Here is a 144,179-nt window from a genome sequence, read left to right on the forward strand (position 1 = left end):
TTCCATAAAAAAATATGTTTTAATTCATCTGATCACAGAACAGTTTTCCATTTTACTGAAGTCTTTGGCCCAGAGAAGTCGGTAGCATTTCTGAACTCTGCTGAAATATGGCTTTTTCTTTGTATGATAGAACTAAACAGAAAATGATGTATTACTGAGTCCATTCAGTGATTTACATGACCAATTCATGCCTTCTTTTGGTGCCACCTGAAGGCTTATTGATAACACTATGTTGCAAAGGTTTTGTCCCTTGGACAATTTTGAGTGTTCCTGATAGTTTTTTTTCATGCTGATTTCAGAAATGACTTCAGATTTTTCCAATCATGTAAGGTTTTTGAGAAATGATAGGAAACATTATAATATTCTGTTTTAATTCAAAACTCTTATATTAACTTTTTCTGAAACAGTATATTCTGAATTTTCCACTGAAATAACATAAATCGCTGATCTACAGATATGCAAGCACTTATTATTTGAATTCCGCGCAGGCGCAGTGAATCATTCGCCTGACCATGTATGGAGCATATCACATCTCCGGGGCAGGGGAGAAATCAAAAGACAATACTGACATACTTAGAGCATGGCTGAATAGATCACGACCTTCAATGCCGTTCGCTGTTCCAATGATATGGAGAGAGCAGAGAGATCATGTAACAGATGCTACTTCTACCTTATAAATGTAACAGGATATTTAGCAAGGGACAAGAAATCAACAGAATATCCTTATCTTCCTTCAGCCATAAGACCAGTGCAATACGATGAAAGTCTTCTTGTTCCAAAGCCACCCAAACTGTGAACAATGGCGGACGACAAAAATGAACTAACAATGTCAGTGGAAAATGAAACTGCTGCAGACCCAGATTTTGAGCCTTCTACATCTAATCCACATCTGTTCAGTCAAGCTGATCTGACTTGGTCAGATATTTGAAATTGTCAAAGAGGCAGGCAGAATTATTGCGATCATGGCTACAAGAACAGAATTTCTTATTACCAGGAACAAGAGTTTCTGTTTTTCGCAGTCGTCAAGAAGTCCTTAATCAATTTTTGAACCATGTCGACAGTTTAACCTTTTGCAACGACGTCTTGGGGTTGTTTGGTGCTCTTGGATGCGACCATGACCTGAAGGAATGGCAACTGTTAATTGACTCGTCAGTTTTAAGTCTGAAGGCTGTTTTAAACAATGGAAATATCTATCCTTCTATACCTATTGGACATGCCGTACACATGAAAGAAATGTATGAGAATATGGAGTTATTGTTGACCCACATTAATTATAGAAATTATAACTGGAACATATCTGGTGATCTAAAAGTTGTTGCACTTCTTGGACTGCAGCTTGGATATGCCAAGTATTGTTTTTTTATTTGTGAGTGGGACAGTCGTGCATGAGAAATGCACTATTTCAGAAAGGACTGGCCACTCCGCGAAACCTGGTTGCTGGACAGAAGAATGTTAAACATAATCCTCTCGTTGATCCAGCAAAGATATTTCTAACTCCTTTGCATATTAGGGCTTATGAAGAGTTTTGTCAAAGCAATGAACAAAGAATCGGAAGCCTTTTCTTACTTGCGACAGAAATTTCCAAGACTAAGGGATGCAACGATTAAAGAAGGTATTTTTATTGGCAAACAGATCAGAGATATAATGAATGACAGTAGCTTTGACGGTCTTTTGCAAGCTGCTGAACAAGTGGCATGGAGAGCCTTTAAAGATGTGACCTTCAACTTCCTTGGCAAAAGCAGGGCACTGAACTTTAAACAACTCGAGGACAACATGCTCACAGCATATCATTTGATGAAATTCAATATGTCACTAAAAATGCATTTTCTACATTCTCACTTGGACTTTTTTCCAGCCAATCTTGGGGCCGTTAGCGATGAACACGGTGAAAGACATTGCGCTGATGGAGAAAGGTACCAGAGAAAGTGGAGTACGTCAATGCTGGCTGACTACATTGCTGGAATCTTATTCAAGAAGCATCTGACATAGATTATAAATAAAAGTCGTCTGCAAAACACTTTTGAACAATTGCTTGTGCTACTGACATAGATGCACATGTATACAGTGTCTCGGACATTATAATATAGATTACAAACTGTGGTTTCTTAACCCCTAACTGCCAGCTGACGGAATAGTACGTCAGCTGGCAGTATCCCCCTCTTTGATGTGGGCTCTGGCGGTGAGCCCACCTCAAAGCCGCTACATGTCAGCTGTTTTTAACAGCTGACATATTCCCGCAATACGCGCGAGCAGATGGCAGATTGCTGTGAGCACAACCCTGTGGTCGGCATTCATAGCAAGCCTGTAATTCTGCTGCATAGAGGTGATCTGAGCATCACCTCTATGTAGCAGAGTCGATCGCGCTATGGCAGCTTCTAGCCTCTTATGGATGCTATTGAAGAATGCCTAAAGTAAAAAATAAATTGTTTAAAAATGTAAAAAAATAAAAAACATAAAAGTTCAAATAACCCCCCTTCCGCCCCAATCAAAATAAAGCAATAAAAAAATCAAACCTACACATATTTGATATCGCCACAATCAGAATCCCCGATCTATCGATTAAAAAAAGAATTAACCTGATCATTAAACAGCATAGCGATAAAAAAAATTAAAACACAACAATTACGTTTTTTTGGTCGCCGTGACATAGCATAAAAATGCAATAATGGGCAATCAAAAGCATGTATCTGCAGAAAAGTGGTCCTGCAAAAAATAAGCCCTCATATGGCTTTATTTATGGAAAAATAAAAAAGTTATGGCTCTGGAAAGAAGGGGAGCGAAAAATGAAAAATCGAAAAAAGTTTTGGTCATTAAGGGGTTAAAACCTTACGTGATGCAGACTTTTGGAGCACATATTCGTGTTCAGCATATCAAAATCTATAAGATACAATAACGTTTTCTCAGGGGACAAGAACTTACCTGAAATTTGTTGCGCAGTGTAATGAGCAACAAATATTGGCAATCTGTTTTGTCCCTTATGCACAAAGATTTCTACAGAATCTCTGAATTTCTTGATGACATGATGTCCTGGATATGGTGGAGCTGCACAGCCCAAGTAGCTCATGCTAATATAATGGTATGTACTATGACAGTCCTATTCCGTATGGCTTATCAGACTGCTCTTTCTCTTTAGCAACAAGATAACCTAGAAGGCAGTACAGATATAAACATCATCCAGAACTCCATAGCATTAAATGTAATTAATAATATTTTATATCCACAACTTGATTCTATGGAATTCTTTATTCATCTGACTGGTGTAACATTCCAATCTCAAGATTAAATTAACACAATGAGTATTTGATGAGATTTTGACTCTGCATATTTTGGCTGTGCAAAAAACGCAGCTTCTTATAGTTCCAGTCAAATGGATTTAGGAAATCACAAGTCAACTGTACTCTTTTTATCCTGTGTAAACTGAACTGCAGTGTATTTTTCAAATCTACAAAATGTCAACATGTACGTGGAATTTTATATGGGGATTTTCCCCATCTAGTATGGAAAAACATGTAATGGTGTTGGCGCACACACTCAAAATCGGCCTCCTCCCCGCACCGAGCTACCTCTTCAGCAGTAGTGGGGCCTGTAACACTCACCGCATACCACCCTTTATGGCACCAGACCTTTCAGAGGTTTTTTTTTCTCTGAGGTAGAGGCTATGCAGATGGTATGAGAGTGTCTCTCGCTTCATTGTTTCCCTCTTGAAATAATCCTCTTCTCCCCTAACCTGCTCTTTTATGAAGCCATAACCTTTAATGCTGTAGAAATCTACGACCCTTCCCTCCATACACTGCTCCTCGAATTGGGTCGGCTTAGGACCCCAAAGCCACTTCACAACATTTGGAAGATCCCATGGCCAATGGAAGCCAGCAGAGGCTAGCCTCTTGGGTATTGGGAGGTCCCACTATCCTTGGTCCCAGTTGAACGTTTCGGGCCCAGCCCGTGTCTGAGGAATGGAAGCAGGCAGAGGCACAGAAGCAGGCCTAGGAATGGGAGCAGGCCGGGGAGCAGGAGCAGACCAGGGAAGGGGTGCAGGCAAGAGTATGGCTTCTTCTTCCACCATCTCCCCTTCCTCATTCTCTTGAGGGTCGACACGTTGTCCAGAGTTAGTACACCAACCTGCAGTTGGAATGTATTCCAGGGCCGGCATCTTCTCTTCCTCCTCCATCTTGTACATATCCTGTACAATATGATTTACCCCTTAGTGACAGAGCCAATTTGGTACTTAATGACCGAGCCAATTTTTGCATTTCTGACCACTGTCACTTTATGAGGTTATAACTCTGGAACGCTTCAACGGATCCCGCTGATTCTGAGATTGTTTTTTCACGACATATTGTACTTCATGATAGTGGTAACATTTCTTCAATATTACTCGCGATTATATATGAAAAAAATGGAAATATGGCGAAAATTTTGAAAATTTTGCAATTTTCAAACTTTGTATTTTTATGCCCTTAAATCAGAGAGATATGTCACAAAAAATAGTTTCCCACATGTCTACTTTACATCAGCACAATTTTGGAAACAAAATTTTTTTTTGTTAGGGAGTTATAAGGGTTAAAAGTTGACCAGCAATTTCTCATTTTTACAACACCATTTTATTTTAGGGACCACATCACATTTGAAGTCATTTTGAGGGGTCTATATGATAGAAAATAATGAAGTGTGACACCATTCTAAAAACTACACCCCTCAAGGTTCTCAATACCACATTCAAGAAGTTTATTAACCCTTCACGTGCTTCACAGGAACTGAAACAATGTGGAAGGAAAAAATGAACCTTTAACTTTTTTTTGCAAACATCTTAATTCAGAACCATTTTTTTTATTTTCACAAGTGTAAAAACAGAAATGTAACCATAAATTTTGTTATGCAATTTCTCTTGAATACGCCAATACCCCATATGTGGGGGTAAACCATTTTTTGGGCGCACCGCAGAACTTAGAAGTGAAGGAGCGCCGTTTGACTTTTTCAATGCAGAATTGGCTGGAATTGAGATCGGACGCCATGTCACGTTTAGAGAGCCCCTGATGTGCCTAAACAGTGGAAACTCCCCACAAGTGACACCATTTTGGAAACTAGACCCCTTAAGGAACTTATCTAGATGTGTGGTGAGCACTTTGAACCCCCAAGTGCTTCACAGAAGTTTATAACGTAGAGCCGTGAAAATAAAAAATCGCTTTTGTTTACACAAAAAAGATCTTTTCGCCCACAAATTCTTATTTTCACACGGGTAACAGGAGAAATTAGACCACAAAAGTTGTTGTGCAATTTCTCCTGAGTACGCTGATACCCAATATGTGGGGGTAAACTACTGTTAGGGCGCACCGCAGAGCTTGGAAGAGGAGTGCCGTTTTACTTTTTCAATGTAGAATTGGCTGGAATTGAGATTGGACGCCATGTCGCGTTTGGAGAGCCCCTGATGTGCCTAAACAGTGGAAACCCCCCACAAGTGACACCATTTTGGAAACTAGACCCCTTAAGGAACTTATCTAGATGTGTGGTGAGCACTTTGAACCCCCATGTGCTTCACAGAAGTTTATAACGTAGAGCCGTGAAAAAAAAATCGCATTTTTTCTACAAAAATGATATTTTTGCCCACAAATTTTTATTTTCACAAGGGTAACAGGAGAAATTAGACCACTAAAGTTGTTGTGCAGTTTCTCCTGAGTACGTTGATACCCAATATGTGGGGGTAAACCACTGTTTGGGCGCACCGCAGAGCTTGGAAGAGAAAGAGTGCCGTTTTACTTTTTCAATGTAGAATTGGCTGGAATTGAGATCGGACGCCATGTCGCGTTTGGAGAGCCCCTGATGTGCCTAAACAGTAGAAATCCCCCACAAGTGACCCCATTTTGGAAACTAAACCCCCCATGGAACTTATCTAGATGTGTGGTGAGAACTTTGAATGCCCAAGTGCTTCACAGAAATATATAATGCAGAGTCGTGAAAATAAAAAATATTTTTTTTTTCCACAAAAAAGATTTTTTAGCCACCAAGTTTTTATTTTCACAAGGGTAACAAGAGAAATTGGACCACAAAAGTTGTTGCCAATTTGTCCTGAGTATGCTGGTACCCCATATGTGGGGGTAAACCACTGTTTGGGCGCACGGCAGAGCTCGGAAGGAAAGAGCGCCGTTTTGGAATGCAGACTTTGATAGAATGGTCTGCGGGCATTATGTTGCGTTTGCAGAGCCCCTGATGTACCTAACCAGTAGAAACCCTCCACAAGTGACCCCATTTTGGAAACTAGACCCCCCAAGGAACTTATCTAGATGTGTGGTGAGAACTTTGAATGCCCAAGTGCTTCACAGAAGTTTAGAATGCAGAGTCGTGAAAATAAAAAATATTTTTTTTTCCACAAAAAAGATATTTTAGCCCCCAAGTCTTTATTTTCACAAGGGTAACAGGAGAAATTGGACTGCAATAGTTGTTGTCCAATTTATCCCGAGTACGCTGATGTGCCATATGTGGGGGTAAACCACTGTTTGGGCGCACGGCAGAGCTCGGAAGGGAAGGAGCGCCTTTTTGGAATACAGACTTTGATAGAATGGTCTGTGGGCATTATGTTGCGATTGCAGAGCCCCTGATGTACCTAAACTGTAGTAACCCCCCACAAGTGACCCTATTTTGACAACTAGACCCCCCAAGGAACTTATCTAGATGTGTGGTGAGAAGTTTGAATGCCCAAGTGCTTCACAGAAGTTTAGAATGCAGAGTCGTGAAAATAAAAAATATTTTTTTTTCACAAAAAAGATATTGTAGCCCCCAAGTTTTTATTTTCACAAGGGTAACAGGAGAAATTGGACCACTAAAGTTGTTGTCCAATTTATCCTGAGTATGCTGATGCCCCATATGTGGGGGTAAACCACTGTTTGGGCGCACGGCAGAGCTCGGAAGGGAAGGAGTGCCGTTTTGGAATGCAGACTTAGATAGAATGGTCTGTGGGCGTTATGTTGCATTTGCAGAGCCCCTGATGTACCTAAACAGTAGTAACCCCCCACAAATGACCCTGTTTTGGAAACTAGACCCCCCAAGGAACTTATATAGATGTGTGGTGAGAACTTTGAGTGCCCAAGTGCTTCACAGAAGTTTATAATGCAGAGTCATAAAAAAATATATATATTTTTTTTTCCACAAAAAGGATTTTGTAGCCCCCAAGTTTTTATTTTCACAAGGGTAACAAGAGAAATTGGACCCCAGAAGTTGTTGTCCAATTTATCCCAAGTATGCTGATGCCCCATATGTGGGGGTAACCCACTGTTTGGGCGCACGGCAGAGCTCAGAAGGGAGGGAGCACCATTTGACTTTTTGAGCGCAAAATTGGCTGTCGTGTTTGGAGACCCCCTGATGTACCTAAACAGTGGAAACCCCCCAATTTTAGCTCCAACCCTAACCCCAACACACCCGTAACCCTTATCCCAACCTGATCCATAATCCTAATCACTAACCCTAACCATAATCACAACCCTTACCCCAAAACAACCCTAATGTCAACCCTAACCATAACCCTAATCAAAACCCTAAATCCAACACACCCCTAATCCTAATCTCAACCCTAACCTCAAACCTAACCCTAATCCCAATACACCCCCAATCACAACCCTAGCCTTAACCCTAATCCCAAACCTAACCCTAATCCCAAGCGTAACCCTAATGCCAACCCTAACCCTAATACGAACCCTAATCCAAACCCTAACCCTAATCCCAACTCTAACCCTAACTTTAGCCCCAACCCTAGCCCTAGCTTTAGCCCCAACCCTAACCCTAGCCCTAAGGCTACTTTCACACTTGCATCGTTTGGCATCCGTCGCAATCCGTCGTTTTGGACAAGAAACGGATCCTGCAAATGTGCCCGCAGGATGCGTTTTTTGCCCATAGACTTGTATTGCTGATGGATCGTGACGGATGGCCACACGTCACGTCCGTCGTGCACTGGATCAGTGTTTTGGCGGACCGTCAGCACAAAAAAACGTTGAATGTAACGTTTTTTTGTACGTCGCATCCGCCATTTCTGACCGCACATGCGTGGCCGTAACTCCGCCCCCTCCTCCCCAGGACATAGATTGGGCAGCGGATGCGTTGAAAAACTACATCCGCTGCCCACGTTGTGCACAATTTTCACAACGTGCGTCGGTATGTCGGGCCGACGCATTGCGACGGCCCCGTACCGACGTAAGTGTGAAAGAAGCCTAACCCTAAATTTAGCACCAACCCTAACTCTAAATTTAGCCCTAACCCTAACCCTAATCCTAGCCCTAACCCTACCCCTAGCCCTAACCCTAACCCTACCCCTAACCCTACCCCTAACCCTAACCCTACCCCTAACCCTAGCCCTAACCCTACCCCTAACCCTACCCCTAACCCTACCCCTAACCCTAGCCCTAACCCTAGCCCAAACCCTACCCCTAACCCTACCCCTAACCCTAGCCCTAACCCTACCCCTAACCGTAACCCTACCCCTAACCCTAGCCCTACCCCTACCCCTAACCCTAACCCTACCCCTAACCCTAGCCCTAACCCTACCCCTAACCCTACCCCTAACCCTAGCCCTAACCCTACCCCTAACCCTAGCCCTAACCCTACCCCTAACCCTTACCCTACCCCTAACCCTAACCCTACCCCTAACCCTACCCCTAATTTTAGCCCCAACTGCTCTTCTCCTGCCGGCCGGCAGATGGAGACAGATGGCGGGCGCACTGCGCATGCGCCCGCCATTTTCTTTTCCCCAGACGAAGCCGGCGGCCAGGAGGAGCAGCAGGAGGACCCAGGGACACCGGTAAGTATGATAGGGTCCCCGAATCCCCCTATTTCTCTGTCCTCTGATGTGCGATCACATCAGAGGACAGAGAATTACACTTAGCTTTTTTTTTTTTTTTTTTGCGGTCGCCGGTAAACAGTTAATTACCGGCGATCGCAAAACAGGGGTCGGTAAAACCGACCCCGATCATGCTCTTTGGGGTCTCGGCTACCCCCGGTAACCGAGACCCCAAAGATTTTCCCGGGGCCGGCCGGCGGGCGCACTGCGCAGGCGCCCGCCATTTTGAAGATGGCGGCGCCCACCTGGAGCCACGAGGAGCATCGGGGGAGACAGGTGAGTATTGGGGGGCTACCTGGGACCCCTTTTCTCCCCTTTTCTCTGTCCTCTGATGTGCGATCACATCGGAGGACAGAGAAATTAAAAAGAAATCGCGTTTTTTTTTTTTTTTGCGATCGCCGGTAAACGGTTAATTACCGGCGATCGCAAAAGCGGGGTGGGTAAAACCCCCCCGAATCATGTTCTCTGGGGTCTCGGCTACCCCCGGAAGCCGAGACCCCGGAGAAAATCCAACTCTGGGGGGCGCTTTTTACTTTTTCCACAGCGCCGTTAATTAACGGCGCTGTGGTTTAAGTACCCTTAGCGGCCGCCGTTAAAAGGCGTATCGGCGGTCGCTAAGAGGTTAAACTAATACTTCATGAACTAACACGTGTTCATGCTTTATTTAAATTACATCTTTCTTTCTTTACAGCACAAAGAAAAATGAGTGTTGCGGTGGCTTATAAAATGTAACATCTTTTATTAGTCTAAAGGTAAAATCAACAACATGCCAAAAAAAGGGTCAGAGTATTCCTTAAAATTGGTTCAGTACACACCTAAAGTATAAGTAAATATATAAATTCTATATATAAATAAAAGCATAAAAGTTTGTAAGTATAATGAAACCCCGAGTCTAGAAGTTTAATGCTATTACTGATTAGAGGACCTGATAATACCATGAAGATAGGTAGTACTTACATGTGAATGATGTTTCCAGAGGAGAAAAATATGTGTGAGCAAGTCCAATGGCCCCTATGCGCATTTCACACACAGCTTCATCAGGGGGCGTACGAGGAATGGAGCTAAGTGTGGGTATGTAAGGAGGAGAGCCGACCCTAGGGTGCCTTGTCCGGGACGAGTCCAGAACCATCGGTGCTGTCACCCAAGTTGCAGGGGGGTAACCTTAGTTCTCTGGTCAGACCTCTGAACTTGAAACTGGGGGCATAGAGAATATAAAAGGGTGACAGTACGTGGGAACAGGCAGAGTGGCGACAGGAAGCTGTAGTGTACGGAGGTCGACTGTGAGTCCTCCCTTACTGTAAAGTCAGGACAAAGTAGTAAGCCCAAGCGGCCCACGGAGACTTACCGTAGACGAAAGGCAGAGAAGCCTCCCGGTAACACTGACAGTTCTGACTTCCATAACACCACTGAGCTTGAGTGATTCCTTTTTAGGACCCGACCGCAGGGGGTGCACCTGGAAATGGGGTAACCAAGCCACAGACCGAATACAGCTGCCTGATATATCTGCTCCCACATAGTGCAGGACTGTGCTGGCGCTTAAAAGAAAGGACTATAAAGGCACGGATGATTGAACACCGCGGAGACACCATCATGTGTTTCTCAACGCAGTGATCCAGAACACTGCCCCCAAATATGCAAATGCATGTAGAGGAGCTGCGGAGACACCATCACGTGTTTCTCAGCGCAGGCAGTGAATAGCCAGGCCTTTCCCTGGGAAGGAACAACCAAGGGAAGGGCAGCATCCAATAAAGGAAAACATCCAATAAAGGAAAACCACCTATGCCAAGCATGGTATCCATCCACAGACAGCTGTTTCCCGGGGAAAGGCCTGGCTATTCACTGCCTGCATTGAGAAACATGTGATGGTGTCTCCGCAGCTCCTCTACATGCATTTGCATATTTGGGGGCAGTGTTCTGGATCACTGCATTCAGAAACACGTGATGGTGTCTCCGCGGTGTTGGATGTTTTTGTCTCCACGAGGTCAATCATCCGTGCCTTTATAGACTTTCTACTAGGCACTGCTCCTGATAGCCAGTTTCCTACTCCACACTGAGGAGGGGCAAAAACCCCGAAACAGTTGTCAGGAGTGAGGTTTTCTGGAGGAATCCAGACCCTTTTGCAGAGAATTCTGTTTTTTTTTTCTGTGGTATTTTGTACCGACAGCTTTGAAGATGAGTTACGTGAAGAACACCATCCGAGTGACGGAGCCATCTATCCGGGCAAGGAACAGCGTGGTCTTTATTGTTCGTGACCTTATTGAGGAAAAGGCTGGAGGAAAGCGAGAAAACATCTTTAGTATCAATGAGTTCCCTAATTAAGGTAACTACGACATTACTTTTATGTCAGAGCATTATTGCCTGAATATCTATGAGTGGTTCCGGAATCATGCCAGAGATCCCTGTTTGAAGGGAGTGAAATGTGAACCACTGTTTGGTCTTCAGGAAAGGCAGGTGACTATCACTGTCTATAACCCCTTTACTGAACCTGCATTGTTGGAGAGCTTCCTCTCACAGTATTGTGACTTTGTTTCAAAGGGAGAGAAGCAAGTGAACTGCTTAGGAATCTTCAATTGTCGATACAAGTATCGTGTAAGGTTCAGAAGAGATCCTGGCAGTGTTGGTGGGTTCAGACACCCTCCGGCGAACTTCTCTGTAGCAGGGCATTGGGGTTTCCTCACGTACCCTGGGCAGCCTCTGTTTTGCAGGATATGTTTCTCTTTTGGACATGTCCAGGCAAACTGCCAGAAGGGTTGTTCCTTCCCAGGGAAAGGCCTGGCTATTCACTGCCTGCATTGAGAAACACGTGATGGTGTCTCCGCAGCTCCTCTACATGCATTTGCATATTTGGGGGCAGTGTTCTGGATCACTGCGTTCAGAAACACGTGATGGTGTCTCCGCGGTGTTGGATGTTTTGGTCTCCACGAGGTCAATCATCCGTGCCTTTATAGACTTTCTACTAGGCACTGCTCCTGATAGCCAGTTTCTTACTCCACACTGATGAGGGGCAAAAACCCCGAAACAGCTGTCTGTGGATGGATACCATGCTAGGCATAGGTGGTTTTCCTTTATTAAAAGAAAGGACTGTCACCTCTCCAGGTTTTCCCCTCTTGGATCCAGGACCCACGACCAGACATCTCAGGACCACTGACGACATCAGGACCCAGGACCTCTTCCGGACCAGGATGACTCCGGATCCTTAAAGTGTTCAAGCCGAGACATCATCCCCTTTGTCACAAAGACTGTCCCTCATCTACGTCAGATCAATATGTTTTGATACCTTTGAACTATCCCCTACTCAATCCCACAACTGTAGTCCTTAAGTTTACCAAGTATAACTTGTTCATCCTCCCCTCCATTTGTCCTCTCTCTGTGTGGAGTAACACTGATACATTAAATCCCTCTGTTAACCCTTGTTCTGCCTCCAATAGTTACTGCATCCTGGCACCTGCTTAAGGTATATATAGGAAATGGGAAAGAGGGAAGGCTAATGAGTGTTGCGGACATAAAGATTAGGGAATACACCAATGAAAGAAAACATATCTTAAATGTAGTGGCCAATTAACTTTTATGTCTTAAATAGAAGAGAGGAGTTGGACCAATGATCAACCTATTTACATTGTTCTGTTTGATAATGATAGGTTAGTGTTGAACCTGAGGGAGTGTCATACTTAGGTGACCAATAGGAGGCTGAGTAGTGATCCTGAAATGTGACCATGCACACACAGAGTATACTTATACAAGGATGGGGAGGGAGTCACATCAATGGGGCAGATTAGGGGGCGGTCCAAAGTATACTCCCTTAATCTATACTTATTTTAACAACTCTGCTGGCATCACGTCATGGCCTCACATCTCTCACACAATCTTACCCACTGCTCCAGGCCATGATGTGGTTTCTGTTTCATGCCAGCTCCATGTTCTGTGTCTCTGCTCTGTGCATGCTTCATGGCTATGTGTATAGGGGGCCGGCGCCTGAACTCTCTGGTTCTTATAGGAATCAGGTGCATCTGTCTAATCAGTTCCTGACCAATTACCTAGAGGCCTCCTGTATATAGTGCAGCTCCACCCTGTGGTCTGGGCCTGTGCAACTTACTCCCTCAGTCAGTTCTTAGCTGCTGAGGTGCCAGGTCCTGTCTCGGTTACTCTTTCTTGTCTGCCACCCAGGGGGGCGTTGTACCCTGGTCTTGTCCTGTGTAGCCACCCAGTGGGGCTTTGTACCCTGGTCTCTGTCTTGTGTAGCCACCCAGAGGGGCATCATACCCTGGCTTGTGTCTATGTCTCTGTGTCTTGTCTCGTTCCTGACTCTGTCTTAGTCTAGTCCTATTCCTCTGTCTGTTTATATCTGTCTTGGTTTGCCTTTTCGGCTCTGTTCGTCACTGTCTGTGGCTCTGCTTCTCTTTGCTCTGCACTCTGACCTTGCTTTACACTCTGTGGCTTTGCTCTCAGCTCTGCACTCAGACCTTGCTCCGCACTCTGTGGCTTTGCTCTGTTGCTCCGCTCTTTGCGGTTCTACCTGGCTCCGCTCTTTGCGGTTCTACCTGGCTCTGCTCTTTGCGGTTCTACTTGGCTCCGCCTCCTGCGTTTCTGCACTTGGCTCCGCCTCCAGCGTCTCCGCTCTTGGCTCCACCTCCAGCGTCTCCGCTCTTGGCTCCGCCTCCAGTGTCTCTGCTCTTGGCTCCGCCTCCAGTATCTCCGCTCTTGGCTCCGCCTCCAGCATCTCCACTCTTGGCTCCGCCTCCAGCGTCTCCGCTCTTGGCTCCGCCTCCAGCGTCTCTGCTCTTGGCTCCGCCTCCAGCGTCTCTGCTCTTGGCTCTGCCTCCAGCGTCTTCGCTCTTGGCTCCGCTCTTGGCTCTGCCTTCTCCTTCTCTTCTCTTAGTTCCACCTTCTACTCGTACTCAGCCCCCTGCGTTTCTGTTCTTGGTTCTAGCTCTTGTGCTTTCGCTCTGCATCCGCTCTTGCAGTCTTTCTCTACTTGTTATTTAGTCCTCCTGTCTGAACAGGTTCCTACCTGTTTCACATACCTGCCTGCAGACCGGTTCCTTCCGGTTCTTCCTATGTTCCAGTGTCTCTGTTGTACCCATCTGCCTGCCTGTGTCCCAGCCGTGCCCGCCTGTCAGCCAGAGTGCCAGCCGTGCCCGCTCCGTTCCTTAGAGGGATCAGCATCCACAGTCAGACTCCACCCTGGAGTGGCACCTGGTAGCTTCCTATTGCACAAGTCTGACCTCACCATCAGAGGCTCCAGCGAACACCTAGGAAGCTACTTAGTTACGCCCCTTCCAGGGAAGTTTGGTCTGTGGTCCAGTGGGGCCACACCCCCGTATGCCCGCGCCAACCAGTCTGGGCGCGTGCGTGACACTTATACTGGTATAAGGAGGGACCTGTGTTCAAAGGAGGACGTATCAGAGGCAGTCCTCAAAGGTTGCATAAACTAAAATGAAGATCCAATGTTACAATACACCTATAACAAAGTAGGCTTTTAAACTGTATACACTAAGTGCTAGTATGGCAACAGATTAAAAAGTAGTCTGTAAATAACAGTGCTATCTATAGATAGATATGATATATAATGTGTTTAATGATGGAGACTGCATCAAGCTTCGGCGTTTCATTGTGAGGCGTGAAGCGCAGATAGAAAGCAATGACGTCATATCTGTAAAAAGCATCTTTACAACACATGCGCAGAATCAGACCAGGGAAGGGGCGCAGCAGGGGTATGGCTTCTTCTTCTTCTTCATCATCCATTTCCTTTTCTTTGCTCTCTTGAGGGGAGACAGGCGGTCCAGGGGGGGTACACCGACCTGTGTAGTTGGAATGTATTCCAGGGCCGACATCTTCTCTTCAGCGTCTATCTTGCTCCAGTATACCTAATGCAATAAAAGATTTATGTAGTTGTTAGATATCTAAGCACTATATACATTATAATACCAGTCAAAATTTGGACAGACCTGTTCATGCAAGGCAAGGTAGCCAACAAGTGCTCAGCACCGCAGGTAACTAAGAAATTGAACTAATAAAATGGTAAAATTGGACAAGTAAAAAAGTTATGCAAAATATTAACCTGCGTTTTGTATTTTTAATTTTTTTTTGGCTAAATTTTCACAAACACTTAACAAAGATTATATTGTACACTAAAAACTCAGCAGTATTTTCATGGTGTGTACGGCTGCTAAAATGGACTATTAAAACAGATATGCAATAATTAAATGTATCTTTTGTTAATGATTTGTACCTCCGAATCACTTGAATCTATGTACTACGATTTACAGACTGAGGCTACTACTCCCATTTTCTATGTTCTTCACTGCTGCATTTGTACAGCACACTTTGACTTAGGCTTTCCTATCTCTATGTGTAAAGATGGGTTGTGTGTCCTGCCCTCCTGTCTAAATGGCCACTGCTTTTACTGCCCATAGCTTTTATAGTGGCTGTATTTGTCCTCTCTGATTGGCTGTGCTAGTCCATATAATATGCTAGCTGCAAAGCATTATGAGGAAGCCTGCACATCTACGTCTGAAATCATGCCAGTATGCTCTCTGTTCACCAATGTGTAATGGCTCTGGTCTTTTTTTTTCTAAGTGATTTAATGACACATATCACAATTTGTGTGAATTTGAATTTGCATAGCAGTGAATCAATTTGATCATCCTTAGTGAATATACATATATAGACAAACATCAGTTTTGAAATACAATATGATTAAATACTTCATAAACTAACACTTGTTGGTCTTTTTATTTAAACTACAAGCCATCTTTCTTTTTTTAATGCATTCTAAATCACAAGTGATAAAGAAAAAAAATCACTGGCGCTTAAATAGACTTTTACTGATCAGAAATGCACAAATGACAGATGGTCAGTCTCCAGTGCCGAGAGATGGAGAGTGGCTGCCAATGAAAGAATGCCTGGGGGTTATTACTTGTCATAATGTTACAGTGCTTGCGGCCTGCAATAAATCAGTTAATTGACAGCTGACTATATTAACAACCAACCCACCAATAACACTATTGGCACCCTGACTCATCAGTACTTGGAGAGATTTTGGCATTCATGCTTCACGAATATGATGAAAATGAGAAGAAATGGAGGTAACTTCCATATGGAATCTAGTGTTGAGTGGACAACATCGAATTGAAATAATCAAGTTGTTCTTTTAATGCAGACTTTATTAGTGTGAAATTTGTATCCATGTTTTTATAACTCTAACTGAAATTATAAATTTAGTATCTAAATCCATTGCTTAGTTTGTAAAAAAAAAAATATTTATTCAAATATGCTGATTAGGTTCTTGACATAAACTTGGTGCTGCCGAATAGTTGAGTGTACCTTACCACTTATTGTTTTCCACCTCTCTCCTCCTATTTTTCCTTTATTTTTTTTCCTCCTTTTTTTCAAAGGGTCATAATATTTTATTTCAACATAGCTTTATGATTACTCGTTTTTTATCAGGCAAGATGTAGTTTTAAAATTATCACATTCATCATATCATAAAATGTACTGAAAAATGGCAAAAAAAAATGTCTGGTGTGAAATGATGAAAACAAATCTCAATTCCGGAATCATTTTTAAATTAATTGTGCAGTAAAAATGACCTGAGTATGATGAGTACGAGTAAAAGAAAAATTAGACACATCAATTTTTAAATGCAACATAACTAAACAAAGATTTCATTAAAAAATCCTTGTTAATCTTTAAAATACAAGCCATTTTTCTCACTTTAAAAATTTGTAAATGCAAGAGATTAAAAAAATTCACTGCAACATACCTAGACTTTCATTGAATTGTCGCATAAATATTTTAAAGCACTACACCAGTGAGTCGCCCATCAGGGCCGTGGGGTACTCGGTACCGGGTCCGGTCGCAATTAAAGGGTTGGTAACGGTGGCAGTGACCTGTCCGTAGTCCTGGGCGCCAAAGTAAAAGGGACTGTCTTTAAAGGGGTTGTGGAAATAAGGAAAGTTCGTGATGCCACCTGTGGTTCTCGGTCAGAGGTGACCGATGCTGCTTAAAGGGGTCCTCTGGGAGCGATGGCACTGCAGCAAAGATGGTGTCCCTTCCCACAGGTGAAGCGGTGTCCCCAGGGTTCCCGGTGTATTTGACAAGGATGGTGAATGCCACAAATAATTGGAGGACACAGGGTTGCAGTCTTTACCTGGTTTGCTGAGATGGTATTCAGCCTCAGACCAAGGTACTGGTAACAGGTGTAGCTGGAGTTCAGGCAGCCTGAAGAGAGGTGGGAATCACCTTGACAGGTCAATTAGGGAGCCTTCCACTATGCTCTGGTCTGTGGTCCCTTGCTGCCTATAGCTCTCTATCAAGGCCCTCTTTCTTTCCTGTCCAGGGACAGTACCTGCACAGCAGGCAACTTGAGCCGTCTGTTTTGGGTCTCTGTTCACGGTCACTCTGGACTCTGATTGCTGCTGTACCTCAGGTATTATGTGGGCAAGTCTATTTTAGTTTCCTGCCCTCTGGTTCTGCCATGGGGTTTGCAGTCCCCCTCAGCCTCAGACTCTCGGTACCCGGTTTCTGCGCTCAGCTTAGAGAGGCTCAGTAGCAGTAATTCTCTAGCTCCTACATACCTCTGTGCTCCTTCACTGTCTGCTACCAACTGTCAACTCCCTGTTTTTCTGCCTAGCAACTGCCTAGCAACTGACTCATTCTCCCGACCAGAGAGAGCAGCTCCCCTCAAGTCGGGTGTAGAGCTCCCCCTTCTGGCCTGGAGTCAGAATGTGTTGCATGTAAGGTTTCCTGCTAAAGGGATTCCTCCTGTCTCCAGGCATGGCGTTACCCTCCCCGAGAGGAAGGCAATACCACTGTGGTACCTGAACTCCTGGGGTGCCACATCAGCATTTTTGTTAAGTGCAGCGCTGGAGTGGAGCTTCTAATCTAAGGTTTCTGCACTTAGTCTCATACTTTCCCGCCACTGTCTTCACCTTTTAAGGGCTCATACTCACCTGCGAGAAACTTGGATGAGTCTCGCACGTCAATACCCGGCGCTGATGCCAGCACGCAAGAGCAGAGCGTGCAGCTGCATGTATTCCTATGCGGCCGCAAGCTCCAATCTGAGTGCCGGGTGCAGTGCCAGGTATTGACATGCAAGACTCATCTGAGTTTCTCGTAGGTGAGTATGAGCCCTAACAGTGCCACTCTGGTTGGTCTACAGCAAGTTGTGACCTAGATCATTTGCTCTTACATTGAGCAATTGTGGCCATTATCTCTGTCTTCTGATCAGACATATGAGTTGCAGTCACAAATGGGTGTCGCAGAACCAGGTTGGCACCAATATAAGTTGAAGACAACGGCTTGTGAGTATAACTTAGATTTGTAGCGTCACTCCATTGTTACAAAAAACTTTAATGAATTGGGGCAATTGTCTTTTGTTTCCATGTACTTATCAAGAAAAACATGTATTTAATGCAACAAGCCATTACAACTTAGTGACTAAAAACTAGGGGCTGGCTGGCAAATTTTAGCCTGCGGGGCAATCACCCAGCACTGCCTCAAAATTTATGGATCGGCCATCTTTAAACTTCTCACCCCTGGCTGCATAAAAGCAGCAGATTTAAATGGACGTGATAAAATAAAAAAAGGGTCTTGTGTTAATATTATGGGCATGGCATATGCATAATAAATATTAACACCTTCAGTACAGTGCATGTCATGTCTCCCCTTTTCATGTGGGCTTCAGCGCTAAGCCCACATCTTTCCCGACACAAGTCAGCTGTTTTGAAAGTCTTCATGTGCCTGGAACAGCCGCAGGTGGAATCATGATCCATCCACGGCTGTTACCCCATTACATGCCGCTGTCAAACTCTGACAGCAGCATTTAACTCGCGCTTCTGGAAATCACACCGGAAGCCCGCCCAAGTGATCGCTGGTCACCGATAGGTCGGCATGACAACCAATGGTTTCCTGCAGACCTTTATGGTTGTTACTACCCGATTGCTATGAGTGCCGCCCGGTGGTCAGTGCTCATAACAAGTGAGCAATTCTGCTACATACAGGCGACCGGATCATCACCTGTATATAGCAGAGCCGATCAGATTATAGCAGCTTCTAGTCACCCATGCCAAAAGTAAAAAAAAATGTTTTTTTTAAAAATATGAAAATATATAAAAGTTCAAATCAAAAATGTTCAAATCACCTCCTTTTAGTCCCATTCAAAATAAAACAACAAAAAAAATCAAACATACGCACATTTGGTATCGCCAAGTTCAGAATCGCCCAATATATCAACAAAAAAAAGCATTAACCCGATCGCTAAATGGTGTAACAAGAAAAAAAGTAAAAACTACAGAATTACCTTTTTTTTGTTGATGCAACATTGCATTAAAAAATGGTCTCTGCACCAAAATGATATCATTCGTATTCAAACGTCAGCTCGGCGCACAAAAAATAAGCCCTCACCCAACCCTACATCATGAAAAATGGAGACACTACGGGTCTTGGAAAATGAAGCAATTTTTTATTTTGGATTTTTTTTCATCATTTAAATAAAAAGAACCTACATATGTTTGATGTCTATGAACTCGCAATGATATGGAGAATCATAATTGCAGGTCAGTTTTAGCATTTGGTGAACATGAACAAATCCAAAAAATAATTGTCAAATTGCACTTTTTTTTAAATTTCACCGCACTTGGAATATTTTTCCCAGTTTTGAGAACATGATATGGTAAAATCAATGATGTTGTTCAAAAGTACAACTTGTCCCATAAAAAACAAGCCTTCACATAGCCATATTGACAGAAAAATAAAAAAGTTAAGAGAAGACCAGTGGTGCGTAGCACCGAAAAGATGGGTTATTGTAAATGGTGTACTGTGTGATTCTCATAGGCCAGCCATATTTTGAAAGGATGGATGAGTTCTGAATCCTATAGTACAAAAAGCAGTAGATGAGGTAGAAGAAATGGTTATACATGAGTGTTGTGATATTAATTGTAGTTTAAAGAGCATACTGAAACACTCAGCTGTTTAAGCATCTGGAATATACTACAATGTAGAGAGCTGACTAAATGGTCCATTTTTTTTACTGCAAACACATGAGAAGGGATCCTGTACCTATCAATACATTGGACTCTACAAAAAAATCTACTCCAAAAATCTGTGATTTACTACATACATGCAAATAGAACCATATTAACTGAATAGATACAGAAACTGAACAAAGTTTACTACATTGTAATATTATCAGAACTAAATTAACTACATAGGCACAGTAACAGAACCAAGATTGCTATCTAAATATGGGAACATTATTAAGATTACTACATAGATATGGCAATAGAACCAAGAATACTACATAAATATAGGAACAAAATAGAAGTTACTGCATAGATTTGAGAACAGAGCAGAGTTTACTGCATAGATTTATGAGCAGAACCAGTGCCAAAGATTCTATTCATCACGCAGTGCTGACTGAACACTATGTGGCAGCAGAAACAAAGACAAATAATAGCGACAAACCACTTCTGTCTTCTTGGGACACTATGGCTAATCTGTGCACTGTCTTGCCATCAATGTAGCGCTGCATAGTGTGACCTCAGCTGTACTCACGCTGTGCTGCAATGCCGGGCCGGATACTTGGCTCACCCCCCGGTACAGTGGGGCAGAAACCCAAATCAAGGACTTTCCTACAAGATCCAGTGACACAGAGGAAGTCATGGCTTAGGCTGGACTGGTAGGATTATATTCATCTATTCTGGCTTGTGGGTGGCTGCACATAACTTAATTTCAAAGTCCGGCATGAATCAGAGGGAATCTCCTCTTCTATACCGGTCCACAAATTGTGCCAGACGCGCTAACTTTTTTTAGCTGCCTGTTTCACATATGGTGTCAAATGAGCTTGCACAAAATTTTGGGCATGAGCGTGCATTTAGTGACACAGAGGGAGGCCTGACTGAAAAGTTTATTTTTGATCTCTCGTGACTTGTGGTGCTTAAATAAATGTCCCAATTCTGGGTGCCATGGATTTGACCTCTTGCTGTGGCTATGTCAGGACAGCCACAAATCTTTTGTTCCAGGTACGCTGTGTGACGTGATATAATATCATGGAGTTGTGGACAGTATGCAGCATGGGAATATCAGCTGTATTGTGATGTTTAAAGGCACAATGATGGCCAATAGCCAGATGGCACAACACAGCTACTGGGATACTGGCCCTGGGGAAAATGCCCAGCCCAGCCATACTGATGACCATGGTTTTCTGTAATTTAAATTAATAGCTTATATGACTTGCTTCAGCTTTTTCTGATCCAAGGGAAATCATTACACTGGCCAAATATTTTCTTTGCTGTCTCTCATAAGGTATCAGAATATTTAAGATTTGACAGAGTTTTCCAATTAAATTTGCAAAACTATAGCCGAAGCTTGGTGTACGGTCCAGTTATTGCACTGACATTTAATAGAAATAGTGATTTCATCACGACAAACTAAAATTTGTGTTTTTAGATAGCAATGACATTTTTTAGACTTTAATATACACAATATTATAGAGGTAAATAGTAATCTAACAACTAGGCATTTTCATTAGCAGGGTGACTTCTGACTTGTTGGTATGAATGAATGAGCATGCAAAGCGTGCAAAGGCTGAGACGCCTAAGTCCACACCAATACACCTTTAATAAACATACTCTGTGTGGATTTGTTTGAGGCATCAGTGTGCTATTACAGCTCCTTCAGTGGCCAGTTGACCTGACATGGTGTAATCCTTGATTATTGTTTCTCTCAAAGGAACATGAGAGGCCATAGCTGTTACAAATTGAAGAACTTAAATGTAGAACTTCATCATTTTTTTTTCACCAATACTCAGTGTCCATGTAGAGAAGAGCCTCTGTGTCATCTACTATATAATTGTCTAAGGGTCACCTCCGTCTGTCCTTCTGTCTGTCTGTATGTCACGGTTATTCATTCGCTGATTGGTCTCGCCAGCTGCCTGTCATGGCTGCCGCGACCAATCAGCAACGGTCACAGTCCGGAAGAAAATGGCGGCTCCTTACTCCCCGCAGTCAGTGCCTGTCGCCCGCATACTCCCCTCCGGTCACCGCTAACACAGGGTTAATGCCAGCGGTAATGGACCGCGTTATGCCACGGGTAACGCACTCCGTTACCGCCGCTATTAACCCTGTGTGTCCCCAACTTTTTACTATTGACGCTGCCTATGCGGCATCAATAGTAAAAAAATGTAATGTTAAAAATAATAAAAAATAAAAAAACCTGCTATACTCACCCTCCATAGCAGCTCGCGCCGGCTGCCATCTTCCGTTGCAGTTTCCAGTGGCAGAAGGACCTGCCATGACGTCACGGTCATGTGACCGCGATGTCATCACAGGCCCTGCGTGCCTGCGCGACAAGGACCTGCCATGACGTCACGGTCATGTGTCCTTAGACAGCCCTGTGGTCTTGGCCATAGTTGAAAGGTTGGAGTGTGATTAATTGAGTGTGTGAACATGTGTCTTTTATACACGTAATGAGATCAAATAGCGGTAATTAATACAAATAATGAGTGTAGAGTAGGAGGGCTTTTTAAAGAAAAACTACCATATTTTTTGGACTATAAGATTCACTTTTTTCCTCCAAAAATGTGTACCTGCTCTGGCTGTGGATGGGGAGGTGGGGAAGTGGCAGCCGTTGAACAGTGGGTCACAGTAGGTAGGATCAGTGAATATTCACTTCTCTTTAATATTGTACATTCTGTTAGCTTCAGCAGCAGGCTTCCTGCAGCTGCGTATGTGTGTGCCTGCTACATAAGGGAATGAATATTCACTTTTTTCCACTCCCATAGGCATGGAATGCTGTGAATACTCATTCCCTTTAGTAGCATGGACACATGGAAGTAGGCAGCTGCAGGAAGCCTGCGGCTGTGGCTGACACTATGTGCGATTTTAAAAAGCAATGAATATTCACTGCCCTCCACGCGCATAGTCCCGATGTGGAGAGCAGTGTCCTTTGGCTTGTAAGTAACGCATGACATCCCTGCCATGCACTACAAGCATGAGGCAGCTGCTAGCATCGGAACAAGCCTTGGCAAGGGAGTGCAGGAATGTAAGTACAATGGTTTGTTTTTAATGTTTTTCTGATGGGGCCATGCATAGCAGGATGGGGATGGGGGCCAATCATACCAGGATAAGGCTAGAGCAATGCATACCAGGACAGAGATGGGGGCCCTGCATACCAGGATGGGGATGGGAGCCATGCATACCATGATATGGCTGAAGGGGCCATGTATTCCTGGATAGTGATGAAGGGGCCATGCATACCAGGATGATTATGAGGGGGCCATGTATATCAGGATAGGGTTGAAGGGGCCATGCATACCAGGATGGTGATGAGTGGGCCATGCATACCAGAATAGGGACGAGGAGGCCATGTATACCAGGATAGGGATAAGCAGGCCATAAATACCAGGATGGGGATGGAGGGACAATGTATACCAGGATAGGGGATATTATTACAGAATTGATCACATTTTTTGCTTCAATTTTTTTTTTCTAATTTCCTCCTCTAAAACCTAGGTGCGTCTGTAGCAGGCCCGTGAGAGCCCAAATTCTTGCTGGTTGGTAGGTGATCGAATTCTTATTTCAAGCAAAAAAATCACACAGTTTTTAATTTTTAAGGCCTGCTGTGTATTATCTAGTACTTTTGAAAATAAATATATTGCATTAGTGGCTGCCATTTACAGGCCCCAAAAATGCTTTTTCAGGATTGGTGTCTGTTTTCTAGTACTTTTGCAAATCAATATATTGCATCAGCCTTCTTGCTGCCATTTCTAATCCCCAAAAGATGTCCTTTCTGCATGGTGGACTGCGAACCACCTCATATCCTCTCTAAACATTGTTTGGTGCGTTCCGCCAGTCCTAACATTGGATAGCTGAGAGTGGCATCAGTTCTCAGTTATCTTCCACTCTGTACAGTGCAGAAAGTGCACAGTTGGCACCTCACGATCATAGTCTTCCGACTTCCACCTCACCCACTTGCAAATCATCCAAGCAATTTGAGCACCAAGTCATGCAGCAGTCTTCTCTGCTTTTTGATTACTATGCTGGCTGGGTGTCTGTGACCCATCCACTTGCCGCTGTGTTATGTTTGCTAATGACAGGTGTTATGAAGGCAATCCAGAAACACAGTGTGCTTAGCGATCAGAGCGCACACAGTGATCTGACAAATACCCAAAAATACAAGAACGAGCTCTGAGACGTGGAAACTCTGTAGACTGCACACCTGATCCTATCCTAAACACAACTAAAAGCGGCTGTGGATTGCGCCTAACAACTACCTAGGCAACTCGGCACAGCCTAAGAAACTAGCTAGCCTGAAGATAGAAAAATAGGCCTGACTTGCCCCAGAGAAATTCCCCAAAGGAAAAGGCAGCCCCCCACATATAATGACTGTGAGTAAGATGAAAAGACAAAACGTAGGGATGAAATAGATTCAGCAAAGTGGGGCCCGATATTCTAGGACAGAGCGAGGACAGTAAAGCGAACTTTGCAGTCTACAAAAAACCCTAAAGCAAAACCACGCAAAGGGGGCAAAAAAAAACCCACCGTGCCGAACTAACGGCACGGCGGTACACCCTTTGCGTCTCAGAGCTTCCAGCAAAACAAAAGACAAGCTGGACAGAAAAAAAGCAACAAAAAAGCAAAAAGCACTTAGCTATACAGAGCAGCAGGCCACAGGAACAATCAGGAGAAGCTCAGATCCAACACTGAAACATTGACAAGGAGCAAGGATAGCAGCATCAGGCGGAGTTAAGTAATGAAGCAGCTAACGAGCTCACCAGAACACCTGAGGGAGGAAGCTCAGAAGCTGCAGTACCACTTGTGACCACAGGAGTGAATTCAGCCACAGAATTCACAACACCGCTGTTCCAGAAGTGGAAGAAAGTGAGTGCACTGATGCCCAATCACTTGCTAGGTTGGATGATGAGTACATGGCGGGGTTAATGCACATGGTCAGTGAACCACCGCAGCACATGCCAACTGCAGTGTCTTTATGCGGTGTGCAGACTTGGAAGGAGAACAGGGGTAAGGAGACGGTTGAAGATGATGCGGGAGATGATGAGGTACTAGACCCCACATGCAGCAGGAGCTAACCAAATGACATGCGCAGTTCGAAACATGAGCAGGTGGCCACACAGTCACAACAGCACAGCAAAAAAGGAAGCAGGGTGCAAAGGTAAGCGGGCATCCCCTAGCCAGTATATCGTCTGCTACTGCCCACCACGCCACTGCTATAAGCACACCATATAAAGCTCAAAAAGCCCCCTGAAGTGGCATTTCTTTAAGAAATGTGTTGCCAACAAGCGTCAGGTTTACACTCTGTGACGTCAGACCCTGAAACGAGGCATAAGTGTTCTAAACCTGAGCACCACCTGTATGACGAGGCATCTGAATTCCAAGCACGAGGTGCAGAGGAGTACACGCCTTAAAAATTAGTACAGACGTGAGCCTCCTCTTGCTCCCTGTTCTGCTGCAGTCTCAGCCATGACTAAGACCTGATGGTCGAAACGCGTCGGCATTGACCACCTGGGACCCCCATCTCTTTTTTGCAAATGTTTGCATGTTAAAGTGTTTTCAATAAATTGACTTTTTAGAAGATCCATGCTGGAGATTATTTTTTCTTTTTCATTGTTGGCTCTGGACTACGCCCTTGACCAAGGCGGCTCCGTGCATGGACATCATTGCACTGTTGAGGGATTGGTGAGCTGACTTATTTTCTTCCCATTTTTTCCTTTTTCCCTATTTTTGTAAGTATCGGAAATGGCGCAATTTTTTTTTTGTTTTTTTTTTAGCAAAGTTTGGAATTTTTTTTTCACCACTTAGGTAAAAAATAACCTAGTCATGTTAGGTGTCTATGAACTCGTTCTGACCTGGAGAATCATAATTTCAGGTCAGTTTTAGCATTTAGTGAACCTAGCAAAAAAGCCAAACAAAAAACAAGTGTGGGATTGCACTTTTTTTTGCAATTTCACCGCACTTGGAATTTTTTTCCTGTTTTCTAGTACACAACATGCTAAAACCAATGATGTCGTTCAAAAGTACAGCTCGTCCTGCAAAAAATAAGCCCTCAAATGGCCAAATTGATGGAAAAATAAAAAAGTTATGGCTCTGGGAAGGAGGGGAGTGAAAAATGAACACGGAAAAACGAAAAATCCCAAGGTCATGAAGGGGTTAAACTCCTCTGTTTGGTGGACAAATCCCACAATGCACATGAGCTGTGTACTGGGATCAAACAGCATACAGATGACGGGTTGCTGCCAGTGAACCTCTTGACTCGTCTGGTGGTGTGTGATAATGGGCAAAATCTCATAGCAGCTCTGGGACTGGCCAGTTTGGCGTACTTCCCTTGTCTGGTTGACATGCCAATCTTGGTGGTGCAGAGATATCTAAAAACAACCAACACATGTCGGAGCTGCTGTTGAAAGTGCGGGCAGTGTGGGCACACTTTCGGAGTTCGGAGTTGGATGTGGCTGCAGCACATGCAGATGCTGCAGCCTCCGGTTAGCTAGCTGAGTTCTTAGTTTCTCCACTAGTTTGAGGGCCAGTCCCTCACTGCAACCCGGTCCTTTCATGTCTGGATATGGGCTCCACGGGTGGCCTCTGCACTACACATGCCCCAAGGACCCCGTCTTCCTCTCTGGAGCTTCCTTCATGCTCTCTCTCACACTTCAATGTTCTATCTCTCAGGAGCTCCAGACCTTCACGTCTGCTCTGCTCCACTTCTCTAATGATCTCTTCTCTGCAATCTCGCTCTAGTTCCCACTGACTGGGAGCTCCTTCTCAGCACGTCTTACTGCATCTCCTTCCTCTCACAATCTGACTAACTTTCTCTCCTAATTAGCTCCTCCCCTACTATACCTACCTCACCTACTTCCCAACACCCATACCTGTCCACTCTTGGATGAGGCCTTCCTCCCTAAGGGTACACCCATATGCCCCAATTGAACTGCTGTGTGTTGGATGTGAGTGTTAGAGTTCTGGTTAGTGCATCCTCCGTACCTGAGAGTGGAATACCACTTGGCACCACACTTCCCACTGAAGACAGCTGGTCGCTGTCTCGGGGCAATCTGGCACATGACAGCCAATACATGACCGCTGATTTGCCAATATTGTTACCAGTTCAGATTACTGTGTGGCCACCTTGATGGATACCTGCAACAAGAACAATGTACCATTATTACTTTAGTCAATGAAAAGTTATCGCAAAATATGTGAATACAAGCACACGCTGGTAGAAAAACTACTAATGGCTTTCCCACCGGATAACAAGGCGGAAGAGGAAGTCACCAACGGAGCTGGGGTACTGCCAGCACCTCTGAAGGCAGGGTTAGCATGACCAAAATATTTTAATACTTTATGAGCATGCCACAACATCCAGCACCACAATATGATTCGGTCTGTATTAGCAGGAGGCAACATTACAACAACATGGTGAAAGACTACCTGTCAACTTCTTTCCACATGCTAATAGATGAGTCTGTCTTATTTAATTTCTGGGTCTCCAAATTGGACGCATGGCCTGAGCTTGTCCTTTATGCATTGGAGGTGCTGGCCTGCCCTGCAGCAAGTGTAAGGTCAGAACATGTGTTTATCACGGGAAGGGATCATCACAGACAGGTGCATCTGACCATCCACATCCAACTTGGGTAAACTAACATTCCTTAGAATGAACCAGGTGTGGATACCACATGACTTGTCCATACCTTTGGATGACTAGACAACTGTAGCAGCCTCATCCAGCCAGTCTTCAACTCTGTTTGCCATTTCTTTCATTTGGGGTCCTCCACCACAAATGAAAAACACAAAAAAGTGTGTTGGCTACCTGCTCATCTTCCATGTATACAGCCATGTCCACCTCCTCCTCCACCTCGTCATCTATTTTGACCTGTTCCTCCTGATTCCAGGGTCTTATTTTTAATTTATTTTATTTTTTATGTCTGCTTAGCGTAGGGACAGAACGCAGCTGTAGTGAGGGACAGTTTTACTTTTTGCATGTGCGCAATTCTACAAAAACACTCTCTATGTGTACTCTGCACCCATCTACGTGAAAGTAACGTGCGGATCCAGTCGGTGGGAGTGATGTGTGTGTGTCAAAAAAAATTTCTACTCTTAGGCAAACATGTCTTTTACAGTACTGTGCTAAAAGATGTTGTGGGTATATTTGAACTCATATCTGTGGGATTAGTTTCCCAAAAGCCGCTCTGTGTACAATTCAACCCTACTTGTGGGGACACTGTGGGCCATAGTATAGGGGTGAAAATTGTTATAAGCTTCTGTGGGGAAAATTTGGAAACAAGCTCTGCAGGTTCAATTTTTAACTGGATTGCCTGTACCAAGTCTCGCTGCAGACCACCCGCTCAAGCCAAGATCATACTGCAAGCTTTTCATCAGCGACATTTGGAACATACGCTACAGGAGCAGACGTTTTGGAGCTGTGCGGGTACTCTGCCCCGTGCTCTTTGGGTGAAATATGTAAGCTTCTTCCGAGGGGGTACTCTGCCACATGGTCTTTTGATGAAATTTGTAAGCTGTTAATGTACGGGTCCCCTGCCCCAAGGTGTGTGGGTGAAATTTGTAAGCTGCTTCTTAGAGTGTAATCTGTAGCATGGTCTGTGAGTGAAATTTGTAAGCTGCATCTTAGGGGGTACTGTGCCCCATGATCTGTGAGTGAAATTTGTAGGCTGCTTCTAAGGGTGTACGCTGCTCCATGGTCTGTGGGTGAAATTTGTGAGCTGCTTGCTAGGGGTACTCTGCCCCATAGTCTGTTTGTGAAATTTGTAAACTGCTAATGTAGAGGTACTGTGCCCCATGCTCTGTTGGTGAAACTTTTAACTTGACTGGAAGTAGCTAGCCTCAGTCTCTGGGAGTGCACTGTTAAAATGTTTTTGCTATTCATTTACTTCCTGATTTTCAAATGATTGATGTGATGATTCACATTTTTTTTATGGGCAATTGTCCTGCTCTTACCCCTATTTAGCTTCCTTTTGCACCCACAAAGAAACACGGTATTTTACAAATATAAATCTGAAAATTATGTCATACATTTGTTTACCAACTCCCTTAGTCAATACTTTGTAGGACCACCTGTTGCTGCAATTACTACTGTAAGAAGTCTTTTGGGGTATTTCTCTAACCGCTTTGTACATCCATCTTTGCAAACTAACTCTATCTCAGTGAGATTTAATGGCGAGTGCAGAAATTTTCAAGTCTTTCAGTTCCCGATGGGATTTAGATATTCACTTTGACGGGTCTTTCAAGCACAAGAATATAATTTGATTTAAATGAATCCATTGTAGCTCTGGTTGTAGGCTAGAGTTGTTTCCCTGTTGGAAGATGAACCTATGCCCCAGTCTCAAGTCTTTTGCAACCTCTAAGAAGGTTTTCTCCAGGATTGCCCAGTATATAGTGCCATCTATCTTTCCATCAACTCTGACTAGCCTCCTTGCCCCTGCTGATGAAAAGCATCTCCACAGCATGAATCTGCCACCACCGTGTTTAACAGTGGGGATGGTGTTTTCAGGTTGTTGTGCCATGTTAGTTTCGTTCCACAAATATCATTTTGCAATTAGCCCCCAAATTTCTACTTTGATCTAATCTGACCAGAGCACCTCCATTTACATGCTAGCCTTGTAACCGACATGCATAACTTTGACCTACAACTATATCAGATTTCGACACACTTTATAAAAGTAAATAAAAAGAACAATTACACCATATTAGTAAAAATATTGAACTTTGTAATTTTTTAAATTAGAAAAAAGTACCAATTCCCTCACCTTTGTGATTAGCAAAATTATATGTCTCCCCCATTTCCTCAGAGATTGTGAACTTGCAAGCAGTACCCTCACTCCTCTTGGTATCTGTTGGATTATGTGTTTGTTAAGTTTGTAAGGATCACTCGCTTTCTGGCCAATCTTCAGGTTTAGACAGGCACCAGGTTGTTATTAAACAAGGTGAGGTTTACTAAGTGTTATAAACCTGCACAGTATTGAAATGAAAACAACAAAGGAAAACAAACACAATTCCTTCTCTGGGACTTGAGCTGACCTCTGGATACTCTCGACTGCGCTTCCTGTGTCCTGGAGAGATGTTCTTTCAGAATTGCCCTAACTTGGGTGAATCTCCTGCATCTGGGCTACGTGTTCTATTACACTTTTATATGGTTTGGTTTCAGATTCTCCAGTCTACCTTGCTACATCGAGGAGACCCCAGAAGTGTCAGCTATGCAGCAATTCAAATGGGAAGAACTCTGCAAAAGCTTGTGGAACTTTTATTACAGAGAACAATCCTGACCATCCTTTCTATTACCTCCTTTAACATGGCATTTACGATAATCAACCAAACAACTATATGTGTGGTCGTGTATCTGTATAAATACATAACACCTATAGATATGAGACAACAACCAATGATTTAGGATTAAAATATAAATTTTAATATAAACACAATAATAACAGTTTAAAATTCAGGAAAGGACCACCAGGTGGCAGGAGAATGCAAGTTATCATGCAAGGGCATGTCAATAAATTTGGAATAATTAATTTCTAAGGAAATCAGATAATGTAACGAGCATGGAAATCTCACCAAAAATGATCAAAAATTGAGGTAATTTTGTTTACATTGCACTGTTCACATTTCATAGTATATTCCATATGGAAAAGTAAGGGATAAAGTGAACATAGTGCATGTAGCAGAGTTGATATTACAAATAAATACTCAAAAAATAAATGCAGTGACAAAAAAGTTAAATTTGTTTGGAAGCACACAGGGAGCCCCCTCCCTTTGGAACTCCTCGATGTCGCTGGCATTATTGAGATTGGTGCTAGAATCAATTGTGGGAATGCTCCACGGTATCAGCTCTCACACAGAGATGACACCCACACTCGATCGCCACGGCATTCAAGATGAGCTACTGCTATCGTGGCATCGTCCATGTACTGCTCTTTGCTGGAACGCAGCTCCCGCAGTGTCGTACACATATGGCGCATGTCTGGAAGGAGTTAAACATGAGAACAAAAAATATTAGATGTGTGATTCAAGTCTGCTTTATCTATATTGAATAGATTTTTGTAGTAGTAGCAAGGTTTATTTTATGTTTTCATTTTTCTTTGCTTTTTTATCTATATTATTATTATTATTATTATTTATTGTTATAGCGCCATTTATTCCATGGCGCTTTACATGTGAGGAGGGGTATACATAATAAAAACAAAGTACAATAATCTTAAGCAATACAAGTCATAACTGGTACAGGAGGAGTGAGAATACAGTAGGTGAGGATAGAGCTGGTCATGCAGTGGTTTGGTCGATCAGTGTTTACTAGTGTTGAGCATTCCGATACCGCAAGTATCGGGTATCGGCCGATACTTGCGGTATCGGAATTCCGATACCGAGATCCGATACTTTTGTGGTATCGGGTATCGGTATCGGATACATAGAGATGTGTAAAATAAAGAATTAAAATAAAAAATATTGATATATTTACCTCTCCGGCGGCCCCTGGTGAGTCCGCGGGTAACCGGCAGGCTTCGTTGTTCAAAATCAGAGCTTTTAGGACCTGAGAATCACGTCCCGGCTTCTGATTGGTCGCGGACCGCCCATGTGACCGCCACGCGACCAATCACAAGCCGCGACGTCACCGCAAGCTATTAGCGCGCTCATTTTTGAAAAATGAGCGCGTTAATGACTTTCAAAGACGTAGCGGCTTGTGATTGGTCGCGTGGCCGCGACCAATCACTAGCCGCGACGTCACCGCAAGCTATTAACGTGCTCATTTTTAAAAATGAGCGCGTTAATGGCTTTCAAAGACGTAGCGGGTTGTGATTGGTCGCGGCCACGCGACCAATCACAAGACGCTACGTCTTTGAAAGCCATTAACGCGCTCATTTTTAAAAATGAGCGCGTTAATAGCTTGCGGTGACGTCGCGGCTTGTGATTGGTCACGGCCACGCGACCAATCACAAGCCGCTACGTCTTTGAAAGCCATTAACGCGCTCATTTTTAAAAATGAGCGCGTTAATAGCTTGCGGTGACGTCGCGGCTTGTGATTGGTCGCGTGGCCGCGACCAATCACAAGCCGCTACGTCTTTGAAAGTCATTAACGCGCTCATTTTTCAAAAATGAGCGCGCTAATAGCTTGCGGTGACGTCGCGGCTTGTGAGTGGTCGCGTGGCGGTCACATGGGCGGCCCGCGACCAATCAGAAGCCGGGACGTGATTCTCAGGTCCTAAAAGCGCTGATTTTGAACAAAGAAGCCTGCCGGTTACCCGCGCTGAGTTCAGGGGCCGCCGGAGAGGTAAATATATCAATATTTTTTATTTTAATTCTTTATTTTACACATCCCTATGGATCCCAGGGCCTGAAGGAGAGTTTCCTCTCCTTCAGACCCTGGGAACCATGAGAATACCTTCCGATACTTGATGTCCCATTGACTTGTATTGGTATCGGATATCGGTATCGGCGATATCCGATATTTTTCGGGTATCGGCCGATACTATCCGATACCGATACTTTCAAGTATCGGACGGTATCGCTCAACACTAGTGTTTACTGCAGGTTGTAGACTTGTCGGAAGAGGTGGGTCTTCAGGTTCTTTTTGAAGGTTTCGATGGTAGGCGAGAGTCTGATATGTTGTGGTAGAGCGTTCCAGAGTAGAGGTGATACGCGAGAGAAATCTTGTATACGATTGTGGGAAGAGGAGATAAGAGGGGAGTAGAGAAGGATGTCCTGTGAGGATCGGAGGTTGCGTGTAGGTAAGTACCGGGAGACGAGGTCAAAGATATATGGAGGAGACAGGTTGTGGATGGCTTTGTACGTCATGGCTAGGGTTTTGTAGTGGAGTCTCTGGGCAATGGGGAGCCAGTGAATGGATTGACAGAGGGGAGAGGCCGGGGAATAGCGGGGGGGGAGGTGGATTAGTCAAGCAGCAGAGTTTAGAATAGATTGGAAGGGTGCGAGAGTGTTAGATGGGAGGCCACAGAGCAGGAGGTTACAGTAGTCGAGGTGGGAGATGATGAGGCATGGACTAGGGTTTTTGCAGATTCTTGGTTGAGGAATGTACGGATTCGTGAAATATTTTTGAGTTGAAGTTGACAGGAAGTGGAAAGGGCTTGGATATGTTGTTTGAAGGAGAGATCAGCGTCAAGGATTACCCCGAGGCGGCGAGCTTGTGGGACTGGGGAGAGTGGGCAGCCATGCACTGTAATGGATAGGTTCGTTGGGGGGGTTGCATGAGATGGGGGAAAGATGATGAATTCTGTTTTGTCCATGTTAAGTTTCAGAAATCTAGCGGAGAAGAAGGATGAAATAGTGGATAGACATTGAGGGATTCTGGTTAGTAGGGAGGTGATATCTGGTCCAGAGATGTAGATCTGTGTGCCTTCAGCATATATCCTTCATGTTTTAATTATTGTTTTTTAGCAGCAGAAATGTACCAGGTTGAAGTGATGCAACACAATGTACCACCCCAATGATTGTGATCCAGCAAAAATGGAAATATTATTTACTTTATTGAGGGAATAAAAGCTCCCTTTCAATACAGTTAGTATTATGAAACAATCAGATTGAGATATTTAAAGTACGTAGACATAAATTTGGCTTGTATATCCAAAACCAAAAACATGTCTACAAAATGTACAATAACATTTAAGAAAGACAGTATGCACATCAACGAATGATTAGTCTACTTTACAGATTACAATGGAAATGACAATACGACAACAGTTTTCATAGTTTCCCCCAGAGGTACATCATTGTGGATTGAGAGCAGCAATATAACAAACACAGAAAAATATCCCTTTAGTACAATATTATCATACATACTGTATTGATACAGCCTACCCGGACGCCTGAGAAAATGCATTGTTTAAATTATTTTATAATGGATTAGGTGTCAATAATATATGTTTTATGTGTAGTAAAATACTGTTTTATGACTTTTTCCAGTTTCAGTGCCGCTATGCTTCTTTCAAATTGTGACCTACCAGCTTATTCCAATGTTTGATGGCTGCATCGGTTGTCACTTCTCAGTGTAAATCTATGTGACTCAGAACAAGGCTTTTATTAAGAGACAACGTGAAGGTTGGCAGTGATATCCTGGCTGAAAGAGCTGTAGTCACAGGAGGTCAGAGAGGGAATAGAGCATCCATGGAAATGACAGAAGATATAGACCAGTAAGTATTTCACTACACTCACGGAACATACATTGCTGATATCCAAGGAATACCGAAATAAAAAAACACTTCAATGGTACTTGATATTTGATATTTGCTCAATTGTTTTTTTATTGCTTTTGTACCTGTCATTACATACTAAAGCTGTTACCCATCTTGATATTCATTTTGCACATAGCCACTGTAAGATGCACCTTTGGATCCTACAAGCATGTCATGATATCATACCACCAGAAATCTTCTAATACCAAGTCACTGCTCTCTATCAAATATTCACCAGTCTAGATAGCTTTTTCTTAAATCATATGTTGTAGTTGTATATTTCTGTCAAATATTAATATAGATAGCTTCATCTATTTGAAGAAGGTACGACTCATTCTTGCTACAGTGTCAATTGCAAATTATCCTGGAAACCAGCAGACCTCTATCAAAAAATGCATTCCGCTCCTCGAAAAAAGGACTTCCCAATAGTGTGCAACCTCCCAACGGTATCATGAAAGTAGATAAAAAAGTCTAATAAAAAAAACAGCAAACCATTGCATATGCTCTAAATCTTATGACAAAGAAGGGTTAATATTTGTTATGATAGATGTTTGTGAAGTCAAGGGTATGCTCAAGGAAAAAGCAATACACTCAGTAGACACTGAATCAAGCTTTTTGAAAAACAAAAGACACAGGAGAATCTGGTGGAATTTGCCTTCGAAACAAGGAAAAAGTGTCTCTATATTTGTAAATGGTATGAAAAGTACAAAAGGTTTTGCTTGCTGTTTCAATAAATGGAATGGCACTGCGCGCTATCTTTGTGTTCATTTCTTCGAGCTCCACATTAAGAAAACCTACTCCCTAATTAGAACTCACTGGTGGTCTCATAGTCTAGCCCTGGTTCAGAACTGAACTGCTACAACAATTTTGAAAATGATTGCTATGATGTTGTTAATGGAATTAGACGATTGAAAAAGGGAGCAGTTCCTACTGTTTCTGTAACAAAAATATAAAACATAATTGAACAACTAACTCGTATATCCATGAAATGAAATAGTATGAAATTTCACTCCTTGTTTTACAACAATAATAGTCAATTACTTTGAAAAGAGCAATAAAGGTATGCAAAACATTTTAGAAAGCATTTGAAGTGGAAAAACAAAAAGACAATAAAGGGCAGAAGATCATTATGATTATGATACAGGAATTTATGTCAGACAGGATGAGATCGCTGACAAGTCAGGAATAAGTGTTGCAAAAGGATAATTGGGTGAAATATCCTTCCTGTTATGAAATAAAGTTGATCCATCTAATAGAACTTTACGATGTATTTCAGATCAAATTATTGACAAATACTATGAATACAAAAACTCAGATCCATGGCTGTAGCAGGTGATGGTCAGTGCTAAATATTGCAATTATACTGTACATTCATGGAATGTAACAGCCAAATAGTTCATGACTTTAACCCCTTCGCTTTTTCCTACCCATCTTCCCTGAGCCATAACTTTTTTCCCATCAATATGGCCATTTGAGGGCTTGTTTTTGCAGGACAACTTGTGCTTTTGAATGATACCATTGATTTTAGGGTACTGGAAAATGGAAAAAGTGTGGTGAAATTGCAAAAAAAGTGCAATTCCACGGTTGTTTTTTGTTGTTTTTTTATTTACCATGTTCACTAAATGCTAAAACTAACCTGCCACTATGACTTTGCAGATACCAAACAAGTATAGATTCTTTGCTATTTAAAACAAAGTTACAAAGTTTGTAAGGAAAAAAAAGTCTCCATGTTCCGAGACCCATAAAGTCTTTATTTTTGGGGATCTGGGGCTGGGTGAGGGCTTACTTTTTGTGGGCCAAGGTTATGTTTTTTGCTGATACTATTTTTGAGTAGATACAATGTTTTGATCTCTTTTATTGCATTTTATTGTAATGTTGCGGAGACCAACAAACCTTAATTCTGGCGTTGTGATTTATTTCTTGAAACTAAATCGAATCAATTTACTTTACATTTGATAGATCAGACATTTCTGAATACAATGATGCCAAATATGTGTATTTCTTTTTTAATTGTTTTATTTTGAATGGGGCAAAAGGGAGGTGATTTGAACTTTTGAGTTTTTTTTAAAAATTTTTTTTACTTTTTACTAGCTTCAATAGTCGCCTAAGGAGACTTCAGGCTGCGATCGCCTGTGCTGCACAAAGCAGGTCTTTTTGTAGCCAACCAAGAGTCTTTCATCCATTCTCCCTGTTCTGTGAGATTCCAGGGTCATCTTGCATGCACTGCTATTTTGAGGTTTAGCCAAAGATTTTCAGTGATGTTCAGATCAGGGGACTGTGACGGCCATTGTAAAACCTTCAGCTTGCGCCATTTGAGGTAGTCTATTGTGGATTTTAACGTGTGTTTAGGATTCCTATCCATTTGTAGAAGCCATCCTCTTTTCTACTTCAGCTTTTTAACAAGGGAACAATTCTGGCTCAACCATCCAGGGATAAAATGAATACCTTATTTGAACATATAAAAAACATCAAGAAAAAGGCAGACACGCTTACCTATCCAGGCCTCAAAAAAAAAAAAAACTAACAGGGCGCAGTGGACACATTTAAAGATGGCGGCTACACAGGGGCAGTAATACCGATGAGACAGCCAGCCTACAATCAGAGATTGGTCATGTGTGGTACACCAGTGCACAAAAAGATACAGTCTGTATGCGGCAGTGTTCACACACAGAAGGTGCAGATCATCTGGCTTACAGCCTATTAATGACACCCATACTCTAAGATCAGGTGGGCTGCCCAGTGCTAACTGAAATGCATCCTGTGTGAAGGCCACAGTTTACAGAGCAATCTGGGCCCAACTGCACCCTGAAAAGACAAAGTGCAAAAAACACATAGCAATATATATGAGGTATTAGTTGTTATTCTGGCTTAAATATGGATGGTCACAACCCATGTCACAGGTCCTCACTAGTGATGAGAGAGTATATATTCGTTGCTCGGGTTTTCCCGTGCACGCTCGGGTGATCTCCGAGTGTTTGTTAGTGCTTGGAGATTTAGTTATCATCACCTCAGTTGCATGATTTACGGCTGCTGGACAGCCTGAGCACATGTGGGAATTCCCTAACAAACAGGCATTCCTCACATGTATTCAGCCTGTCTAGAAGCCGTAAATTATGCAGCTGCATCAACAAAAACTAAATCTCCAAGCACTAACAAATACTCAGAGACCATCCGAGCATGCTCGGGAAAACCCGAGAAATGAGTATACTCGCTCATCACTAGTCCTCATGCTTGTGAGTCCTATTCTAGCATCAAAACCACAAAAAGAGGACATGAAAATCCTTCAAAAATCTATAAAAAACACCAAGAAAAAGGCAGAGATGCTTACCTGCTCAGGCCTCAAAACAAATGCACTAAAAGGGCGCAGTGGACCCATTTAAAGATGGCAGCTACACAGGTGCAGTAATACCGATGCGAAGCCTCCTAATTGTTGCATTTCAAGTATATACACACCCTTAGTTATAGACTAACTGAGGCATAAGGGTAGCAATCCAGCATAAATACATTGTCTAAACAAAAGGACAGTTACAATAGGTTAGAAGAAAGTCAACGCCCATGAGTTGGAACCTGTGGCTGGAGAGGAGATAGGAACACACATGATGGTAATAGAATAAATGCAATGCATGCAATGAAGAGCACATAAGATCCACATTATAATGGCCAGGAGTCAAAAGACAGAAAGATATATATTAATAATTAAATACATGCACAGTAAGCTGCAGACACTGTATTAATTGTATTTGTCACTGACATCTGTATATCTATCTATTCTACAGTATATGTATATACTGTATGTAATCCATCTATTCAACTTTGCTGGCTCTTGCTGTGATTTTATAGTACACGGCAGATGAATTGCCGGCTATCTCTTTAGCTATCTAAAGGGGAAGTATATATTTTTTTTTTATTTAGCATAATATACATGTAATTATGAATGAAAAAATATCTGACAACGTTATTCCCAGATACCATATGTGAGTCAGAAAAGCATACAGGCATCTTCTCCATATTGTTCCCATTTAGTTTTAGCATTTTCCCATCCATTACAGCTTTTTTCTCAGGCCCCCAGACCTGTTTGTTGGGTCCAGCAGAAAAATATTCGGCTTTCCCTTTGACTTGCATTGGATTTGGTATTTGGTACAAATACACAGATATTAGAAATTATTTGTGGCAATTTTCCCCAAATCCGAAAATTTCACTATTCACTCATCACTAATAAAGTTATAAATTATAAAACTTCTTCTATCTTTTTTCAATTTTAAATACAGCAGTCGGATGGCACGCTGATGCTATCCGTGTGCGGTCCATTTTTTTCACGGACTCCTAGATGTACAGTACATTGGCATTTCTGTGCTGCTAGAGAACAACATGTCTCTATGATTTTTGTTTGGTCTTCAAAAAAACACAGAGAAGGTACAGATGAATGACCTCGGGGAGACCAAAACATCCAACACCGCGGAGACACCATCACGTGTTTCTCAACGCAGTGATCCAGAACACTGCCCCCATCCCTTATGGGAAATATGCAAATGCATGTAAAGTAAGCTGCGGAGACACCATCACGTGTTTCTCAATGCAAGCAATGAATAGCCAGGCCTTTCCCCGGGAAGGAACAACCATGGGAAGGGCAGCATCCAATAAAGGAAAACATCCAATAAAGGAAAACCACCTATGCCAAGCATGGTATCCATCCACAGACAGCTGTTTCGGGGTTTTTTGGATGGGGCCAGTGTTCTGGATCACTGCGTTGGGAAACACGTGATGGTGTCTCCGCGGTGTTGAATGTTTTGATCTCCCCAAGGTCATTCATCCTTATGTTTATAGTCCTTTTACTAGGCACTGCTCCTAATAGCCAGTTTCCTACTCCACACTGATGAGGGGCAAAAACCCCGAAACAGCTGTCTGTGGATGGATACCATGCTTGGCATAGGTGGTTTTCCTTTATTGGATGTTTTCCTTTATTGGATGCTGCCCTTCCCGTGGTTGTTCTTTCCCAGGGAAAGGCCTGGCTATTCATTGCTTGCGTTGAGAAACACATGATGGTGTCTCCGCAGCTTACTTTACATGCATTCAAAAAAACACAGACGTGTGAATAGTAGCATAGATTATAGTGGGTATGTGTTATATCCATGAAAAATATGGATAGCACGGATAAATGAAACACAAACATGTGAATGAGGCCTAAAACTAAGTATGTATACCTTCTCTAATGGTGTCTAAACAAAAAATTAACAATAGGACGAATGGAACATGTGTTTTGCGTGAAATAAAATTGAATATTCAAAAAAAACATGATATTATGAAGAAAATTGGAATCTTATTGGTTACACTGGTCAACGCAATATTTCTGGCAAAAGGTTTTAAAACATATTTAAGTCAATTTTGGCTGCTGATTACGAATATGAACTCCGTTTTTGGCTATCACATCAGGATTTCAAGATATTTTCAATTTTTGATGAAAATTACTCCTGATGTTTTATGATAAAAACACATGATTTTCGATACTACATTTTGTATATTTTTAATCAAGGAATAACAAAGATTACAAGGTCTATGTATAGCAATACAAATATACTTACAGAATTAAACTACAAAATATAAAAACACATATATATGGCACACAGATGAATGACAAATGGCAGTTATTTGAACTTTCTTTTCTTGGCTGATCTGTGATGTACAGCTTCTGGGTTGTCTCTCATCAAGCTCCAGCAATAGTCAGCCATCATATGTGAGTCCCACCGGCCTTGATACCGTTCTTCCATTGTTTTAGTGTCCTGATGACAATGCTCCCCTTGTTCCTCGCTCACATCCCCAAGGTTCTCTGGAAAAAAGTCCAAATGGCTGTGTAAATAGTGAATCTTGATACTCATTCTGCATCCAAGATTTCGCAGACTCATTAGTAGCTCTTCCGCAATCTCTTCATAGTTGTCTGCTTTCTTATTCCCTAGAAAATTCTGCACCACATTACAAAATGCATTCCAAGCTCTTTCTTCTGTCTCATTCATTGATGTGATAAAATTTGGGTCTCTCATAAGTGTTCTTATATGAGGTCCATCAAATATTCCAGCCTTTTTCTTCTCTTCACTAAGACCAGGAAAAGCTGAACATATATAGTTTAAGCATTCTCCACTGTGATTGAGAGCTTTGACGAACTGCTTCATCAATCCAAGTTTTATGTGTAAGGGAGGAAAGACAATGTCCTTCCTATCCACTAGAGGATCATGGATGACATTCTTATCGCCAGATGCCAAACTCTGTCGCTGAGGCCATTCAGTTTTCACCCAATGCCCTGCTGTAGCTCTACTGTCCCAGTAGCACAGAAAATAAGGGTGTTATCATAACAAATGGGAATTATGCATGTTCAAAGAAAACAAAGATATTCTCACATTAATTGGGAGACTAAATGAAAACTAAATTTACCTTAGTGAACCGTATATACCGGCACTTTTCATACACTACTTATTTATCATGGAATTCATGAAAATGGGCTATATACCTATAGCGCAAAAACGTGATGTGATAGAGAAATTATAAGATCAGATTTGAATTCAGCACCCTCAAATTAGTCTAAAACTGTTCTTAAAGTCCATGCCAGAAAATTTGTATTTTTTTGGTAGACCAGTGTCATCAATGTGACCGTACTTACTTTTCATATATATAGGAAATATATCAATATACTTAATCATAGACATTAGTTACATGGGCTCGTAAAAGCAATAAATTTGTTGATAAAACAATAATAACAAATGTTTATAATTTATGAAGTTTCAATATGGATAGAGATCAGAAAAATACCTCTGAGGAAGCCAAAGTAAAGTGTGATATGCCAGGAGACTCTGGAGATTAATTCTCTTGCTCTGACACATTGCTGATGATCAGATTTGTGATTTCTCCTTGTTACATTTTCTGATGTTATTTTTTGTCAGGTGCTTTTTCACACCATGTATTGGATTGTATTTGTGAACTTTTTATGTGAGTTTCACTACAAAGTTAGTTGATATATTTATATTTTATGCACCGTCTCTTTCATAAATTGTGCAGCATCTTGACATATAAGGTTTGGTCCAGAGGAACAAGTTATCGAGACTTGTACTCACATAAATTAAAGTGGTTTTCAAGGATTATACACAAAAATAAATAACAATATAAATGGATACCCTGAATATGACGTAAAACATAAAAAGTAACAAATCTTTATTAAATACAACTGACTTTAAAAACAACACAAAACACACGACAGGTGAAAAATAAATTAGCATTGCTGCAATGTCGAAAAGATATACATATGTAGAGTAAAGAGAATCTTTTAGAATACATATAGATAAAGTAAAAAAAATGAACAGTATGTATGTTAAAGAAATTGCAAGCATTATATATGCTTAATAATAAAAGTGACCAATGGAAAGGTAAAATATATAATAAAATATGCAAATTACTGTACAAATGATTTAATAAAGAATCTACATGATGAAGATAACTTCTTCCTCACCTATCACACACTTATAACACTTTTCATGTAACCTTCCTCAGGGATAGCAAAGAGAGAGAAAAGCAAGACCCACTAAATACCAGTGCTGTGGCCCACCGGACCGAGGATGAGAAATACCTAATTATCAGGCACCACATTGTGCTCCACATCTGGCCAGCGTCCAGGCAGTGACAACCATTTTCAGTCTACACAGGTGCATCACCAGATCATTCACAACCATGACCATAGAATAGCAATGCATATAAGCCTGCTCAGATATGGGTAATGGTGTTGGGTAGGGTTGAGCGAAACGGATCGGACAAAATCAAAAATCGCTGACTTTCGGCAAAGTTGGGTTTCGTGAAACCCGACCTGATCCTAGTGTGGGATCGGCCATGAGGTCGGCGATCTTCGCCCCAAAGTCGCGTTTCATATGACGTTTTCAGCGCCATTTTTCAGCCAACGAAGGAGGACGCAGAGTGTGTGCAGCGTGATGACATAGGTCTTGGTCCCCACCATCTTAGAGAAGGGCATGACAGTGATTGGCTTGCTTTCTGCGGCATCACAGGGGCTATAAAGGGGCATGCACGCCGACCGCCAACTTACTTCTGCCGATCGTAGCATAGGGAGAGGTTGCCGCAGCTGCATCAGAAGAAGGGATATAGTTAGGGAGGGAAGATTAAACCCTGAAACTGCTTGTGCTGTAGCGATTTCCACTGTCCAACGCCACCTTTTCTTTGCAGGGACAGTGGAGTTTATATTTTTGTGCATCATCTCTGTAGCTTATTAGGCTGCCTTATAAGGCTCCCTGATAGCTGCATTGCTGTGTGTACGCCGCTGTGCAAACCAACTGCTTTTTTAGAAGCAAAAATCCTGTTGCTCCTTTCTGCACAGTTATCTTGTGTATTTGTCCACACTTTTGTGTGCAGCAGTCCTTTTTATTGCTGCCATACTTGTCCTGAGATCATCGTAGGGAGATTGAAAGTGTACTACAGTCCTTGTATTTTTTAATATATCTTCCAGCCACGTTCTGCCACTTACATTGTGTAGTTTAATACAGTGGGCCTGAGTTTTGGTGCAGTCACCCCCCAAAAAAAGGGAGATTTAAATTGGCACTAAGTTGATCTACGTCAGTTCTGTTAGTTTGTTGTATATCTTCCAGCCACGTTCTGCCACTTACATTGTGTAGTGTTATACACTGGGCCTGAGTTTTGGTGCATTATCCCCCCCCAAAAAAGGGAGATTTAAATAGGCACTAAGTTGATCTACGTCAGTTCTGTTAGTTTGTCGTATATCTTCCAGCCACGTGCTGCCACTTACATTGTGTAGTGTAATACACTGGGCCTGAGTTTTGGTGCAGTCTCCCCCCAAAAAAGGGAGATTTAAATTGGCACTAAGTGGATCTACATAAGTTCTGTTAGTTTGTCGTATATCTTCCAGCCACGTTCTGCCACTTACATTGTGTAGTATAATACAGTTAGGGCCAGAAATATTTGGACAGTGACACAATTTTCGCGAGTTGGGCTCTGCATGCCACCACATTGGATTTGAAATGAAACCTCTACAATAGAATTCAAGTGCAGATTGTAACGTTTAATTTGAAGGGTTGAACAAAAATATCTGATAGAAAATGTAGGAATTGTACACATTTCTTTACAAACACTCCACATTTTAGGAGGTCAAAAGTAATTGGACAAATAAACATAACCCAAACAAAATATTTTTATTTTCAATATTTTGTTGCAAATCCTTTGGAGGCAATCACTGCCTTAAGTCTGGAACCCATGAACATCACCAAACGCTGGGTTTCCTCCTTCTTAATGCTTTGCCAGGCCTTTACAGCCGCAGCCTTCAGGTCTTGCTTGTTTGTGGGTCATTCCGTCTTAAGTCTGGATTTGAGCAAGTGAAATGCATGCTCAATTGGGTTTAGATCTGGAGATTGACTTGGCCATTGCAGAATGTTCCACTTTTTGGCACTCATGAACTCCTGGGTAGCTTTGGCTGTATGCTTGGGGTCATTGTCCATCTGTACTATGAAGCGCCGTCCAATCAACTTTGCAGCATTTGGCTGAATCTGGGCTGAAAGTATATCCCAGTACACTTCAGAATTCATCCGGCTACTCTTGTCAGCTCTTATGTCATCAATAAACACAAGTGACCCAGTGCCATTGAAAGCCATGCATGCCCATGCCATCACGTTGTCTCCACCATGTTTTACAGAGGATGTGGTGTGCCTTGGATCATGTGCCGTTCCCTTTCTTCTCCAAACTCTTTTCTTCCCATCATTCTGGTACAGGTTGATCTTTGTCTCATCTGTCCATAGAATACTTTTCCAGAACTGAGCTGGCTTCTTGAGGTGTTTTTCTGCAAATTTAACTCTGGCCTGTCTATTTTTGGTATTGATGAATGGTTTGCATCTAGATGTGATCCCTTTGTATTTACTGTCATGGAGTCTTCTCTTTACTGTTGACTTAGAGACAGATACACCTACTTCACTGAGAGTGTTCTGGACTTCAGTTGATGTTGTGAACGGGTTCTTCTTCACCAAATTAAGTATGCGGCGATCATCCACCACTGTTGTCATCCGTGGACGCCCAGGCCTTTTTGAGTTCCCAAGCTCACCAGTCAATTCCTTTTTTCTCAGAATGCACCCAACTGTTGATTTTGCTACTCCAAGCATGTCTGCTATCTCTCTGATGGATTTTTTCTTTTTTTTCAGCCTCAGAATGTTCTGCTTCACCTCAATTGAGAGTTCCTTTGACCGCATGTTGTCTGCTCACAGCAACAGCTTCCAAATGCAAAACCACACACCTGGAATCCACCCCTGACCTTTTAACTACTTCATTGATTACAGGTTAACGAGGGAGACGCCTTCAGAGTTAATTGCAGCCCTTAGAGTCCATTGTCCAATTACTTTTGGTCCCTTGAAAAAGAGGACGCTATGCATTACAGAGCTATGATTCCTAAACCCTTTCTCCGATTTGGATGTGGAAACTATCATATTGCAGCTGGGAGTGTGCACTTTCAGCCCATATTATATATATAATTGTATTTCTGAACATGTTTTTGTAAACAGCTAAAATAACAAAACTTGTGTCACTGTCCAAATATTTCTGGCCCTAACTGTACACTGGGCCTGAGTTTTGGTGCATTCTCCCCCCAAAAAAAGGTGATTTAAATTGTCACAAAGTGGATCTACATCAGTTCTGTTAGTTTGTTGTATATCTTCCAGCCACGTTCTGCCACTTACATTGTGTAGTGTAATACACTGGGCCTGAATTTTGGTGTAGTCTTCCCCCAAAAAGGGAGATTTAAAGTGTCACTAAGAGAATCTATGTCAGTTCTGTTAGTTTGTCGTATATCTTCCAGCCACGTTCTGCCACTTACATTGTGTAGTGTAATACACTGGGCCTGAGTTTTGGTGTAGTCTTCCCCCCAAAAAAGGGAGATTTAAATTGTCACTAAGTGGATCTACGTAAGTTCTGTTAGTTTGTCGTATATCTTCCAGCCACGTTCTACCACTTACATTGTGTAGTGTAATACACTGGGCCTGAATTTTGGTGCATTGTCCCCCCCAAAAAAGGGAGATTTAAATTGTCACAAAGTGGATCTACGTCAGTTCTCTTTGTTTGTCGTATGTGTTCCAGCCACGTTCTGCCACTCACATTGTGTAGTGTAATACACTGGACCTGAGTTTTGGTGCATTCTCCCCCCCCAAAAAAAAGGGAGATTTAAATTGTCACGAAGTGGATCTACGTCAGATCTGTTAGTTTGTCGTATATCAGCCAGCCACGTTCTGCCACTTACATTGTGTAGTGTTATACACTGGGCCTGAGTTTTGGTTCAGTCTCTCCCCCAAAAAAGGGAGATTTAAATTCTCAACAAATTTATATTCACCTTCTACCTTGTTTTACAGTACCATATAACGGTTGTTATTTTGGTTAGATTTTCCCAAAAATGAGGAAGTCTGGTGGAAGAGGCCGTGGGCGGTCGTTGCCAGCTGGTACTGATGGTGTTGGTGGTGGTGGAGCATCTGGTGGTAGTGGGAAAAGCAAAATAGCACCAAAGGCTCGAGGTGTTGAGCCAGCGTCATCGTCTGGCTACACAAGGCATCGAAGGCTCCCTTATCTGGGAGTGGGAAAACAGCTTTTAAAGCTGGAGCAGCAGGAAAAGTTTTGGCTTTCCTTGCTGACTCAGCCTCTAGCTCTTTCGCCTCCCCTTCAGAAAGTTTGAAATATAAAAGCAGCGAGTCGTCAGTGGATGCTCCCGTTCAGGAACAAGTTGCTTCCTTGTGTCCTTCACCCAAACCAAAAGTGAAGGATGCGGCAGGCGACACTACAGTTTACTCAGTTTACTCCATGGAGCTCTTTACTAGGGTTGAGCGAAACGGGTCGAACATTTTCAAAAGTCGCCGACTTTTGGCTAAGTCGGGGTTTCATGAAACCCGATCCGACCCCTGTGCGGGGTCGGCCATGCGGTACGCGACTTTCGCGCCAAAGTCGCGTTTCAATGACGCGAAAAGCGCCATTTCTCAGCCAATGAAGGTAAACGCAGAGTGTGGGCAGCGTGATGACATAGGTCCTGGTCCCCACCATCTTAGAGAAGGGCATTGCAGTGATTGGCTTGCTGTCTGCAACGTCACAGGGGCTATAAAGAGGCGTTCCCGCCGACCGCCATCTTACTGCTGCTGATCTGAGCTTAGGGAGAGGTTGCTGCCGCTTTGTCAGAAGCAGGGATAGCGTTAGGCAGGGTCCATTAACCACAAAACCGCTTGTGCTGCAGCGATTTGCACTGTCCAACACCACCCTCGGTGTGCAGGGACAGTGGAAGTTTTTTTTTTTTTTTTTTCCCCTCAGCGCTGTAGCTCATTGGGCTGCCCTAGAAGGCTCCCTGATAGCTGCATTGCTGTGTGTACGCCGCTGTGCAAACCAACTGCTTTTTTCAAAGCACAAATCCTCTTGTTCCTTCCTTTCTGCACAGCTATCTTTTTTGTTTGTCCACACTTTTTATTTCATTTGTGCATCAGTCCACTCCTTATTGCTGCCTGCCATACCTGGCTGAGATTACTGCAGGCAGGGAGATAGTAGCTGCCTGCCATACCTGGCTGAGATTACTGCAGGCAGGGAGATAGTAATTGTAGGACATTCCCTGTTTTTTTTTTTTTTTTTTTTTTGGTGGGAGATTAAGATTGGCAATTTGGCATTTCTGCTAGAGTGCCATCCCTGTGTGTGCCATCTCTCTCACATAGTGGGCCATAGAAAGGCTTTTCATTTTTCTGTATTTTTTTTTGTGGGGTGTATAAATTCTCCCTGATAAAAATACAGTGGGAGATTAATATTGGCCTTTGGGCTTGTGTGCCAGTCCTGAGTGTGCCATCTCTCTCACAAATAGTGGGCCATAGAAAGCCTATTTTATTTTTTTTTGGGTTTTATAAATTCTCCCTGAAAAAAAGGGAGATTAATATTGGCCTCTGGGCTTCTGTGCCAGTCCTGAGCGTGCCATCTGTGCCAGTCCTGAGCGTCCCATCTCTCTCACAAATAGTGGGCCATAGAAAGCCTATTTAATTTTTTTTTTGGTTTTATAAATTTTCCCTGAAAAAAGGGAGATTAATATTGGCCTCTGGGCTTGTGTGCCAGTTGTGAGCGTGCCATCTGTGCCAGTCCTGAGCGTGCCATCTCTCTCACAAATAGTGGGCCATAGAAAGCCTATTTAATTTTTTTTTTGGTTTTATAAATTTTCCCTGAAAAAAGGGAGATTAATATTGGCCTCTGGGCTTGTGTGCCAGTTGTGAGCGTGCCATCTGTGCCAGTCCTGAGCGTGCCATCTCTCTCACAAATAGTGGGCCATAGAAAGCCTATTTAAATATTTTTTTGGTTTTATAAATTCTCCCAGAAAAAAAGGGAGATTAATATTGGCCTCTGGGCTTCTGTGCCAGTCCTGAGCGTGCCATCTGTGCCAGTCCTGAGCGTGCCATCTCTCTCACAAATAGTGGGCCATAGAAAGCCTATTTAAATATTTTTTTGGTTTTATAAATTCTCCCAGAAAAAAAGGGAGATTAATATTGGCCTCTGGGCTTCTGTGCCAGTCCTGAGCGTGCCATCTGTGCCAGTCCTGAGCGTCCCATCTCTCTCACAAATAGTGGGCCATAGAAAGCCTATTTAATTTTTTTTTTGGTTTTATAAATTTTCCCTGAAAAAAGGGAGATTAATATTGGCCTCTGGGCTTGTGTGCCAGTTGTGAGCGTGCCATCTGTGCCAGTCCTGAGCGTGCCATCTCTCTCACAAATAGTGGGCCATAGAAAGCCTATTTAATTTTTTTTTTGGTTTTATAAATTTTCCCTGAAAAAAGGGAGATTAATATTGGCCTCTGGGCTTGTGTGCCAGTTGTGAGCGTGCCATCTGTGCCAGTCCTGAGCGTGCCATCTCTCTCACAAATAGTGGGCCATAGAAAGCCTATTTAAATATTTTTTTGGTTTTATAAATTCTCCCAGAAAAAAAGGGAGATTAATATTGGCCTCTGGGCTTCTGTGCCAGTCCTGAGTGTGCCATCTGTGCCAGTCCTGAGCGTCCCATCTCTCTCACAAATAGTGGGCCATAGAAAGCCTATTTTTTTTTTGGGGGGGGTTTTAGAAATTCTCCCTGGAAAAAAAAAGGGAGATTAATATTGCCCTTTGGGCTTGTGTGCCAGTACTAAGCGTTCCATCTCTCTCTCTCTCTCTTAGTCAGTGGGCCATAGAACGCCTATTTTTGGTTTTATTTGTTTTCTAAATTCTCCCTGAAAAAATCATTTTATTTTATTTGGTTTCTAAATTCTTCCTGATAAAATCATATTTTTTTTATTATTTTTTTTTCTAAAGTCTCCCTGAAAAAAAAAAAAAAAAAAAAAAAACAGTGGGAGATTAATATTGGCCTTTCTGCTTGTGTGCCAGTTTTGACTCCTGGGTGTGCCATCTCTCTCTCTCTCTCTCTCTCTCTCTCTCTCTCTCCAATTGTGGTCCATAGAAAGCCTATATTTTTTTTCCTTGATTTGGGTTCCAAAATCTACCAGAGAAAATAACTCCATCAATCATTGGTAGAAAAATATTGGCCTCTGGGCTTGTGTGCCACTCCTGATTCCTGTGTGCGTCATCTCTCAGTCAGTGGGCCATAGAACGCCTATTTTTGGTTTTATTTGTTTTCTAAATTCTCCCTGAAAAAATAATTTTATTTTATTTGGTTTCTAAATTCTTCCTGATAAAATCATATTTTTTTTATTTATTTTTTTTCTAAAGTCTCCCTGAAAAAAAAAAAAAAAAAAAAAAAACAGTGGGAGATTAATATTGGCCTTTCTGCTTGTGTGCCAGTCTTGACTCCTGGGTGTGCCATCTCTCTCTCTCTCTCTCTCTCTCTCTCTCTCCAATTGTGGTCCATAGAAAGCCTATATTTTTTTTCCTTGATTTGGGTTCCAAAATCTACCAGAGAAAATAACTCCATCAATCATTGGTAGAAAAATATTGGCCTCTGGGCTTGTGTGCCACTCCTGATTCCTGTGTGCGTCATCTCTCACTCAGTGGCCCATAGAAAGCATATAGTTTGTTACATTTGTTTTCTAAATTCTCCCTGCAAAAATCAATTTTTTTTTTTTGGGGGGGTTTCTAAAGTGTTCCTGAAAAAAATAAAAATAAAAAACAAATAATAGTGTGACATTAATATTAACATTTGTGCTTCAGTGACAGTCCTGCGTGTGGGGCATCTCTCTAATTTGCAGCCACCAAAAAAAGAGTGTGTAACATTGTGCCTGATTTTCGCGGTGGTCTCACCAACCTGTAAAGGGGTAGCTAAATCATACTGAAGTTATAGCTCACCGTGTAAGTTGTGTGACTGCAACAAATAACGTTAGTTTGGTTACGTTTTTAAAACAATGAGGAAGTCTAGTGGAAGAGGTCGTGGCCGGGGGCGTTCATTGTCAGCTGGTAATGAGGGTAGTGGTAGTGGTGGAGCATCAGGTGGTCGTGGGGAAAAAAATATTGCACCTAAGTCTGGAGCTGTGGAGCCAGGTTCGTCGTCCGGCTACACAAGGCCTCGAACGCTCCCTTTTCTGGGATTAGGAAAACCGCTTTTAAAGCCGGAGCAGCAAGAGCAAGTTTTGGCTTATCTTGCTGACTCAGCCTCTAGCTCTTTTGCCTCCTCTCGTGAAACTGGTAAAAGTAAAAGCAGCGCGTCGTTAGTGGATGTTCACGGTCAGGGACAAGTCACTTCCTTGTCCTCTTCAGCAAAAACAACAACAGAGAAGAATGCAGCAGGCGACACAACGGGTTACTCCATGGAGCTCTTTACACATACCGTCCCTGGCTTAGAAAGTGAAGCAGTTAACAGTCCATGCCCATTACAAATTGAATCTGACATGGAGTGCACTGACGCACAGCCACAGCCAGACTACTATGCTGGTCCTTTGACTCAGACCACAACATTGCCCTCGCAGGGTGCTGATCAAGAATCAGACCCTGATGAGACTATGTTGCCCCATCACGAACGCTATACCACCGAACGACACGGTGACACAGACGAAGTTGCGCAGGAGGTACAAGAAGAGTTATTAGATGACCCAGTTCTTGACCCCGATTGGCAGCCATTGGGGGAACAGGGTGCAGGCGGCAGCAGTTCTGAAGCAGAGGAGGAGGAGGGGCCGCAGCAGGCATCAACATCGCCACAGGTTCCATCTGCCGGGCCCGTATCTTGCCCAAAACGCGTGGCAAAGCCAAAACCTGGTGGAGGACAGCGTGGCCATCCGGTTAAAGCTCAGTCTGCAATGCCTGAAAAGGTATCCGATGCTAGAAAGAGTGCAGTCTGGCATTTTTTTAAACAACATCCAATTGATCAGCGCAAAGTCATCTGTCAAAAATGTTCTACTTCCTTAAGCAGAGGTCAGAATCTGAAAAGTCTCAATACTAGTTGCATGCATAGACATTTAACCACCATGCATTTGAAAGCTTGGACTAACTACCAAACGTCCCTTAAGGTTGTTGCACCCTCGGCCAATGAAGCTAGTCATCAACGCAACATCCCTTCCGGCAGTGTAGGACCACCATTTAGCGCACCACCTGCTGTATCTGTGCAGGTATCTTTGCCAGGCCAAAGCAGTCAGGGTCAGGGAATCACCAGTTTCGTAGTAGGAAACACTGCATCTAGGGCACCGGCGGCAACAATACCATCTCCCACGGTCTCTCAGTCTGCCATGTCCACCGGCACCCCCGCTAGTTCCACGATCTCCATCTCTCCAGTCCAGCTCACCCTACATGAGACTATGGTTAGAAAAAGGAAGTACTTAGCCTCGCATCCGCGTACACAGGGTTTGAACGCCCACATAGCTAGACTAATCTCGTTAGAGATGATGCCCTACCGGTTAGTTGAAAGCGAAGCTTTCAAAGACCTGATGGACTACGCTGTACCACGCTACGAGCTACCCAGTCGACACTTTTTTTCCAGAAAAGCCATCCCAGCCCTCCACCAGCATGTTAAAGAGCGCATCGTCCATGCACTCAGGCAATCTGTGAGCACAAAGGTGCACCTGACAACAGATGCATGGACCAGTAGGCATGGCCAGGGACGTTACGTGTCCATCACGGCACACTGGGTAAATGTGGTGGATTCAGGGTCCACAGGGGACAGCAAGTTTGGGACAGTTCTGCCTAGCCCACGGTCTAGTAAACAGTTGTCTGTAGCCGTTCGCACCCCCTCCTCCTCCTCCTCCTCCTCGTCCTCCTGCAGAAGCAAGAGCTCGTCCACAGACCGCAGTCGCACAAACACTCCATCCGCAGCTGCCACTGTTGCACACCAGGTCTCCCATTATGGGGCAGCTACTGGCATACGTCAGCAGGCTGTATTGGCTATGAAGTGTTTGGGCGACAATAGACACACCGCGGAAGTTCTGTCCGAGTTCTTGCAGCAAGAAACGCAGTCGTGGCTGGGCACTGTAGATCTTGAGGCAGGCAAGGTAGTGAGTGATAACGGAAGGAATTTCATGGCTGCCATCTCCCTTTCCCAACTGAAACACATTCCTTGCCTGGCTCACACCTTAAACCTGGTGGTGCAGTGCTTCCTGAAAAGTTATCCGGGGTTATCCGACCTGCTCCTCAAAGTGCGTGGACTTTGCGCACATATCCGCCGTTCGCCTGTACACTCCAGCCGTATGCAGACCTATCAGCGTTCTTTGAACCTTCCCCAGCATCGCCTAATCATAGACATTGCAACAAGGTGGAACTCAACACTGCACATGCTTCAGAGACTGTGCGAACAGAGGCGGGCTGTTATGTTTTTGTGGGAGGATACACATACACGGGCAGGCAGTAGGATGGCAGACATGGAGTTGTCAGGTGTGCAGTGGTCGAAGATTCAAGACATGTGTCAAGTCCTTCAGTGTTTTGAGGAATGCACACGGCTGGTTAGTGCAGACAACGCCATAATAAGCATGAGCATCCCCCTAATGCGTCTGCTGATGCAAAGTTTGACGCACATAAAGGATCAGGCGTCTGCACCAGAGGAAGAGGAAAGCCTTGATGACAGTCAGCGATTGTCTGGTCAGGGCAGTGTACATGACGAGGTACCGGGCGAAGAGGAGGTGGAGGATGAGGAGGATGATGGGGATGAGTATATTTTTAATGAGGAAGCTTTCCCGGGGGCACGGGAAATTGGTGGCGTGGCAAGGCCGGGTTCTGGTTTTTTGAGGGACACAAGTGACGTAGATTTGCCTGCAACTGCCCCTCAACCAAGCACAACCGCAGATTTGACAATGGGAACTTTGGCCCACATGGCGGATTATGCCTTGCGTATCCTCAAAAGGGACACACGCATTACAAAAATGATGAACGATGACGATTACTGGTTGGCCTGCCTCCTTGATCCTCGCTATAAAGGCAAATTGCAAAATATTATGCCACATGAGAACTTGGAACTAATATTAGCAACAAAACAATCAACTCTTGTTGACCGTTTGCTTCTGGCATTCCCTGCACACAGCGCCCGTGATCGTTCTCACACGAGCTCCAGGGGCCAGCAGACCAGAGGTGTTAGAGGGGCAGAAATCAGAAGTGGCGTTGGCCAGAGGGGTTTTCTGACCAGGTTGTGGAGTGATTTTTCTATGACCGCAGACAGGACAGGTACTGCAGCATCAATTCAAAGTGACAGGAGACAACATTTGTCCAGTATGGTTACAAACTATTTTTCATCCCTTATCGACGTTCTCCCTCAACCGTCATTCCCATTTGATTACTGGGCATCCAAATTAGACACCTGGCCAGAATTGGCAGAATATGCATTGCAGGAGCTTGCTTGCCCGGCAGCTAGTGTCCTATCAGAAAGAGTATTCAGTGCTGCAGGTTCAATACTAACAGAAAAAAGGACTCGTCTGGCTACCCAAAATGTAGATGATCTAACCTTCATTAAAATGAACCACAACTGGATTTCAAAATCTTTTGCCCCACCCTGCCCGGCTGACACCTAGCTTTCCTATGAAAAGGTCTTGCCTGTGGACTATTCTGAATGACTTTTCCAATCTCGTAATTTTCTTCACCTGATTGTCCAGCATACGACATGTTTCCACCTCACGAAATGGCCAAACTCCCCACACGGGGTCGTGCTATCGCCACTTTGCGCTTGGACCCTTGAGAGTGCTGTTTGTCTGAAGAGGTGGGTGTGGCCGCTTTTGGTCGACGGCACTGCCACTGGGTCCCTCATAGTACAATAAAGTGTCTCTGGCGGTGGTGGTGCGCACCCAACGTCAGACTCACCGTTGTAATATGAGGGGCCCTGTGCCTGTACCGCCGGCCACAAGCCAGTTCCCCCCCCCCCAGCTCAAACAGTGCTCTACCACTAGCAAAATTATCTCTCACAGCTTCACCAATGTGTAGTCTAGGCGCTGACATCCTTCAATGCCTGGCACTGACAATACCATTGTTTTGACATTTTTGTTATGTTAGGCCTTCGAAGCCTGTCTGCGGTCACTCCTTCCACTAGACTTCCACTGACCATACACTGCTGCCCATGTACCCCTGGAACCAATTTAAAGTGCCTACAGCCAGCCCAATTTTGTTATGTTAGGCCTTCGAAGACTGTCTGCCGTCACTCCTTCCACTAGACTTCCACTGACCATACACTGCTGCCCATGTACCCCTGGAACCAATTTAAAGTGCCTACAGCCAGCCCAATTTTGTTATGTTAGGCCTTGGAAGCCTGTCTGCGGTCACTCCTTCCACTAGACTTCCACTGACCAGACCACTGCTGCCCATGTACCCCTGGAACCAATTTAAAGTGCCTACAGCCAGCCCAATTTTGTTATGTTAGGCCTTGGAAGCCTGTCTGCGGTCACTCCTTCCACTAGACTTCCACTGACCAGACCACTGCTGCCCGTGTACCCCTGGAACCAATTTAAAATTGCCTACAGCCATGTGTTAATATTTTAGGCCTTCGATGCCTGTCTGTGGTCACTCCTTCCACTAGGCCTCCACTGACCACACCACTGCTGCCCGTGTACCCCTGGAACCAATTTAAAATTGCCTACAGCCATGTGTGATTATTTTAGGCCTTCGATGCCTGTCTGCGGTCACTCCTTCCACTAGGCCTCCACTGACCACACCACTGCTGCCCGTGTAACCCTGGAACCAATTTAAAATTGCCTACAGCCATGTGTTATTATTTTAGGCCTTCGATGCCTGTCTGCGGTCACTCCTTCCACTAGGCCTCCACTGACCACACCACTGCTGCCCGTGTACCCCTGGAACCAATTTAAAATTGCCTACAGCCAGCCCAATTTTTTTATTTTAGGCCTTCGATGCCTGTCTGCGGTCCATTCTTTCAACTACTACTACACTGACCAGGGCACTGCTGCCCAAGTACCCCTGGAACCAATTTAAAATTGCCTACAGCCATGTGTTAATATTTTAGGCCTTCGATGCCTGTCTGTGGTCACTCCTTCCACTAGGCCTCCACTGACCACACCACTGCTGCCCGTGTACCCCTGGAACCAATTTAAAATTGCCTACAGCCATGTGTGATTATTTTAGGCCTTCGATGCCTGTCTGCGGTCACTCCTTCCACTAGGCCTCCACTGACCACACCACTGCTGCCCGTGTAACCCTGGAACCAATTTAAAATTGCCTACAGCCATGTGTTATTATTTTAGGCCTTCGATGCCTGTCTGCGGTCACTCCTTCCACTAGGCCTCCACTGACCACACCACTGCTGCCCGTGTACCCCTGGAACCAATTTAAAATTGCCTACAGCCAGCCCAATTTTTTTATTTTAGGCCTTCGATGCCTGTCTGCGGTCCATTCTTTCAACTACTACTACACTGACCAGGGCACTGCTGCCCAAGTACCCCTGGAACCAATTTAAAATTGCCTACAGCCATGTGTTAATATTTTAGGCCTTCGATGCCTGTCTGTGGTCACTCCTTCCACTAGGCCTCCACTGACCACACCACTGCTGCCCGTGTACCCCTGGAACCAATTTAAAATTGCCTACAGCCATGTGTGATTATTTTAGGCCTTCGATGCCTGTCTGCGGTCACTCCTTCCACTAGGCCTCCACTGACCACACCACTGCTGCCCGTGTAACCCTGGAACCAATTTAAAATTGCCTACAGCCATGTGTTATTATTTTAGGCCTTCGATGCCTGTCTGCGGTCACTCCTTCCACTAGGCCTCCACTGACCACACCACTGCTGCCCGTGTACCCCTGGAACCAATTTAAAATTGCCTACAGCCAGCCCAATTTTTTTATTTTAGGCCTTCGATGCCTGTCTGCGGTCCATTCTTTCAACTACTACTACACTGACCAGGGCACTGCTGCCCAAGTACCCCTGGAACCAATTTAAAATTGCCTACAGCCATGTGTTAATATTTTAGGCCTTCGATGCCTGTCTGTGGTCACTCCTTCCACTAGGCCTCCACTGACCACACCACTGCTGCCCGTGTACCCCTGGAACCAATTTAAAATTGCCTACAGCCATGTGTGATTATTTTAGGCCTTCGATGCCTGTCTGCGGTCACTCCTTCCACTAGGCCTCCACTGACCACACCACTGCTGCCCGTGTAACCCTGGAACCAATTTAAAATTGCCTACAGCCATGTGTTATTATTTTAGGCCTTCGATGCCTGTCTGCGGTCACTCCTTCCACTAGGCCTCCACTGACCACACCACTGCTGCCCGTGTACCCCTGGAACCAATTTAAAATTGCCTACAGCCAGCCCAATTTTTTTATTTTAGGCCTTCGATGCCTGTCTGCGGTCCATTCTTTCAACTACTACTACACTGACCAGGGCACTGCTGCCCAAGTACCCCTGGAACCAATTTAAAATTGCCTACAGCCATGTGTTAATATTTTAGGCCTTCGATGCCTGTCTGTGGTCACTCCTTCCACTAGGCCTCCACTGACCACACCACTGCTGCCCGTGTACCCCTGGAACCAATTTAAAATTGCCTACAGCCATGTGTGATTATTTTAGGCCTTCGATGCCTGTCTGCGGTCCCTCCTTCCACTAGGCCTCCACTGACCTGTCTACTGCGGCCCGTGTACCCCTTGAACCAACCTAATAAAATATTTAAAAAATTAATTTGATTATAAAAAATAAGATCGTGTTGAGATCTCAAATGCAGACATTTTAACAATCAAAACAAACACACAACAAATATCTGGAACTGTACTACAAAGGTCCAACAGCTACAATTTCTTTCTCCTGCAAGAAGTTAACTGAAAGTTTTTTGGAGTTGTTAACACAGATATGGCATCCACCGAGTGTTGTCCTGTCGCGTCTCCTTTAAATTATTTCCAATAAGATGTTAAACTATTAATTTAATAAAATCAATAATTAAAAAAATAATTGAGTAAGTCAAAAGCACATTGCAAATAAACATTAATTACAAATCAAGAAGCATGGCGCGTCCGAGGGTGAGTAGATACCGAATAAGAATATAATCACCCTCGGACGCGCAATGCTTATTTACAACAGCCTTCCTTCCTAAGAATCAGCCCTTCCGTGGTGTAGAGAGAGGTTGTTGTTACACTCCAAGGTGTTCCCCAGGTTGCCTTTCCTGAGCTTCGATCTTCCGGCTCTCGTTTAGTAGCTGTTGGAAACTACGCTGCATTAGGCCTACTAATTGTGTATGGGTGAAACAGTGGCGCATCTGCGGTCCCTCCTTCCACTAGGCCTCCACTGACCTGTCTACTGCGGCCCGTGTACCCCTTGAACCAACCTAATAAAATATTTAAAAAATTAATTTGATTATAAAAAATAAGATCGTGTTGAGATCTCAAATGCAGACATTTTAACAATCAAAACAAACACACAACAAATATCTGGAACTGTACTACAAAGGTCCAACAGCTACAATTTCTTTCTCCTGCAAGAAGTTAACTGAAAGTTTTTTGGAGTTGTTAACACAGATATGGCATCCACCGAGTGTTGTCCTGTCGCGTCTCCTTTAAATTATTTCCAATAAGATGTTAAACTATTAATTTAATAAAATCAATAATTAAAAAAATAATTGAGTAAGTCAAAAGCACATTGCAAATAAACATTAATTACAAATCAAGAAGCATGGCGCGTCCGAGGGTGAGTAGATACCGAATAAGAATATAATCACCCTCGGACGCGCAATGCTTATTTACAACAGCCTTCCTTCCTAAGAATCAGCCCTTCCGTGGTGTAGAGAGAGGTTGTTGTTACACTCCAAGGTGTTCCCCAGGTTGCCTTTCCTGAGCTTCGATCTTCATGCTCTCGTTTAGTAGGTGTCGGAAAGTAGGCTGCATTAGGCCTAAAAAATGGGGAATGGGGTGGAGAGAGATGGTGTGTTACACTCCAAGGTGTTCTCCAGGTTTCCTCGCCATTGCTTCGATCTTCCGACTCTCGTTTAGTAGTTGTAGAAAACTACACTGCATTAGGCCTACAAAATGGGTATCGGGTGGAGAGAGATGGTGTGTTACACTCCAAGGTGTTCCCCAGGTTGCCTTTCCTGAGCTTCTATCTTCAGGCTCTCATTAAATTGTGGTTAAATGGAACAACTGCATTTGGCGTACTAGTTGGTTTGGGGCCTACTATCGGTGTCTGCCACTCCTTGCTGTTCTCCTGGTTTCCTGTCCTGAAATTCCATTTTCAGCCTCTCGTTAAGTAGTTGTTAATGTTAGACTGCATTTGGCCTACTAGTTGGGTTGGGGCCTACTATCGGTGTCTGCCACTCCTTGCTGTTCTCCTCCACTGAACAAAGCTGTGCCGCCTGTTTACTACGGTTGCCAATTTTGAACTGCATTTCGACTACTTACTGATTTGGCCCTACTCTCTGTGTCAGCCTCTCATTCCAGTTGTCCTCCACTGCAATGCCCCCTGGTTATTCCTGTGTTACCAATTTTGAACTGCATTTAGCCCACTTTATTCTTTGGGCCTATATCTGTGTTTCCACTTCATCGTGCCCATTGCCCAGCCAGTGATAGATGAGTCTGCTGGTACATTGACCCATAACGCAACATTCCTCGTGCACGCTACACAACAACATTGTGACCCTGCTGAAAGTCAGGTTGCTCTTCCCGCATACCATACCACCTTACACGGGGACAAAGAGGAAGGTGCAGATGAAAGTGCAGGTTCCTTCATCAGGTGGGGGGAGGAATACTAGTTGGCGACGTCACTGGCACAGGGCCTCTCATAGTACGCAAAAGTGTTGCTGCCGGTGGGAGGCGCCCCCGCCGTGCAAACACACCGCTGTACTTTGAGGGGCCCTGTGCCAGTGCCAATGCCAACGAGTGGGCCCCCCCTGCTTGCTCAGGATCACAGCACTTGCAAAGTTGAAATACTTACCTCTCCCTGCTCCACTGCCGTGACGTGGTCCAGATTTACTGGGCCCACTAATTACTTGAACCAGCCCTACCCCCCACAACTTTAGCCAAATGACCCCCAATTTCAAATGCCTTCCAATTATTTTAAGGTAAATTACGCTTGACAAGCTTCATTAAGAAGAATGGATGGTTTTGACATTAAAATGGGCACTCTAGGTGTTTTCCTGGCCCCCACTCACTGCCGACTATGCTGCCCCATTGACTTGCATTGGGTTTCGTGTTTCGGTCGATCCCGACTTTACGTCATAATCGGCCGATTTCACTCGACCCGACTTTGGACATAGTCGGGTTTCGCAAAACCCGGCTCGACTCTAAAAAGGTCAAGGTCGCTCAACTCTACTCTTTACACATACCGTGCCTGGGTTAGAAAGGGAAATTGTTAACAGCCCATTACAAGATGAATCGGACATGGAGTGCACAGATGTACACCCACAGCTAGATTATTATGCTGTTCCATTGACTCAGATTACTACATTGCCCTCACAGTGTACTGAGCCTGAATCTGACCTTGATGAGCCTATGGTGCCCCGTCCCGAACGCTATAGCACCTTACACGGTGACACAGAGGAAGGTGCACATGACATTGAAGAGGAGGTGATAGATGACCCAGTTATTGACCAAGATTGGCAGCCATTGGGGAAGAGGGTGCCGCTGCCAGTCGTTCAGAAGCAAAGGAGGATGATCCGCAGCATCCATCTACATCGCAACAACTTTCATCTGGCAGGCCCGTATCTGGCCAAAAACGTTTGTCAAAACCAATAACAGTTTTAGGACAGCGTGGCTATCCGGTGAAAGTAGCACAGTGTGCAATGCCTGAAAAGGTATTACATAGTAGGAAGAGTGCAGTGTGGGAATTTTTTAACCAAGATCCGAATGATCAGTGCAAAGTTATCTGTTAGAAATGGTCAAAGACCTTTAGCAGAGGGAAGAATCTCCTAAATTTAAATACAATGTGCATGCTTAGACATTTAACCTGCATGCACTTGCAAGCCTGGACTAACTACCAACCGTCCCGTACCATTGGTGCACCTGCTCAGAATGAAGGTAGTCAGCAACGCTACATTGCTTCCCTCACTGTAAGCCCACCGGTTAGGACAACACCAGCAGCAAATGTGGAGGTATCGTCACAAGGCCAAAGCATTCAGGGAATCAAAAAGTTATTGGTAGGAAACACTGTATGTAGGCCAACATCAAGAATACCTTCACCAACCCTCTCTAAATCTGCCATGTCCACCAACACCCCCGCTAGTTCCATCATATGCAGCTCTCCAGTCCAGCTCACCCTACAAGAGACTCTCATTAGGAAAAAAAAAGTACTCATCCTCTCATCCGCGTACACAGTGTTTGAACGCCCACATTGCTAGACTAATCTCGTTAGAGATGATGCCCTACCAGTTGGTTGAAAGCGAAGATTTCAAAGCCCTGATAGCCTACGCAGTACCACGCTACGAGCTACCCAGTCGGGACTTCTTTGCGAGAAAAGCCATCCCAGCCCTCCACCAGCATGTCAAAGACCACATTGTCCATGCACTGAGGCAATCAGTCAGTAGAAAGGTGCACCTCACAGCAGATGCATGGACCAGTAGGCATGGCCAGGGACGTTACGTGTCCATCATAGCACACTGGGTTAATGTGGTGGATGCTGGGTCCACTGGGGACAGCCATAGTGGGACAGTTCTGCCTAGCCCACGGTCTAGGAAACAGTTGGCTGTAGGCATTCGCCACCACTCCTACTCCTCCTCCTCCAGAAGCAAAAGCTCGTCCACAGAGCGCAGTCGCATGACCACTCCATACGCAGCTGCCAGTGTTGCACACGAGGTGTCCCATTATGGAACAGCTAGTGGTAAGTGTCAGCAGGCTGTGTTAGAAATGAAGTGTTTGGGCGACAACAGACACACCACGGAAGTACTGGCCGAGTACTTGCAGCAACAAACTCAGTCATGGCTGGGCAGTGTACATCTTGAGGCAGGCAAGGTTGTCAGTGATAACGGAAGGAATTTTATGGCTGCCATAGCCCTTTCAGAACTGAAACATATACCTTGCCTGGCTCACACCTTGAACCTGGTGGTGCAGTGCTTCCTGAAAAATTATCCGGGGTTACCAGCCCTGCTCCTGAAAGTGCAAAGGCTTTGCTCGCACATCCGCCGGTTGCCCGTACACTCCAGCCATATGCTGAACCATTAGCAATCGCTGAATCTTCCCCAGAACCGCCTAATAATCGACATTGCAACAAGGTGGAACTCCACACTGCAGATGCTTCAGAGGCTGTGCGAACAGAGGTGTGCTGTAATTTATTTGTGGGAGGATACACATACACCGGCAGGCAGTTGGATGGCAGACATGGAGTTGTTTGGTGTGCAGTGGTCGAAGCTACAAGACCTCTGTCAAGTCCTTCAGTGTTTTGAGGAATCCACACAGCTGGTAAGTGCAGACGACACCATCATAAGCATGAGCATCCCACTAATGCGTCTGCTGAAGCAAAGTTTGACGCACATTAAGGAGTAGGCGTCTGCAGCCGAGGAGGGAAGCCTTGATGACAGTCAGCCATTGTCTGCTCATCGAACTCTCCAGGACGAGGTGGCGGATGAAGAGGAGGAGGAGAATGATGGGGATGAATATTTATGGGAGGAGGATGCTTCTCAGGGGGCAATAGAAACTGGTGGCATTGCAAGGTCAGGTACAGGGCTTTTGCGGGACACAAGTGATGTTGATTTGCAAGAAAGTGCTCCTCAACCCAGCACAAGCAGTGAATTGACACCTGGAACATTGGCCTACATGGCTGAGTATGCCTTGTGTATCCTAAAAAGGGACCCCCGCATTATCAAAATGATGACCGATGACGATTACTGGTTGGCCTGCCTCCTGGATCCACGATATAAAGGAAAATTACAAAATATCATGCCACATGAGAACCTTGAGCAAATATTGGCTACCAAACAAGCAACTCTTGTAGACCGTGTGGTTCAGGCATTCCCAGCACACAGTGGTGGTGATGGTTGTCACACGAGCTGTAGGGGTCAACATGGCAGAGGTGTTAGAGGTGCACAAATCTGAAGTGGCATTGGACAGAGGGGTTTCATGACCAGGTTGTGGAGTGAGTTCGCAATGACCGCTGACATGACAGGTAGTGCTGCATCGATTCAAAGTGACAGGAGACAACATTTGTCCATTATGGTTACAAACTATTTTTCCTCCCTTATCAATGTTCTCCCTCACAGTTCATTCCCCTTTGATTACTCAGCATCTAAAATAGACACCTGGCCTGAATTGGCAGAATATGCATTACAGGAGCCTGCTTTCCCAGTTGCTAGTGTGCTATCAGAAGGAGTCTTCAGTGCTGCTGGTTCAATACTGATCGAAAAAAGGACACGTCTGGCTACCCGAAATGTTGATGATCTAACCTTCATTAAAATGAACCAATCTTGGATTTCAAATTATTTTGCACCACCTTCCCCTGCTGACACGTAGCTTGCCTGAAAAATGTCTTGCTTTTGGCCTCCTCTTACTGACTTCTCCAATTCCTCCATTTGCAGCTGCTGAATGTCCACCATAGGCCATTTTTATACCTCCCTAAATGGGCTGACTCCCCCCACAGGGCCGTGGTCACCACTTGGCGCAAGCACCCGTGCGAGTGCCGTTTGCCTGGACAGGTGGGTGTGCCCACTCTTAGGCGACGGCACTGGCACAGGGTCCCTCATAGTACAATGAAGTGTCTCTGATGGTGGTGATGCACAACCAACGTCAGACACACCATCGTAATATGAGGGGCCCTCTGTGCCAGTACCGCCACCCACGAGAGAGTGTTCCCCCCCAGCTGGAACAGTGCTCTACCACTTGCAAAACTTACCTCTTCCTGCTCCACCACTGTGTAGTCTGTGCTGTTAAATCCTTCAATGGCACTGCCAATACAAATTTGTTGAAATGATAGATGATAGTAAAAATATACAAGGGCCCTGGGCTCCATTTAGACCAGTTAATAATTAGCGCCAACTACCACTGTCTGCTACTCAGCAGAGAAGCCCACCCCTGTACCTAGCTATGCCACCTGTTTATTTATGAACAATTTTTTGGCAGACATTTAGCCCACTTTATTATTTTGGCCTACTAATTGTTTCAGCCACTCATTACAGTTGTCCTCCACTGAATAAAGCAATGCCGCCTGTTTATTCCTCTTACCAATTTTGAACTGCATTTAGCCTTCTTACTTATTTGGGCCTAGTAACTGTGTCAGCCATACCTTACAGTTGTCCTCCACTGAACAAAGCAATGCCGCCTGCGTACTCCTGTTGCCACTTTTGAACTGCATTTATCCTACTTTTTTTATTTTGGGCCTACTAAGTCTGTCTGCACCACTCAATACAGTTGTCCTCCACTGAACAAAGCAATGCCGCCTGTGTACTCCTGTTACCACTTTTGAACTGCATTTAACCTACTTTTTTATTTTGGACCTACTAAGTCTGTCTGCACCACTCAATACAGTTGTCCTCCACTGAACAAAGCTGTGCTGCCTGTGGCCTGTGTACTCCTGTTACCAATTTTGAACTGCATTTAGCCTACTTTTTATTTTGGGCCTACTAAGGCTGTCTGCGCCACTCAATACAGTTGTTCTCCAATGAACAAAGCAATGCCGCCTGCGTACTCCTGTTACCAATTTTGAACTGCATTTAGCCTACTTTATTTTTTGGGCCTATATCTGTGTTCCATCCTCATCCTGCCCATTGCCCAGCCACTGCTTGATGAGTTTGCTGGTACATTGACCCAGACCACTACATTCCCCTTGCACTCTACTCAGGCAGAATCTACACAGGCAGAATCTGACCCTGCTGAAAGTCAGGTTCTCCTTCCCGCATATTATACCACCTTACACAGGGACAAAGAGGAAGGTGCAGATGAAAGAAGTGCAGGTTCCTTGATCAGGTGTGGGGTATACTCGTTGGCACTGGCACAGGGCCCCTCATAGTACGTAAAAGTGTCTCTGGCAGTGGGAGGCGCCACCCGCCGTCAAACACACCGCCGTACTATGAGGGGCCCTGTGCCAGTGCCAACTAGTGGGCCCCCCCCCGCTTGCTCAGGATTACAGCACTTGCAAAGTTGAAATCCTTCCTATCCCTGCTCCACCACCGTGACGTATTCCACGTTTTCTGGGCCCACGAAAATCTTGAGCCAGCCCTTCCCCCCCCCACAACTTTAGCCAAATGACCCCCTGTTTTCAATGCTTAACTAATATTAAAAAGTAAATTAAGATTTACAAGCTTCGGTAATACGAATTGATGTTTTTGGCATTAAAATGGGCACTGTAGGTGTTTTCCTGTCCTCCACTCACTGCCGACTTTGATTCCCCATTGACTTGCATTGAGTTTCGTGTTTCAGTCGGCCCCTGACTTTTCACAATAATCGGCCGATTTCACCTGACCCGACTTTTGAGACCCTACTCGATCCTAAAAAAGAAAAAGTCGCTCAACTCTAGTGCTGGGTATTCCCTGAATTGGTCATATTATAAAATCAATTGAAAAACAATAAAGACCAATACATATAAAGTGTGCACACCTGCAATGAATAATATAAAAAACGACTTTATTGTCACAAAAAAACAAACACATGGTTAAAAACATATTAAAAAGATGACAACACACCCCTATCCACCAAATTAAACAACTTGTAACCATATAATACATCCAAATATGAGTTGGCAAGAAAATACAAGTCAGTGACCATATAGAAATAGTACAACAAAAAGTGACTAAATATACAGTACTAGACGGTGGCCCGATTCTAACACATCGGGTATTCTAGATTCTGCATGTAGTTTATTTACAAAGTTTTCAGAATAATGCAATTTACACACAGGATTCGGCCGGCCGCGAGCAATTAGCGAAGCGTGGTTCAAATTGCCACGTAGAATATTGCTCAGCAACATAGTATATTGCTCAGCCACGTAGTATATTGCTCAGCCACGTAGTATATTGCTCAGCCACGTAGTATATTGCATAGACATTTAGTATATAGCACAAACACGTAGTATATAGCACAGACACGTAGTATATTGCCCAGCCACGTAGTATATTGTACAGCCACGTAGTTTATTGCACAATCACATAGTATGAAGCACAGCCCAAGTAGTATACAGCACAGACACGTAGTATATTGCCCAGCCACATAGTATATTGTTCAGCCACGTAGTATATTGCTCAGCCATGTAGTATATTGCTCAGCCACTAAGTATATAGCACAGCCACATAGTATATTCGCCCAGCCACATGGTATATAGCACAGACACGTAGTATATAGCACAGACACGTAGTATATTGCCCAGCCACGTAATATATTGCTCAGCCATGTAGTATATTGCCCAGCCACGTAGTATATTGCTCAGCCATGTAGTATATTGCTCAGCCACGTAGTATATAGCACAGCCACGTAGTATATTGTCCAGACACGTAGTATATAGCACAGACACAAATCATATAAACCAGACCACAAAGGCACTATAACGCAAAATTATAAAGTGCCAGGATGTAAGAAGAAAGGTTCAGTGCACACGTATCGGACAACCAATAGAGAAAAAAAAGCACCTGAAGAACCAAATTCATATAAAAGTAACAATTTTATTAGCTCAAACAGTAAAAAACAAATAATAAACAGAGATCACAGGGAGGTGACAAAGAACTCACCAAAATAAGGTGGCAAGGCAGTACCCAACAGGCAATCAATGTTGACCGAATACTACAATACTGATCATTAATAAAAAAAACAACAACACAATACTAATGCCATTATACACAGGAGATCTGTACTTAGTATACAATGTTCTTGTACAGGTAATACAGTGATCACCGGTGACATTATATACAGGAGCTCTGTATATAGTGTCAGTGTACAAGTAATACAGTGATCACCAGCGACATTATATATAGGAGCTCAATGTATAGTGTCAGTGTACAAATAATACAGTGATCACCGGTGACATATTTGGGAGCTCTGCATACACTATATAGTGTATAGTGTCAGTGTACAGGTAATACAGTGATCACCAGTGACAATATACACAGGAGCTCTGTATATAGTGTAAGTGTACAGGTAACACACTGACTCACTAGTGACATCTCTGGTTAAATTCCTTTATCTTCACTTTTCTTCTTCATCCAGTTCAGACCACCATCACTTCTTCCAGCCAGGACTTGTCTCTGCAGTCTCTGCAGAAAATAACACAGTTATCTAAAGCACATTCCCAAATTTTTCCCAACCTCTACACTACACCAGATGAAGAAAAAAGCGACCATGTCGCTCTACACAGCAACAGGACCTCTCCTCCCTCACACTTAAGATAGTGTCCTCAAAAATATAATCCTTTAATTATCTTCTATAGTAATAATATCCCACATTCTGGACCCCATGTGTCCTCCAATTTTAGACCCCACGTGTGCACCCATTGTGCCTCATGTCTCTCCATACTGCCCCATGTCTCTCCATTTTGCCCCATAGTCATCCATAATAGTATAATGCATGACATAGTCATATATAGTGGTATAATGCAGCCCCATAGTGGTATAATGCACCCAGATGCAGGTATAATGCACCCCATAGTGTATAATATGTCCCATACCGCAGCTTTGCAAAAAAATATAAAGTTTCTGCTTATCTGGCCGAGATCCAGCGGTGTCCTCCACTCAATGCATCTGAGGTGCGGACCTTCGATTCGGCGTATGACAGTAATGTCATATACTGGCGACATGCCCGCTGACATCAGCTGCCGGCCTGTGATTGGCTAGTGGCTGTTAACTATTGCTGTGCGGGAGATTCCTCCCACACAGCAACAGTTAACAGCTGCCAGCCAAATTTTAACTGCCCCTGCGTCTGAATGAGTAGTTACAGGGCTGGCAGAATCCTGCCGCTGGGGCCCGCTGAGCAGAGGAGAGGGGGCCCTCTGTGGTCAGTGGGTTTGGGGAGAAGGATACTTATATTATAAAGTCTTCACGAATATTAGGACTAATTAAGGTATAGAAAAGAATTGTCCAGCTGAAAAAAGTGTAAGGTCGGGGTCACACGAGTGATGATTCTCTCATGCGAGAAAATCAGCTCAATTATGCTACTGATACTCAGCTCAAACTCTCATCCGAGTGTTATCTGATTCTCTTGCATGAGATAATCGGAGCACATTGAGAAGACAGGGAAATTTATTTCTCCAACCTCTCCATTAATGGTCTGTGGATGTCTGACTGCACTCAGGTAACAGCTGAGTGCAGCCTGATGTTTCACAAGCATCTATAGATTTCAGTGGGTGCGTGCGATCCGAATGCCAGAGACACTCACAGCATGCTGCAGATTATTTTTCCACAGACCAATTCAGTCTGTAGAAAAATAACACAGATCTACGCTGCCCCATAGTATAAACATCACATAGTACTCGGCCATGTTATAGGCCAGTGTGAGCGAGGACTAAGAGCCTTTATTCCCCCTGCAGTATACTGTGCTTGTGATATATGTATAATATATAGTGTGTGGTTAGGTCACATGACATCTCTGGGAGGTGAGCTTATTCATCAGCTATAAATCCTGATGAACAGTGTCCTGCTGACCCCCTGCAGAGACACATAAGGCTGGTGTGCCCCATCCATGCCCTGACAGGACTCAGCAGCTCAAATCTGAAGACTGAATATTTTTAGAGCAGTTCGAAGAGTAAATGCCACCTGTGGGAATCTTCAGAGAGGGTTGAAGTGTCCTGCGAGGGGCATAGTGGGTTCAGCAGCTTTATGCTTCTCTGCAGGAGGTGAGGGGGGAGGGGTGACTGCACTCTGCTCCTATCACGATCTACAGCTGATACAGGCAGGGGTCAGGACATAGCAGTGTTAGTGTTAGTGCTGACACTGGCCGGCTCACTGACGATGCCTCTGCTGCAGGGACTGGAGTTTGTCACCCTCCATACACCTCACACAGGCTCAGTCACACTCACCGGGGGGGCTGCGCTGCTCCTGACTGTGACTGAGAAGAAAATTCCTGAGCCCGCCCTCAGCAGGGATTGGATGGTGGAGTCCCGCCCTCCTGTGGCTCAGCACTGGATGCCTCAGCACAGCTGTCTGTCACAGTGACGCTCCTCCTCCTGATGGCGGTCTTGGTCCTAATAATTTCTGTCTTTTTTTCTTGCTGCATGCATCAGAATGTCATTGTCTTCTTCTGAGGAGCGTCTTGGACCTTAGCAAGGTGGAAATGACAGTGATGTGAGTACAGGGGTGCATTCGTGCACTTGTATTCGTGTATTTTTATTCAAAGTACTTTTTTTTTCTAAGTACTCAGCAGTTATAACATGGCAGAATATAATCAAGCATCTCTTCTCTCTTCATACAGGTAAACAGATCATTCATTCTCTGAGCTGAAATATCCTGCATGTCTATTGCTCCAGTCCCTGACAGCAAGCAGCTTGAATGGTATCTGAGTCATTCCATCTTCGGCATTGAATCCTGCATATATCTATATATGTTAGTCATCCTATTGTGCATTTTTTGTGTTTATAGATATTTAATCTGACTTTGCATGTCCTTACTCAGCGAGATCACATAACTGTTTCAAAGTGGTCTATGATCCATGTAGACCTGGACATTTGTTTATCTGATCACTACATTTATTGTGTCCTGTTGTCTCAACTGAGTTTGATTGATTGCTAACGAGCTTTAACACAAAAAAAAAAAAAAAAAAAAAATAGGAAGATCTAAGGGCTAGCCTTCTATAAATGTAGACTTAGCTTGGGGAAGCATTCATGCAGGGGTGCATTCGTGCACTTGTATTCGTGTATTTTTATTCAAAGTACTTTTTTTTTTCTAAGTACTCGGCAGTTATAACATGGCGGTTAGACAGGGCAGGAGACAGGTAAGACAATCTAAATCTAATCCATATTCACTTGAAACAGCACAAATACTCACCATATTTATTTGCATATTCTATATCCTGGCTGCTGCATTCACTCACATTCACCGCCCTTGCATTAACTCTCTACACTCCATCCATATCGGCCCCTCTGTCCTTGCCTCTCCTATGTATAGCACTCATGCTCTGTTCACATTGCTTAACAGTGCAGATCCATTCAGTTCCACCATCCAACACAAGAGACGCTCTCACAAATCACTTAACCATCTGCTCACTCTTTCGATCCTCCTTCTCCTAGTCGCTGGAGACATTGCTCCCAACCCCGGCCCCCCATGTTATAGCCAGTCAAACCTCCCAATTGCTACACCCAGAAACCCCTCTAACCTTATTAATATTCCCTGCATGCCTTCTGTCTCTTTGAATTGTGCCCTTTGGAATTCTCGCTCTGTGTGTAATAAACTCTCCTTCATTCATGACTTCTTCCTTTCTAATTCTCTTAATCTCCTGGCTCTTACTGAAACCTGGATCCAGCAGTCAGACACCACTGCTGCTGCTGCTCTTTCATATGGTGCACTACACTTTTCTCATACCCCAAGATCGGACAACAGAGCAGGTGGAGGCGTTGGTCTGCTCCTTTCACCAAAATGTACTTTCCAAGTTATCCCCCAAGTACCCTCACTTGTCTTCCCTTCCTTTGAGGTCCATGTGGTCAGACTCTACGTCCCCTTCTCCATGCGAGTGGTGGTGGTGTATCGTCCTCCCGGCCCCTCTCATCAGTTCCTGGATCACTTTGCCACCTGGCTTCCACACTTTCTTTCCTGTGACACCCCCACCCTTATCATGGGTGATTTCAACATCCCTATTGCCTCTCCCCTCTCCCCATCTGCTTCTCACCTTTTGGCTCTAACCTCCTCTTTCGGCCTCTCGCAGCATACTAACTCGCCAACACATGAAGATGGAAACTCCCTTGACTTGGTCTTCTCCCGGCTTTGCTCAGTGGATGATTTCACAAACTCCCCTCTCCCACTCTCTGACCACCACCTTCTTTCATTCTCTATCAAGAACTGCCATCCCGCTCAGGTCACCCCCACTTTCCACACTTATAGAAACATACAGGCCATTAACACCCAGGAACTTATGAAGAACTTGCAGTCCTCATTGGCCCCAATCTCCTCCATCTCATGTCCTGATTCTGCTCTGAAGCATTACAATGAAACCCTGCAAAGTGCCCTGGATGAAGCTGCTCCTCCTATACATAAAACAACTCGGCACAGACGGCAACAACCGTGGCACACGCTGCAAACACGTTTCCTGCAGCGGTGCTCCAGGTGCGCAGAACGTCTGTGGAGAAAATCTAATCTACCCGAAGATTTCATCCATTATAAGTTCATGCTAAAGACATACAATTCTGCCCTTCACCTCTCCAAACAAACCTACTTCAACACCCTCATCACCTCCCTGTCCAATAACCCTAAACGTCTCTTTGACACGTTCCAGTCCCTACTCAACCCAAGAGCGCTGGCCCCAACCACGGATCTCCGTGCTGACAATCTGGCCAATTACTTCAAAGAAAAAATTGACCATATTCGACAGGAAATCATCTCCCAATCTCTTCATACCATGCACTGTCCTCCCTCCCCCACTGCATCTAGTTCACTCTCTGACTTTGAACCAGTTACAGAAGAAGAAGTAAGCAGGCTCCTCGCATCTTCTCGCCCGACCACTTGCACCAGTGACCCCATTCCGTCACATTTCCTCCAGTCCCTTTCCCCGGCTGTCACCTCTCACCTAACAAAAATATTCAACCTTTCACTCACTTCCGGTATTTTTCCCTCCTCATTTAAGCATGCCATCATACATCCATTACTTAAAAAACCATCCCTCGACCAAAACTGTGCCGCTAATTATAGACCTGTCTCTAATCTTCCCTTCATCTCTAAACTCCTCGAACGCCTGGTCCACTCCCGTCTTACCCGCTATCTCTCAGATAACTCTCTTCTCGACCCTCTTCAATCTGGTTTCCGCTCTTTACACTCTACTGAAACTGCCCTCACTAAAGTCTCTAATGACCTACTAACAGCTAAATCTAATGGTCACTACTCCATGCTAATTCTCTTGGATCTCTCTGCAGCATTTGATACTGTGGATCATCAGCTCCTCCTCACTATGCTCCGCTCCATCGGCCTCAAGGACACCGTTCTCTCCTGGTTCTCCTCCTATCTCTCTGACCGATCCTTCACTGTATGTTTCGCTGGTTCCTCCTCCTCTCACCTTCCCCTTACTGTTGGGGTTCCTCAAGGATCAGTCCTAGGCCCCCTCCTCTTCTCTTTGTATACTGCCCCTATTGGACAAACAATCAGTAGATTTGGCTTCCAGTACCATCTCTATGCTGACGACACCCAACTATACACTTCTTCTCCTGATCTCACGCCTGCCTTATTAGAAAACACCAGTGATTGTCTTACCGCTGTCTCTAGCATCATGTCCTCCCTCTATCTGAAACTAAACCTGTCAAAAACTGAACTCCTCGTGTTTTCTCCCTCTACTAACCTACCTTTGCCTGACATTGCCATCTCCGTTTGCGGTTCCACCATTACTCCAAAGCAACATGCCCGCTGCCTTGGGGTCATCCTTGATTCTGACCTTTCATTCACCCCCCACATCCGATCACTGGCTCGCTCTTCTTACCTGCATCTCAAAAACATTTCTAGAATTCGCCCTTTTCTTACTTTCGACTCTGCAAAAACTCTTACTGTTTCACTTATTCATTCTCGTCTGGACTATTGTAACTCTCTACTAATCGGCCTCCCTCTTACCAAACTCTCCCCGCTCCAATCTGTCCTGAATGCTGCTGCCAGGATCATATTCCTCACCAACCGTTACACCGATGCCTCTACCTTGTGCCAGTCATTACACTGGTTACCCATCCACTCAAGAATCCAGTACAAAACTACTACCCTCATCCACAAAGCACTCCATGGCTCAGCACCACCCTACATCTCCTCTCTGGTCTCAGTCTACCACCCTACCCGTGCCCTCCGCTCCGCTGATGACCTCAGGTTAGCATCCTCAATAATCAGAACCTCCCACTCCCGTCTCCAAGACTTTACACGTGCTGCGCCGATTCTTTGGAATGCACTACCTAGGATAATACGATTAATCCCCAATCCCCACAGTTTTAAGCGTGCCCTAAAAACTCATTTGTTCAGACTGGCCTACCGCCTCAATGCATTAACCTAACGATCCCTGTGTGGCCTATATTAAAAAAAAAAAAAAAAAAAAATTAACTGGTTCATGCAGCTTTACATGAACACCCAAGCCTTACACTATGGCTGGTCCGAATAACTATAGCAATTGTTACCATCCACCTCTCGTGTCTCCCTTTTTCCTCATAGTTTGTAAGCTTACGAGCAGGGCCCTCACTCCTCTTGATATCTGTTTTGAACTGTATTTCTGTTATGCTGTAATGTCTATTGTATGTACAAGTCCCCTCTATAATTTGTAAAGCGCTGCGGAATATGTTGGCGCTATATAAATAAAAATTATTATTATTATTATTATTATTATTACTCACCTCCTCAGATTGGTTAAGTATTCTCTGTCACATCTACACATGTGACAATTTTTTTTTTTCTTTTTCAGAACAGTTCTTCAAGTGCGGCACAGGCCGAGCAGGAGCAGCATGGACACGATCGTGTGGCAAGGCGGCATGTACTGTAAGTATACCTGGCTGATTGGACTCTGTTTACTGTATCCTGACTTTACTATTCTTGACTGTTCATTCCTTTACTTTGCTCTTTCTTTACCTTTTTCTTCTTGACTCCTTTTTTTTCTTGACTTTGAATATGCTTACCTGTTTTCTGTCTCTGTTGTTTTCTTTCTTTTCCTTCTGTTAATGTCTCAAACATTAATGTTTTTATTTATTTTCTAGGTTCCAGAACAAGATGAGGACCTCATTGATAATGACATCCTCATCTCCCTGGTTCATGAGCGAGTCCCGTTGTGGGACACCTGGGTTCCGCAGCACTCGGACAACGTGACGATCGCCCAGGCTTGGGTCCACAAGGCATTTAGTAAGTATTGCAATGCGGTGTGATGGAGCAGTGACCTTGGCCCGGATCACACAACTGTGTGTGATGAGAGAAACTCCTGAGAGTTTCTCTCATCACACACAGTTGTGTGATCCCGGCCAAAAGTGCATTGTCTATCCAAAGTCAGAACACGTTGGCGTTCGATGAAGGATCGCTTCAACAAGGACCTTTGTCAAGAGAGCCGGGTTCCCAGTGGTTCTGGAGCAGGGATCAGAAAATATAAGCATCACCGCATGCTGGCATTTTTGAGACTGGTCCTTGCCCAGAGAACGTATTTTTGTGTTGCATTTGGATTGTGTTGTATTGCCTATTCTGTATTTTTCAATTCCATAGGAGTTGGCGCTTTTACTATTATAAATGTTTTGCACTAATATTTTTTTGTTTTTTTTGTTCACAGCACCTGGAGCAGCACTCTTGACCCTCGTTCTGGAGTGGTCCTTCATCAAACAGCCACGGACCCGTCCCAGCCATCCAGCAGCACAGCAGCAAGTGGGCCTACAACGCAGACTGGAGACCAGGAAGCTGGTCCATCAGGTGTACCCCTGTCCCAGTCCTCTGCCTCTTTTTTTGGGGCTCTTCCTTCCTTGCAGAGGGCCTCGGACAGGTCACTCATGCCCGAGTTTTTACACTTGAGCTAGATCTTTCATGATGGACTCAAGGCGATGGGAGACAGATTGGATAGTGGCTTTAACCACCAGGATGTCACCAGAAGCCTTGACCATGTGAAAGCCGACCTCTAGAGGCAAGTAGATCATTTTTTGAATCAAATAGAAAAGGGCATGTCGGAACACCTTACTCCTGATCTCCAGCTTAGTGTCATGCAGGCCTGCAGTGCTGCTTACTTGCAGGCTATGCAGCAGACTCGGTATTTTCAGCATTTCCATCTGTGCCAACACTGTCATGCTTGACCTCAATGCCGAGCTTTGCTGCTTACCACTGCACAGCCAGCACCATTCCAAGCACTGCCGGACACCACTACAGCGCCACCACTATGCCGAGTGCTTTTGGATAGCCCACCGCCACCACCATGCAGCAGCAGCACCAGGATCAAGACCGGTCAACCACCATCACCAGCTCCCAGTTGCAGCAGCTGCACCCGGACCCTGCCACGGCTTTCACCAAAACTAGGATGTAACAGCACCCGGACCCTGGCATGGCCTTCACCACTGCCACTATGCTGCAGCATCCGGACCCTGGCATGGCCTTCACCATGCAGCAGCAGCACATGAACCATGACAGGTCAGACACCAAGACCGAGCTGCAAGAAATGAGCCCAACAAGGCTCCCCAGACCGCAACGCAGGTCCCAAAAAGGGAAAAAGAAAAAGCAGCGGAATATCGCTGTCCCTTCCCCCTCACCTCCCAATGTGTCTGTGATGTCTGGTTTGTCTTGCCCTTCCAGTGTGTCTCTGCCTTCCCATGCCTCTAGCACCATCCCTGAACTCCCTGATCCCACTAGTTTAATTGCCCCTTTCCTGCAACCCCTGCGTCGTCTTCAGCCAGCCAGGCCTCACAGCTACAAACCCCCTTGTTCTGTCACTCTACCCCAAGACAGCGCAGTTATTTTTTTTTTTATAAATGTAAATGTTTTTTGCCCCCAATACTGTTTGGTTATTTGTGTACTTCGCCGCTGCCAACACACACCGTGCATCGAATAAACACACTGCGCCGTACACTTTGTTTTTTGCCACCTCATAGCTCCAGGAGTTATTAAGTAGAACACTGCAGCTCTGTGTGTTTGGTATGGAGCTATGAGTCTTCAAAAACTAATATTAATTAATATTATTTTCACCATAATCTCTTCAGTCTGCTTAATCGGTGTGACGCAGACTGAAGAGACAATGGCGGTAAAACAAAGCAGATCTATACTCAACAGGTCATGTGTCATAAATAGTGAGTTTATGATGCACAAAATTCTGCGTCTTGAACTCATTATTTATGACACCTGATCTGGTGAGTAGAGAACTGTCTTGTATTACCTCCATTTTCTCTTCAGTCTACATAATCTATTTCATACAAACTGAAGAGACAATGGAGGTCATACAAGGATATCTATACTCGCCTGGATAGGTGTCAGAAATAGTGAATTCATGAGGCTGGGTTTTGTGCATCATGAAGTCATTATTTCTCACACATGAACTGGTGAGTATAGATCTGCTTTGTATTATACCTCCATCGCCTCTTCAGTCTGCATCCAATAGATACTGCAAAACAGATTCAGGATGTAATGATATCAACTACCTTACCACTAACAACATAAGTGGTTTTCAGAGGAAAGACATAGGAGACTCGGTACAGGTATCAAAACATGTTGTTTATTAAAAAAAATATTAGTAACATTTAAAACATAACTGGTACAGACCCAAACCCAACAGCACATTTTACACAATATTATCTTACAAAATAGGCAGCAAATTGGTCCCGCATGTGGGCAACTTCAACAGTTGACCACAGAGGGTGATGCTGGTAATCTGGCAATGGGTTTGCAACTGGTTCATCCAGTTCAATGTTGGGTCGCTTATTAGCCATTATGTAATTGTGGAGAACCACACAGTCTTTGACAACCTCATCGACTGTCTCCATTTTTAGATTATTGGCTATCCCAAGAATGCACCATTCTGAGACAAGAATCCCAAAGGTACACTCAACTGTTCTTCGGGCAGTCTGTAGTTATAAATCCTTTTAGCGTGGTTCATGTCCTGACTGGAATATGGCTTCAGTAGGTTTTCACACATCTGAAAGGCCTCATCGGTGGGCCTTGAGTGTTGGGGAGAGGTCGTGGCAGGGGAAAATTAAAATTTTTGCCATACAAACGTCAGCCCATATCCGAGTTCTTGAAAGTCTGGGAGTCATTGCTAAGGCCAAAAGCTCCAATGTCGACGGCGGTATAGCGACAGTCTGCATCTGCTACTGCCATGAGCACTACAGAAAAATATTTCTTGTAGTTAAAGTACTTCGATCCAGATATGTCAAATTTGATAATCCATATGTGCTTTCCATCCACCGCTCCCAAACAGTTGGGGAAATTATGCACTCTCCAGAATTTGTTAGCAATTTCCATCCACATGTACGCGGTGGGTAGGGGGATAAATTCCACAAAGCCCGGTAGGTGTCAGCAACTATTCCAGACAAGGTGGAAATTCCAAGCCGGTACTAAAAGTGTAGCGATGATAAGCTCTCTCTGGTACCCAGTAATCTGACAGAAAAAAAAAATTACGAACAATTCTATTTATGGTGGGGTTTTGCTAAACACATAAAGGAAAATACAAATAATACATGGCAGAACAATTATAATTATGACAGGCATTTGTTTAGAATTATTACGTACCTTAGTGTGACCAGGAGACGTTCCTCTGCAGGAATCGCTCTACGGAGCTGGGTGTCCTGTCTCTGGATGGCTCCTTGGACATGACCAAGTAAATCCTGAAAAATCTCTTGAGACATCCTGGTATATTATGGGAATTTGTCCTGGTTGTCATTAAGGTCGCCATATGGCGTGTGGTAGGCTCCACGGCTCTCACGGAGTTTAATAATGGGGTGTCTCCCAAAACGCCAACGCCGTGTCCTTCTCTGTCTTTCTCGATTTCAAGAAACAGCTTGTTAGGAGTCGAGTTTCCTCTGCTGCACAGGGGGAATCTCGATCCGTCTCCGCTGCGGTCTCCCATTCTCCTCCAGCCGCAGTGGAGTCTGCTCAGCAGGGACGTCGATCCCAGCGTCTCGCTCAGTCTGACTCTGTGCGAAGAGTTACTGCTGCTTTTCCTGCTTCTGCCATTGAAGCCAGTGCTGGGCAGCGGCGAGTGGACGTTTCTGGATCTAAGTCCTTATTTGCACACACTGAGCATGCCCAGGGCAAGATCTCCTGTTGGAGATCGAGGGTCACATGCTCAGGTACTGCAGCACATCCCATTGGTCCTTTTGGCATGTCCTGAAAGGGCAAAACTTCTGTAGCTGTTTCCTGTGCTGCAGCTATATAAACTGCGCATGACCGCACGGCCATGCGCTAGTATTGTCTTGTAAATATGTGTGTGTGTTGTGAGTGAAAGTCGCTCTTTAAATACCCTCCCTATTGAATGTCTGTTCGCGGAAGGTGTATGTTTGCTATCTAGCGCCCGACTTATCCAACAGCACGTAACACACATTACAGCTACCAGTTGCTGTGTCCGCCTGTACGGCGCCGTGCGCTTGCTCTGCACTTTCCTGACCCAAGCCTGGGTGGTTAGTGGCGTCCGTCTGTGCGGCACCGCACGCACTCTTGTGCCTTTATATTATTATTTAGTTTCCTTACACACCCAGTTGCGGTGTTGTGCCAGCAAGTGTCTAATCGGACTTCAATCCTAGTTGGGGTTGAGTTCGCTGACTTATTGCTCGCGCTCTATGTGCGGTACCGCGGTCCTGTGACGCAACAGGGTCACGCAGGGTGCAGTTAACCCGTGCGTGTATACTTGTAGTACCGCCATATAGTCCGTCTTACTAGCAGCAGGGTTTTTACCTGCACGGTGGACCTCGGACTGCGAACGCACCTAGTTCCATTTCATCTTGTACTTGGTGCGTTCCGCCAGTCCTAACACAGCTTGATACTTAAATCCAGGGTAAGTTCTCCATACGAAGATCCATCATGACACAGGATACAGTAGCTAAATATGAAGATTTCATCAGTCCAAGGGTCTATATAAAAATATCCCATAATACACACCCACTGTAGTCCCATTGTAGGTGTCTGTTTATCAAGATTTTTCTCCTGTTAAATTTTCCACCATGCGCACAGAAAACGAAAACGCATGCAAAACGCATGAAAAAGCATGTAATCATTGCATTTTTATTAACTCATGGGTTACATTATGCATCTAAAAACGCTGCGCTTGCACATGTTTGCATGAGGTTTATCGTTAGTGTTGAGCATTCCGATACCGCAACTATCGGGTATCGGCCGATATTTGCGGTATCGGAATTCCGATACCGAATTCCGATACTTCCCGCGTATCGGATACCGGAATCGGAAGTTCCCAGAATTCAAACTGAACGCAGCAGCCAATGAGGAATGATTGGAAGTGTGGGCACATCCTGTTTAGCATGGTGGGCATGTAAGTACTGGCAAGGCTGTGATTGGCTGCTGAAATGATGTCACTCTGCACTATGAAAAACGCTGCCGCCATTTTGCGCTCACTCTGCTGTGATTTCAGTTAGGGACAGGATGCTGTGTTCTAACTGAGGGCCAGTTGAGCTAGCTAATTGCTTTATTTTCCTTTCCAAAGGCTAATTTAGCAAAACGCTGTGTGTTCTTCACTGTTCACCTTGCTCTTGCCTTGCAGCGCTGTTTTAACAGCGTTCTGCAAGGTCTCTGTGTGTGTGTGTGTGTGTGTGCAGCTCACTCTGTAGTCTGTGTGCAGCCATATACCCGGTTGTATTCAGCTCAGGGGGGGTTCACACTGCCTCACACAGTTGTCCTTTTTTGCTCATAGTGCAGCCTGCTGCACATTTTTTCTCAAATTTCCTATTAGTGTTTTTCCACCCGTCTCCAGCTAAATTGTGGAAAAACACTACATAGGATAACCTAGAGGGGTTTTTTTTGGCCTTGCAGCGCCATTTACGGCTGTCTGCACGGTCTCCGTGTGAGCCCAGCTCGCCCTGTAGTCTGTGTGCAGCCATAGCCGGTTGGATTCAGCTCAGGGTTCGTTACTGGCTCATACCTTGAGAAAAATTTTCCTTTTTTTCAAATAGTGCAGCCTGTTTAAAAATTTAAAAAAAAATTCCCTATTAGTGTTTTTCCACCCGTCTCCAGCTAAATTGTGGAAAAACACTACATAGGATAACCTAGAGGGGGGTTTTTGGGCCTTGCAGCGCCGTTTACGGCTGTCTGCACGGTCTCCGTGTGACCCCGGCTTGCCCTGTAGTCTGTGTGCAGCCATAGCCGATTGGATTCAGCTCAGGGTTCGTTACTGGCTCATACCTTGAGAAAAATTTTCCTTTTTTTCAAATAGTGCAGCCTGTTTAAAAATTTTAAAAAAAATTCCCTATTAGTGTTTTTCCACCCGTCTCCAGCTAAATTGTGGAAAAACACTACATAGGATAACCTAGAGGGGGGTTTTTGGGCCTTGCAGCGCCGTTTACGGCTGTCTGCACGGTCTCCGTGTGAGCCCAGCTCGCCCTGTAGTCTGTGTGCAGCCATAGCCGGTTGGATTCAGCTCAGGGTTCGTTACTGGCTCATACCTTGAGAAAAATTTTCCTTTTTTTCAAATAGTGCAGCCTGTTTAAAAATTTTAAAAAAAATTCCCTATTAGTGTTTTTCCACCCGTCTCCAGCTAAATTGTGGAAAAACACTACATAGGATAACCTAGAGGGTTTTTTTTGGGCCTTGCAGCGCCGTTTACGGCTGTCTGCACGGTCTCCGTGTGAGCCCAGCTCGCCCTGTAGTCTGTGTGCAGCCATAGCCGGTTGGATTCAGCTCAGGGTTCGTTACTGGCTCATACCTTGAGAAAAATTTTCCTTTTTTTCAAATAGTGCAGCCTGTTTAAAATTTAAAAAAAAAAATTCCTATTAGTGTTTTTCCACCCGTCTCCAGCTAAATAGTGGAAAAACACTACATAGGATAACCTAGAGGGGGTTTATTGGGCCTTGCAGCGCCGTTTACGGCTGTCTGCACGGTCTCTGTGTGAGCGCAGCTCGCCCTGTAGTCTGTGTGCAGCTATAGCGGGTTGGATTCAGCTCAGGGTGCGTTACTGCCTCATACCTTGAAAAACAATTTCCTTTTTTTCAAATAGTGCAGCCTGTTTAAAATTTTTTTAAAAAATTCCTATTAGTGTCTTTCCACCCGTCTCCAGCTAAATAGTGGAAAAACACTACATAGGATAACTTAGAGGAGGGTTTTTTGGCCTTGCAGCGCCGTTTACGGCTGTCTGCACGGTCTCCGTGTGATTTAAACTAGCTCTGTAGCCCGATCTGCACAAAAAAAAAAAGTTAAGTTCACCAAACACAACTTAACACTTGTGTAGGCCACATTTGAAAAATAATAAAGTTTAGTCCACACTTTACAACATTAGTGTTTCTTACACCTGTTAGGAGGAGCATTTCAGGAATAAGCACACTAAGACTACGTTCACATTGGCGTTCCGCCAATGTGCGTCGCTGTTGCGCCGGCGACGCAGCGGCGACGCAGCGGCGACGCGCCCCTATGTTTAACATAGGGGACGCGTGCGTCGTTTTGGTGGCGTTTTTCGCCACGTGCGTCGTTTCCGACGCTAGCGTCGGACGCAAGAAAACGCTACATGTAGCATTTTCTGTGCATCCGATTTTCGTCGGAAAACGACGCACGCGTCGCAAAACGCGCGCGTTTTTGCGCGCGTTTTAGCGTGCGTCGCGCGTTGCGTCGCCGACGCACGGCGGCGCAACGCTAATGTGAACGTAGCCTAAGGCCTTAGTACTTTTCTGCTTATCTTTATCTGCCAACCAAGATGAAGAGGGCAGGGAGTAAGGCATGTGGGCGTGGGCACGGAGCAGGGAGAGGAGCAGGGAGAGGACGTGGTGATTCTGTGCCTGCTGCGGGCGCCGGTGACTCATCGTCACTCAGTTTCAACAGGGAACAGTCCTTCATGCGCAGCTTTGTCGGAGAGCGCCGTGCACCGCTGCTGCGTGAAGACCAAATTGAAGCCGTTGTCGGGTGGATGGCAGCTAACGCCTCGGCATCGACTTCAGTTAGTGCCACATCCTCTCAGGCACAGAGCACTGGAGAGCAGCCATCTGTCTCTTCACCACCTGCCAAATTGGCCAGGCAGTCAGCGAGCCCAGGACAGGAGCCGTCTCTACTTCTGTTCTCTGAATCTCTTGGCTTGGAAACAGGGGGCCAGCCAAGCAGCATTGGAGAAATGGAAGAAGAGGCAGTGTGCAGTGATGCCCAACAGCTTTTCTCTCTGACTCTGAAGAGGCAGGTGGGCCAGTGCCTCCGGTGACCACAGCGCAGTACGCATCTGATGATGAAACTCAGGTGCCGCTTTCTGGTGCGTACTGTGCTGCCGAGACTACCCAGGAGGAGCAGTTGGTGGCAGAGGGTAGTGGAGATGATGAGGTCCTTGACCCATCGTGGCGTGAGGAACAGGAAGGTGGTGGGAGCAGCTCTGAGTAAGAGCTTCCCCTTACGGGCCAAAGAGGGAGAGGGAGGGGGAAGACTGCGGAGCCTGTAGCCTCCACTTTGGCACCCGTTAGGAGCCTGTCTCTTTCCAAAGCCAAAAAGGGCGCTCCCAAGACTTGCAGTGCCTGGTCCTTTTTTGACACAGTTGCAGATGACATTTGTTTTGTCAAATGCAAGCTGTGTCATCAGAAAGTAAAAAGAGGGAAAAATGTCAGCAACCTCAATACCACAAATATGTGGAAACATGTGCGGACCAGGCACGCGGTGGAGTTACAGAAACAGACTGAAGATGTAGGCCAACCAACAGCGGCAGCTACCACCTCTTCAGCTCGTGTTGCCTCTTCCTCCAGCTCACGCACAGCTGGTTTGGCTTCCTCCCAGGATCGCCATGGAAGAACCTCTGGCACTGTTGTCCAGAGACCTTGTGTAATTCCACCCACAGCACCACCTTCCCAGTCATCCTCACACTCCCAGTCTACTCTACAGCCATCGGTAGTACAGGCATGGGAGAAAAGGCGGGCATTCTCGGCCAACCACCCCCGAGCACAGGCTTTGAATGCAGGCATTGCCAAACTGTTGTCCTTGGAAATGCTCTCGTTCAGGCTGGTGGAGACTGACAGCTTCCGTGACTTGATGGCATTGGCAGTCCCACAGTACAAGGTGCCCAGCCGCTTTTACTTCAGCAGGCAGGCTGTCCCTGCCCTGCACAGGCATGTTGAGGCAAACATAAAACATGCGCTACTGAACGCCGTCAGTAGCAAGGTCCACCTCACCACCGATGCGTGGACCAGTCAGCATGGACAGGGGCGATACGTTTCCCTCACTGCCCATTGGGTTAATGTTGTTGAGCCAGGTACAGATCGTGCGAGTGGCGCAGGACGTGTCCTGCCCACTCCAAGGATTGCAGGAATCCAGTCTGTACGCATCGACTCCTCCTCTTACACCAGTTCCTCAGATTCCTCTCTGCAGGATCCGTCACAGTCCACCTCCACATGGACCCGTGAACGTTTACCTATGACCGACATGAGCACAGCCGTGGCCAAACGTCAGCAGGCCGTCTTGAAACTAGTTTCATTGGGGCATCGAAGCCACACAGCGCAGGAGCTCTGGAATGCCATCAAGCAGGAGAGCGATGTGTGGTTACTGCCAGCGAATCTCCAGCCAGGCATGGTAGTGTGTGACAATGGCCGAAATCTGGTGGCAGCTTTGGCCCTTGGCAACCTCACTCACATCCCATGTCTGGCACATGTGCTCAATTTGGTTGTGCAGAGTTTTCTGAGGGACTATCCGGATCTTGATGCCCTGCTGCACAAGGTCCGTCTAGAGTGTGCTCACTTGCAGCGTTCCAGCTTGGCCAGATCCCGCATTGCTGCTCTGCAGCGCCGATTCCGCCTTCCGGAACACCGCATCATATGTGACCTACCTACCCGGTGGAATTCCACGTTACATATGTTGGAGCGGTTGTGTGAGCAGCAGCAAGCAGTTATGGAGTACCAGCTGCATCAGGCGCAAAGAAGTCGCAGTCAGCGCCGATCAGACTTCACAACCACAGAGTGGGCCACTATGAAGGACGTCTGCCAGGTTTTGCGTCCTTTTGATTATTCCACGCGGATGGCAAGTGCAGATGATGCACTAGTCAGCATGACTGTCCCCCTTATCTGCCTGCTTCAGCAAAGTTTGCAAGGGTTAAGGGATGATGTTGTGGAAGAGGTGGAGGATGAGGAGTCACCTTTTCCATCAGCTTCTGGAGAGTCAGCGCCACGTGGTTCCTCACAAAGGGGTACGCAGGGGCCAATTTGTGAGGAGGATGAGGAGGAGTCAATGGAGGAGGAAGAGCTCCGTCCAGAGGAGGGAGCGACACAATTGTCCAGTGGTCAGTGTGTACAGCGAGGGTGGGGTGATGACGAGCGGGCAGAGATCATGTCTCAAGCAGGGGACAGCGTTTCTGGGCCAGTTGGCACTCTGCAGCACATGGTGGATTTCATGCTGCAGTGCCTGAGAAACGACCGCCGCATCGACCACATTCTCAACATGCCTGATTATTGGGTGTTCACCCTCCTCGATCCTCGCTACCGGGACAACGTCCAAAACCTCATCCCAGCGTTGACCCGGGAGCGTAAATTGCGGGAGTACCACGACACACTGGTGAATTCCATCATCTTCTCCTGTCCAACTGAGAGGAGTGCTGCTAGTGCTTTACAAAGCAGCTCAGTGCGTCGAGGCAGTGGGGGAGGCTCTGCCCAAAGAGGGAGCAGAAGCAGTGCCTCTGCCCAAGGCAAGCCCAGTATGGCACAACTCTGGCACACTTTTGTGTGCCCGCCCCAAATGTCTACACCATCACCGGCGGCTCCAGTCAGCAGGAGGCAACGGTTCCGTCAGATGGTGACAGACTACATGGCTTGCCCTCTTATTGTACTCCCAGACGGCTCTTCCCCGTTCAAGTTTTGGGTCTCTAAGCTGGATACATGGCCAGAACTAAGTCAGTATGCATTGGAGGTGCTGGCTTGCCCTGCGGCTAGTGTCTTATCGGAACGTGTCTTTAGTGCCGCAGGTGGTGTACTAACAGACCGTCGCATGCGACTGTCTTCCGATAACGTTGACGGCTTACTTTCCTGAAAATGAACCAGGCCTGGATCTCGCAGGAATTTGCCACTCCTCTGCCTGATTAAGTAATTGGGTGTCATCCAGGTCTCCTGCTGTGTTCATCTTTCTACCACCTGAACTGCTATTCCTGGGCACCAACACCGCCAGTTGCGGCTCAGAAGTGCAGGCTGCACAGTAAAAACATACGACCCAGTGTTATTGGGTTTCAGTAACGTCAGCTGATCCCCAGCTGTGTAGCCGGCAATGTGTCCTGCGACCGCCACGCTGGCACAACAACCTAAATGTAAGGGAACCTGTCCCCCCCCCGTCGTTTGTTACTGAAAGAGCCATCTTGTGCAGCAGTAATGCTGCACAAGGAAAAGGTAGCTCTTTTGGTTTAGCTCCTTGCACACGCAGAACTTAACACTTATAAAATGTGTTCACTGATACCGTTATACCGTCCCGGAGCTGGGACTTTCCTTCGTAATGTGACGCAGCACAGCCGTCATTCCTACCCCCTTGGTGCCATGCGCTGCCTCTTCAGCATTGTTTTAAGCTGTCACGGAGCCTGCGCTGTTCTGTTATCCCTTGGGCATGCCCTATTTGCGCTGCCTGTCTTCTGACTTAATTTGGTGTCAGGCTGGCTGCGCCTGGGCGGCCGCGCTGCCCGAGATCCCGCCTCGCAGTGTCTTCTGATTGAGTCACACTGCGGGACTGGGATCCATGGGCATGCGCAGTGCATATACTAGCCTCTCACTCCCCTTCTTCACGCTTCTTCAGACTAGGCGGCGTCAGCTGATCCCTAATAGCATGCCACGGCCGTGACGCAGCACAGTCTGAAGAAGCAGGAAGGAGGTGAGTGAGAGGCGATGATATGCACTGCGCATGCCCATGGATCCAAGGCCCGCAGTGGGATTACGTTAGACGAGACTGCGAGGTGGGATCTGGAGCAGCGTGGACGCACAGGCACTGACAGCCTGACACCAAATTATGTCAGAAGACAGGCAGCGCTAATTGGGCATGGCCAAGGGCTAACAGAACAGCGCAGGCTCCGTGACAGCTTAAAACAACGCTGAGGAGGCAGCGCACGGCACCAAGGGGATAGGAATGACAGCTGTGCTGTGTCCCATTACGAAGGAAATTTGCACCTCCGGGACGGTTGAACGGTATAAGGGGACACATTTTAAGTGTTTACTTCAGTGTTTGCAAGGAGCATAATTAAAAGAGCAACCTTTTCCTTTTGCATCCTTAGTGCTGCACAAGATGGCTCTTTCAGCTACAAACGTCTTGGGGGGGGGGGTTAAAGGTTCCCTTTCAACTTGCTCCAATCAGGCTTCGGCCTACACTCTGTTCCTCTGCTCCTCCTGCTGACCCTGGGCTCTAACACCGCCAGTTGGTGCCTGGAAGTGCTGTGTGCACAGTTAACAGTCGCTCCTCTGTTATTGGGGTTCAGTAACGTCAGCTGATCCCCAGCTGTGTGTGCGGCAATACCTCCAATCTGCTCCTCCTGCTGTCCCTGGGCTCTAACACTGCCAGTTGGTGCCTGGAAGTGCTGTGTGCACAGTTAACAGTCGCTCCTCTGTTATTGGGGTTCAGTAACGTCAGCTGATCCCCAGCTGTGTGTGCGGCAATACCTCCAATCTGCTCCTCCTGCTGTCCCTGGGCTCTAACACCGCCAGTTGGTGCCTGGAAGTGCTGTGTGCACAGTTAACAGTCGCTCCTCTGTTATTGGGGTTCAGTAACGTCAGCTGATCCCCAGCTGTGTGTGCGGCAATACCTCCAATCTGCTCCTCCTGCTGTCCCTGGGCTCTAACACCGCCAGTTGGTGCCTGGAAGTGCTGTGTGCACAGTTAACAGTCGCTCCTCTGTTATTGGGGTTCAGTAACGTCAGCTGATCCCCAGCTGTGTGTGCGGCAATACCTCCAATCTGCTCCTCCTGCTGTCCCTGGGCTCTAACACCGCCAGTTGGTGCCTGGAAGTGCTGTCTGCACAGTCAACAGTCGCTCCTCTGTTATTGGGGTTCAGTAACGTCAGCTGATCCCCAGCTGTGTATCCGGCAACGTGTCATGCGACCGCCACGCTGGCACACCTAAAATGTAAGGGGACCTGTCCCCCCCCCCCCCTAGGCGTTTGTTACTGAAAGAGCCACCATGTGCAGCACTAATACTGCACAAGGGAAAGGTCGCTCTTGAAATTATGCTCCTTGCAAACGCTGAACTACACACTCATGTAATGTGTCCCCTCACACCGTCCAACCGTCCCGGAGGTTGGACTTTCCTTTGTAATGTGACGCAGCACAGCCGTCATTGCTACCCCCTTGCCACCGTGCGCTGGCTCCTTAGCGTTGTTTGATTCCGTCATGGACTCTGCGCTGTTATGTTATCCCTTGGCCATGCACAGTTTGCGCTGCCCGTCCTCTGACATCATTTGTTGTCGTCCTGGCTGCGCCTGTGCGTCCACGCTGCCCGAAATCCCACCTCGCAGTGTCGTCTAATGTGATCCCACAGTGGGCCTGGTATCCATGGCCATGCGCAGTGAATATACTAGCCTCTCACTCCCCTTCTTCACGCTTCTTCAGACTAGGCGGCGTCAGCTGATCCCTAATAGCATGCCACGGCCGTGACGCCGCACAGTCTGAAGAAGCAGGAAGGAGGTGAGTGAGAGGCGATGATATGCACTGCGCATGCCCATGGATCCCTCGCCCGCAGTGGGACTACATTAGATGACACTGCAAGGTTGGATCTCGGGCAGCTTGGACGCACAGGCACTGCCAGCCTGACACCTACATGATGTCAGAAGACGGGCACCGCTAACTGTGCATGGCCAAGGGATAACATTACAGCGCGGGCTCCGTGACAGAACCAAACAACGTTGAGGAGGTGGCACACGGCACCAAGGGGGTTGGAATGACGGCTTTGCTGTGTCAGATTACAAAGGAAAGTCCCACTTCCGGGACGGTTTCACAGTGTGAGGGGACACATTATATGAGTGTGTACTTCAGCGTTTGCAAGGAGCATAATTTTCGGAGCCACCATTTTCCATGTGCAGTATTACTGCTGTACAAGATGGCTCTTTCAGCAACAAATGCCTGGGGGGGGGGGGGTAAAAGGTTCCCTTTCAACTTGCTCCACTGCAGGCTTCGGCCTACACTCTGCTCCTCTTTGATTCCCTGGGTTTCAACACTGTCAGTTGCCACCTGGAAATGTTGTCTACACAGAAAAAACACTAGGTGATGTGTCAGTGGGGTTCAGCACCGCCAGCTGTTCCCCTGCTGTGTAGTCGGCAACGTGTCCAGCACAAGCCACGCTGGCACAACAGAACAAAAGCTGCCACCAGTGCAGGCTTCGGCCTACACTCTGCTCCTCTCCTCCTCCTGCTGACCCTGGGCTTAAACACCGCTAGTTTTTGCCCGGAAGTGCTAGCTGCACAGAGAAAAACACCAGCCAATGTGTTAGTGGGGTTCAGCAACGCCAGCTGTTCCCCTGCTGTGTAGCCGGCAACGTGTCCAGCACAAGCCACGCTGGCACAACAGAACAAAAGCTGCCACCAATGCAGGCTTCGGCCTACACTCTGCTCCTCTCCTCCTCCTGCTGACCCTGGGCTTAAACACCGCTAGTTTTTGCCTGGAAGTGCTAGCTGCACAGAGAAAAACACCAGCCAATGTGTTAGTGGGGTTCAGCAACGCCAGCTGTTCCCCTGCTGTGTAGCCGGCAACGTGACCTGCAAACGCCACGCAGGCACATGAACTGAAATTAAAGGGAACCTGGCCCCACCCCCCCAGGTGTTTCTATGTAAAACAGCCACCTAGTACAGCAGTACTGCTGCATTTGTACAAGGTGGCTGTTTTTTTATCCTTGCCCACGTAGAATTAAACACGTAAAATATGTGTCTCATTACAGACCATTACAATGTCCCTGAGGTGTGACTTTCCTTTTTAATGACATGCACCACCCCCCTTGGTAGCGCTGCCCGTCTTCTGACATCATTGGTTGGCTGCCTGTGCCTGTGCGTCCGTTCTGCCCGACACAACCCCCCTCGTTTCATATATTTTGGCTGCGAGGGTGTGATTGATGGGCATGTGCAGTGCATATGTTCGCCTGTCTTAACTCATCTCCTTCCGCCTTCTTCAGACTGTGCGGCCTCCTGGCCGTGGTAGGCGATAAGGGATCAGCTGAGGCCGCCCAGTCTGAAGCAGGTGTAAGGACATGTGTGAGCGGCAAACATATTTACTGCACAAGGCCACGAATCCCAGCCACGCAGTGTGATTTTTTGAAAACACACTGTGGGCCTGGGATTCATATCCATTGCTAACCGCAACGGCCAACATGAAATGAGGTGAGATGACAGGCAGCGCTCACAGCGCATGGCCAAGGGATCACAATAGCGCAGACTCCTGTACAGCTAATACAACACTCAGGAATCTGCGCCCAGCACCTAGGTGTAAATTTTGACACCTGTGCTGCGTCTCCTTAAAAAGACAAGTCACGCCTCCACTACTGTTTGACAGTATAATGGGCTAAATAGTGTACGTGTTTTATTCAGCGTGTGCAAGGAGCAAACTAAATAGAGCAACCTTTTACTTGTGCAGCATTAATGCTGCACAAGGTGTGGCTCTTGTACCTTGCAACACCTGAGGGGGGGTTAAAGGTTACCTTTGAAATTGGTTCAACTAGGCTTCGGCCTACACTCTGCTCCTCTCCTCCTCCTGCTGACTCTGGGCTCTAACACCGCTAGTTTTTGCCCGGAAATGTGAGCTTCACAGAGAAAAACACCAGCCAATGTGTTAGTGGGGTTCAGCACCGCCAGCTGTTCCCCTGCTGTGTAGCCGGCATCGTGTCCAGCACAAGCCACGCTGGCACAACCGACCAAAAGCTGCCACCAGTGCAGGCTTCGGCCTACACTTTGCTCCTCTACTCCTCCTGCTGACCCTGGGCTCTAACACCACCAGTTTTTGCCCGGACATGCGAGCTGCACAGAGAAAAACACCAGTCAATGTGTCAGTGGGGTTCAGCAACGCCAGCTGTTCCCCTGCTGTGTAGCTGGCAACGTGTCCTGCAAACGCCACGCAGGCACATGAACTGAAATTGAAGGAAGCCTGCCCCCCATCCCCAGGTGTTTCTATGTATAACAGCCATCTTGTACAGCAGTACTGCTGCATTTGTACAAGGTGGCAGACTTTTTCTCCTTGCCCACGTTTAATTAAACACGTACTAAATGTGTCTCATTGAGACCATTCCACTGTCCCTGAGGTGTGACTTTCCTTTCTAATGATACGCAGCACCACCCTTGTTAGCGCTGCCCGTCTTTTGACATCATTGGTTAGCTGGCTGCGCCTGTGCGTCTGCCCTGCTCGAAACAACGCCCCTCGGTGTCTAATTTTTTTGGACAACGAGGATGTGATTGATGGGCATGTGCAGTGCATATGTTTGCCTGTGTTCACTCATCTCCTTCCGCCTTCTTCAGACTGGGTGGCCTCATGACCGCGGCATGCGATAAGGGATCAGATGAGGCCGCCCAGTCTGAAGCAGGTGTAAGGACATGTGTGAGCGGCAAACATATTTACTGCAGAAGGCCACGAATCCCAGCCACGCAGTGTGATTTTTAGAAAACACACTGTGGGTCTGGGATTCATGTCCATCGCTAACCGCAACGGCCGACATGAAATGAGGTCAGAAGACAGGAAGCGCTCACAGCGCATGGCCAAGGGATAACAAGAGCGCAGACTCCTGTACAGCAAATAACAACGCTCAGGAAGCTGCGCCCATGCACCAAGATGTTATTTTCGACACCTGTGCTGCTTTTCTTTAAAAAGACAAGTCACGCCTCCACTACTGTTCTACAGTAGAATGGGCTAAATAGTGTACGTGTTTTATTCAGCGTGTGCAAGGAGCAAAATTAAGAGAGCAACCTTTTACTTGTGCAGCATTAATGATGCACAAGGTGTGGCTCTTGTACCTTGCTACACCTGAGGGGGGGTTAAAGGTTACCTTTGAAATTGGTTCAACTAGGCTTCGGCCTACACTCTGCTCCTCTCCTCCTCCTGCTGACCCTGGGCTATGACACCGCCAGTTGTAACCTGGAAGTGCTAGCTGCACAGAGAACAACACCCGCCAATGTGATAGTGGGGTTCAGCACCGCCAGCTGTTCCCCTGCTGTGTAGCCGGCATCGTGTCCAGCACAAGCCACGCTGGCACAACTGACCAAAAGCTGCCACCAGTGCAGGCTTCGGCCTACACTCTGCTCCTCTCCTCCTCCTGCTGCCCCTGGGCTCAAACACCGCTAGTTTTTGCCCAGAAATGCGATCTGCACAGAGAAAAAAAACAGCCAATGTGTTAGTGGGGTTCAGCACCGCCAGCTGTTCCCCTGCTGTGTAGCCGGCAACGTGACCTGCAAACGCCACGCAGGCACATGAACTGAAATTGAAGTGAGCCTGCCCCCCACCCCCAGGTGTTTCTATGTATAACAGCCACCTTGTACAGCAGTACTGCTGCATTTGTACAAGGTGGCTGACTTTTTCTCCTTGCCCACGTGGAACTCAACACGTACAAAATGTGTCTCATTAGAGACCATTACAATGTCCCTGAGGTGTGACTTTCCCTTTTAATGACACGCAACACCCCCATTGTTAGCGCTGCCCGTCTTCAGACATCATTGGTTGGTTGGCTGTGCCTGTGCGTCCGCCCTGCCCGACACAACGCCCCTCGTTGTCTCATATATTTTGACTGCGAGGGTGTGACTGATGGGCATGAGCAGTGCATATGTTCGCCTGTCTTCACTCCCCTCCTTCCGCCTTCTTCAGACTGTGCGGCCTCATGGCCGTGGCAGGCAATAAGGGATCAGCTGAGGCCGCCCAGTCTGAAGCAGGTGTAAGGACATGTGTGAGCGGCGAACATATTTACTGCACAAGGCCACGAATCCCAGCACCGCAGTGTGACTTTATGGAAAGGCACTGTGGGTCTGGGATTTATGGCCATCGTTAACCGCACCGGCCAACATGAAATGAGGTCATAAGACGGCCTGCACTAACAGGGTATTGCCAAGGGATAACACAAGAGCGCACTCTCCTGTACTGCAAATAACAACGGTAAGGAGTCGGCGCCCAGCACCTAGGTGTAAATTTTGACACCTGTGCTGCGTCTTCTTCAAAAGAAAAGTCACGCCTCCACTACTGTTTGACAGTATAATGGGCTAAATAGTGTACGTGTTTTATTCAGCGTGTGCAAGGAGCAAACTAAATAGAGCAACCTTTTACTTGTGCAGCATTAATGCTGCACAAGGTGTGGCTCTTGTACCTTGCAACACCTGAGGGGGGGTTAAAGGTTACCTTTGAAATTGGTTCAACTAGGCTTCGGCCTACACTCTGCTCCTCTCCTCCTCCTGCTGACCCTGGGCTCTAACACCGCTAGTTTTTGCCAGGAAATGCGAGCTTCACAGAGAAAAACACCAGCCAATGTGTTAGTGGGGTTCAGCACCGCCAGCTGTTCCCCAGCTGTGTAGCCGGCAACGTGACCTGCAAACGCCACGCAGGCACAACAGAACAAAAGCTGCCACCAGTGCAGGCTTCGGCCTACACTTTGCTCCTCTCCTCCTCCTGCTGACCCTGGGCTCTAACACCGCTAGTTTTTGCCCGGAAATGCGAGCTTCACAGAGAAAAACACCAGCCAATGTGTTAGTGGGGTTCAGCACCGCCAGCTGTTCCCCTGCTGTGTAGCCGGCATCGTGTCCAGCACAAGCCACGCTGGCACAACCGACCAAAAGCTGCCACCAGTGCAGGCTTCGGCCTACACTTTGCTCCTCTCCTCCTCCTGCTGACCCTGGGCTCTAACACCGCTAGTTTTTGCCCGGAAATGCGAGCTTCACAGAGAAAAAAAACAGCCAATGTGTTAGTGGGGTTCAGCACCGCCAGCTGTTCCCCTGCTGTGTAGCTGGCAACGTGTCCTGCAAACGCCACGCAGGCACATGAACTGAAATTGAAGGAAGCCTGCCCCCCACCCCCAGGTGTTTCTATGTATAACAGCCACCTTGTACAGCAGTACTGCTGCATTTGTACAAGGTGGCTGACTTTTTCTCCTTGCCCACGTGGAACTCAACACGTACAAAATGTGTCTCTTTGAGACCATTCAACTGTCCCTGAGGTGTGACTTTCCTTTCTAATGATACGCAGTACCACCCTTGGTAGCGCTGCCCGTCTTCTGACATCATTGGTTGGCTGCCTGTGCGTCCGCCCTGCCCAACACAACGCCCCTCGTTGTCTCATATATTTCGGCTGCGAGGGTGTTATTGATGGGCATGTGCAGAGCATATGTTCGCCTGTCTTAACTCATCTCCTTCCGCCTTCTTCAGACTGTGCGGCCTCATGGCCGCGGCATGCGATAAGGGATCAGATGAGGCCGCCCAGTCTGAAATAGGTGTAAGGACATGTGTGAGCGGCAAACATATTAACTGCACAAGGGCACGAATCCCAGCCACGCAGTGTGATTTTTTCCAAACACACTGTGGGTCTGGGATTCATGTCCACCGCTAACCGCATCGGCCAACATGAAATGAGGTCAGAAGACAGGAAGCGCTCACAGCGCATGGCCAAGGGATAACAAGAGCGCAGACTCCTGTACAGCAAATAACAACGCTCAGGAAGCTGCGCCCATGCACCAAGGTGTTATTTTCGACACCTGTGCTGCTTTTCTTTAAAAAGACAAGTCACGCCTCCACTACTGTTTTACAGTAGAAGGGGCTAAATAGTGTACGTGTTTTATTCAGCGTGTGCAAGGAGCAAACTAAATAGAGCAACCTTTTACTTGTGCAGCATTAATGCTGCACAAGGTGTGGCTCTTGTACCTTGCAACACCTGAGGGGGAGTTAAAGGTTACCTTTGAAATTGGTTCAACTAGGCTTCGGCCTACACTCTGCTCCTCTCCTCCTCCTGCTGCCCCTGGGCTCAAACACCGCTAGTTTTTGCCCAGAAGTGCTAGCTGCACAGAGAAAAACACCAGCCAATGTGTTAGTGGGGTTCAGCACCGCCAGCTGTTCCCCAGCTGTGTAGCCGGCAACGTGACCTGCAAACGCCACGCAGGCACAACAGAACAAAAGCTGCCACCAGTGCAGGCTTCGGCCTACACCCTGCTCCTCTCCTCCTCCTGCTGACCCTGGGCTCATAACACCGCCAGTTTTAGCCTGGAAGTGCTAGCTGCACAGAGAAAAACACCAGCCAATGTGTCAGTGGGGTTCAGCACCGCCAGCTGTTCCCCAGCTGTGTAGCCGGCAACGTGCCCTGCAAACGCCATGCAGGCACATGAACTGAAATTGAAGGGAGCCTGCCCCCCACCCCCAGGTGTTTCTATGTATAACAGCCACCTTGTTCAGCAGTACTGCTGCATTTGTACAAGGTGGCTGACTTTTTCTCCTTGCCCACGTGGAACTCAACACGTACAAAATGTGTCTCATTGAGACCATTCCACTGTCCCTGAGGTGTGACTTTCCTTTGTAATGATACGCAGCACCCCCCTTGGTAGCGATTCCCGTCTTTTGACATCATGGTTAGCTGGCTGCGCCTGTGCATCCGCCCTGCGTGAAACAACGCCCCTCGTTGTCTTATTTATTTTGTCAGCGAGGGTGTGGTTTATGGGCACGAGCAGTGCATATGTTCGCCTGTCGTCACTCATCTCCTTCTGCCTTCTTCAGACTGTGCGGCCTCCTGGCCGCGGCATGCGAAAAGGGATCAGCAGAGGCCGCCCAGTCTGAAGCAGGTGTAAGGACGTGTGTGAGCGTCGAAAATATTTACTGCTCAAGGCCACGAATCCCAGCACCGCAGTGTGACTTTATGAAAAGGCAGTGTGGGTCTGGGATTTATGGCCATCGTTAACCGCAGCGGCCAACATGAAATGAGGTCATAAGACGGGCAGCGCTAACAGGGCATTGCCAAGGGATAACACAAGAGCGCAGACTCCTGTACAGCAAAAAACAACGCTCAGGAAGCTGCGCCAAGCACAAAGGCGTTATTTGGGACACCTATGCTGCGTCTCCTTAAAAATACAAGTCACGCCTCAACTACAGTTTGACTGTAGAATGGGCTAAATTGTGTACGTGTTGCATTCAGCGTGTGTAAGTAGACAAATTAATAGAGCAACCTTTTCTTGTGCAGCATTAATGCTGCACAAGGTGTGGCTCTTGTACTTTGTAACACCTGAGGGGGGGTTAAAGGTTACCTTTGAAATTGGTTCAACTAGGCTTCGGCCTACACTCTGCTCCTCTCCTCCTCCTGCTGACCCTGGGCTTAAACACCGCTAGTTTTTGCCCTGAAGTGCTAGCTGCACAGAGAAAAACACCAGCCAATGTGTTAGTGGGGTTCAGCACCGCCTGCTGTTCCCCCACTGTGTAGCCGGCAAAGTGTCCTGCAAACGCAACGCAGACACAAAGCTGACTCCAGTGCAGGCTTCGGCCTACACTCTGCTCCCCCTGCTTACCCTTTGCTCCAACACCGCTAGATGGGGCTGTAGGAAGACAATGTTTGATAGGCAAAGCATCCAGGTTCCAGCACCGCAAGCTGGTTCTCGGCAGTGTTTTTGTCAAGGTACTCCCTCGTGCCAAACCTGGTTTCAGCACCGTCAGCTGTTTCCGGGTTGTGTCAAACTCGCTGAGACGCCTATGCTTGCCCCGTCGTGTTGCAGTCGGGTTAGCCAACTCCAGGGTGCCTCCAGTTTAGGAGCTTCCTATGTGGGCTGCGTGAACTGGTAGTCAAGGCTGGTTCTGTAGTGCCAGTAGGCCCAGCTCCCCCTGTAGGACTGTTGGGGTTCGGTAACTGCGGCTGCCTCGCGGCCTAGCTGTTCTCTCCTCTCCTGTGGGCCTTGGGGTCCACCACCTGGTTCCAGCACCGTCAGCTGGTTCCGGGCCGAGCCTTTGGCTTAGGTGCCTCCTCCTGGGTATCCGAGTTCCGCCAACGCCAGGCGGTCCTTGGTAGTGCTTTTAAGCGCGGGCACCTACAGCTTAGTAACCGGGTTCCAGCACCGTCAGCTGGTCCTCGGTCGTGCCATTGGCTCTTGCACACTGGGGCAACGCATCTGGGTTCCAGCACCGCCAGCTGGTTCTCGGCAGTGTTTTTGTCACAGGTACTCCCTCGTGCCAAGCCTGGTTTCAGCACCGTCAGCTGTTTCCGGGTTGTGTCAAGCTCACTGAGACGCCTATGCTTGCCCCGTCGTGGTGCGGTCGGGTTAGCCAACTCTAGGGTGCCTCCAGTTTAGGAGCTTCCTATGTGGGCTGCGTGAACTGGTAGTCAAGGCTGGTTCTATAGTGCCAGTAGGCCCAGCTCCCCCTGTAGGACTGTTGGGGTTCGGTAACTGCGGCGGCCTCGCGGCCTAGCTGTTCTCTCCTCTCCTGTGGGCCTTGGGGTCCACCACCTGGTTCCAGCACCGTCAGCTGGTTCCGGGCCGAGCCTTTGGCTTAGGTGCCTCCTCCTGGGTATCCGAGTTCCGCCAACGCCAGGCGGTCCTTGGTAGTGCTTTTAAGCGCGGGCACCTACAGCTTAGTAACCGGGTTCCAGCACCGTCAGCTGGTCCTCGGTCGTGCCATTGGCTCTTGCACACTGGGGCATCGCATCTGGGTTCCAGCACCGCCAGCTGGTTCTCGGCAGTGTTCTTGTCACAGGTACTCCCTCGTGCCAAGCCTGGTTTCAGCACCGTCAGCTGTTTCCGGGTTGTGTCAAGCTCACTGAGACGCCTATGCTTGCCCCGTCGTGGTGCGGTCGGGTTAGCCAACTCCAGGGTGCCTCCAGTTTAGGAGCTTCCTATGTGGGCTGCGTGAACTGGTAGTCAAGGCTGGTTCTATAGTGCCAGTAGGCCCAGCTCCCCCTGTAGGACTGTTGGGGTTCGGTAACTGCGGCGGCCTCGCGGCCTAGCTGTTCTCTCCTCTCCTGTGGGCCTTGGGGTCCACCACCTGGTTCCAGCACCGTCAGCTGGTTCCGGGCCGAGCCTTTGGCTTAGGTGCCTCCTCCTGGGTATCCGAGTTCCGCCAACGCCAGGCGGTCCTTGGTAGTGCTTTTAAGCGCGGGCACCTACAGCTTAGTAACCGGGTTCCAGCACCGTCAGCTGGTCCTCGGTCGTGCCATTGGCTCTTGCACACTGGGGCATCGCATCTGGGTTCCAGCACCGCCAGCTGGTTCTCGGCAGTGTTCTTGTCACAGGTACTCCCTCGTGCCAAGCCTGGTTTCAGCACCGTCAGCTGTTTCCGGGTTGTGTCAAGCTCACTGAGACGCCTATGCTTGCCCCGTCGTGGTGCGGTCGGGTTAGCCAACTCCAGGGTGCCTCCAGTTTAGGAGCTTCCTATGTGGGCTGCGTGAACTGGTAGTCAAGGCTGGTTCTGTAGTGCCAGTAGGCCCAGCTCCCCCTGTAGGACTGTTGGGGTTCGGTAACTGCGGCTGCCTCGCGGCCTAGCTGTTCTCTCCTCTCCTGTGGGCCTTGGGGTCCACCACCTGGTTCCAGCACCGTCAGCTGGTTCCGGGCCGAGCCTTTGGCTTAGGTGCCTCCTCCTGGGTATCCGAGTTCCGCCAACGCCAGGCAGTCCTTGGTAGTGCTTTTAAGCGCGGGCACCTACAGCTTAGTAACCGGGTTCCAGCACCGTCAGCTGGTCCTCGGTCGTGCCATTGGCTCTTGCACACTGGGGCAACGCATCTGGGTTCCAGCACCGCCAGCTGGTTCTCGGCAGTGTTTTTGTCACAGGTACTCCCTCGTGCCAAGCCTGGTTTCAGCACCGTCAGCTGTTTCCTGGTTGTGTCAAGCTCACTGAGACGCCTATGCTTGCCCCGTCGTGGTGCGGTCGGGTTAGCCAACTCCAGGGTGCCTCCAGTTTAGGAGCTTCCTATGTGGGCTGCGTGAACTGATAGTCAAGGCTGGTTCTGTAGTGCCAGTAGGCCCAGCTCCCCCTGTAGGACTGTTGGGGTTCGGTAACTGCGGCTGCCTCGTGGCCTAGCTGTTCTCTCCTCTCCTGTGGGCCTTGGGGTCCACCACCTGGTTCCAGCACCGTCAGCTGGTTCCGGGCCGAGCCTTTGGCTTAGGTGCCTCCTCCTGGGTATCCGAGTTCCGCCAACGCCAGGCGGTCCTTGGTAGTGCTTTTAAGCGCGGGCACCTACAGCTTAGTAACCGGGTTCCAGCACCGTTAGCTGGTCCTCGGTGCCATTGGCTCTTGCACACTGGGGCAACGCATCCGGGTTCCAGCACCGCCAGCTGGTTCTCGGCAGTGTTCTTGTCACAGGTACTCCCTCGTGCCAAGCCTGGTTTCAGCACCGTCAGCTGTTTCCGGGTTGTGTCAAGCTCACTGAGATGCCTATGCTTGCCCCGTCGTGGTGCGGTCGGGTTAGCCAACTCCAGGGTGCCTCCAGTTTAGGAGCTTCCTATGTGGGCTGCGTGAACTGGTAGTCAAGGCTGGTTCTGTAGTGCCAGTAGGCCCAGCTCCCCCTGTAGGACTGTTGGGGTTCGGTAACTGCGGCTGCCTCGCGGCCTAGCTGTTCTCTCCTCTCCTGTGGGCCTTGGGGTCCACCACCTAGTTCCAGCACCGTCAGCTGGTTCCGGGCCGAGCCTTTGGCTTAGGTGCCTCCTCCTGGGTATCCGAGTTCCGCCAACGCCAGGCGGTCCTTGGTAGTGCTTTTAAGCGCGGGCACCTACAGCTTAGTAACCGGGTTCCAGCACCGTCAGCTGGTCCTCGGTGCCATTGGCTCTTGCACACTGGGGCAACGCATCCGGGTTCCAGCACCGCCAGCTGGTTCTCGGCAGTGTTCTTGTCACAGGTACTCCCTCGTGCCAAGCCTGGTTTCAGCACCGTCAGCTGTTTCCGGGTTGTGTCAAGCTCACTGAGACGCCTATGCTTGCCCCGTCGTGGTGCGGTCGGGTTAGCCAACTCCAGGGTGCCTCCAATTTAGGAGCTTCCTATGTGGGCTGCGTGAACTGGTAGTCAAGGCTGGTTCTGTAGTGCCAGTAGGCCCAGCTCCCCCTGTAGGACTGTTGGGGTTCGGTAACTGCGGCTGCCTCGCGGCCTAGCTGTTCTCTCCTCTCCTGTGGGCCTTGGGGTCCACCACCTGGTTCCAGCACCGTCAGCTGGTTCTCGGCAGTGTCTTTTGCTCTTGTACCTTCTGCTCCCCATCCTGGTTCCAGTACCGTCAGCTGGTTCCGGGCAGAGCCTTTGGCTTAGGTGCCTCCTTCTGGGTATCCAAGTTCCACCAACGTCAGGTGGTCCTTGGTAGTGCTTTCAGGCACGGGTACCTCCTGCTTAGTAACCGGGTTCCAGGAACGTCAGCTGGTCCTCGGTAGTTCCATTGGCTCTTGGACCTTCGGCTACCCATCCGGGTTCCAGTACCGTCAGCTGGTTCTCGGCAGTGTCTTTTGCTCTTGTACCTTCTGCTCCCCATCCTGGTTCCAGTAACGTCAGCTGGTTCCGGGCAGAGCCTTTGGCTTAGGTGCCTCCTTCTGGGTATCCGAGTTCCGCCAACATCAGGCGGTCCTTGGTAGTGCTTTTTAGCACGGGTACCTCCTGCTTACTAACCGGGTTCCAGTAACGTCAGCTGGTCACCGGTAGTTCCATAGGCTCTTGAACCTTCGGGTAGCCATCCGAGTTCCAGTTCCATCAGCTGGTTCTTGGCATTTTCTCAGCCTTCTTGTACCTTCTGCTACATTTCCAAGTTGAAGACCCTAAAGTCGACGACCCAGAAGACCACCCCGATGACGACGACGACGACCCAGAAGACCACCCCGATGACGACGACGACGGCGGAGACGACGACGGCGGAGACGACGATGGCGGAGATGACGACACTGGAGACGACGACCCTGGAGACGACGACATGGAAGACCGAGAAGCAGAAGAACAAGAGGCTGCAGAACAAAGAGCAGAAGAACATTAAGCATAAGACTTAATATCAGAGCAAAAGATATTATCTAAATTATATGCAGAAGAAGACTAAGCAGTGTATGGGGGTGAGTCCGTTCCTCCTCGTGGTGCCCCTGGATAAAGCCTGATGCTGCAGGCCAAACTGAATGCGGACAAATGTAACTTTTGTGACTGGCAGAACGGAAGGTGTAATCTTCAAACTTTTATAGATAACAACTACGGGAATGCCTGTCACAAATGAGAATATGATGAAGAAGTAGAATAGGAAGAATAATAACAGTGGAATAAAAAGAATATGTAGAATAGGAAGAATAATAATAGTTGAATAAAATGAATATGAAGAATGTAATCAAAAAAAAAAAAAAAGGTAAAGGATGAAGAAGAAGATGAATAAGGTGAAGAAGAAGTTGATGTCAAAGATGCTGATGATGATGATGAAGATGAAAGTGTGGGAAAGGTAAAAAAAAAAAAGAAAAAAAAGAAGGGGAAGGGCGTGGAATAGTGAAACATCAATATCTGACAAAATAAAAAAAAAAATTTACATAGTCAATATCTTTGTCACTCCGAACGTCTTAAAAAAAACAAAAAAAAAACATGCTATTCTATTTGATTGGGATAAACCTCTATGACTTTAATGTCTCCGCCACCTCCCCAAATACATCCGGCATTATTCTTAGTTGTTTTCCTTCATGTAGAATGAACCTACAAGGCAAGAAAGGGTTTATTTTAATTCCGATATTTTGGTCCCATTGACTTGCATTGGGATCGGGTATCGGTATCGGCGATATCCGATATTTTTTGAATATCGGCCGATCCTATCCGATACCGATACTTTCCGATATCGGAAGGTATCGCTCAACACTATTTATCGTGCGTTTCAGGTTGCGGCATAAATGCTGCGGATTCTACCGCAAATGTGAAAGTAGCCTTAAAGGAGCATGTCACTTAATGAGTTAGCTGCAACTTACAAGTTCTGTTATCCTCTGACAGAAATGTACCCCTGTCTGGGAATGTAGCAAATTATTGGCGTAAATTATGGCACTACAATACCATAACCTTTCATGAACTTGTTGGTGGGCTTAGCCACCCATTCTCAGCCTTTCTTTGTGTGGATAGTTGGGCATTTTGTGAAATGCCAAAAATCAGTTTATTTATTTTTTTCAAGGATAAACAATTGAACATCTAAATGAGAAAATAGAAAAATCTCCTAGAATAATATGACTACATACAATACTCAGCATAAATGATTACACTTCGCATCTAAAACTAATGTAAGTTATATTATTAATAGTGATGAGCGAGTATACTCGTTGCTCGGGTGGTCTCCGAGTATTTGTGAGTGCTCCGAGATTTAGTTTTTGTTGACGCAGTTGCATGATTTATGGCTGCTAGCCAGCCTGAGCGCATGTGGGGGTTGCCTGGTTGCTAGGGAATCCCCATATATATTCAAGCTGTTTAGTAGTCGCAAACCATGCAGCTGCCCTCAACAAAAACGAAATCTCCGAGCACTAACAAATACTCGGAGATCACCCGAGCATGCTCGGGAAAACCCAAGCAACGAGTTTACTCACCCATCACTAATTCTTAACTCTACTTTCATGTTATGGGTTAAACATGTTCTATAAAACTCAGTTTTGTAAAAATTTTGGTAATTTTTCTTGTATTCAGTGAGATTTTGTTTAAAATCTTACTTTTCAAAGGAGGTGTATTTAAATTTCATCCTGGAAAAGACAAAAACAAAAATATGGAATTAGTGCAGTAAAATGTATTGCAAAATGAACAAATTTTGTACTAATCCTTGTATAAAATAATCCATTTTAGTAAAAGAGCAAGAGCATGCTGTATCATAAAATGAAAAAAAAAATTGTAAAATATTGGACCAAAAAGTCTTGTTGTTAAAAAATGGACACAGAAAATATTAACCCCTTACCGAAATCAAGCATAAGGCCGGTGTCACACTAGAGAGAAATACAGACGAGTGAGAGGTGCAAAAACAAAGCATTGCACTCGGACCAATGTTTCTCTTTGGGGCAGCTCCCATCAGCCTTATATTTCTCGGCAGTATTTTACGGGCTGAGAAAATCGCTGCATGCTGCGATTGTCAGCGTATTCCTCCAAAAATACGCCAACACAAGTCTATGGGGGCGAGAAAAATACGGATTACACACGGACCACACGTATGACTTGCGAGAAACACGCAAGACATTTCCAGGTGACAGGAAATGGGCCGAGCCATTATCGGGAAGCTTAGCCATTCTAATTAGCTCAAAAAGCGCTCCAGACATCCCCGGAAGAACGCCTCCATGGAGTCCTGCAGCATGTCTACTGCAGCACCCCAGGGTCCTGGTCGTTGCAGTAATGTCATTCTCCTCTAGGGGGGAGTGATGTTACGTTTGGAGGCAATGAAGGATATCTCTTTGCCAGGTATCACAAACATACAACACATTTCATACTCCAGTCCACCAGGGGGAGCTATGCTCCTATTTATTTGGGCACTCTTCACACTTAGGTAAAACTGGTGGCCTGGGGAGGAAGTAAAGCAGTTGCTGGCTGAGCTTTGCTCAGGTAGTTGGTCCCTGACAGGGGTGGGATCCTGTCAGAGGCCTGGACAGAAGGTCACGGAGCTGCGCCTGCCCTAAGTGTGGCAGTTCCTAAGAAAGGACACGAAAAGAGAACTGTATTGTAGAGAAGGTGAAGAAAGCATAGCAAAGGAGTGGATATCAGGAGGAGTTCTGCCCTACACAGGCTGCCTCCTTCTGAAGCGCAGGATTCCGGTTGCCGGAACACCGAGGGAGCAACAGTCCTTTATGCCTTGCTCCAGAGACCGGCAGGACAGCTAATTGCAAGTTACTGATCCGCCCTACACCCAGGAGGCAAGGTGGCACCCACGAGAGGCCGGGGCATGATAGAGTCCCTGTAAAAAGCCTCAAGCCACTGGTCATACGGGTTTGTCCTATCCATCTTGGGGACAGAGAGAGAGAGATAACATCGATAACATCTACAACATCTGTGAGGACCTTATGAGAGGCTTAGCAGTAAGGTACTACAACATCAAGGTGCTAGAGGAAGGCTACTGATTTCCACCTGGATAAGGGAACTCTGGATTTGCCTCCAAACCAGCCGAACTCTGCCTGCCCTGTGATCTGGTGCTCTGGACTGTGGATGCTGAAGTCTTCAGTAAAAGGTAAAGAGACTGCAACCTTGTGTCCTCGTTCTTCACTGCGCCTCACACCATCTACCATCTACAGATTGGGAAGCCCTGGGGACATACTTCACCTGTGGTAAAGTATACCATCTAGCTGCCATAACATCACCCCCAGTGGACCCCTTAAAACAGTGTCGGTCACCCTGACCGAATACCACAGGTGGCGTCACTAACATATCACTTTAAAGACCTTTCCCTTTAACACGGACGTTCCACAGGCCATGGACCGGGTCAGCCACCGTGACATCCCCCTGAGAACCGAAGGACCCGGTACCGAGTACCCCACTGCCCGCGGGGGCGCTCCATCTACCTACATAAATGTAGAGATGTTTATCGTTCTTGTCCAAGAAAGGCCAGAACTTTGGGACCAGAGGGATGCACATTATTTCGACCGGGCCAGAAGAGAGGCGGCATGGAGGAGGTTCTGTGTCCAAATGTTTGCAAATTTTGTGCACCGTCCACGTGAGGGACAGCAACAAATTACTAAGTTCTCTCATGTTTTCTAAATCTTATTAACTCCACTAAATAACACATTTTCACAGTATCCCCTTAAATCCTATTATGTGTATTTTTTGCTCATTATGTGTAATCTAGATTATGTTTATAACTGACATCTTACTAGGCCACATGACTATGTAAAATATCTATAAACTTGTTGATCCAATGTGCGCAATGTTCTAATACATTATTATTGTGTGATTTTGCAGTGGAAGATGTTATGAGACGCTGGCGCAGCAGCTGCGTCCAGTACAGGCGGGAATGTCAGCAGCGGGCCAGGAGTGGGGATGCAGCACCGACCAAGTGGAAGTATATATATTTTGACCGGCTGGCATTTCTGGCTCCCATTCTGGATCTCAGACCGTAAGTACATACATCACACCATATTACACATATGCTATTTAGGGTCATATCTCCAACCTTTTTTTTAATTAAATTTTATAACAGTACTCAGTCCAACATCACTGAGAGGGAGACAGGGTCAGATTCTGAGGGCATTAAAGATCCGGTCGGGGGAGGTAAAGAGGTGGCTGGCCCATCTTTTGAGCCTGCCAGCTGCATCCCCCAAGCTCCACCTGCACTAGCACCAGTGCCTGCAACAGAACCTGTACCATGACCTGTACCAACAGCTGCACCAGCACCCGGAAGTCTTGAGGAACCAGGCAACAGCAGCAGCCCTACTGTTCGTCTTAAGGGCTCCCCCCAGCCTGCTGTCATATCCCGCTGGGGCGAAGAAGGCGAGAGATCCCTGACTCTGATACCAGGAGGCATGTTGACACAGGGGTGCTCAATTACCTGTCCAGGGCTGCCCAGGATGAGGGTGAGGAGGCATATTCCCGCAGCCTGGCCCAATACCTCTGTCCCCTATCCCATTAGGTGAGGCTACGTGTGTGAGGATCCATTCAGATCCTCATTGATGCATGCACACCCCCCAATACCCCATATGAGGTATTTGAGTTCTTGGAGAGGTGACAGCTGTCACCTCATAACCTGCTCGAGTTTACCCCAACCCAGAAGTGCATGCTCAATATGGATCTGAGGCAGCTCCTCCACGGGTGCCTACACCTCACCACATTCCCCCGCCAAACCATCCTTGGCTACAACAGGCCCAAATGGCAGCCTATAACCCACATGGCAATATGGCCACTTGTACAGACTCAGTGTTGGAGGCTGGTCCTAACCTGGCTTTGGACGACATGTCCATATTGGGGATATGAGGCACGTGGGTATCCGAATCGCCAGGAGTATAATCTCCATTATCCCTATGGCCACTTCGCCACCAGCAACCTGATCCTGGCCACACCATATATCATGGCCCAGATTATGCACCCCCATAGGGTGAAGACCAAGTTGTCCACTAAAGCCAGCAACAAAGAGAGGCTGGACTCCCGCCATCACCTCCACTAACGTACCAAGATTTGTAATTTTTTTTTCTGATTTTGCTTTAGCAAATTTATGTTTATGTTCGATTATTTGGTAACAAATGTTATACTTTGGCTTTATAAAAATAAAAAAAAATGATAAGTTTTATCTCTTATTGAATTAATTACTAAAAGATCAAAAGAAAAACCATCTAGAAGATAAAGTAACTGAACACACACAACAACTTAAAGGAAAAAATGATATCTATATACACAAACATTTTAAACTCACAACATAGATACAGCATGCTCTTGCCAGGGAGTAGCACCCTGAGGTGTAACAAAATAATTAGTGAAAATATCACGTATTTTCAGTCCGGAGAGTCGGTGAGGGGATCACATGTGGTCTAGGCCTACCCACATTGCCCAACACACCTTCAACATCATCAGATAAGGAGCAATCATGAAGTCGGGTGAAGTTATGTAGGACCACACATGCTTTGATGACCTCATTTATGTTGGCTTCACTCAGTGAATAATAATAATAATAAAAATAAAAATAAAGATTATTAGTGAAGACACAAAGAATGCCAAATGCCGTGCGCGTAATAGGTGCAAGTTAAAGATCCTACGCCAGTGGTCCAGGTTTTGATGGGGATATGGCCTCATTACATGCCTGGTTAATTGAAAGGCCTCATCTGCAACAAGGACATAAGGCACAGAATCTTGATTAGAGCCTGGAAGCTGACGCGGTGGTGGTAGGTCCAAATGGTTATTACGCAGCCGCCGACCCATAATGGAAGAATTGAAAACTCTAGAGTCCCCAGTTCTTCCATAGGCCCCAATCTCTACAATTGACTGTCATCCAGAGCCAACAGCACTACAGAAAAATATTTTTTATAATTATAGAGCTGGGACCCTGAGTTCGGCATCTCACGCACACGGATGTGCTTCCCATCAAGGGCTCCAATACAATTGGGAAATTGGCAGTGCTCCTCAAATCCCCAGGCAATCCGCAACCAGTCTTCCATCTTGGGCTCAGGCATGACAACTTGATGAAGTTGTGAACAGATTACTGAACAGGTAGACCGGACTATGCCGGAGATTGTAGACTTCCTAATCAAAAATTCATGGTGGAGTGCTGCATATGATAGACCAGTTGTAAGGAAGCTAAAAGAAAGCAAATGTTTACAAAAATAACATTAAAAAAGGTTCAAGGTTTGAAACAATTCATATAGAGCACAAGTACAGTGTGGAACTAACAAGCCAGGCTATCAGAACCTTAAAAAAATTAAAATTGGCTATGTGAATTTAACATAAATAACATATTCTTTTTACTAAGAGTAGAGATTTGAGATATATTAAGAATAAAAGAACCAAAACTGGTAAGCAGAACTAGATAAGACATTTAGAGACATATCATCAACATAGAGTATGAGGAGGAGGAATACATACTGTAACGTAAGGAGAAGACGCTCCTCAGCAGGTATACATTTGGTGTCCTGAAAGTTGATCCCAGAGAGCACTGTCTCCAACAAAAGATCAAAGGTGGCAAGGCTCATGCGACAATATTGATAAAACTTGTCAGGATGTGTCCGCAGTGATGCATAGACACGATGGAAATGGCCTTTAGAGAGGCGTTGCCTCAAAAGTGGATGGACCCACATCCGTCTCCTACTCCTCGGATCCACTATCATTGGGTATGGCTGCCCAAAGCGGCATGACAAAACCCAGTTGTATAGAACAAGCTCAGTTGGGGTGAACCTAAGTCTGTCTGACATGTTGCCAGCAAACCACTAATACACCAGCACAAGCACAGCAAGAAAATGACCAGATTGGAGGCTGCCACCTGTTGAGGAGGCAATAAATAGGGTTCCTGATGATCATTTAAATTATTTTCAGGCCTCAAAACCGTTAAATGTCCATTTTGCAAGTTGGCGAGAAAAAAATGCTATACGGATGCCATACGTAGGATTACATGCGCAAAAAAAGCAGCCACACCATGCCAACGGATGACATACCGATCACTGTTCAGGGAACATTTCTGCATATTACGACCATAAAATACGGTCCGTATTTTTATACGTTGTGTCTGACTCGAGCCTAGGTGTACACCAAGGTCGGTATCCCTTCCTTTGATGTAGGTTCCAGCGGTGAGCCCATATCTTTCCGGGTACATGTCAGCTGTTTTGAATAGCTGACATGTACCCGCAATAGCCACGGGTGGAATTGTGATCCACCCGCGGCTATTAACTAGTTAACCCCTATCTGACCTCGGACGGGATAGTACGTCCGAGGTCAGATCCCCTGCTTTGATGCAGGGCTCTGCGGTGAGCCCGCATCAAAGCCGGGACATGTCAGCTGTTTTGAACAGCTGACGTGTGCCCGTAATAGGCGCGGGCAGAATCGCGATCTGCCCGCACCTATTAACTAGTTAAATGCCGCTGTCAATCGCAGACAGCGGCATTTAACCACTGCTTCCGGCCGGGAGGCCGGAAATGACGTCATCGCTGACCCCCGTCACATGATCGGGGGTCGGCGATGCGTCAGGATGGTGACCATAGAGGTCCTAGAGACCTCTATGGTTACTGATGACCGGTCATGGAGGCTATTGAAGCATGGCAAAAGTAAAAAAAAAAAGTTAAAAAAAATGTGAAAAAAATAAAAAAAAATAAAAGTTTAAATCACCCCCCTTTGCCCCAATCAAAATAAATCAATAAAAAAAAAATCAAATCTACGCATATTTGGTATCGCCGCGCTCAGAATCGCCCGATCTATCAATTAAAAAAAAGCATTAACCTGATCGCTAAACGGCGTAGCGAGAAAAAAATTTGAAACGGCAGAATTACGTTTTTTAGGTCGCCGCGACATTGCATTAAAATGCAATAACGGGCGATCAAAAGAACGTATCTGCACCAAAATGCTATCATTAAAAACGCCAGCTCGGCACGCAAAAAATAAGCCCTCAACCGACCACAGATCACGAAAAATGGAGACGCTACGAGTATCGGAAAATGGCGCATTTTTTTTTTTTTTTTTTTAGCAAAGTTTGGATTTTTTTTTCGCCACTTAAATAAAAAATAACCTAGTCATGTTAGGTGTCTATGAACTCGTACTGACCTGGAGAATCATAATGGCAGGTTAGTTTTAGCATTTATTGAACCTAGCAAAAAGCCAAACAAAAAACAAGTGTGGGATTGCACTTTTTTTGCAATTTCACCGCACTTGGAATTTTTTTCCCGTTTTCTAGTACACGACATGCTAAAACCAATGATGTTGTTCAAAAGGGCAACTCGTACCGCAAAAAATAAGCCCTCACATGGCCAAATTGACGTAAAAATAAAAAAGTTATGGCTCTGTGAAGGAGGGGAGTGAAAAACGAACACGGAAAAATGAAAAATCCAAAGGTCATGAAGGGGTTAAATACCGCTGTCAAACTCATCAAATTACGGTCCTCAAAATTAGAATTCAGTGAAACTGAGGCTTTAATTTTGAGATTGCTGCCGCATTATTAGATGTTATCTGATATGTCACTTTTATATCTTTGGTATGCACCAAAACTCTATCCTGTAATTCACTAATGGTCATAACAATGAATATACAGTAAGGTCACTAGATGGTGGCCCGATTCTAACGCATCGGGTATTCTAGAATATGCATGTCCACGTAGTATATTGCACAGCCCACGTAGTATATTGCCCAGCCACGTAGTATATTGCCCAGTCACGTAGTATATTGCCCAGTCACGTAGTATATAGCCTAGTCACGTACTATATTGCCCAGTCACGTAGTATATTTCCCAGCCACATAGTATATTGCCCAGTCATGCATTATATTGCCCAGTCACGTATTATATTGCCCAGTCACATAGTATATTGCCCAGTCATGTACTATATTGCCCAGTCACGTACTATATTGCCCAGTCACGTAGTATATTTCCCAGCCACATAGTATATTGCCCAGTCATGCATTATATTGCCCAGTCACGTATTATATTGCCCAGTCACATAGTATATTGCTCAGTCATGTACTATATTGCCCAGTCACGTATTATATTGCCCAGTCACATAGTATATTGCCCAGTCATGTACTATATTGCCCAGTCACGTACTATATTGCCCAGTCACTTAGTATATTGCCCAGCCACATAGTATATTGCCCAGCCACGTACTATATTTCCCAGACACATAGTATATTGCCCAGTCACGTAGTATATTGCCCAGTCACGTAGTATATAGCCCAGTCATGTAGTATATTTCCCAGCCACATAGTATATTGCCCAGTCACGTATTATATTGCCCAGCCACATAGTATATTGCCCAGCCACGTAGCATATTGCCCAGCCACATAGTATATTGCCCAGCCACGTAGTATATTGCCCAACCACGTAGCATATTGCCCAGTCACGTAGTATATTGCCCAGTCACGTAGAATATAGCCCAGTCACGTACTATATTGCCCAGTCACGCATTATATTGCCCAGTCACGTATTATATTGCCCAGCCACATAGTATATTGCCCAGTCACATACTATATTGCCCAGTCACGTACTATATTGCCCAGTCACATACTATATTGCCCAGCTACATAGTATATCTCCCAGTGATGTAGTATATTGCCCAGCCACAAAGTATATTGCCCAGTCACGTACTATATTGCCCAGTCACGTACTATATTGCCCAGTCACGTAGTACATTGCCCAGCCACATAGTATATTGCCCAGCCACGTACTATATTTCCCAGACACATAGTATATTGCCCAGTCACGTAGTATATTGCCCAGTCACGTAGTATATAGCCCAGTCATGTACTATATTGCCCAGTCACGTAGTATATTTCCCAGCCACGTAGTATATTGCCCAGTCACGTATTATATTGCCCAGTCACGTATTATATTGCCCAGCCACATAGTATATTGCCCAGCCACGTAGCAATTTGCCCATCCACATAGTATATTGCCCAGCCATGCACTATATTGCCCAGCCACGTAGTATATTTTCCAGTGACGTAGTATATTGCCCAGCCACATAGTATATTGCCCAGCCACTTAGTATATTGCCCAGTCACTTAGTATATTGCCCAGACATGTAGTATATTTCCCAGTGACGTAGTATATTGCCCAGCAACATAGTATATTGCCCAGCCACGTAGTATATTGCCCAGTCACGTAGTATATTGCCCAGTCACATACTATATTGCCCAGCTACGTAGTATATTGCCCAGCCACGTAGTATATTGCCCAGCCACGTAGTATATTGCCCAGCCACGTAGTATATTGCCCAGCCACATATTATATTGCCCAGTCACTTACTATATTGCCCAGTCACGTAGTATATTGCCCAGCCACATAGTATATTGCCCAGCCACGTACTATATTGCCCAGCCACATAGTATATTGCCCAGTCACGTAGTATATTGCCCAGCCACGTAGTATATTGCACAGCCCACGTAGTATATTGCCCAGTCACGTAGTATATTGCCCAGTCACGAAGTATATTGCACAGCCCCCATAGTATATTACCCAGCGCGCGCAGTACATTGCACAGCCCGCATAGTCTATTGCCCAGCCCACGTAGTATATTGCCCAGCCCGCGTAGTATATTGGACAGCCCATGTAGTATATAGCAATGTGGGCATCATATCCCTGAATTAAAATAAAAAATAGTTATATACTCACCTTCCGTTAGACACTGGATCCAGGAAGCGTTTACCGACGCTCCTCGTGCGCTTCGGTCTCAAGAGTGCATTGCGGTCTCGCGAGACCGCTGTCATCATCTCGCGAGATCGCAATGCATGGACCGGTCACCGGAGCATCGCGAGAAGCGGGAAAGGCGCCGGAAGGTGAGTATATGATGATGATTTTTTTTTTTTTATTATTTTTAACATTAGATCTTTTTACTATTGAGCCTGCAAAGGCAGCGTCAATAGTAAAAACTTGTTCACACAGGGTTAATAGGGGCGGTAACGGAGTGAGTTACCCACGGCATAGCGCGGTCTGTTACCGCTGGCATTAACCCTGTGTGAGTGGTGATGGGAGGGGAGTATGGAGCGAGCGCCGGGCACTGACTGCGGGGAGTATGGAGCAGGTGCCGGGCACTGACTGCGGGGAGTATGGAGCGGGCGCCGGGCACTGACTGCGGGGAGTATGGAGCGGGCGCCAGGCACTGACTGTGGGGAGTATGGAGCGGGCGCCGAGCACTTACTGCAGGGGAGTAGGAAGGGACTAATCGGACTGTGGCCATCGCTGATTGGTCGTGGAAGCCATGACAGGCAGCTAGCGAGACCAATCAGCGACTTGGATTCCATGATAGACAGAGGCCGCGACCAATGAATATCTGTGACAGAAAGAAAGAAAGACAGAAGGACAGACAGACAGAAAGACGGAAGTGACCATTAGACAATTATATACTAGATGGGGGCAGGTGACAAAATTAATAATCCTGTTGTCTACATGTACAGCGTTTGACCTCTGAGGCCTTTGATTGGCTTAGCTACTCTTAATTTTTTCCCCAATAACTATGTATTGAATGTTCTAAATTCCATGTGAATGTATCCTAGTATAGGTACAGTATTAACCCTTTCATGGCATTGCAATTTTACGCTTTTGTGCTTTCTATTTCCTGCCCTTCTTCCAACAGTCAGAATTTTTTTATATTTCCGGCAATACAGCCGCATGAGGGCTTTTTTTTGGCTGGATGACTTGTACTTTGAATGAGACCATTGATTGTACCATATAGTATACTGGAAAACAGGAAATATATCCTAGTGCAGTAAAATTGCACAACAAATGTGATTTTTTTGTTTGGTTTTATTTACCATGTTTAATACATGGTAAAACTGACCTGCAATATAATTCTCCAGGTCAGTACCTATGTGCAGATACCAAACACGTATAGTTTATTTTTTATTTACTTGGTGAAATATGTAAGAAAAAAAATGTTGGTTATGTTGTAATATTCATAGAGGTGTCCTTTTTTGCGTCACTGTGAATCTCCTGTTTAAGGCCGGTTTCACACGTCAGTGTCTCCAGTACGTGAGGTGACAGTTTCCTCACGTACTGGAGACACTGACACGTTGACACATAAAAATCACTGCATCTGTTCAAATGTCATTGATTTTTTGCGGACCGTGTCTCCGTGTGCCAAACACGGAGACATGTCAGTGTTCGTGGGAGCGCATGTATTACACGGACCCATTAAAGTCAATGGGTCCATGTAAAACACGTACCGCACACGGACGTTGTCCGTGTGCAGTCCGTGTGCCGTGCAGGGACAGCGCTACATTAAGCGCTGTCCCCCCCACTGGTGCTGAATCCGCGATTCATATCTTCCCTGCAGAAGCGTTTGCTGCAGGGAAGATATGAATAATAGTGTTTAAAATAAAGATCTATCTGTCCCCCGCCCTCCCACCCCCTGTGCTCCCCCCCACCCCCTGTGCGCCCCCCCATTGTTTTGAAAATACTCACCCGCCTCCCTCGTTGGCTGTCGCTGCTTCCTGGTCTGGCCACATCTTCCCCTGTATGCAGTCACGTGGGGCCGCTCATTTACAGTAATGAATATGCGGTTCCACCTCCCATAGGGGTGGAGCCGCATATTCATTAGTGTAATCGGCGGCCCCACGTGACTGCATACAGTAGAAGATGCGGCCAGATGCGCGGTGGATTGTGGGATTGAGGACATCCAGACAGAAGTGGATGACAGACTATTTAAGGTAATTATATAAATAAGATAATATCAGCCCAATAGCAGTACCCAGCCTCCACCTTGCTGAGTTGAAGTGGAGTTTTATGCACATTACTGATCAAGCCATGGGCTCATTCTTTCCATTTTTGGCCCAGTCTTGATATTTTAATTTGTGTCTTGCTCATTGGTGGTCAGGTTTCAGCTCTCATTACCTTGGTCAGGTCTCTGAGCACTGCACACCTTGTACCTCTGGGCACTTTATGGAGGTTGCAGTTTTCGAATATGACAGCACTGGAAGATAATGGGTTCCTGGTCTCTTCACGTTTGATTCTTTTCAAATCTTTGGCAGTTAATGTGTGTCTTATTTTCACAACACATTTTTTTTTACCAAGGAGAAGCACAGTAGAGAGTTAAGACAGAGCAGGCAAGGGAATGCTTGGCATCTTAGGGCCAGCAACTGCTGCTTTGGTTGCAGTAGTGCAGTCTGGCACTATGAAACAAAGTGCAGTAGCTGTAGCCAAATTGGTTAGGTAGAAAATTATGATAAGGGTGGCAGCGAAATGTGTTGCAGTGTAAACGGTACATAGAATCACAGGGAACACACACTAAGAAGTTAGAATAGAATAAGTTATAATTTATTGACTATTTACACAAGACTGTTAGTTAAACAACCATTTATTCAGTTTAGTTTTGTATCCTTTTTACCCTGATATCTCCCTGTATGGAGTTCCAAACTGTTGACTAATAAAATATAGTTAATCCCTGCTCTGCAGCATTTGTGTTACTGCATCTCGGCACCTGCATATTACAGGTGCTCTGATACTGATATGTTTGAGCAGTCCTTTTTAATTTAAAAATTCATGGCAACATGCATTGCATGCTATGGACATGGAAAGAGTTACCGTATATACTCGAGTATAAGCCGAGATTTTCAACCCACTTTTTTGGGCTGAAAGTAACCCTCTCGGCTTATACTCGAGTCATACCCAGGGGTCGGAGCTGTGTAATAATACTCACCTGCTCCTGGCACGGTCCCTGCACGTCTGTTCCCCGGTGCCGGCAGCTTCTTCCTGTAGTGAGCGGTCACATGGTACCGCTCGTTACAGTAATGAATATGGACCCGACTCCACTCCCATGGGGTGGAGCCGCATATTCATTACTGTAATGAGCAGTACCATGTGACTGCTCATAAAAGGAAAAAGCTGCCGGGGAACAGACGTGCAGGGACCGCACCAGGAGCAGGTGAGTATAACACAGTGCGCGATATTCACCTGTCCCCCATTCCACCATCGGCGCCGCTCTGTCTTCCGCGTCCTCTGTAGTGACACTCAGGTCAGAGGGCGTGGTGATGCAATTCGTGCGCGCCGCCTTCTGCCTGAATGTCAGTGCAGAGGACGCGGAAGACACAGTGGCGCTCGGCGGTGGAACAGGGAGCAGGTGAACATAGCAAGTGCTGGGGGCCTGAGAGGTGAGTATGTCATTTTTTATTTGTTTAATCGCAACAACAGCATATGGGACAAATATCTGTATGGAGCATCTTATGGGGCCATGTGCAACATTATATGGGGCAATTATCTGTATGGAGCATCTTATGGGGCTATGTGCAGCATTATGTGAGGCAAATATCTCTATGGGGCCATGTGCAACATTATATGGGGCAATTATCTGCATAGAGCATCTTATGGGGCCATGTGCAGCATTATATGGGGCAAATATCTGTATGGAGCATCTTATAGGGCCATGTGCAGCATTATATGGGACAAATATCTGTATGGAGCATCTTATGGGGCCATGTGCAACATTATATGGGGCAATTATCTGTATGGAGCATCTTATGGGGCTATGTGCAGCATTATGTGAGGCAAATATCTCTATGGGGCCATGTGCAACATTATATGGGGCAATTATCTGCATAGAGCATCTTATGGGGCCATGTGCAGCATTATATGGGGCAAATATCTGTATGGAGCATCTTATAGGGCCATGTGCAGCATTATATGGGACAAATATCTGTATGGAGCATCTTATAGGGCCATGTGCTGCATTATATGGGGCAAATATCTGTATGGGGCCATGTGCAGCATTATATGGGGCAAATATCTGTATGGAGCATCTTATGGGGCCATGTGCAGCATTATATGGGGCAAATATCTGTATGAAGCATCTTATGGGGCCATGTGCTGCATTATATGGGGCAAATATCTCTATGGGGCCATGTGCAACATTATATGGGGCAATTATCTGCATATAGCATCTTATGGGGCCATGTGCAGCATTATATGGGGCAAATATCTGTATGGAGCATCTTATATGGCCATGTACTGCATTATATGGGGCAAATATCTGTATGGGGCCATGTGCAGCATTATATGTGGCAAATATCTGTATGGAGCATCTTATGGAGCCATGTGCAGCACTATATGGGGCAAATATCTGTATGGAGCATCTTATAGGGCCATGTGCTGCATTATATGGGGCAAATATCTGTATGGGGCCATGTGCAGTATTATATGGGGCAAATATCTGTATGGAGCATCTTATGGAGCCATGTGCAGCATTATATGGGGCAAATATCTGTATGGAGCATCTTATAGGGCCATGTGCTGCATTATATGGGGCAAATATCTGCATGGGGCCATGTGCAGCTTTATATGGAGCCAATATCTGTATGGAGCATATTATGGGGCCATGTGCAGCATTATATGGGGCATACATCTGTAAGGGGCTATGTGCAGCATAATATGGGGCAAATATCTGTATGGAGCATCTTATAGGGCCATGTGCAGCATTATTTGGGACAAATATCTGTATGGAGCATCTTATAGGGCCATGTGCTGCATTATATGGGGCAAATATCTGTATGGGGCCATGTGCAGCATTATATGGGGCAAATATCTGTATGGAGCATCTTATGGGGCCATGTGCAGCATTATATGGGGCAAATATCTGTATGAAGCATCTTATGGAGCCATGTGCAGCATTATATGGGGCAAATTTCTGTATGGAGCATCTTATGGGGCCATGTGCTGCATTATATGGGGCAAATATCTCTATGGGGCCATGTGCAACATTATATGGGGCAATTATCTGCATATAGCATCTTATGGGGCCATGTGCAGCATTATATGGGGCAAATATCTGTATGGAGCATCTTATAGGGCCATGTACTGCATTATATGGGGCAAATATCTGTATGGGGCCATGTGCAGCATTATATGTGGCAAATATCTGTATGGAGCATCTTATGGAGCCATGTGCAGCATTATATGGGGCAAATATGTGTATGGAGCATCTTATAGGGCCATGTGCTGCATTATATGGGGCAAATATCTGTATGGGGCCATGTGCAGTATTATATGGGGCAAATATCTGTATGGAGCATCTTATGGAGCCATGTACAGCATTATATGGGGCAAATATCTGTATGGAGCATCTTATAGGGCCATGTGCTGCATTATATGGGGCAAATATCTGCATGGGGCCATGTGCAGCTTTATATGGGGCAAATATCTGTATGGAGCATCTTATGGAGCCATGTGCAGCATTATATGGGGCATATATCTGTAAGGGGCTATGTGCAGCATAATATGGGGCAAATATCTGTATGAGCATCTTATGGGGCTATGTGCAGCATTATGTGGGGCAAATATCTGTATGGAGCATCTTATGGGGCCATGTGCAGCATTATGTGGGGCAAATATCTGTATGGAGCATCTTATGGGGCCATGTGCAGCATTATGTGGGGCAAATATCTGTATGGAGCATCTTATGGGGCCCTGTGCAGCATTATGTGGGGCAAATATCTGTATGGAGCATCTTATGGGGCCATGTGCAGCATTATATGGGGCAAATATCTGTATGGAGCATCTTATGGGGCCATGTGCAGCATTATGTGGGGCAAATATCTGTATGGAGCATCTTATGGGGCCATGTGCAGCATTATATGGGGAAAATATCTGTATGGAGCATCTTATGGGGCCATGTGCAGCATTATATGGGGCAAATATCTGTATGGAGCATCTTATGGGGCCATGTGCAGCATTATGTGGGGCAAATATCTGTATGGAGCATCTTATGGGGCTATGTGCAGCATTATGTGGGGCAAATATCTGTATGGAGCATCTTATGGGGCCATGTGCAGCATTATGTGGGGCAAATATCTGTATGGAGCATCTTATGGGGCTATGTGCAGCATTATGTGGGGCAAATATCTGTATGGAGCATCTTATGGGGCTATGTGCAGCATTATATGTGGCAAATATCTGTATGGAGCATCTTATGCGGCCATGTGCAGCATTATGTGGGGCAAATATCTGTATGGAGCATCTTATGGGGCTATGTGCAGCATTATATGGGGCAAATATCTGTATGGAGCATCTTATGGGGCCCTGTACAGCATTATATGGGGCAAATATCTGTATGGAGCATCTTATGGGGCCATGTGCAGCATTATGTGGGGCAAATATCTGTATGGAGCATCTTATGGGGCTATGTGCAGCATTATGTGGGGCAAATATCTGTATGGAGCATCTTATGGGACCATGTGCAGCATTATATGAGGCAAATATCTGTATGGAGCATCTTATGGGGCCATGTGCAGCATTATGTGGGGCAAATATCTGTATGGAGCATCTTATGGGACCATGTGCAGCATTATATGGGGCAAATATCTGTATGGAGCATCTTATGGGGCCATGTGCAGAATTATGTGGGGCAAATATCTGTATGGAGCATCTTATGGGGCCATGTGCAGCATTATATGGGGCAAATATCTGTATGGAGCATCTTATGGGGCCATGTGCAGAATTATGTGGGGCAAATATCTGTATGGAGCATCTTATGGAGCCATGTGCAGCATTATATGGGGCAAATATCTGTATGGAGCATCTTATGGGGCCATGTGCTGCATTATATGGGGCAAATATCTCTATGGGGCCATGTGCAACATTATATGGGGCAATTATCTGCATATAGCATCTTATGGGGCCATGTGCAGCATTATATGGGGCAAATATCTGTATGGAGCATCTTATAGGGCCATGTACTGCATTATATGGGGCAAATATCTGTATGGGGCCATGTGCAGCATTATATGTGGCAAATATCTGTATGGAGCATCTTATGGAGCCATGTGCAGCATTATATGGGGCAAATATGTGTATGGAGCATCTTATAGGGCCATGTGCTGCATTATATGGGGCAAATATCTGTATGGGGCCATGTGCAGTATTATATGGGGCAAATATCTGTATGGAGCATCTTATGGAGCCATGTGCAGCATTATATGGGGCAAATATCTGTATGGAGCATCTTATAGGGCCATGTGCTGCATTATATGGGGCAAATATATGTATGGAGCATCTTATGGAGCCATGTGCAGCATTATATGGGGCATATATCTGTAAGGGGCTATGTGCAGCATAATATGGGGCAAATATCTGTATGAGCATCTTATGGGGCTATGTGCAGCATTATGTGGGGCAAATATCTGTATGGAGCATCTTATGGGGCCATGTGCAGCATTATGTGGGGCAAATATCTGTATGGAGCATCTTATGGGGCCATGTGCAGCATTATGTGGGGCAAATATCTGTATGGAGCATCTTATGGGGCCATGTGCAGCATTATATGGGGAAAATATCTGTATGGAGCATCTTATGGGGCCATGTGCAGCATTATATGGGGCAAATATCTGTATGGAGCATCTTATGGGGCCATGTGCAGCATTATGTGGGGCAAATATCTGTATGGAGCATCTTATGGGGCCATGTGCAGCATTTTATGGGGCAAATATCTGTATGGAGCATCTTATGGGGCTATGTGCAGCATTATGTGGGGCAAATATCTGTATGGAGCATCTTATGGGGCCATGTGCAGCATTATGTGGGGCAAATATCTGTATGGAGCATCTTATGGGGCTATGTGCAGCATTATGTGGGGCAAATATCTGTATGGAGCATCTTATGGGGCTATGTGCAGCATTATATGTGGCAAATATCTGTATGGAGCATCTTATGCGGCCATGTGCAGCATTATGTGGGGCAAATATCTGTATGGAGCATCTTATGGGGCTATGTGCAGCATTATATGGGGCAAATATCTGTATGGAGCATCTTATGGGGCCCTGTACAGCATTATATGGGGCAAATATCTGTATGGAGCATCTTATGGGGCCATGTGCAGCATTATGTGGGGCAAATATCTGTATGGAGCATCTTATGGGGCTATGTGCAGCATTATGTGGGGCAAATATCTGTATGGAGCATCTTATGGGACCATGTGCAGCATTATATGAGGCAAATATCTGTATGGAGCATCTTATGGGGCCATGTGCAGAATTATGTGGGGCAAATATCTGTATGGAGCATCTTATGGGGCTATGTGCAGCATTATGTGGGGCAAATATCTGTATGGAGCATCTTATGGGACCATGTGCAGCATTATATGGGGCAAATATCTGTATGGAGCATCTTATGGGGCCATGTGCAGAATTATGTGGGGCAAATATCTGTATGGAGCATCTTATGGGGCCATGTGCAGCATTATATGGGGCAAATATCTGTATGGAGCATCTTATGGGGCCATGTGCAGAATTATGTGGGGCAAATATCTGTATGGAGCATCTTATGGGGCCATGTGCAGCATTATATGGGGCAAATATCTGCATGGAGCATCTTATGGGGCTATGTGCAGCATTATATGGGGCAAATATCTGTATGGAGCATCTTATGGGGCTATGTGCAGCATTATGTGGGGCAAATATCTGTATGGAGCATCTTATGGGGCCCTGTGCAGCATTATATGGGGCAAATATCTGTATGGAGCATCTTATGGGGCCATGTGCAGCATTATATGGGGCAAATATCCGTATGAAGCATCTTATGGAGCCATGTGCAGCATTATATGGGGCAAATATCTGTATGGAGCATCTTATAGGGCCATGTGCTGCATTATATGGGGCAAATATCTCTATGGGGCCATGTGCAACATTATATGGGGCAATTATCTGCATATAGCATCTTATGGGGCCATGTGCAGCATTATATGGGGCAAATATCTGTATGGAGCATCTTATGGGGCTATGTGCAGCATTATGTGGGGCAAATATCTGTATGGAGCATCTTTTGGGGCCATGTGCAGCATTATATGGGGCAAATATCTGTATGAGCATCTTATGGGGCTATGTGCAGCATTTTATGGGGCAAATATCTGTATGGAGCATCTTATGGGGCTATGTGCAGCATTATGTGGGGCAAATATCTGTATGGAGCATCTTATGGGGCCATGTGCAGCATTATGTGGGGCAAATATCTGTATGGAGCATCTTATGGGGCTATGTGCAGCATTATGTGGGGCAAATATCTGTATGGAGCATCTTATGGGGCTATGTGCAGCATTATATGTGGCAAATATCTGTATGGAGCATCTTATGCGGCCATGTGCAGCATTATGTGGGGCAAATATCTGTATGGAGCATCTTATGGGGCTATGTGCAGCATTATATGGGGCAAATATCTGTATGGAGCATCTTATGGGGCCCTGTACAGCATTATATGGGGCAAATATCTGTATGGAGCATCTTATGGGGCCATGTGCAGCATTATGTGGGGCAAATATCTGTATGGAGCATCTTATGGGGCTATGTGCAGCATTATGTGGGGCAAATATCTGTATGGAGCATCTTATGGGACCATGTGCAGCATTATATGAGGCAAATATCTGTATGGAGCATCTTATGGGGCCATGTGCAGAATTATGTGGGGCAAATATCTGTATGGAGCATCTTATGGGGCTATGTGCAGCATTATGTGGGGCAAATATCTGTATGGAGCATCTTATGGGACCATGTGCAGCATTATATGGGGCAAATATCTGTATGGAGCATCTTATGGGGCCATGTGCAGAATTATGTGGGGCAAATATCTGTATGGAGCATCTTATGGGGCCATGTGCAGCATTATATGGGGCAAATATCTGCATGGAGCATCTTATGGGGCTATGTGCAGCATTATATGGGGCAAATATCTGTATGGAGCATCTTATGGGGCTATGTGCAGCATTATGTGGGGCAAATATCTGTATGGAGCATCTTATGGGGCCCTGTGCAGCATTATATGGGGCAAATATCTGTATGGAGCATCTTATGGGGCCATGTGCAGCATTATATGGGGCAAATATCCGTATGAAGCATCTTATGGAGCCATGTGCAGCATTATATGGGGCAAATATCTGTATGGAGCATCTTATAGGGCCATGTGCTGCATTATATGGGGCAAATATCTCTATGGGGCCATGTGCAACATTATATGGGGCAATTATCTGCATATAGCATCTTATGGGGCCATGTGCAGCATTATATGGGGCAAATATCTGTATGGAGCATCTTATAGGGCCATGTGCTGCACTATATGGGGCAAATATCTGTATGGGGCCATGTGCAGCATTATATGTGGCAAATATCTGTATGGAGCATCTTATGGAGCCATGTGCAGCATTATATGGGGCAAATATCTGTATGGAGCATCTTATAGGGCCATGTGCTGCATTATATGGGGCAAATATCTGTATGGGGCCATGTGCAGCATTATATGGGGCAAATATCTGTATGAGCATCTTATGGGGCTATGTGCAGCATTATGTGGGGCAAATATATGTATGGAGCATCTTTTGGGGCCATGTGCAGCATTATATGGGGCAAATATCTGTATGAGCATCTTATGGGGCTATGTGCAGCATTATGTGGGGCAAATATCTGTATGGAGCATCTTATGGGGCCATGTACAGCATTATATGGGGCAAATATCTGTATGAGCATCTTATGGGGCTATGTGCAGCATTATGTGGGGCAAATATCTGTATGGAGCATCTTTTGGGGCCATGTGCAGCATTATGTGGGGCAAATATCTGTATGGAGCATCTTATAGGGCCATGTGCTGCACTATATGGGGCAAATATCTGTATGGGGCCATGTGCAGCATTATATGTGGCAAATATCTGTATGGAGCATCTTATGGAGCCATGTGCAGCATTATATGGGGCAAATATCTGTATGGAGCATCTTATAGGGCCATGTGCTGCATTATATGGGGCAAATATCTGTATGGGGCCATGTGCAGCATTATATGGGGCAAATATCTGTATGGAGCATCTTATGGAGCCATGTGCAGCATTATATGGGGCAAATATCTGTATGGAACATCTTATAGGGCCATGTGCTGCATTATATGGGGCAAATATATGTATGGGGCCATGTGCAGCTTTATATGGGGCAAATATCTGTATGGAGCATCTTATGGGGCCATGTGCAGCATTATATGGGGCAAATATCTGCATGGAGCATCTTATGGGGCCATGTGCAGCATTATATGGGGCAAATATCTGTATGAGCATCTTATGGGGCTATGTGCAGCATTATGTGGGGCAAATATCTGTATGGAGCATCTTTTGGGGCCATGTGCAGCATTATGTGGGGCAAATATCTATATGGAGCATCTTATGGGGCCATGTGCAGCATTATATGGGGCAAATATCTGTATGGAGCATCTTATGGGGCCATGTGCAGCATTATATGGGGCAAATATCTGTATGGAGCATCTTATGCGGCCATGTGCAGCATTATGTGGGGCAAATATCTGTATGGAGCATCTTATGGGGCCATGTGCAGCATTATATGGGGCAAATATCTGTATGGAGCATCTTGTGGGGCTATGTGCAGCATTATGTGGGGCAAATATCTGTATGGAGCATCTTATGGGGCCATGTGCAGCATTATGTGGGGCAAATATCTGTATGGAGCATCTTATGGGGCCATGTGCAGCATTATGTGGGGCAAATATCTGTATGGAGCATCTTATGGGGCTATGTGCAGCATTATATGGGGCAAATATCTGTATGGAGCATCTTATGGGGCTATGTGCAGCATTATGTGGGGCAAATATCTGTATGGAGCATCTTATGGGGCCCTGTGCAGCATTATATGGGGCAAATATCTGTATGGAGCATCTTATGGGGCTATGTGCAGCATTATGTGGGGCAAATATCTGTATGGAGCATCTTATGGGGCTATGTGCAGCATTATGTGGGGCAAATATCTGTATGGAGCATCTTATGGGACCATGTGCAGCATTATATGGGGCAAATATCTGTATGGAGCATCTTATGGGGCCATGTGCAGAATTATGTGGGGCAAATATCTGTATGGAGCATCTTATGGGGCCATGTGCAGCATTATGTGGGGCAAATATCTGTATGGAGCATTTAAGGTTTATGTGGCCTTTTCATGTCTGGAAAAGAGATGATTATTTATAGTGAGTTGTGTGAAACAGGACTATAACAGATCTTTACCTGCTTTCCATTGCATTTGTTTTCACTCTTTAAAATCAAGATGACTTACAGTTCATTTTGTTACTTTATTTGTTCATTTATTCTCCAAAGAACTACACTTTTTCTTCTGATGTTGTGTATTCTTGAAGGAAAAAGCAGATAATTGCAGACAAACCCACCAAAGCTGCAAAACTAGAGCAATGTATCACAATGACATGCTGATTCAAATTATCCTTTTATTATGTTGTGAAATGATGAGTGGAAATACCCAGCAAATCACATTTTGCCAGTATGCAGAAATATAGAAAAGAACAGCAAAGAGATCATACAAAAAATATTTTGCTGAAGAAAATGACCTCTTTATAACTGGATGCTTTCTGAAAATGTCATTTAGTGATTTTTTTAAAACTGAAATATATACAAATTATTGACAAATTGATAAGTAAGCCAGGGAAAAGATTTCCTTTTATATAATGTAGGCATTTTAAGAGGTTCCATCAGTGCAACTCAAGAATGCTTTCCATCCATTGACATGGTAGATTTGGGTCCTACGGGAGGTGACATTGGGAAAAGACTGGCTAAAAAAGAGTGTCAATGGGTTGTAGGGATTGTACTCGCTCGGATGCATAGGAGGAAACAGGAGGCACATTCTCTTCAGCGTTCATGTAGGTTTATTCACTCCATAAACCATTTAAGTCAGCAACACAAGGGTAAACAGTCTTACATCAGATGGAAAAGTCCTTAGTGTCCATATTAGAGCTCCGCTCTCTCTCAGACCTGTAGGCATACAGGCTGTGCCATGTCCAGCACGTAGGCTCTCCAGCCTAAATATGGTCTCTGTGTGCTGTTCAGGATGCCTGTCCCCACGTGGAACCGTCCAACACATAGGCCACTCTGCAGTGTCCAGCCAGGACACATGGAAGTCTGGCCACTCTTGCAGACTCCCAAACACCCTCTCTCCATGTGCTACACACACCTCTTTAAATAGGTGTAACCACACCCAGGAACCCATCACATGATTAGACATGTGGTTGTGACATCACCACAGGTCCTGAACCAAACATAGATAGGCATGGTTATGCCCCTTACCCAGGGGTAAGGTATATGGGTAGCCAGACCCTCCCATCTCTCATAGCTACCCGTAACCCGGACCCAAATATCCTAAACAATTTCTTATTGCTTTATGTGCATTACAGAAAACACTCCGGGTCACATCACAGCGACAAGCCTTCTCTGTGATACATACCTCCCGTCGACTATCCAACCTTTAGCCACGTTACAGGGTATATAGATTAGGGACTACAGCCGCACAAGGTTTGAATGAAAGCTTTGGGTTTGGGGCCTTCTTGTAATAAATACACTTCACGTTTATATGGAAGTAGTATGATAGGGGGCAATTATATTTGCTTTTTGTTTTATGTTTAATGTGTGTTTTTATGTCAGTTTTAACTTTAGTCTTGTATTTCAGTTACATATGCCCGTCCCACAGGGTCCTATCTCCCACCTTGAGGTCTGTGCTCAAGCAGGTAAAAAGAGAAACCAGCCAACAGTGTGTTCGCTTAGGAGGAGTCCTTTGAAAAGAATTGGCAACATCACATGACAATTACGTGAAATCCTGAGGATTGTTATCCCATTGGTGAAATAATAAAGGACTTAACTTGGACTCAAAGGAAAAAACTGTGATTGTCATATACAGATTCTGTATGTATGAGTGTGCAAACTGTGTATCTAAATATGTATTCATAATACCCTTCAGATCCATTGGGTCAAATTTTACAAATATTATGCATATAGAGCCCCGTATGTGTTTTTTGATATTCCCTATAGTACATAATGCTAACTACATACATGCATATCTGCCAAATGCACAAATAGTATATTACAAGATACTATGAAGCCTATATCCTATGGTTTCCACATAATAGTAATCTCTTAGCAAAAAGTAATTCTTAGCCACTTTTTACCAGTTTAATAATATTAGCACATGACATTCCCTGATTAGTAGTCTCACCCATATTCACTTTCACAGTATTAGGCTTCCGGGACTTAGATACATACCGTATATATCCATAATAGCATATCCTAGTAGGAGGATTATTATGCATAGTAGGGAGGGACATATTAGACACAGTATAAAGCTAATAGGGTCTTCACACTGGCATAATAGTTCACATATATACACAACTATTACTCAATTAGTATTTATCTACATTTTTTATTTATATTTTTGGTTCTTTTTTAGTCATTAAACATTCATGTAGTCAGTTATGACTGCATTCTTATATTATACATCACTCCAAAAGTTCATACCTTTTAACATATTATATATCATAGCACCATACCATTAGTGCACTATTTTCACCTATAGAAGGCATCTGCACAGCATCACACACTAAAGCTTATGGCACGTTCAATTTTTACTATTTTTTAAACTTTTTTAGAGGTTTACATGTTATACATAAGCATTCAATATATAATCCCAGGATTGACTTCTGTGCCATTATCTCCATAGATAGTAATTCCAACTAGGCTCCTCTGAAATACACTACCAATGGCAGTGGTGCACATGTGCTGGCCGCAGACCTGTGGGGTTGACGGCTAGCGGTCAGCATTGGGGCGGCATTTCCACATCATCTTTCAGATGATCTGGTGCTCCCATCCACATGACCGTGCACTCTCACCCTCAATTTGAGGCACCGTGGGGTCGGCGCATGCGCCATTATGAACTGCACTATATACAGCTTCATGTATCCGTACTGATGCACAGAAATAACACTATTTGTGCGTACAAATATGCACCAGCATTCATTGTAACAAACACAGTTTCCTGTGTCCGTACGGATGTGCGGAAATACTAGTATTTGGGCTCATGCGCAGTAACATATAAACATCGCACAGCTGATAGTCATCCTCTCATGCAATCTTGTAACAGCAAATCAACACTGCAGCACTTACTATTTAAGCCGGCATGCTCCCTGCCATGACACACCACCTTAAGAAGCAGTGCGAAACGCGCGTCGGGGCAGAGGGACACCAAGTGGATTCCACATGGCTGCATGTCAGGTAACAAAACAGTTCAATATTCATCATTGTTTGAGCTTAACTACTACCCAATTAAGTATATACATATATACAGGCACAGGGGGACAGATATAGATATACTCTGCTATGTATGAATGCCATAGTAGTTTACTCATGGCTCTTGCATATACCCAATATGAATGAGGGATCTCTTGCTCAAGCATTCAGTGATATACATTCCATTGTTTATGCAGCCAATGTTTTGGAAAACCCTATGGTAATGAATTCCCTCGTCATAGGACCTAGTACCCTTTTTTAATGTAATTTCCTGTTTTTAAGGTTTAATAATAAAAATTGATATTTTATAAATAAGTTCTACTTGGGGATCTCTTTCTTATTGTTATTTGATCACATGTGATAATGTAGAATATGTAGTGTTGGTTTCAATATAAGTTTAAACTGGATCTCATAAAAAGGTTCAAAGTGGCGTAAGGAGACAGACCGGACAGCGGGTACCTGCATGCTGGGTCCGGGACTGAAAGGGCTGCATCCTCTCTTCCAGGGGGAAAATCTGAGGGAGGTGGACCTTCCCCTGCTGCAGGAGGGAAAGAAAGACAGATCTTCCTGCTGACCCAGGAGAGCCAGGAAAGCGCGTGCAGCAGCTGACAGATAAAAGGGAAAAGCGCGCTAAAAGAGTCAGTTTGGTGCTGGCACAGAACAGTGCAGAGGGCAGCACAGGAAGCAGCGTGCAGAGTGGTGAGCAGCAAGCTCTGCTTCCTGAGAGGAATGACTTTGCGACGGGCCATATAGAAGCAGCCCCTGTTGCTAGCAGAGAGAGCTGTGCAGAACAGAGCCTTGCGGAGCCAAGCCGTGCAGAGCAGAGTCTTGCAGAGCCAAGCCATGTGTAGCAGAGCCGGGGAGTGCAGCAGTCACAGAGAGTAGTGCGCTGGCTGAGAGCACCAGCGCTAAAAAGATCAGAATCACCCACCGGCAACAGCGGGGACTTGGGAGAGCGGGATGAGCGGTGTGTGTCCATTGACAGTCAAAGAATATCAAGTGCCATACACGACGTGACCGTGAGTACCGCACACGCGCTGCTCAAGTGAGACCACATATAAGACCTTAAGACCTACACCTTCACCCTGATATGGACCCACTATAATTGTTCTGACCCTTGTGACCTTACTACGTCAGTTAACACAATTTTCCGGAACCAAGTTGGGCTCGAACAGGTCTGTGGCCCGTGCCTATAGTAGCCACATCAGTACATGGACAAGGGGCAGAGGAAGGTACCGGAGACCGACCACTGTCGCCAGAAGACGGACCATCGGTGCACAGTGTTTTCCTGGAAAGGATACTGCTCCAGCCGTTGCATGGCGTTATTAAGTTCGCAGCAGGAGCTACAGTTTAAGGACTTCCTGATGCAAGTGTTATAGAACTGCCTTTATTGTGAACCGTTGTCCTTCACCTCAAGAATATCCTCTGACCTCTGACTTAATGTACTGTTTGTCTCCCCTGTATAACCCTTTGTCTCCCAACATCCTTTTCCATTTATGTTGTCTAACCCTTTACCTCCCTGTGTGGAGTAACGATGTTAAATTAAATCTCTCTGTTAACCCTTGCTCTGCCTCCCGTCCGTCACTGCATCCGGCGTTCCTGCTAGCATCTTACAGTGGAATTTTAAAACACCTTTTATATATATCTAAAAACAATGATATTACAGGTAAATACAAGAAAGGGATTACTTTAATAGGAGACATCCAATTTTCTTGAGGTTTTTTTAGCCAAAAATATAAAAGATGCCAATTTACCCCCTGGAAAATATTGAAGTTGGAAATAATCTATGTTAAAAGCTTCAATGCCTCATTGTAAACTAGATTCAATCCAATGGCCAACCGATTTCTGTATATTACCAAAGGAATACGGTGTATAAGCAGCTACCAACTCAATTTCTTCATCATTTGTTGGTACAATGGATCAGATATATTTTAACACGACGCTGAGTTGCCTGCCATGAATAAAATTATAGACAATATGTAAGAAACATGTTTTTTTTTCTGCCGTCCAAGTGTCCAGCAAAAATACCATCGTCCATGATTTTTTTTAAATTTCCCCACAGTTTGTACTTTGCATTCACTAAAAAGGTTGACGTGCAGTACAAATAAGACCTTACTGGAAGGAGGAGGGAAATTATCTTTTGAGGATCCAATAGTATATAATGTAGAGATGTGTATATAGTACAGTACATAGTGTACAGTAGAGCTGTCTATATGTACTATATTGTGTAAATGCTGGGTGTACATAATATATAGTGTAGAGCTGTGATAATGTATAGCATATAGTTTAGATCACTGTGTAGAGATAGGAGGATTGAGTTTCAGGATTCTTGTCCATAGGCCAGGTGAGTGGTCCTTGACCTTTGTAAGGGAGGCTTTATAAATCTCTTATCTTCCAGGATCCTTGATACAATTAGACAAGCTGATCTAATGTCATCTGTGCATTATGCAGCAATGATGATGTTGCGCTATCCTGACTCATCAAAGGCTACAGACAGGAATCCAGAAGATAAGAGATTTGCCTTCCTCTTGTTCAGTGGCCTGAGACTACTGATCTAAAGGTACCTTCACTAGGGTTGAGCGAAACGGGTCGAACATTTTCAAAAGTCGCCGACTTTTAACAAAGTCGGGTTTCATGAAACCCGATCCGACCCCTGTGCGGGGTCGGCCATGCGGTAGGCGACTTTCGCGCCAAAATTGCGTTTCAATGACGCGAAAAGCGCCATTTCTCAGCCAATGAAGGTAAACGCAGAGTGTGGGCAGCGTGATGACATAGGTCCTGGTCCCCACCATCTTAGAGAAGGGCATTGCAGTGATTGGCTTGCTGTCCGCGGCGTCACAGGGGCTATAAAGGGGCGTTCCCGCCGACCGCCATGTTACTGCTGCTGATCTGAGCCTAGGGAGAGGTTGCTGCCGCTTCGTCAGAAGCAGGGATAGCGTTAGGCAGGGTCCATTAACCACCAAACCGCTTGTGCTGTAGCGATTTCCACTGCCCAACACCACCTTCGGTGTGCAGGGACAGTGGAAGCTACATTTTTTTTTTTTTTCCCCTCAGCGCTGTAGCTCATTGGGCTGCCCTAGAAGGCTCCCTGATAGCTGCATTGCTGTGTGTATGCCGCTGTGCAAACCAACTGCTTTTTTCAAAGCACAAATCCTCTTGTTCCTTCCTTTCTGCACAGCTATCTTGTTTGTTTGTCCACACTTTTTATTTAATTTGTGCATCGGTCCACTCCTTATTGCTGCCTGCCATACCTGGCTGAGATTACTGCAGGGAGATAGTAATTGAAGGACAGTTCCTTTTTTTTTTTTTTTTTGTGGGAGATTAAGATTGGCATTTCTGCTAGAGTGCCATCCCTGTCTGTGTCATCTCTCACTCAGTGGGCCATAGAAAGCCTATTTATTTTTTTGCTTGATTTGGGTTCTAAAATCTACCTGAAAAAATCACTACATCAATCAGTGGGAGAAAAATATTGGCCTCAGGGCTTGTGTGCCACTCCTTACTCCTGTGTGTGCCATCTCTCAGTGGGCCATAGAAAGCCTATTTTTTTTTTTGCTTGATTTGGGTTCCAAAATCTACCTGAAAAAATCAATAAATCAATCAGTGGGAGATTAATATTGGCCTTTGGGCTTGTGTGCCAGTCCTAAGCGTGCCATCTCTCTCTCTCAGATAGTGGGCCATAGAAAGCCTATTTATTATTTTTTTTATTGGGTTTATAAATTTTCCCTGGAAAAAAAAAAAAAAAGTGGGAGATTAATATTGGCCTCTGGGCTTGTGTGCCAGTCCTGAGCGTGCCATCTCTCTCACAAATAGTGGGCCATAGAGAGCCTATTTATTTTTTTGGTTGATTTGGGTTCTAAATTCTACCTGAAAAAATCAATAAATCAATCAGTGGGAGATAAATATTGGCCTCTGGGCTTGTGTGCCACTCCTGACTCCTGTGTGTGTCCTCTCTCACTCAGTGGGCCCTAGAAAGCCTATTTTTTGTTTTATTTGTTTTCTAAATTCTCCCTGAAAAAATCATTTTGTTTTATTTGGTTTCTAAATTATTCCTGAAAAAAAATCATTTTTTTTGTATTTTTTTTTTCTAAAGTCTCCCTGAAAAACAAAAAACAAAAACAAATCAGTGGGAGATTAATATTGCCCTTTCTGCTTGTGTGCCAGTCTTGACTCCTGGGTGTGCCATCTCTCTCTCTCCAATTGTGGGCCATAGAAAGCCTATTAATTTTTTTGCTTGATTTGGGTTCCAAAATCTACCTGAAAAAATCACTAAATCAATCAGTGGGAGATAAATATTGGCCTCTGGGCTTGTGTGCCACTCCTGACTCCTGTGTGCGTCCTCTCTCACTCAGTGGGCCCTAGAAAGCATATTTTTTGTTTTATTTGTTTTCTAAATTCTCCCTGAAAAAATCATTTTATTTTATTTGGTTTCTAAATTATTCCTGAAAAAAATCATTTTTTTTGTATTTTTTTTTTCTAAAGTCTCCCTGAAAAAAACAAAAAAAAACAAATCAGTGGGAGATTAATATTGCCCTTTCTGCTTGTGTGCCAGTCTTGACTCCTGGGTGTGCCATCTCTCTCTCTCCAATTGTGGGCCATAGAAAGCCTATTAATTTTTTTGCTTGATTTGGGTTCCAAAATCTACCTGAAAAAATCACTTAATCAATCAGTGGGAGATAAATATTGGCCTCTGGGCTTGTGTGCCACTCCTGACTCCTGTGTGCGTCCTCTCTCACTCAGTGGGCCCTAGAAAGCCTATTTTTTGTTTTATTTGTTTTCTAAATTCTCCCTGAAAAAATCATTTTATTTTATTTGGTTTCTAAATTATTCCTGAAAAAAATCATTTTTTTTGTATTTTTTTTTCTAAAGTCTCCCTAAAAAAAAAAAAAAAAAAAATCAAATCAGTGGGAGATTAATATTGCCCTTTCTGCTTGTGTGCCAGTCTTGACTCCTGGGTGTGCCATCTCTCTCTCTCCAATTGTGGGCCATAGAAAGCCTATTAATTTTTTTGCTTGATTTGGGTTCCAAAATCTACCTGAAAAAATCACTAAATCAATCAGTGGGAGATAAATATTGGCCTCCGGGCTTGTGTGCCACTCCTGACTCCTGTGTGCGTCCTCTCTCACTCAGTGGGCCCTACAAAGCCTATTTTTTTTTTATTTGTTTTCTAAATTCTCCCTGAAAAAATCATTTTATTTTATTTGGTTTCTAAATTATTCCTGAAAAAAATCATTTTTTTTGTATTTTTTTTTTCTAAAGTCTCCCAGAAAAAAAACAAAAAAACAAATCAGTGGGAGATTAATATTGCCCTTTCTGCTTGTGTGCCAGTCTTGACTCCTGGGTATGCCATCTCTCTCTCTCCAATTGTGGGCCATAGAAAGCCTATTAATTTTTTTGCTTGATTTGGGTTCCAAAATGTACCTGAAAAAATCACTTAATCAATCAGTGGGAGATAAATATTGGCCTCTGGGCTTGTGTGCCACTCCTGACTCCTGTGTGCGTCCTCTCTCACTCAGTGGGCCCTAGAAAGCCTATTTTTTGTTTTATTTGTTTTCTAAATTCTCCCTGAAAAAATCATTTTATTTTATTTGGTTTCTAAATTATTCCTGAAAAAAATCATTTTTTTTGTATTTTTTTTTCTAAAGTCTCCCTGAAAAAAAAAAAAATCAAATCAGTGGGAGATTAATATTGCCCTTTCTGCTTGTGTGCCAGTCTTGACTCCTGGGTGTGCCATCTCTCTCTCTCCAATTGTGGGCCATAGAAAGCCTATTAATTTTTTTGCTTGATTTGGGTTCCAAAATCTAACTGAAAAAATCACTAAATCAATCAGTGGGAGATAAATATTGGCCTCTGGGCTTGTGTGCCACTCCTGACTCCTGTGTGCGTCCTCTCTCACTCAGTGGGCCCTACAAAGCCTATTTTTTTTTTATTTGTTTTCTAAATTCTCCCTGAAACAATCATTTTATTTTATTTTGTTTCTAAATTCTTCCTGAAAAATTCATTTTTTTGTATTTTTTTTCTAAAGTCTCCCTGAAAAAAAAAAAAAAAATCAAATCAGTGGGAGATTAATATTGCCCTTTCTGCTTGTGTGCCAGTCTTGACTCCTGGGTGTGCCATCTCTCTCTCTCCAATTGTGGGCCATAGAAAGCCTATTAATTTTTTTGCTTGATTTGGGTTCCAAAATCTACCTGAAAAAATCACTAAATCAATCAGTGGGAGATAAATATTGGCCTCCGGGCTTGTGTGCCACTCCTGACTCCTGTGTGCGTCCTCTCTCACTCAGTGGGCCCTACAAAGCCTATTTTTTTTTTATTTGTTTTCTAAATTCTCCCTGAAACAATCATTTTATTTTATTTTCTTTCTAAATTCTTCCTGAAAAATTCATTTTTTTGTATTTTTTTTTCTAAAGTCTCCCTGAAAAAAAAAAAAAAAAATCAAATCAGTGGGAGATTAATATTGCCCTTTCTGCTTGTGTGCCAGTCTTGACTCCTGGGTGTGCCATCTCTCTCTCTCCAATTGTGGGCCATAGAAAGCCTATTAATTTTTTTGCTTGATTTGGGTTCCAAAATCTACCTGAAAAAATCACTAAATCAATCAGTGGGAGATAAATATTGGCCTCTGGGCTTGTGTGCCACTCCTGACTCCTGTGTGTGTCCTCTCTCACTCACTGGGCCCTAGAAAGGCTATTTTATGTTTTATTTGTTTTCTAAATTCTCCCTGAAAAAATCATTTCATTTTATTTGGTTTATAAATTCTTCCTTAAAAAATCATTTTTTTTTTTTCTAAAGTCTCCTTTTAAAAAAAAAAAAACACAAATCAGTGGGAGATTAATATTTACATTTGCGCTTCAGTGACAGTCCTGCGTGTGTGGCATCTCTCTCATTTGTTGTCACCAACAACAGAGTGTGTAACATTGTGCCTGATTTTCGTTGTGGTCTCACCCACCTGTAAAGGGGTAGCTAAATCATACTGAAGTTATAGCTCACCGTGTAAGTTGTGTGACTGCAACAAATACCGTTAGTTTGGTAACGTTTTTAAAACAATGAGGAAGTCTGGTGGAAGAGGTCGTGGCCGGGGGCGTTCATTGTCAGCTGGTAATGAGGGTAGTGGTAGTGGTGGAGCATCAGGTGGTCGTGGGAAAAAAAATATTGCACCTAAGTCTGGAGCTGTGGAGCCAGGTTCGTCGTCTGGCTACACAAGGCCTCGAACGCTCCCTTTTCTGGGAGTAGGAAAACCGCTTTTAAAGCCGGAGCAGCGAGAGCAAGTTTTGGCTTATCTGGCTGACTCAGCCTCTAGCTCTTTTGCCTCCTCTCGTGAAACTGGTAAAAGTAAAAGCAGCGCGTCGTTAGTGGATGTTCACGGTCAGGGACAAGTCGCTTCCTTGTCCTCTTCAGCAAAAACAACAACAGAGAAGAATGCAGCAGGCGACACAACGGGTTACTCCATGGAGCTCTTTACACATACCGTCCCTGGCTTAGAAAGTGAAGCAGTTAACAGTCCATGCCCATTACAAGTTGAATCTGACATGGAGTGCACTGATGCACAGCCACAGCCAGACTACTATGCTGGTCCTTTGACTCAGACCACAACATTGCCCTCGCAGGGTGCTGATCAAGAATCAGACCCTAATGAGACTATGTTGCCCCATCACGAACGCTATACCACCGACCGACAAGGTGACACAGACGAAGTTGCACACGAGCTACAAGAAGAGGTAATAGATGACCCAGTTCTTGACCCCGATTGGCAGCCATTGGGGGAACAGGGTGCAGGCGGCAGCAGTTCTGAAGCGGAGGAGGAGGGGCCGCAGCAGGCTTCAACATCGCAATAGGTTCCATCTGCCGGGCCCGTATCTTGCCCAAAACGCGTGGCAAAGTCAAAACCTGTTGGAGGACAGCGTGGCCATCCGGTTAAAGCTCAGTCTGCAATGCCTGAAAAGGTATCCGATGCTAGAAAGAGTGCAGTCTGGCATTTTTTTAAACAACATCCAATTGATCAGCGCAAAGTCATCTGTCAAAAATGTTCAACTACCTTAAGCAGAGGGCAGAATCTGAAAAGTCTCAATACAAGTTGCATGCATAGACATTTAACCACCATGCATTTGCAAGCTTGGACTAACTACCAAACGTCCCTTAAGGTTGTAGCACCCTCGGCCAATGAAGCTAGTCATCAACGCAACATCCCTTCCGGCAGTGTAGGGCCACCATTTTCTGCACCACCTGCAGTATCTGTGCAGGTTTCTTTGCCAGGCCAAAGAAGTCAGGGTCAGGGAATCACCAGTTTCGTAGTAGGAAACACTGCATCTAGGGCACCGGCGGCAACAATACCATCTCCCACCATCTCTCAGTCTGCCATGTCCACCTGCACCCCCGCTAGTTCCACGATCTCCAGCTCTCCAGTCCAGCTCACCCTACATGAGACTATGGTTAGAAAAAGGAAGTACTTAGCCTCGCATCCGCGTACACAGGGTTTGAACGCCCACATAGCTAGACTAATCTCGTTAGAGATGATGCCCTACCGGTTAGTTGAAAGCGAAGCTTTCAAAGCCCTGATGGACTACGCTGTACCACGCTACGAGCTACCCAGTCGACACTTTTTTTTCCAGAAAAGCCATCCCAGCCCTCCACCAGCATGTTAAAGAGCGCATCGTCCATGCACTCAGGCAATCTGTGAGCACAAAGGTGCACCTGACAACAGATGCATGGACCAGTAGGCATGGCCAGGGACGTTACGTGTCCATCACGGCACACTGGGTAAATGTGGTGGATGCAGGGTCCACAGGGGACAGCAAGTTTGGGACAGTTCTGCCTAGCCCACGGTCTAGGAAACAGTTGGCTGTAGCCATTCGCACCCCCTCCTCCTCCTCCTCGTCCTCCTGCAGAAGCGAGACCTCGTCCACAGACCGCAGTCGCACAACTACTCCATCCGCAGCTGCCACTGTTGCACACCAGGTCTCCCATTATGGGGCAGCTACTGGCAAACGTCAGCAGGCTGTATTGGCTATGAAGTGTTTGGGCGACAACAGACACACCGCTGAAGTTCTGTCCGAGTTCTTGCAGAAAGAAACGCAGTCGTGGCTGGGCACTGTAGATCTTGAGGCAGGCAAGGTAGTGAGTGATAACGGAAGGAATTTCATGGCTGCCATCTCCATTTCCCAACTGAAACACATTCCTTGCCTGGCTCACACCTTAAACCTGGTGGTGCAGTGCTTCCTGAAAAGTTATCCGGGGTTATCCGACCTGCTCCTCAAAGTGCGTGGACTTTGCTCACATATCCGCCGTTCGCCCGTACACTCCAGCCGTATGCAGACCTATCAGCGTTCTTTGAACCTTCCCCAGCATCGCCTAATCATAGACGTTGCAACAAGGTGGAACTCAACACTGCACATGCTTCAGAGACTGTGTGAACAGAGGCGGGCTGTTATGTTTTTGTGGGAGGATACACATACACGGGCAGGCAGTAGGATGGCAGACATGGAGTTGTCAGGTGTGCAGTGGTCGAAGATTCAAGACATGTGTCAAGTCCTTCAGTGTTTTGAGGAATGCACACGGCTGGTTAGTGCAGACAACGCCATAATAAGCATGAGCATCCCCCTAATGCGTCTGCTGATTCAAAGTTTGACGCACATAAAGGATCAGGCGTCTGCAGCTGAGGAAGAGGAAAGCCTTGATGACAGTCAGCCATTGTCTGGTCAGGGCAGTGTACAGGACGAGGTAGCGGGCGAAGAGGAGGAGGAGGACGAGGAGGATGATGGGGATGATTATATTTTTAATGAGGAAGCTTTTCCGGGGCCAGTGGAAATTGTTGGCACGGCAAGGCCGGGTTCTGGTTTTTGGAGGGACACAAGTGACGTGGATTTGCCTGAAACTGCCCCTCAACCAAGCACAACCACAGATATGAGAACTGGAACTTTGGCCCACATGGCGGATTATGCCTTACGTATCCTCAAAAGGGACACACGCATAACAAAAATGATGAACGATGACGATTACTGGTTGGCCTGCCTCCTTGATCCTCGCAATAAAGGCAAATTGCAAAATATAATGCCACATGAGAACTTGGAACTAATATTAGCAACCAAACAATCAACTCTTGTTGACCGTTTGCTTCTGGCATTCCCTGCACACAGCGCCCGTGATCGTTCTAACACGAGCTGCAGGGGCCAGCAGACCAGAGGTGTTAGAGGGGCAGAAATCAGAAGTGTCGTTGGCCAGAGGGGTTTTCTGACCAGGTTGTGGAGTGATTTTGCTATGACCGCAGACAGGACAGGTACTGCAGCATCAATTCAAAGTGACAGGAGACAACATTTGTCCAGTATGGTTACTAACTATTTTTCATCCCTTATCGACGTTCTCCCTCAACCGTCATTCCCATTTGATTACTGGGCATCAAAATTAGACACCTGGCCAGAATTGGCAGAATATGCATTGCAGGAGCTTGCTTGCCCGGCAGCTAGTGTCCTATCAGAAAGAGTATTCAGTGCTGCAGGTTCAATATTAATCGAAAAAAGGACTCGTCTGGCTACCCAAAATGTTGATGATCTAACCTTCATTAAAATGAACCACAACTGGATTTCGAAATCTTTTGCCGCACCTTGCCCGGCTGACACCTAGCTTTCCTATGTAAAGGTCTTGCCTGTGGACTATTCTGAACGACTTTTCCAATCTCGTAATTTGCAGCACCTGATTGTCCAGCATCCGACATGTTAACACCTCCCTAAATGGCCAAAGTCCCCACACGGGGCCGTGGTATCGCCACTTGGCGCCAGCACCCGTGAGAGTACTGTTTGTCTGAAGAGGTGGGTGTGCCCGCTTTTGGTCGACGGCACTGCCACTAGGTCCCTCATAGTGCAATAAAGTGTCTGGCGGTGGTGGTGCGCACCCAACGTCAGACACACCGTTGTAATATGAGGGGCCCTGGGCCTGTACCGCCGGCCACAAGACAGTCCCCCCCCCAGGTCAAACAGTGCTCTACCACTTGCAAAATTTTCTCTCACAGCTCCACCAATGTTTAGTCTATGCGCTGACATCCTTCAATGCCTGGCACTGTCAATACCATTGTATTGACATTTTTCTTATGTTAGGCCTTCGAAGCCTGTCTGCGGTCAATCCTTCCACTAGGCCTCCACTGACCTGTCTACTGCTGCCCGGGTTCCTCTGGAACCAATTTTAAATTGCCTACAGCCAGCCCAATTTATTATGTTAGGGCTTCGAAGCCTGTCTGCGGTCCCTCCTTCCACTAGGCCTCCACTGACCTGTCTACTGCCGCCCGTGTTCCCCTGGAACCAATTGTAAATTGCCTACAGCCAGGCCAATTTATTATGTTAGGGCTTCGAAGCCTGTCTGCGGTCCCTCCTTCCACTAGGCCTCCACTGACCTGTCTACTGCTGCCCGTGTTCCCCTGGAACCAATTGTAAATTGCCTACATCCCAATTTTTGTTATGTTAGGCCTTCGAAGCCTGTCTGCGGCCCGTTTTTCCACTACTACTACACTGACCAGGCCACTGCTGCCCGTGTTCCCCTGGAACCAATTTTAAATTGCCTACAGCCAGCCCAATTTATTATGTTAGGGCTTCGAAGCCTGTCTGCGGTCCCTCCTTCCACTAGGCCTCCACTGACCTGTCTACTGCTGCCCGGGTTCCCCTGGAACCAATTTTAAATTGCCTACAGCCAGCCCAATTTATTATGTTAGGGCTTCGAAGCCTGTCTGCGGTCCCTCCTTCCACTAGGCCTCCACTGACCTGTCTACTGCCGCCCGTGTTCCCCTGGAACCAATTGTAAATTGCCTACAGCCAGGCCAATTTATTATGTTAGGGCTTCGAAGCCTGTCTGCGGTCCCTCCTTCCACTAGGCCTCCACTGACCTGTCTACTGCTGCCCAGGTTCCCCTGGAACCAATTTTAAATTGCCTACAGCCAGCCCAATTTATTATGTTAGGGCTTCGAAGCCTGTCTGCGGTCCCTCCTTCCACTAGGCCTCCACTGACCTGTCTACTGCTGCCCAGGTTCCCCTGGAACCAATTTTAAATTGCCTACAGCCAGCCCAATTTATTATGTTAGGGCTTCGAAGCCTGTCTGCGGTCCCTCCTTCCACTAGGCCTCCACTGACCTGTCTACTGCCGCCCGTGTGCCCCTGGAACCAATTTTAAATTGCCTACAGCCAGCCCAATTTATTATGTTAGGGCTTCGAAGCCTGTCTGCGGTCCCTCCTTCCACTAGGCCTCCACTGACCTGTCTACTACTGCCCGTGTACCCCTTGAACCAACATCAGAAAATATAAAAATAAGTATTTTGCTTATAAAAAAGAAAATACTGGAGAGATATCAAATGCAGACATTTTAACATTAAAAACAAACACATACAACAAAAATCTGGTACAGTACTAAAAATGGCCACCAGCTACAATAACTTTCTCCTGCAAGTAGTTAACTGAAAGTTTTTTCAATTTAAAACACAGATATGGCATCCACCGAGTGTTGTCCTGTCGCGTCTTCTTTATATTATTGCCAAGAAGATGCAAAACAATGAAAATAATAAAATCATTATTTACCAAAAAAATAGAGTAAGTCAAAACAACATTGCAAATAAACATTCATTACAAATAAAGAAGCAGGGCGCGTCCGAGGGTGAGTATATACCTAATAAGAATATAATCACCCTCGGACGCGCCCTGCTTCTTTCTGACAGCCTTCCTTCCTAAGAATCAGCCCTTCCGTGGTGTAGAGAGAGGGCTTGTTACACTCCAAGGTGTTCCCCAGGTTGCCTTTCCTGAGCTTCGATCTTCATGCTCTCGTTTAGTAGTTGTTGGAAACTACACTGCATTAGGCCTACAAATTGGGTATGGGGTGTAGAGAGATGGTGTGTTCAACTCCAAGGTGTTCTCCAGGTTGCCTTTCCTGAGCTTCGATCTTCCGGCTCTCGTTTAGTAGTTCTTGGAAACTACACTGCATTAGGCCTACAAATTGGGTATGGGGTGTAGAGAGATGGTGTGTTCCACTCCAAGGTGTTCCCCAGGTTTTCTCGCCAATGCTTCGATCTTCATGCTCTCGTTTAGTAGTTGTTGGAAACTACGCTGCATTAGGCCTACAAATTGGGTATGGGGTGTAGAGAGATGGTGTGTTCCACTCCAAGGTGTTCCCCAGGTTTCCTCGCCAATGCTTCGATCTTCATGCTCTCGTTTAGTAGTTGTTGGAAACTACGCTGCATTAGGCCTACAAATTGGGTATGGGGTGTAGAGAGATGGTGTGTTCCACTCCAAGGTGTTCTCCAGGTTGCCTTTCCTGAGCTTCGATCTTCCGGCTTTCGTTTAGTAGTTGTTGGAGACTACACTGCATTAGGCCTACAAATTGGGTATGGGGTGTAGAGAGATGGTGTGTTCCACTCCAAGGTGTTCTCCAGGTTGCCTTTCCTGAGCTTCGATCTTCCGGCTCTCGTTTAGTAGTTGTTGGAAACTACACTGCATTAGGCCTACAAATTGGGTATGGGGTGTAGAGAGATGGTGTGTTCCACTCCAAGGTGTTCCCCAGGTTTTCTCGCCAATGCTTCGATCTTCATGCTCTCGTTTAGTAGTTGTTGGAAACTACGCTGCATTAGGCCTACAAATTGGATATGGGGTGTAGAGAGATGGTGTGTTCCACTCCAAGGTGTTCTCCAGGTTGCCTTTCCTGAGCTTCGATCTTCCGGCTCTCGTTTAGTAGTTGTTGGAAACTACGCTGCATTAGGCCTACAAATTGGGTATGGGGTGTAGAGAGATGGTGTGTTCCACTCCAAGGTCTTCTCCAGGTTGCCTTTCCTGAGCTTCGATCTTCCGGCTCTCGTTTAGTAGTTGTTGGAAACTACGCTGCATTAGGCCTACAAATTGGGTATGGGGTGTAGAGAGATGGTGTGTTCCACTCCAAGGTGTTCCCCAGGTTTCCTCGCCAATGCTTCGATCTTCATGCTCTCGTTTAGTAGTTGTTGGAAACTACGCTGCATTAGGCCTACAAATTGGGTATGGGGTGTAGAGAGATGGTGTGTTCCACTCCAAGGTGTTCTCCAGGTTGCCTTTCCTGAGCTTCGATCTTCCGGCTCTCGTTTAGTAGTTGTTGGAAACTACGCTGCATTAGGCCTACAAATTGGGTATGGGGTGAAGAGAGATGGTGTGTTCCACTCCAAGGTGTTCCCCAGGTTTCCTCGCCAATGCTTCGATCTTCATGCTCTCGTTTAGTAGTTCTTGGAAACTACACTGCATTAGGCCTACAAATTGGGTATGGGGTGTAGAGAGATGGTGTGTTCCACTCCAAGGTGTTCTCCAGGTTGCCTTTCCTGAGCTTCGATCTTCCGGCTCTCGTTTAGTAGTTCTTGGAAACTACACTGCATTAGGCCTACAAATTGGGTATGGGGTGTAGAGAGATGGTGTGTTCCACTCCAAGGTGTTCTCCAGGTTGCCTTTCCTGAACTTCTATCTTCGGGCTCTCATTAAATTGTGGTTAAATGGAACAACTGCATTTGGCGTACTAGTTGGTTTGGGGCCTACTATCGGTGTCTGCCACTCCTTGCTGTTCTCCTCCACTGAACAAAGCTGTGCCGCCTGTTTACTACGGTTGCCAATTTTGAACTGCATTTCGACTACTTACTGATTTGGGCCTACTCTCTGTGTCAGCCTCTCATTCCAGTTGTCCTCCACTGCAATGCCCCCTGGTTATTCCTGTGTTACCAATTTTGAACTGCATTTAGCCAACTTTATTCTTTGGGCCTATATCTGTGTTTCCTCCTCATCCTGCCCATTGCCCAGCCAGTGATAGATGAGTCTGCTGGTACATTGACCCATAACGCAACATTCCCCGTGCACGCTACACAACAACATTGTGACCCTGCTGAAAGTCAGGTTGCTCTTCCCGCATACCATACCACCTTACACGGGGACAAAGAGGAAGGTGCAGATGAAAGTGCAGGTTCCTTCATCAGGTGGGGGGAGGAATACTAGTTGGCGACTACACTGGCACAGGGCCTCTCATAGTACGCAAAAGTGTTGCTGCCGGTGGGAGGCGCCCCCGCCGTGCAAACACACCGCTGTACTTTGAGGGGCCCTGTGCCAGTGCCAATGCCAACGAGTGGGCCCCCCCTGCTTGCTCAGGTTCACAGCACTTGCAAAGTTGAAATATTTACCTCTCCCTGCTCCACTGCCGTGACGTGGTCCAGATTTCCTGGGCCCACTAATTACTTGAACCAGCCCTACCCACCACAACTTTAGCCAAATGACCCCCAATTTCAAATGCCTTCCAATTATTATAAGGTAAATTACGCTTGACAAGCTTTATTAAGAAGAATGGATGGTTTTGACATTAAAATGGGCACTCTAGGTGTTTTCCTGGCCCCCACTCACTGCCGACTATGCTGCCCCATTGACTTGCATTGGGTTTCGTGTTTCGGTCGATCCCGACTTTACGTCATAATCGGCCGATTTCACTCGACCCGACTTTTGAGATAGTCGGGTTTCGCGAAACCCGGCTCAACTCTAAAAAGGTTAAGGTCGCTCAACTCTAACCTTCACACATAATGATTTCTTTAACGATATCGTTGCTTTTTGTGACGTAGCAACAATATCGTTAACGAAATCGTTATGTGTGACAGCGACCAACGATCAGGCCCCTGCTGGGAGATCGTCGTTCGCTGGGAATGATCAGGACCTTTTTTTTGGTTGCCGATCACCCGCTGTCATCGCTGGATCGGCGTGTGTGACGCCGATCCAGCGATGTGTTCACTGGTAACCAGGGTAAATATCGGGTTACTAAGTGCAGGGCCGCGCTTAGTAACCCAATGTTTACCCTGGTTACCATTGTAAAAGTTAAAAAAACAAACAGTACATACTCACATTCCGGTGTCTGTCACGTCTGTTGTGAATTCTGTGGCAGAGCTCCCTCCTGTGGTCACAAGTGGTACTTCGGCTTATTCTCTCTGTGAGCTTCCGTTGGGGGAGGAAAGTTGTACTGCGGCTTCTGAGTTTCCTTCCTCAGGTGATGTGGTGAAGTCGTTAGGTGCTGCTCTATTTAACTCCACCTAGTGCTTTGATCCTGGCCTCCAGTCAATGTTCTAGTATTGGACCTGTTTCCTCCTGGATCGTTCCTGTGGCCTGCTGCTCTGCATAGCTAAGTTCCGCTTTGCTATTTTGTTTGCTGTTTTTTCTGTCCAGCTTGTCTGTTTGTTTTTTCCTGCTTGCTGGAAGCTCTGGGACGCAGAGGGTGTACCTCCGTGCCGTTAGTTCGGTACGGAAGGTATTTTTGCCCCCTTTGCGTGGTTTTTGTAGGATTTTGTGTTGACCGCAAAGTTACCTTTCCTATCCTCGCTCTGTTCAGAAAGTCGGGCCTCACTTTGCTAAATCTATTTCATCTCTACGTTTGTCTTTTCATCTTAACTCACAGTCATTATATGTGGGGGCTGCCTTTTCCTTTGCGGTATTTCTCTGAGGCAAGGTAGGCTTATTTTCTATCTTCAGGCTAGCTAGTTTCTCAGGCTGTGCTGAGTTGCATAGGGAGCGTTAGGCGCAATCCACGGCTGCCTCTAGTGTGGTTGGAGAGGATTAGGGATTGCGGTCAGCAGAGTTCCCACGTCTCAGAGCTCGTTCAATGTTTTTGGGTTATTGTCAGGTCACTGTATGTGCTCTGACCTCTATGTCCATTGTGGTACTGAATTACCTTATCATGACAGTACTGGAGGCCCAAAGTACTAATGATTCTCAATAGAGGGAAAAAAGAAGTTCTGAGACCATTTTTTTTTCTCTGCACTGTGTTTTGCCTTTTTTTTCCCCTAGACATTTGGGTGGTTCAGGACACAGGTGTAGCGATGGACATTAAAGGTCTGTCTTCATGTGTGGATCAGCTCACCGCAAGAGTACAAAATATTCAAGACTTTGTGGTTCAGAATTCTATGTTAGAACCGAGAATTCCTATTCCTGATTTGTTTTTTGGAGATAGAACTAAATTTCTGAGTTTCAAAAATAATTGTAAACTATTTCTGGCTTTGAAACCTCGCTCCTCTGGTGACCCAGTTCAAAAAGTTAGGATCATTATTTCTTTTTTACGTGGCGACCCTCAGGACTGGGCATTTTCTCTTGCGTCAGGAGATCCTGCATTAAGTAATATCGATGCGCTTTTCCTGGCTCTCGGATTGCTGTACGATGAACCTAATTCAGTGGATCAGGCAGAGAAAAATTTGCTGGCTCTGTGTCAGGGTCAGGATGAGATAGAGGTATATTGTCAGAAATTTAGAAAGTGGTCCGTACTCACTCAATGGAATGAAGGTGCGCTCGCAGCTATTTTCAGAAAGGGTCTCTCTGAAGCCCTTAAGGATGTCATGGTGGGATTTCCTATGCCTGCTGGTCTGAATGAGTCTATGTCTTTGGCCATTCAGATCGGTCGACGCTTGCGTGAGCGTAAATCTGTGCACCATTTGGCGGTATTACCTGAGCTTAAACCTGAGCCTATGCAGTGCGATAGGACTTTGACCAGAGTTGAACGGCAAGAACACAGACGTCTGAATGGGCTGTGTTTCTACTGTGGTGATTCCACTCATGCTATCTCTGATTGTCCTAAGCGCACTAAGCGGTTCGCTAGGTCTGCCACCATTGGTACGGTACAGTCAAAATTTCTTCTGTCCGTTACCTTGATCTGCTCTTTGTCATCATATTCTGTCATGGCATTTGTGGATTCAGGCGCTGCCCTGAATTTGATGGACTTGGAGTATGCTAGGCATTGTGGGTTTTTCTTGGAGCCCTTGCAGTGTCCTATTCCATTGAGAGGAATTGATGATACGCCTTTGGCCAAGAATAAGCCTCAGTACTGGACCCAGCTGACCATGTGCATGGCTCCTGCACATCAGGAGGTTATTCGCTTTTTGGTGTTGCATAATCTGCATGATGTGGTCGTGTTGGGGTTGCCATGGCTACAAGTCCATAATCCAGTATTAGATTGGAAATCCATGTCTGTGTCCAGCTGGGGTTGTCAGGGGGTACATGGTGATGTCCCATTTCTGACTATTTCGTCATCCACCCCTTCTGAGGTTCCAGAGTTCTTGTCTGATTACTGGGATATATTTGATGAGCCCAAGTCCGATACCCTACCTCCGCACAGGGATTGTGATTGTGCTATCGATTTGATTCCTGGTAGTAAATTCCCAAAAGGTCGACTGTTTAATTTATCTGTGCCTGAGCACGCCGCTATGCGGAGTTATGTGAAGGAGTCCTTGGAGAAGGGGCATATTCGCCCATCATCGTCGCCATTAGGAGCAGGGTTCTTTTTTGTAGCCAAGAAGGATGGTTCGCTGAGACCTTGTATAGATTACCGCCTTCTAAATAAGATCACGGTTAAATTTCAGTACCCCTTGCCGTTGTTATCTGATTTGTTTGCTCGGATTAAGGGGGCTAGTTGGTTCACCAAGATAGATCTTCGTGGTGCGTATAATCTTGTGCGTATTAAGCGAGGTGATGAATGGAAAACTGCATTTAATACGCCCGAGGGCCATTTTGAGTATCTAGTAATGCCATTCGGACTTGCCAATGCTCCATCAGTGTTTCAGTCCTTTATGCATGACATCTTCCGAGAGTACCTGGATAAATTCCTGATTGTGTACTTGGATGACATTTTGATCTTCTCGGATGATTAGGAGTCTCATGTGAAGCAGGTCAGAACGGTGTTTCAGGTCCTGCGTGCTAATTCTTTGTTTGTGAAGGGATCAAAGTGTCTCTTTGGTGTTCAGAAGGTTTCATTTTTGGGGTTCATCTTTTCCCCTTCTACTATCGAGATGGACCCTGTTAAGGTCCAAGCCATCCATGATTGGACTCAGCCGACATCTCTGAAAAGTCTGCAAAAGTTCCTGGGCTTTGCTAATTTTTATCGTCGCTTCATCTGCAATTTTTCTAGTATTGCTAAACCATTGACCGATTTGACCAAGAAGGGTGCTGATGTGGTCAATTGGTCTTCTGCTGCGGTGGAAGCTTTTCAAGAGTTGAAGCGTCGTTTTTCTTCTGCCCCTGTGTTGTGTCAACCAGATGTTTCGCTTCCATTCCAGGTCAAGGTTGATGCTTCTGAGATTGGAGCAGGGGCTGTTTTGTCGCAGAGAAGTTCTGATTGCTCGGTGATGAAACCATGTGCTTTCTTTTCCAGGAAGTTTTCGCCCGCTGAGCGTAATTATGATGTGGGCAATCGAGAGTTGCTGGCCATGAAGTGGGCATTCGAGGAGTGGCGTCATTGGCTTGAAGGAGCTAAGCATCGCGTGGTGGTCTTGACTGATCATAAGAACTTGACTTATCTCGAATCTGCCAAGGGGTTGAGTCCTAGACAGGCTCGTTGGTCGCTGTTTTTTGCCCGTTTTGACTTTGTGATTTCGTACCTTCCGGGCTCTAAAAATGTGAAGGTGGATGCTCTGTCTAGGAGTTTTGTGCCCAACTCTCCGGGTTTATCTGAGCCGGCGGGTATCCTCAAAGAGGGAGTAATTGTGTCTGCCATCTCCACTGATTTGCGGCGGGTGCTGCAAAAATTTCAGGCTAATAAACCTGATCGTTGCCCAGCGGAGAAACTGTTTGTCCCTGATAGGTGGACGAATAAAGTTATCTCTGAGGTTCATTGTTCGGTGTTGGCTGGTCATCCTGGAATCTTTGGTACCAGAGAGTTAGTGGCTAGATCCCTTTGGTGGCCATCTCTGTCGCGGGATGTGCGTTCTTTTGTGCAGTCCTGTGGGATTTGTGCTCGGGCTAAGCCCTGCTGTTCTCGTGCCAGTGGGTTGCTTTTGCCCTTGCCGGTCCCGAAGAGGCCTTGGACACATATCTCTATGGATTTTATTTCAGATCTTCCCGTCTCTCAAAAGATGTCAGTCATTTGGGTGGTCTGTGATCGCTTCTCTAAGATGGTCCATTTGGTACCTTTGTCTAAATTACCTTCCTCCTCTGATTTGGTGCCATTGTTCTTCCAGCATGTTGTTCGTTTACATGGCATTCCAGTGAATATCGTTTCTGACAGAGGTTCCCAGTTTGTTTCGAGGTATTGGCGAGCCTTTTGTGGTAGCATGGGCATTGACTTGTCTTTTTCCTCGGCTTTCCATCCTCAGACTAATGGCCAGACCGAACGAACCAATCAGACCTTGGAAACATATCTGAGATGTTTTGTTTCTGCTGATCATGATG

Source organism: Ranitomeya imitator, chromosome 4 (genome assembly GCF_032444005.1).
Source record: "Ranitomeya imitator isolate aRanImi1 chromosome 4, aRanImi1.pri, whole genome shotgun sequence".
Lineage (NCBI taxonomy): Eukaryota > Metazoa > Chordata > Amphibia > Anura > Dendrobatidae > Ranitomeya > Ranitomeya imitator.